This window comes from Motacilla alba, chromosome 7 (assembly GCF_015832195.1).
Source record: "Motacilla alba alba isolate MOTALB_02 chromosome 7, Motacilla_alba_V1.0_pri, whole genome shotgun sequence".
Taxonomy (NCBI): domain Eukaryota; kingdom Metazoa; phylum Chordata; class Aves; order Passeriformes; family Motacillidae; genus Motacilla; species Motacilla alba.
In genome coordinates, this window is record NC_052022.1 from 20099556 (window position 1) to 20216590 (window position 117035).

Here is a 117035-nt window from a genome sequence, read left to right on the forward strand (position 1 = left end):
AAGAAGTCCCACATAAAAAGCAAGATTTCTCTTATACTTCTAATACAGCATTTTGTGTAACCCCCAAGGCAAAATTTCTTATAACCACTGTCTGCAGGAAGAATTTACTGTCAACATATACTGTACACTAAAGGAACAAAATTACCTCTATTCACATTCACACCAACCCCACAGCTCCTTAAGACAATCATTTTCAAAATATCTTTGTTCAGTAAAATAGGCATTGTTTGAAGTTTCTTTATGGCAGACTAGTAGAATCAAAATGAAGGCAGACTTGCTTACCACTCAAAGCACTTACCTTCTTTTTAATTTCTCACCGGAATGAAAAGTACATTCAGCTTTTCCTCCTTCAGCACCACACTCTGCCCTGGTAGATTACTGAAACATGAATTTGTGAAGGCTGTTTCAAGTAGAAGGATGTTCCTATGTACAGGATTGATGTTAATTCCTGTCACTCTGAACATCCAAGTGAGATTGTTGTTAAAGCTGCTTCCAAAGGACCAAGAGAATTTGTGCCATTCAGTTCAATGACTTTCTTCACCTCTATTAGACTAAACATAAATGTAATATAGCCAAGCCAGATTCCAAAGGTTAGTCTTTCATTTAGGCAAAATACTGGAGATGCAAAACCTGTGTAGCATTTACAGGAATCTAGCATGGATTCAATAAACCGATTGAACATGAAAGGAACATCCTTTCTAAATGCAAATTACTCAGGTGCAATTTGAGTTCCTTAAAGGTTACTCTTCAGTTCCCTCTCCCTGTCTAATAAACGAGAATGCAGAATAGCTTAGCTTCCTTTTTCAAAATTCTTCATATTTAGTCACTTTGCTGCTTCTGTTATGGGCCTTTTCTGTATTGAGCAGATACAGACTCTGGACTGATTCTTTTGTGTGACTGCTGAACACAACATCCTATATTAGTATTTTATTAAAGCGTTTCCTACAAAAACTTAAAAACTAATTTAAAAAGCAGGTCTGACAACACAGCAATGTACAGATATACTCAAACTGTGGCATTTTTTTCTTTTTCTTTCTTTTTCATTTTGCCAAAAGAGCCCAACAACTCTTGATATTACACTCATCAAAGTGTCAACAGATCCCTGAAGAGGTATGCACAGCAGTTATAGATCTGATTATGACATATCTTTATGATGAGATCTTGTCTTAAATGAAGTCTGTGGCAAAGCTTTTACTTGATTCCTGAGGGTCGAAACCCTCATAATATTTCTTGCATCAAATTTGAGACAGGGTCATCCTAGGAATCACATGAAAGAAAACATGTCATATTATACTATAAGTGTCATAATAGACGTGTTCTCACAAGAGGGACTTTGTTTGTGCATAATAATAGTCACTGACCAGTAAGCTGCTGTAGGCTCTTTATGGCAAGGTTCATTCATTATAGAAATTCCCAAGTATATTTTATACCCCAAACTTGCGGTTTTTTATGGGAACTTAATTTTACCACAAGTCATGTGGCAGCATTGTCAGAACTAACAGGGATGATTGAAACTGGAAAAAGAAGCACTAGCAGTTTTGTGAACACAGTAAATATTTTGCATTTTCTATGGGGCTTTTTTCACATAAGGCTCAAACAAGACATAATAGCTGGTCACACAATGTTAAGAATTTAAGCTGGAATTGTGGCTGTATTTTACACAACCAAGAACTCATTGCGTACCTCTGTCCCACCTCAGCTGTATTCTGTATCTTTTCAATTGTTTCAAGGCCTCACCATTATATATTTATGGTAGAACACATGAAATAGCTAGTATTCGGAATGTTGTAGGTACAATATAGAAAAATAACAGTAAAAAGTTCAGTTAAGAAAAAGAGATGTATCATGGTTTTCAGTCTGTGCAGACAGCACCCAATATAAAGATAATTATAGTAGAAACTAGTAATAAATTCCCAAATTAATATCTTCAGCATACCATGCATAATTGAAATAAGCATTCAATCTTCTCCAAAGAACACTAGGAAATGGGCTGGATAATAAACATTTACTCATTTTTCTACTAGTGGAATAAACCAAGACTTTCTTGTTTTCTTTATAACTACCACAGACAGCAAAAATACACTTGTAGGTCACATATTGGCCATTTATCTTCTGGAGCCCAGAGACCTTGACTCCACCTACATGCTGCCAGGAAACTCCATGGGAGGAACAGACAAGATGACTATGGCTAGGGCCAGACCTTTTAGCACAAGAGCCAGGAAAATCCTCTGCCCTAGTTCAATCAAAAAAAGATTCTTCTCATCATGCTGCTATAATATTATCAAGAAACCCCCTTTTGTTGTAAAATCAAGTAAATCTTACACCAGCTGGAAGGAAACTGATAAAATTCAAGTATTTTCAAGATTTAATGAAATCATGGCTTTATAACTCACACATGGCCGACTAACTTTTAAGCCCTCAAACTTTGCCTGCTTTAAGTTCTCACCGAAAATGAGGGCACAGCCTCATTTTGAAGCTCACATCCTATAGTAAGGTAACGGCTGTTTTTTGACGGATGAATCGGCTGCACATGAACTGCCACTGTACAAAAGCACTGCATGTTGGATGCAATGGCCAGAGCTTTGTCACTTAACATAGCGACAGGTTTTTTACATCCTGTTAAAGAGTTCCATTCCCAGCTATTTCACCTACAAAAAATAGCTCTTGAAACATACTGTGTATACTCAGGATGAAAGTTAGACACAAAGTTTAAATTTAAGAACTATTTTTCCTCAAAACAGTCTTTCCTCTGCTGCCATCCACTTACTAGATAGTCTTTCCTTAATTCAGTTACAAGGAGTTTTGCCCACTTGGACTGTAAGCAATCTAAATAATGAAGCATATGCTTCACTCAGAGCAGAGCCAGGCACTGGAGCGCCCCTGGGCCATACCTGGCCTGCCAGAACAACACCCATGGGAGCTCCCAGCTTGTTTGAGGACTCACTTTCCTGGAAGACCTTGGTAGCTGGAGGGGGAGATGGCACCTGTGCTGCACACTCTCTGCAGCAGCAGATTTGAGCAGAGAGAGCCAGGGATGAGTCACTGGCTGAGGTCTGGTACATGCTTAGCCAAACTGATACTATTGCTGACCAGGCAGGATTTCTCCCTCCCTGTCCCACATTTTCAGGTGGCAAAGCACTCAGCCAGCATCTCTTCAGCTAGGATCTCTTCAGAAGCCACAGAATGCTGTCAAAATAAAACACTGAACCACCAATGTAAAAGCTTGCTTTATTACTGCATAATACTGAATTATACAAATTTATCTAAAGTGAAAGTGAAAATGCCGTGTTAATTCTGATTCTGCCACAGCATTTTGAATGTCATAGGTCCTACTTTAGCAAAGTTTCCAAACAAACCAAGTGTGCAGAACGTCATCAGAAATTGAAAAAACCCACATCAATCTATGTACTGAATGTTAGTATAGTACACCGGCCACAAAAGTGATGTTAGTATAAAGCTCTGATAACATTATTCAATAATACTATTATCAAACTGAAAATTTTCAGGCAGAATCCCACAAACTCCTCATTCCCTGAATACAATAGCTAAAACCCAATCAAAGAGTCATAATTCACCCCTTCTAAGGCTTAATCTAAGCTTTCTTTCTTAATTTAGGTTGCTCTTAAGTTCCCTCCGGCAAAGTCTACTTGTTCCACCTCCTCTGCATATAGCAAAGATACATAAGCTACATAAGCTACCATGAGAGGGTTCTGATGCTTATCAAAGACTGAAATTTGTTGCTCTTCTATATTTCTTTTAGTAATTTTTAAATTTTAATTAATTTTTTGTTCATAGAAACCATAGCTCTTCAGGACTACGTGTCATACAAGCACAGCTTTGGTTTTGATACAACCCTATTAGAATGAAATCATTCATGTCACCAACACTGCATACGAGTGCCCATTGTTAGCAGATTAGGGCTTTAAATGTTCACCTCTATATTTAGAAACCAAAAACCAAATGGCCAGCTTTCCTGATGACTCAGCATCCACACTGACTGCAGAAGAATGCAGATCCCCAGCAGGCCCCTTGCATAAAAGTGCTTCAAAAGTCCAAACGTGACAGTTATGGCTTGTATACTTTTCCAGATTAATAATAGAAAGACCTTTATTAACTTTTCTTTCACTACTCATTCCACACAACCATTTGTTTAAGGAAAAACTTCCAAGTGAACAACCTTTCTCTCTCACTTTGTGTTAAATGACTGTTTAAAGAATTTCTTTTTTCTCATGGCCAGACCTTTCTTTACTTGGATGCCAGCCAATTTCCATTTCCCTACCTCTCATCCTACTGATGTTCTCTATGCTCTCATTTTATTTTTAAACATACATGTATACATATATACGTACATGTATGTATATATATAATTTCAGCCTGTTAGGCTTATCTTTGGCAATAACTGTTTTGTGGTGGTTTTGCTTTGTTTTGTTTTTAAAAGAGGGAGTACTGACACTCTTGGAGAGATAGAAAAAGTTGCTCTAGGCTACCCTGGGGAAAGTTTGCACGTTCATTGCTGATCTCACCAAACAAGGTGGGCATGAAAACCAAGAGGCCTGGAATTGTCATTGTTCATGTAGTTACACCTGGATATAGATGCATGTTTATGTTAAACATTTTATTTATTCACTTTAAGATTACAACCAGTAATACTTACATAATGTATACTTAAAATATCTAATACTTACTTACAGTCCACTTGAGAGTCTCCAAAAGCGTTATTAAGATAAATCAGAAGGTAGTGTAGCTGGAAACAAGAATATAAAAATGATATAAAGTATCACAAGCATACATATACCATACCTCTACTAAAAAAAATTGCTGGTAACACACCAGATAAGACTGCTGTATTCTTGATCTCATATAGTAATGGAAAGTCCACCAGAAAAAACACTTAGCTAGTATTTGCCTGCATTACCTTCAGCTATCTGTGACTTCCAAAGAGTGTCATGTTTGCTTTCTTTTTTAATCAGATTGACTAATTTAGAAAAAGGAGAATGAGCAATTGGAAAAACATGGAAGCCAAAAGCATAATATAAGTTTAGATTATATTGCTTTACTGGTATTTCCTTAGAATCACATAGCGTTGTGCAAAGTCTTTTGGTAATGAAATAACACAATGTCTGTGAAATGTAAAAACATAGGAAAACATAAATATGCATTTTTATTTTCTGACAATGCATTAAAAAAAGCCATTTTTTCCCTTATTGGTTTTTTTTTCTATCTTCACAAACATTGTTATTTTGGACTTCAAAGGTCTTTTAAGGATAGGCATACTTTCTCACAGTAATTTTCTCAAGTATTTGAGAGAAAAACAACAAATATGAATATGTCTTAAGGGTTTTATTAAAAATCCCTTACCTTAATCATGCTTATCTGGTTGGTTAGTAAGTTTCATAAAATTTATTACCCACTACAGAATTTATTAGGATAAAAATTCTGAATATCCTAAACAAAAATATAAACACATATGTGAGCAAACCAAATTTTAGCCCTTAAACAAAGTAAGAGTAGTGAACAAAGTATTTTTATTTTAATGTTTGCAATTTTATTTTTACAGGTAGTATTAGGCCCTGTCATGGATTAACCCCAGCCAACAACTAAGCACCACCAAGCCATTCACTCACTTCACTCTGGTGGAGTGGGGGAGAGTGATGAGGGTAAGAGCAAGAGAAGTCATGGGTTGAAATAAGGACAGTTCCATAGGTAAAGCCAAAGCTGTGCACGCAAGCAAAGCTAAAGAATGAATTCCTTCACCACCTCCCACGGGCCAGCAGCTGCTCAGCCATCTCCAGGACAGCCAGAGCTCCACCACATGCAATGGTGACTTGAAGACAAACACTGTCACCCCAAATGTCCCTCCCTCCCTTCTGTTTTCCTCAGATTTATATGCTGAGCATGACACTACATGGTTTGTAACATCCCTTTGGTCAGTTGGTGTCAGCTGTGCTGTCCCGTCCTACATCCCTGTGCAACCCCAGCCTTCTCACTGGTGAAGCAGTGCAAGAAGCAGGAAGGCCTTGATACTGTGCAAGTGCAGCTCAGCAATAGCAAAAACATCTCTATATAACCAAACTGTTTTTAGCACAAATCTAAAACATAGCACCATACCAGCCACTGTGAAGAAAATTAACTCTACTCCAACCAAAACCAAAGCACTTGCCATTAATTTGGATTCCAACTGTGAGCAACTAGTCAATATCTTGAAGAAGCTCTATAGACTTTGAGAGTCTTCTGGACTTTAACTGACATAAATGACATTGGAAATTTGGGTCAGAGATTCAAAGATTTTTTTTTTGTTGTTCAGATTAAACCCTGAGGCCTTTTACTAACATTGTTTCTAAGTAAAATAAATATTTACTGTTTCTGATATTCTGCCTCCAGGCAATTGATGCAAGAAGAAGAGTGTGATTTAGTAGCTTGTTAAATATCTTAAGTGATATAATAATACTGGCATTTTTTGTAGACTGTGTATCATGCAGCTTCCTTTTCCATCTGCTTCCTTTTGCTATTAAAATAAGTACATGTAAAAGAAAAATAAACTAAACCCAAGGTTCTTGTTGATTGCATTGATTCCTCATAAACTTTGGTAAAATAAAATGTAGACTTACTGCCAGGATGGTTTTGTTTTTCTTTCTTTGTATAAGCTAGCTCTGACTGTTTCTAATTTAAGAAGCAGATCTTATTTCAGAGTTTGGTAACTATCACTGAGGATTGATTCAATTCACTAATATTCACTCTTGAATAAAAAGATGACATTTTTATCTAAAATAAGATAATGACTGTTTGTCATAATTTATATGTCAGAGGAAGTCACGGTCCACAACCATGACAGCTTTTTCATATCACCTTTTCTTAACACAAACATCTCTGGTTGTTAGATCGCAAAAATTCAGAAGGGATTAAATGAATGATTTTGAACAGCATTGTGTGTCATCTTTGGGTTTAGCTCAGCCCACGTGTAAACAGGCTTAGCATTGTCATTGAGAATTGCACCCGTTTATGCCAGGGATTAACATGCCAGCGTCTCTCTCTGTGAAATCAGAGCTCCATGCTAAAAATGCAGCTTCTCGCTACTGTTATTTTCTTTTCATTTTAAGTAAATGCACGTTTAACTACAGGCTGCACTGGTAGTTTGCAGGGACGGAGATTAAACCTGAAGTAAGCACAGAAGACTCAACTCTGCTCCACTTCAGAGTGAAAATTGTTTCTCTGAGGGATTGTCACCCACATGCAAGTGCTGGAGTGCAAATCTTTTCCTTGAAATGCCTCACACTGCCTTTTCACTTCTCCACCCACTACTCTTTCTCATGCTCTCACTGTTGAGTGTAATAGATGTCATTGGAAGCTAAGCTGCCCGATTCCTCAGAACAACATCTGACTACTGTGCTTAGTAGGGAATGTAGAAAACAGAGCCATTAAAAATGGCAAAGCCTTTCCTAGTGTAAAATAAAAGACTTCTGGTAGGTTTGGATTCTCTAAGCCCATCTGCTAAATGCTACACTGCACAACAACCCTTTTATTCAAGTTGAAAGATGCACTCCTCCATTTAAAGAGCACTTGTTATATCAGAAGGAAATGGAGGCTAGAGTGTGCCTGACACGAAGGAAAGAAAAAATTGCTTTGTAGTGAAACCCTCAAAACCAGCCACTATCAACCAAGCATAATTAATTAACTGTAACTCTTATAGCAAACCAACTACTCTCATTCTTTGGCCTTTGGCTTGTCCACGTGCCAGTTTACAGTTGGGAGTGACAGGGAAGCGTGGCAAGACTGTTGTGTCTCTCCCGCTCTCTCAGGAACTGTACTGAATTTGTCATTCCATATAAAATACTAAGTGCTGCATGATTGCTACCGGAGCACAAGTTGTCATGCCAATTATTACGTTCTCTATTTTTCTCCATTTTCCCCCTCTATCTTTTCTTAGTTTGGTAACTGTGTCTACCAGACCCATTTTGTATTCAGGAGTATTCTTCAGCTCTACTGTTGAGCTGAATGTTGAGCAATGTTAGGATCTCACAAAAGGTAATGAGAAAAGTTTTAGGATTGTTATTTCTTTGTTTCTTTGGTTTTTTAATTGAAGCATTTAAAAATCTTGAACAGTAAATATGCAACATTTCCCATTCACACATAAAAAAATGAAAATGGAAAAATCAAATACAACCAGTTTTTGGTAACTGACCAATCTTTTAGCCTTGTGAACATTGTGACTCCTTGTTTTAATAGGGCATGGTGATAAATACATGCAATGAAAGTTTGTTGCCTGCCAACTTGACTAATTTATCTTGGTTTTTTGTATCGTGTAAAGGTATAAATTAAACCTTCTCAATACTAAAACAAAACATTACATGCCATTCTCACCCTATCATTCAATTCCCAAAGCTGTTTTCATATGAAAATTCCTAGAGACTGAAAAAAACATGAAAAAACTTCACTATCTATTTTTGCTGCATCTTTTTCTTCTCGCTGAACATGACACACTACAGAGAAAAATATACATTGGATTTATGCGGTAGCTATAGAGCATTCCATTTTTACATCATACTTAAAAATTTTAACATTTTGGTTGTTTTTATAACTAGGAGTATACACCAAGTCTGGTTTTTTAATTAATTTAAAATTTCATTTAGTATCAAAACACAGGAATACCTGGATTATTTTTATCTAATTATTTATCAAATTGTATATGTCATCTGTGGGTTGTAGCCTTATTAAGCTAATTCACCCGCTTCCTTAATCTTTTGAGTTCCCTTCAAAATTGTAGCAACCCAATCAATAAAATCTCCTCTGAAAATGCAACTATCTTGTTGCTAACTCCTTTTTCACAGCAACAATTGACAAGATAGCTTTAGCTAACATTAAGTATACAAAGCTTCAAAACACGGATATTAGCTTTAATATTCTTGACATACATTATACCTCAAATAAGCAAAATTTTCAGGCTCTTGGATAAGTGCTCCTCTGCAACCATAAGTATTTTAAAAAAACAAAACATATTCCATCTCTAAATTGCTGTGATCCCAGATGAAGCCTATTCTGCTATTTTTTTAAGTTTTATTTCTAGTTTATACAAATTCATTATGAGTTCTGTTGAACAGATGCAAGTATAACAGAAACTGATATTGGGAGGTTCTTCACTGTGATAATCTGCAGATATTGTCTTGATTTAAATGGGACATCATCAGAACACATGGAGTAAATTTAATTGTTCTACCTTGATTGCAGACAATCAGGATACAGACACTTCTGTTATTCTCTGGCATTTGCTTCCCAGGAGGTTAGGAATGTAGCTTCTGTCACTATAGGGTTCTACTTGAAAGAAGGTAAAAACATTTTTCCCTAAGGAGAAAGAAAAAGCAGGTGTATCACACACTTGCCCGCACTGTTGAAAACATGTGCATAGCACATACAAACTACAGCAAATGAAACATTCAATCTTTTTAATATATTGAAATGCATTTTGCACATATGGATGAAAGAGAAAACCTGTAATATTCCACTAAGATGTGAAAATACATTACCATTTGGGAGAATAAAAACTTCTAAGATAGGTCTTTCTACCTCCAGTCCTGTACTGATTGCTTTGCTTACCCAGATTTCACCCTATTTTTGTGACGAATAGTCCCCTTTCTCTTCTTGCCTCCTCTATTTTTTAATTTAAATAATTTAATTAATTAATTTTGTTTCATTCATTTCTAGGCCCAAGGTCCTCACCCTGCCCTACTGTATCCTGTTACAAATCTTCTCCATAAACTGTGTCCACAGTGTCCTGTTCCTCAGTTCCCTGTTCTGCATGTCATTTTTCTCAGTCCCTTTATCCAAGACTGTTGCCTGCCCACTTGACTAAGGTTGGAAACACTCCCTCTCTTGCCTGCCTTTTAGCTGCATCTTCATATTTCTCCCCTCTTGCATGTATGGATGGCTCTTGCTTTCAAATCAGGCAAGTTCTCCTTTTAGTTGCTTGGTACTAGCAAGAGGTGAAGGATGGTCTCTCAACAGAGAAGTTTCCTTCTCAGCTCAAAGCCCAGTCCAGGCATGACCTGCGTGCCAGGAGGCACAGGTGAAAAGGAGAACCTGCTAAGATGCCCATGGCAACCCATGTAGTTCTTACTGACTACATACAAAGTGCAACCGCATATGGGAGACTTACCTTGTCCAAATCCTGGATGATTCTCAAGAGAAGGGGAACCGGCACATAACTGATGTCAAAACACCCCCATGTCCAATCCTTGTTCCAAATGTGGAGAGAAGTTTATATACACTGAAATGCAAAGTGAACTGTATTATTAACAATAGCAGCGTTTAATATTTTTGCAACATATATACATGTTTTATTTCCAAGGTTGTTCAACCACCCTTTATGAAGATGCTCTATGAGAAGAAATGGTTTATATATGAACTATTATCACAGACAATATACCCGTATTCAAGGACAGGTTGCGTGGGACTTTGAGCAACCTGGTCTAGTGGAAGGTGTCCCTGCCTGCAGCAGAGGGGTTGGAACTAGATGATCTTTAAGGTTCCTTCCAACCCAAACCATTCTATGATTCTCTGACACTTGACTTAAAATGATTAAAAAATACAGCCACCACCACTATACATAATTTAGCATCTTTACATTTCATTGCATTCACACAAAAAGAAAAAGCAATCTGTACAGAAGGAAATAAATCTCGCTTTTTTCAGTTCTAACAATAATGCAGACAGCAAATTTTACTGCAAAAGTTGTGTATATAGCTCCTTGGGAAACTGCTCAGTTGTCCACTACACATAGGAAAAAGAGGAAGCAAACTATCTGTCAGCAGATCAAAGAGCAAACCGGAACAGTGAGTAAAGTTCACACCACAAATGAAAATGAAGTACCAGAATTTATGTAAAGTGATTTCCACCACTGTTTATTACAAATTCTGGGTTGATTGCTGTAACTTTTTAGCCGTTCTTAACTAGCAGAATCAGGAGACTAGCTGTGCAGTTTCCAAGACAATAAACTTTTCCCTAGTGTTCCTAGAGTTCTACTCAGCATGGTGAGTTTCCTCATCATGGCTGCATTTGGCTGTCCTCTTCAGATTCGATGGATTTCTGAATGTGGCACAAGCACCTGCCTTCATTTTGCTAAGAAAAAGGCTTTTTTTTTTTTTTAATATGAGCCAATTGTTATTGACTAGATAGTTCAAAATTAGCATAAGAAAAATGTTGGTCACTTTCTTTACTTTTTAACTGCCTCACACTTGCTTAAAAACTAAGCAAGGTCTAAACCAGTAAGTACCACGTATATGTGGGCTAAAAATACATAGTAGTCATAAAGCAAGCCAAAGCCAATGAAACCAAAGCTCAGTTCTAGCAACACTACCTTTCTCTAATTGCCATTAGGAAGCCATGCTTGAAACAACCAAAAAGAACTCTACAAAAAATTAAAGAAAATGTGCAACTATAAATTAAAATGTTTTGTATTTTTACAATGTGTATAAATTTATTTTAGGAACACATCTGATTAAAGAATCAACTCCATATGTCAAAAGTGAAACTGAAGTGCATTCTTCTATATTAATAAACTAGTTTTTCTTTCCTCCAGAAATTAACAATAAGTCATTTAAAACTGCCTTTCCTATATAGATGTTTGCATCTCTTTTTCTTCTTCTATTTCAGTAGTCTTTCTTGCTTAATACAGATAATTTGGAGGCGTTTTAAAAATATGTCTTTGATTAAGCTTTTTGAAAACTGAAATGTCATAAAGCCAAAATACAGAAAGTGCTACTTAGATTAAAAAGTTCTTATTGGGAATTATGCCTTTTCCCACATCCCCTTCTGTGAATCTTACAACTGTTCAGACAGTGGATATTCTACACTTAAAATAGTAGCTGATCTTATTACTTCCAAATCAGGCACTATTATTCTAAAAGAGGCAGCCAACACTTGTAGTGTAAATTGTGGAAGAGAAACAGTTGATTTTGCTTAAGGCCATTCCAAATTCAGGGTTTGTTTTTTGTGATGTCACACTTTTGTTTAACAAACAACATAGCATATTAAAATCTTGCCAGAATCAATATATCCTAGTGAGTGCCAGAGCAAACATTACATTAGCCTCTACAAATGGAAAATTTACATCACACACATTAATAAGACTGCACAATGCTCAAGAACTTATCATCATCACTTCCCTGGAAAATTCTACAAGTGAAAATGATTTGTGCTAGCTAAGAGCTATGCATACTCAGAAGTCACAATTAATAAAACTAAGTAGCAACATATTTAAAATATAAGGAGACATTTATTTATATTTTCCATGAGGATGCTACAATCTCTTAGGGTTTTAGGAAACACAGCTGTGTTTTAACCTTTGATTTATGCTACGAGAGTTTTATTGCAGGTTACAGTAATGCTATTGCTAACCAAAGTTTCCTAAGCCTCTTAATTCATAAAACAGTATCTTCCTCTAATGGGAGTTTCAAATATATCAAAAATGTAGAATCAGACCCCTTATCGCACCTCATTCTTGAAATACATCTGGGTTAAAGGGGATGAAGATATTTGGCATCCCTGTTTAGACAATTTAGGGTTTTCTTCCTAGAAGACCATCAGTCTTCCTTAGCTTAGCAACTAACAACTTGCAAAAACATCAACAGGCTGGGCTGTCAGCTGTGACATGTTTACCCTTCAGACTAAAACAAAAGCAACAAAAGGACTTTGAGTGTCACTGTATTAATATTAATGGCACTCAAAACTATATGTTATAGATTACATGCATCCCACACCCTTGTTTAAATAAAGAGATTTATTTTATTCACCTTTTTCTTGTTCTCTCCTTGTGGCAAAGTGATTTAAAGTTACATTTAAATAGCAAAGTGGCACGGTGGAATCTTTAAATACAAGCTCAACAGCCTCAGGATCATGTTCTACATTTGAAAACAGTGCTTGCAGTTCACTTTTCTTCTTAAAAGAATTTGAAGTACTGAAGGACAGGACTAGTCCTGTCCTTTACTGTAGCCCCACACAGTCAATAAAAAACACTGTGTTTCTTCTTTCTAATATAGAATCCCTAAGAAAGCAACTTCTTTTTGTAAACAACAAAAATATCTCAGCTGACAGATAGATTACCATTCTAGTGTGATTACATTACCCCATAACACTATTAATAAAATGTACTTAGGACTACTGGTTTTGCTCCTCCCTCTAGTGTACCTAACTTATCGTAAAAATATTTGTATTTATCCAGACAACTATCCAATATTAACTATTTGGTTTCAGAACTGTTTTGGCATTTTGGTAATGCTTTTCTACATGGAACATGTTCAGTTTACAACCTAGAGCATTTAAATGTAATGCATTCTATTTGAATTTGGCATGTTCCTTAGGAGTATGCAGACGAAAAATGGACACAGCATAAAAGATCAGTCAGGACAAAAATCACTGAGTAATCTGATATGTATACATATCACATGCATTTAGTGTGATATGTACTACAGCTACATGCAAACCAGAAAAAGATTTTTGTCTTCATTATTTATGCACCAAGAAATTTCCCTCCGAAGAGGAAATACAGTTGTAAGACACAGTGGTTGAAAAGGATGAGACTCAGAAATTAACACAGTGCAGCCTGTAGTAATAGTGAGAACAGATACTCTGTTTCTCTAAATCTCGGAAACAATTATGCTTCAGACTAAGCTTTTTACACACCATGAATTTCAACAGGAATTAGGTATATACTTATTGACTATTCATATTCAAGGGAGTAAAATATTTCCTGGTCACAGTTATGAAAAGATTATTGCATATAAAGCAGAAGTCAGAAATAGCCTTTATTTCCACCCAGATTTTTCTTACACATATGAAATTACAAAGAAAAGAAAGTCAGATAAAGGTTTTGAGGTCAATGCATTTATTGAACTTTTTATACTTTTCAGTGACTAACACAACATTTACACATACTTAAATGAAAATAGACATACTTAAACTTGCTTCAGTTTCTGAAGTTCAATTCTGTACTGCATTTCTGGAGTAAAATTATTTACAAGGGTGCCTTTTGGTGCTTTCTCCAGGATTATTCAGAGATAGCAATGGCTTCTGGAATTTGCTTTGAATCCAAACTCGCTGCATTTTCACTTTTTTCTTTCTGTTTACTTGTAATCGCCGATCAATTAAATTCTGTACTTCACTTAATCCAGCCAAGGTGAACATGTTCCATACCTCTTCTATTTTTTCATATGAAGAATTATTGCAATTTAAAAAAAAAAAAAAGTCATTTGTAGAACGTAGTAATTACCAACCTGTAGTTCAACCAAAGACGGAAGTAAATCTGTTTGGCAATTTGGAAGCTAAAGGACACTGCCTGTAATAAGGCTTTTGTTAGAAATTCATTTTCACAGCTCTTGATTTATATTGCAGTAAAAATTGTCATGTTGAGGCCCAAACTACATTAGTTATTACCCACAGCATCCACAGATACCCTCTCTTCACAAGGTTCGAGATGCCATAGTTGAGCAAACAAATGCATGCCATTTGGCCACTGTTCACGTATTATCAAGATAAAGCTACTTCCCCTGACAAATGACGATCCAGACTTTTATGCCATATATAGCTACAGACTCTCCTTCCAAGCATGTTTACCTCAATTTTAACAGAGAAATCATGTGCATGGTTAAATAATAAAATATGACCATACGATTACACACAGGATATTTAAAGAGAAATTTCCAGTGATGTCTGTAAGCAACCTTGCAGGACCCCAAATGCAACATGTATGCACACAAAGGAAATTATTTCCTTACAACAGTTAGCTTTGGGCTTTTTAAAAGCAGAGAATTTTTTAAAAAGCCAATAAAACCTTCTTTAAATTTATGTTTTAGACGGGCTTTCTGAGAAACACTCAACCCATTCTATGAAACTGTAACATTCCATACCTTTGGTAAAGAAATATACTCTGGTTCCATCTCCTCTTACATAAAAATTTTCTGACAAGCAACGACCTAAGAAATTAGAGCAGTAATGAAAAAGGACATGTCACTTTTTTTCCCCAGAAAGAGCTAAAATGAACAGTGAAATACAAAACCATTCAGGAATTACCTTCTTTAAAACGAAGTTGAGCTGTATCGTATCTTCCGTAGTCTCGAAATAACAACATTCCTCCAGGCTTCAGCAGCTTAGCCAACCTATTTACAACCCTTTGCATCCTTAGAGAATGGATGAGATGCTGGTGAAGTTTGCAAACATAAGCAACCAAGTTTGCTGCCACAGACCAAAAAGGCAGCACCACCTAAGAGTTAGAGACTGTTCGGGACAGTGGTTGTGCACAGAATTATAGCCTTGCCCATATAAACAGAAGTCTTGCACACACAGAAGAAGTGTATGTGCACAAAAAGTGAAAGTGCTTTGAGAAATTTCATCCAGCAGAAGTAAAAGACATTATTACCCAGCTTGAAGAAGTTTAATACTTCCAATTCTGCAACCAAATTTTAGAGGTGCCTTCTAGCATAATTGAAGTATGTTAAAAATTGACTACAAGAGTAGCAATTACCAAAAACTAAACACAACAGCCTAGAGAGAAATTACTAAGTAACAATTTTCTGAATATAAATGTGTCCCTCTCACATGTATTTTCCATCTTTTCAAAGTACGTAAGTTCTGCACGATGATTCCCTTGGTTTTCATTTCCCACTTTCAAAGTTTTCAGAAAAAAATGCATACTGAGCAAGATGAATCTGGATCACATTTTTCTTTATGAACTCATTTTAATTCTATGAGATGGCAGTAATGACTAAGGCATCTTTGGAAAGTGGGTCTCAAAACTCAGACAATTACATGATAATCTTTGTGTGTGTATACACACACATGTACAGAAAAGCATCCATGTCAGCCCTGGGGGAAAAACATCCAACCCAAACCAAAATTGACAACCCACCCCCCCCTCAAAAAAAAAAAAAAAAAACCAATGAAAAATCCCCCAAAACAAAAAGAAAACAAACAAAACAGAAAATCAACCACAAAAACCTCAAGTGTATTCTTAAGAGACTAATAGGAAAAGATCCACAGAAATTCTGACAGAACATCTGATCACTGCTTCTACAGGCACAATGACTGAATGAATCGCTGTTGTCCAAATTCTTTCCGGCAGCATCGCTGGAGTTATGGAGATCTAAAGTCTCCTGACTGAACTGTTTTTGAAACCTGGACCCTGGCTTTGTGTGACTTGTGCTCATGTCTGAATAAACAGAAAGGAGAAATATCCTATACAGGGAAGGTTTTCCAGTATAAAGCTAATCACTAGTAGCAGGGAAACAGTTCTCAGACCTAGACAAATACTGTTCTGTACACCAAGCCCACTTTAATTACATTCTTGAAGTAATAAATGTATTATCACACAAACAGCATGTATTTCCCTTCATATAACCTAGTTAGAGTCAAGAAGTTTAACTTACATGCCCTCTTTTACATTTTTCGCATTTAAAAAGGTCATGTTCACAATCAGCCAACCTTAACAGTCATAAAATTTGGTTCATTAGACATCAAGAGGCATTAGCAAAGGCTAACAGTACTCAACACCATACATGAAAATTAGATCGAATGTTCATAATTCAAATGAGTTACAAAATTATAGATGCATTTTAGTTTAAAAGATCTGCATGTAAGCATTTGAATGTGGCTAAATCAGCAATCTAAGTCTACATCAACATATTGGTAAGGTGTTAAATCACGAATGTTTGGTTTTGATCACTAAAAATAACTACCTTCTAGAAGATTATCAGTCTGGTTTTATAATTTGCCTTTTTTTGAATCTGTCACTTCTAGTAGAGAAGTACTTAGTTACAATATATCCCTTGTATTTTGATGGAGATTGGAGACTGACTAATTATAATTAGCCTGATCAGCTTTTCTCTTGAAGTCTGAAAATGGTAAACAGCATTTAAAATACCTTATATATGCTGTAGCTTATTAAATAACATGAAAGATTAATCATCCTCTTTTGCTATTATTGAAAACCTTCAGTTAAAAAAGAGATTTAACCCATTTGCTTTGCCCTTTAGTCTTCATTTACCTGTCAGGATGAATAGTAGAGAGCACAAAGACAAGGAGAATGACATCCAGGATCTCATCTGGAAAAGGATAGGGTAAAGCATCATCACACACATCATGAACAAAGGCAGAACACCAGGCTGAATTGTAGGACGAATGTGACTGTAAGGAAAAAGATGAAAAGAGGCACAGAGAGAACAGTAGTAGTTAATACGTTTACTGTGACTCAAGAAACATTTTTTCTTCAATTATTCTGCATTGTAAAACATCTCATATAAAAGGCTATTCTGTCTGGTATCTTACTCAAGCTGAGAAGCAAGCTCACTGATGGTATTCATTCCTCTCTGCATACAGTATGACTTTGTTCTTTGGAATATTGAAAACTTCAGTTAAAAGTTGTCAAAGCCATCACATTCTTTTTCATGAAGATGGCTTCCTGGCAGCCTCCTGAATTACAGGCTTGTAAGGTACTCTAAAGCGAGTGCATGAATTACCTTTACCAGATCCACTGCTCCTGAAGCAAAATCACAACAGTATAGAAAGGTTCCAGGTGTATTGCTAGGAAAACAAAACCAACATCAGTTAGAAAATTATTAATGTATAAGATGAAAGTCTACATCAGTGTTCATGAAACTTCAGAGGGTTCTCTGGGGTTCTCCACGGGTTTGATCAAGCATGCTTTATTGATGTCTAGCAGATGGAAAGCCACATAGGTTGTAATGAACCAGTAGGGCAGACAAATTCATAAGAATACCAACAGACAGCTAGTACAAAAAGAATTATAGCCTTGTCTGTGAGGAAGCAAAAAGGAAAAGAAAAAAGGTCACAGAGGGCTGTCAGAACTGATGACAATGTCCTGGTGCTGTAATGCATAAATGCACATTAATAGGTCACATTTTCTTACAGGAGCACTGCATTGTTAGCCCATGCATGCAGTTTAGTTAGCAATATGATTTGGGCAGGGATGGAGAGTTGCAAAAGTCATCCAGTTCTGTAGAAGTTTGGGGTTCCATTTATCACCTTCTGTTCTTTTGATTTGATTAAGCATTGTTGGTTATTGTACTCCATTATCTCCCTTGTTTTCCAGCTAGGATGAGTAAGAATTTCCTGTAGCACTGTTTTCCCTTCTCTTCCCATCCAAGATTCAGCCAGCTGCAGATTTCCTTGTACCATTCATCAGATACTAGTAATTCTAGGGAGAAGTTTTTTTACCTCTGAAGGATAAACTGAGAAAGCTACTCAAAACCCACTAAGAGATGACCTCATGATCAACTCATGATCAATTTAAATAATTAAAAATATATTTAAGCTTTTGGTTAGATGGCTTCTTTAGAAGGGAGTCAATAAACTGCCAGTGCCTGTAAGATCTCACAGTATACACAGCTAAGCTAGTGACTTCTGAAGGCTCAACAGGAGAATGCTTCTGGAACAAAATATACTTTATGCTTGTTTGGTTTGCTGAACAAAACCTTTATCAGCTCTGTGACCACCATGATAAGTGATGAATTTACATATTTGTTATGAATGACGACAAGCAGCCAGGCTTTGGACCCAGTCAGTCCCTTGGGAAAGATTAAGCTGATTACCTAACAGACTTGTTAGAATGTTGGGGGTTTCTTTTATTTTTTTTTAGAGCAGAATAGGAATTATGTAAAAAGTCCACTTAAGACAAAGACATGGCTTGATCTGGATGGTGTTTTCATGACAAACTGTATTAAAAAGCACTAACCTAAATTTTAAGGGAGGCAGGGGGAAGAGGTTTAAGAGTTACATTACTAAGTTTAGTGATACTTTCTTTTGTAGCCCGGGTACACTTGCTTGACACTGGCTTGTTTTTACATGCATATAATTATATGCATATAGATATCTTATTTTATATGCATGTAACTGCCAGAATGGCAATTTTTATATTAATAAATTCAGAGTAAAGCCAACTGTTCTCTAATGTCAAGCCTGCTTAAAGATAAGAGATCTTTCCATTAGGTCATATACAAGACAAACAAGCAAGTTGTTCAATCTATCAACCAATGTGATTGACTGAAGGATTTACACATGAATAGAGATCTCCAGGAAAAATACCTAACGAGCAGATTCTTAATTATCAGAAATGCCAATCTATGACTAATGCCTCCTGTGAGGAAAACACAAAAGTTTGTCTCATCTTTTTCAACACAGCCACATGATATCTTTTCCTATATAGGCTTCCTTTCAAAGTTTTCATATGAAACCAGGCTCTCCTTTCACTACATGCTGTCTAAAGCAAAGCATTTGCTGTGGGATGAAGATGCATTGCTAACACAAGTTTCATGTATGACCCTGGTGCACCACCTAATTCCTCCTGCTGCGTTTCCATATCTGCAAAATGGAGAATTTTGTATAATGGTGATACTAGCAATCAGAATTCATTGATAGAATATCTAATTGAGTTGTTCTTAAGCTCTTAAAGGCATAAATAAAAAGAAATCTATTTCAATCCTTGAAATATACATAGCGTTTCCAATAAAACCTTCCTGCCTACATGGATGGGAGGACAAGCTGTCATAACAGATTTTTCTAAAACTGGAAGCTAAGTGGATTAAGATATTCTAATGAATTAAGTAATGTGACACAGGACTTGTGCCTTGACACTAAAACCACAAGTAACGTGACAAATATACCAGCCAATTCAGAAAAAATAGAACTTCTTTCTAGTAGATCACATGCCATTATCTATGGTCTCTATAATTTTGGCCTTTTGAAGAGATACCTGGTAGCTTTACATGATCTATAAGACAAGAGAATATTTCACCTGCCTGAGATGAACTACAGGAACTCAGCCTGAATGCACCCAAAGACAAATTTTGTCAGCAAATATGATCCCCCAAGACCAGGGTGGAGCAATATGAGGAGTATCCTATACTGATGCCACCAATATTATCTGTGGTTTGACACACTAAGAATCTTAGGGCTGTAAAATGGTTCACTCAATGCTTCCTGCAGCACTGATCCAGCACCAACATTTGGTGTTATGAAGATATGAATATAACATTCATATTTGGAAATCCAACACAATTTACCATAGAACTTTCAGAATAGGAAAGACACTGTTTCCAGCTCCACAACCAACCTAAAATCAGAAGAGAAAGATAAAGTTAAAATAAATAAGCAAATAACATCTTTTTTTTTGGTTTTTTTGTCTTAAATTAGTTGGCCAGTAGAACCCATTAGACTTGAAGGTATGTTGGACAGAAAAGGTATAATCAGCTAATACCACAATTCTCAAATAATTTACATGATCACATTTCTCCCCAACGTCTTTCTGAAGCTAAAAGAGAATCAGTCTCTCAAACTGCATAAGAAAATGCAATACTCTTGTCCAATTTCACCATTTGGCAAGAATGTAGCAAGTACTTGCACTTTGAGACAAAGCACTTAAACTCACACCTGTCCTTAGGAATAAGAAACCTGACTTCCAATGAAAATGGAATCTGACCATCTAGCCCTATTCTGATTTGGAAAAAACTGAAAAGGGAAAACCAAGTCTAGATTTAGGTTTCTCTGAAAGTTTCTGCCATAAATGAATGTAGTAGGTAAAATTCCAAAGGCTTGCTTTCTTGATACTTAGTAAGGGTCTTTATAAGATTTTTGAGTAATTACATGAAGTTCTGTAGATGGGCAGAACATTTGCAGTGCATTACCTCTAATATTCGGTAAGTGGCATCGGAGCCAGGGAAGGATTCTACCTTGCCAAGTTCTTCTCCACACTTTTTATCTTGAGGATTGGCAGTAAGAGCTTTTACTTCATTTTTATTATATACATATCCTTGTACAGCAGTAGAACCAGATCCATAATTTTTTTCCCGGTATTTTTCTTCTTCTTCAAACATTCCATTTTTGAGTGAAAAACTGTTGTCATTATTTATTTTTGTGTGTTCCAAAGATATTTTTTCTGTTTTGAACTCTTGTCTCCTTTTTTCTGGAAGAATTTCTGGAAACTCCAGAAACAGCCAATTGCGATCCTTGAAAAAGTTATTTTTATGTGTCTTGTAAAATTCATTCCAATATTTACTGGCTTCTCTCTCATATTTATCTGAAATTAAAACAGAAGAAAATCTTGGTGAATATGAGCTTAGCTAGAAAATACTCTAAAGCAACATATAATTTGGACCTCAAAATATACAGTTTAAAAATTCATAGTTCTACACATTGTACATTTAAATTAAAACACATTAATTTTGTGCCTCACCTTAACTTGTGCTCAAAATAACTCCTATGAAGGTTTAATTAGATTTCATGACACTAAGGAAGGGGTTGACAGGCTTACAGCATATTTTTAAAAGTGTAGTGACATCATAGAACAGCACCACCAAAATACACAATCTGAAGATTCTTAGACAGGCTTTCATGTCTCAAATTATAAAAACAACGCATCTTTTCAATTATTTAAGAACTAGTAAATTGAAATTCTTTCATGCTTTATGAAATTCTATAATCAATTGCACATTTGTTGGTACCTCATCACCTATCAAAAAAAAAACCAAAAAACCTCCCGTTCTGTGAACTGGACTGATAAATGCTACTGCATAGCAAATAGACAGTAATTCACACTTAAGCATTCAACAATACAGAAGGAACATACTTGCTTTCTTATTTTCAAAACACTTCATAGTCTTACAACAGACTTTTGTGTTCACTTTTAATTCACAAAACATTCTAACTGAGTGTCAGAATGTCAGAAAGTAGGACTGGTAGGGATTTCACACAGGGAATTCATATCACTTCTCCACAAACATCTGTCCAACTTATTCTTAAAATACTGCCTTTCACATACAACTTTCTTCACTAATATATTACAGTCCTTAATTTTCTACACAGTTAGAAACCTTTTCCACTGTCTACCTAAGAACTTCCATCTTGCAATTAGGTCGAGCAATTCTTGTCCCAGCTAGGGATCAAGCAGACAAAGCAAAGATTACTCTCTTTTCTCTTTGCAACACCTATTTACATATTTCAAGTATTTTACTATGCCTCCATAACAATCTCTTTTCTAGATTGTCTAAAACTCTTTTCTTTTTTATTTTTAGACTTCTGATAATTTCAATTTTTCCTCTCTAGATTCTCTCCAATTGATTTACTACTTTTGGGCGTTGTATTCTGCCAAAGGCATTATCATTGCAGAGCAAAAGGAGTATTTCATGAGGCTTCCAGGTTGTACTCCTGTTTATAACTCCCAGCTTGCCATTTTGAAACAGCGTGACACTGCTGATTCAGCTAGTGATTCACCACAACTCTCAGATCTTCTGCAAAATGACTACCAAGCCAATTGTTCCAAAACCTAGTTTGTTTTTTTTCTCAAGGAATTATTTTGAAGCAAAGAAATCTGCACTAATTTTAGCAAATTTATATATTTCAGATAATTTTTTCAGCATTTGTACAGATGTTTCTGAATCTTAATCCTGTCCTTCACTATACTTAAAACACATTTTCACTTAAGATCATCTTCAAGTCTCTAATTTCCTGAGGTCACTTATGAAAATACCAAGCAGAACGGGACACAGAATAAAACACTCCTCTGGCCAGCACAGCCTTCCATTCTGAAAGGATCTCTCTAGGCATTCATTTACCCAAAAGCAGTTTCATTAGCTCTCACTTGCCTAACTTGCTTATGAAAATGTCAAGTAAAGCAAGTCAGAAGCCTGACTAAGGATAAACTTCAGGACATCTGCTGCTTTTTCCTTATCCCCAGGGCTTGTAACCTTCTCCAAGAAGAAAATAAGCTTGATTTTACATGATTTATTCTTGAAAAAATATTTGTTGGCCAGTATTTATCTCCTTTGTTCTTCTGAACCCAATGTCTGCAAGCTCTGGATGTACCCTTCCAGTATTTTTCCAGGAACTAAAACCAATTATCTGACTTCTTTCTTTCCCACCCCCTTTTTAAAAAAGCAAATATTCTCTTTTCTGCTTTTCCACTCATCCATGTACTCTATGGATGTACTTTGTAACCTGCTCTTTCTCACTTCAAGAACAAAATCTTTCCTCCTCCTCACTAGCACTAATTGTGCTAGCCACTGGACTGGAGCTAGCTAACCCTTTCAAAGGAAGGCTGATAAAAAGATAAGAATTACAGCTTTTCAATGTCTCTTTTGTTGATGGTTTTCTCTTCCTTATGCCTCCCAAGTACCAAACAAATTTTTTTTCTTGTTTTTTGCCCCTTATTTCCAAAGCATTTGCAGAACTATCTTGCCACCCCTGACATCTCTTGCTGCAGGACTGTACCTCATATAATGTGCTGCCTTTCCTATTTTGTTCTCAGTCACACCAACACATTAATTCTTTTAATATAAATGTACAGAGTAAATGTACAGTGCAGTTCTACTGCTCTCTTTAAATCTTAACATATTATTTTCTAAATTGCTACAGCTTTTCAGAGGTAAACAAGGCTGAGAATTATCATTAGAGGCACAGACAGGCAGTGGGAAGTGGTAAGGAGGTGGCAGAATGCCTTGTCTTAGAAATCTGCATAACGTTTTCAAATTAACATTTAATATATCCAATTGTATTATTAAAGGGCAGGACCCAGCCCTGTAATTGTAATTATACAGGCCTGTTCTATATTAAAAGTTCAGAGTTGACTGAGGTCATATATATATCAGATTTCCATAGGTTAAGTTGCACATTTATAGATTGCTCAGCTTCAGTATAAAAACCAAAACCTTTCTAGTCAAAAGATTCTTTAATTATTATCACCCCTTGCTATAGTCACCATTTTCCTACAAGTCTGTTCAGAGCCTTTGTACTTAAATTCACATCAAGTTTTCCAGATTTCAGAACTGAAGGAAAGAAATAGCTAAAGTCAGCCTTTCAAACTGTATTAGTATGGAATGACATGGGTTCAAAGTGAAGGAACATTTTACTTTGCGTTGTTGCACTGGTCATTCCTGCATCTCTGTATAATAACATGCATGCAGTATTATCAAATTTTTATTTGATTTTGTGTATTTAATTAGCCTACCCGCAAAATATTCCAAAGCATGTAAAAATTACATAACTTAAAAACATAAGCATCCAAGAAAAAAAACCAAAACAAAAAAAAACCCAACCAAAAAAAAAAAAAAAACCAAACCAAAACAACAACCACCAAAAAAAAACCCACCAAAAACTCCCCAAAAAAACAAAGGAAAAAACAAGAAAACACCCACCAACCAACCAACAACAACAACCAAAAAACAACAACAAACAAACCGCATTAAAAAAAAAAAAAAACAAAAAAAAAAACAAAAACAAAAAAACCTTTTCTTTGTCAATCAGTTTTTCTCCATAAAAGGATCTTCAACTGCTAGCAAGCATTCCTGAGAAGAAATTGCACATGCTCATATGTAAATCAAATTCCTAAAGGTAGTATAATGAGTTCATTCAGTTTCACTGCTCTTGCTTTAAAAAGGCACACCAGAGCTCTTCTACTTCAGTAATAGAATAGAATTGTTGAAATCTGTCATTTTTCCCTTTACTGTAGTTTTCAAGGCCCCAAAATAACCTGCTCATTAGCCTTGGTCTAGTTCATTGTTTACACAAATAGGCCAAAATGTACTTCCATTTGCAGAATGAAGCTGAAGCTTTCTGAAGGAACACTATCAGCAATGCTCACCTATTCAAATTCTAAACAGAGGGGCATTCATAGGAAATGTCCTTGGATTCTCGTGTTTCACGGCAATAGCCAAATGCCTGATTATTCTATTTCTCACTAGCACAAACTAACTTCTAATTGATTGTAGACGAGGAATGCAAGGTTCCATGAGCACACAGTCACACAGCTTACTTTTTAATTATGAGCTCTTCTTCAGCTTTTTATACAAATTAAGATATTAGATGTAATTTTTGAAAAACAAACATTGTCCTCCTGTATGTAGATAAAGAATGTGAGAGGTAAGAGACAGGCAGGCTGACAATCTCAGAGTATTCAAGGTGATGAAGGGCACACAGTGCAAGGCACATTCTCAGATAATTCAAATAAACTCCAACATATGCCTTAGTTACCCCAAGGAACAGGATCATAACGACACTATCTGGCAGATTCAGGACATGCTAAGTAAACTGAGGCACATATATCCAAGTAACCACTTTCAGAATATCCTTCTAACAGAACAACAAATGAAGAATCCAGTCTTCTCTGCTACTATCAAGTTGATATTCCAGCTTTAGCATTCATAACTACCTGAGAATTTAGTCTATGGTTTAGTTTGCCAGTTTGAAACCAGAGCTATCACTCTTCAAAAATCCAGAATACATTAAATTTCCTTCTGAAAACAGGCACAAAACTCCTTAATTCCTTAGAGAGCAGACCATGCAGGATGTATTGGAACACCTTCCACACAAAGTGAACACATGGATTCCTGAAGCACTCCCAGCTCAGCCTGGCAAAGGCAGCAAGCTGGGACCAGCTGGGACCACTGCAACTTTCATGGCATTTAACAGAAATACAGTGCAATGAACAAACACAAGCTCTCTAAATAGTTCCCAAATCACTGAAAAGCATTTGAATATTGTACATGGGAATCTTCATCCCCAGCACCCTAGCTGATTGCAAATTCATTCTCTTTGATTCTGTAAAAGCCTTGTGTAGTAGGAGTTGTATTCTGGAGGGCTGCAAAATGGGTCAGAACAACTGCACCATAGTGATGCACGTGTTCTACATAGAGTCTACTGCCACCCTAATTGTAAAACTGTTCAAATAAGAGACTGTTTTTCAGGAAAAACCACTGTGAGATCTTTTGAGGTAATAAAGGAAAAAAAAAATTAAAAATTTAGACAAAAGAATGTAGAAATAAAAAGAGTGTTCCTGAATTCTACAAATCTTCAAATGTTTTAATAAAGAGCATTAAAAATTTTTTATACCATTTGAAATTTGTTACCTTGGTCTTCCGATTGAACTTTCACAAGAGAATTCTCTTCTGCTTTTCTCTTGGCATTCTCCTCTTCTTCTTGTGACCATTGCATGTGGTCCCTGCAGAAGGCAATTGAAGCAACAGCTTTTCAATTGAGTTTTTAATAATATTTTTTCCCAGGAAAAACAGTCATGAATTAGCTACACTGTTTTTTTTTCATTTTTTTGAGTGCAAGCAAACAACCACAAGAAGACTGACAGTTAAAGCCTAAGTTTCAGTGTATGATAGATAAAAATTAATAACTAATTAGATAAAAGTCAAGTGATTAAGAAACAAGTCCAAACTGCAAAGAGACTAAAGTAAAATGTATTTCTTTTATTAATAACAGGATGATATGTATCTTATAAACTGAGTGTGTTTAGAGGAGTTTATTTTGAGCATCCCATTAGAACTGTATTTAGCTGAATACAATAAGAGACCTACCAACAAACACCCTAATGCAAGAAACACCTCACATTAATAGTGTTTATGATGAGGAACTAAGGACTAGCAAAGAAGTTCTGAAACAGGGAGCATAATCCACCTATTCAATTGGAACAGGTGGAATTGACGAACAGGATTTTACTTTTCCGAGGAATACACATAGGTAACATTAAAAAAAAAAAAAAAAAAAAAAACAGAATGAGACATTTGTAAGACAAGTCAAGCAGTGCTGCAATGTTTCCAAAGCCTAGGCCATCTCTACTTGTGTTAAGTGGTTACCTAAACGTTATGTTAATCCATGGTCACAGAACCAAGCCCAGATCTGACCCTGATAACTAAACTGCCTTCCCTGCATATTCTGGTTTGGATCAGACCACAATGGGGAGTGCCCAAAAATGTGCTGCAGGACGTTTTCAAAAGCCAAACAGCTGTCCCTCCAAATTGTCCAGTCTGAACAGATTAAATTAGATAATATAATTCAGGTAATCTATTAGATCCTAATCCTACTGAAATGAGCTAACTGAAAGCCCACGACTAAAATCCCATTGGCTACTATGGGAAAAGGAAGAAGGTGCCAACTTGAAAAGAGTTGATTGTCTCTTAAAGCTAATGAGCATCTTCCTTTTCCGTAGTTGGTGACATATAGGTAATTTAATTCTTAGACCTTCACTGTTCCTCTTTTGTTAATTGTGGGAGACTAATTGGTATGTATTTGTCTGCTTGCCTCAGACTTGATTTCCGCCTCTCTACTGAAATATTTCTCATTATTGTCCCCAGCAGGTTGCCTCTCCCCTTCCTGTATTTGTTCATATACCAAATGTTCCTGTGCAGTGTCATGGCTCTGACAGACACGCTGCAGTAGAATAAAACTGAGTGACCGAAGCATTACCAGGCAGACATCCTCTTGGAAAGACTTGCTTCCCTCACTGCTATCACCAGTTTTGACCTTGCCTATTCCAGCAAGCTGAAACCAAGGACTATTCAGATGGCAATAATACACAGTCAGCCCTTCTGACAGATGACTTGCTGTGCTGTAATCTTTAGCTGATCAATTTTAATTCATCATTGCGTGTCTGTCAGAGCCCTTAGGGGCTCTACACACAATACTAAAGGTGCCTGAAGCCCTCCATCTTCATTAACAGCCTTTTTTTCCCTCCTTAAGTCCCTTATGGTGCTTTTGTTGAAATTTCTATATGGTAGATCCCAAACAGTACTGCTGCAGCACTTCTTGATCAAAATCTACAAAAGAGAGGACATTGCATAGTTTTTACAGCACTTATTTACATAGTATGGATGCTTCACATGAGGCAGCTCCTTCAGCAATACAAGCTGGAAGGAACCCAGGACACATAAGAATTCTAAGCACAGAAGTGTTTAAATACAGAAGTGTTTTAAGCTCAACACTGAGGCAGCAAAGCAAGCTATCCATTTTAATCTCACCAGGAACTGTTAACATGAGTAGGCCTGATATGAGATCAAACAATGCTGCTTTCAGTTCAGCCTATTCAACTTAGTCTTTTTCTGCTACCTTGTTTGCTAATTTAGGGTTTAATTATCTCTGTGATAATGTGAAAACTGGTTCAATTACTGACCTGAACAGAAGCAGGCATTTTTTGCTCCAATGTTTAACATCATTCATTACTTCTCTCTCAAAATGACAAAAGACCACCACAATAGGCATCTAAAGCATTAGTTCTCAAATTTAATTCACTTAGTATTTCTAGCAGCAATGGTAGCAGCTCTTGTCTCCCTGCCAATTCACACAAAAAGAATGCCACTTTATGAACTAACTAACAAAGATGATGAGTGGAAAACAAAAGGACATAATACATCAATGTTAGAGAAGACAAATATCTTATGCTTACCCTGTATAATCTATTTAGCACTACCACCACATCCTAATTCTCCTTATCTTCCTAGTGAGAACCCTGCCAATGCAATGAGCTTCAGAAACAATGACCTACCCTCTGGCATAGCCAGGTTCTTGATTTATCAAAACCTTCACAACTTCCATGCACTTCTGCTTCAATTCAATTTCACCTGTTTTCCTATCTGAGCTACATAGATTCATCAGCAGATCCACTTTCTGAACAACCCTGTTTCTTCACTTCCATCTTCACAATCCATCCCAACCACCTGCATCAAAGTTTGATAACTCTGTGTTAGACTGTAGCAGGTAGCAGGTAAAACTGAAGCTATACATGATCAATTTTTTGGAAGAAAATTATAAAACAAACAAACCAACAGTTTTATCAAAAAACAATGTTACAGAAAAAGGGTGGCCTTTTCTTAAAATCTTTTTCTCTCTTGATCATATAGCCTACATTTCAATTAGCATTTACACTGATTTTACATTTTATGTAAAGGAGTCATCCACCTAGCAGGAAGCCCTAAGCCTGGAAGATGCTTAAGAACTACATTGCATATAGACAAATCTTACACTCTTCACACAAAAATCAGACAGCTTCCAGCTTCCTTGACCAAGGAAGTATAGCCAACTCCAAATTTAGCCTGAAAGTGGTAAGCGTTAGAGAGCTAATCCAGTATGCAATGTTATTGTACCCAGAAACTTTCTGCCATTTTAAATAACATGGAGTATTTTATCTCTAGATCCTCTGTCTCCTAATTGATTACTGATCCATAATAATATTTGCCTTTCACTCCTTGACTAACTATTAGCTTGGCAGCTTTTAACACAAGTCACTGAGAGGTCGTAACTGTCAGATTACTTGTGACAGTCTCAGGTTTCCTCTAGTGCTACCTTCATGTATCTGTTCTGGCAGCACCTTGTTATATACACCCACACCATTATTCAGCAGAGTAAACAGTATACAAAATTACATTAAAATCACCCTTGAAGAAACATCTCACCACATGTTATGCTCAAAGACCTTAGAAGGATCAGTTAAAATCCGTGATCCGAGTGGAACCATTGGTCGTCTATTACTTTGGTGCCTGCGTTGCATCTTGGTTTTTCTCAGACATAAAGCAGAAAGCCTTCTAATGAAGTTTGCTGTGTTGAGAGACCTGGAAACACATTTAACTCAACTTACAGTTTTGCAGTAACACAACTGTTTCTGTCACTTACATGAGAGACCGGTCAAATAACCAAGAACAGGTATCAGATTTACTAAAAATCATTTACTAAAATATCAATTCAAATGCTTTTTAGAAAATGGCAACATCCCTTCAGTGTGCTGGAAGCCCAAATAATCCCAAAGTAGGCTACTGGAATGAAACCAGTCAAAAGATAAATTACCTTATATCATTTCAAAGTCCTGTCAGGGAAGGGAAGGAAAAGAAATACACAGTAAAACAATAACCCAAGACTGATATTGTACCTTTACAAATGCAAGCAAGAAATGATCAGTAAAGAAACCACTTCTTCTAATGGGTACATACTGTCAGCAAAATCGACATTTTTCACCCCACTAATTTTCTTCAAAGGATTTCACTCTGGAACTGTGACTATGGTTTTATGCTTTTAAATAGGAAATTAAATATCTTTTTTAAAGTGCAAGCACAGTGCACATAAAGCTGTCCAGCATTTCTGCCTCTTATTCTCCTGAGCCCTGTAAACTGCTGTCTTTGAAATGTAATTGTTATACATGTTTAATTTCTATCAATAGAAATTATAAAGGGATTCATATTTTTCTATTACATGTATAATTTTATCTTATATTGCTATATTTTACTTTACTTGGAATATCCTCATAAAGGATCAATAACGAAAGAAAACAAGTGTGTAGCTCGTACTAGCATTTTGGTGGGGTTTTTTGCATATTCTTGTTAACGTAAGCTTTCCATGAGATGAGTAAAATGAAACACCCCTCCTACTACTTTTACCCTGATGGGCTTTTGTTCTTTATTCCTTAAAATTATATTAAGTCCTTTTTTTCTGGCCTTTTTTCTCCCCTTTTTTTGCAGTACTGCTTCCATAAAGCCCACACATACATATTTAATGCACTGGAAATCCAAAATGTAGTTACAGAAGAACAGGCACAAGACACTACTAGAAAACATTCTGTGCAAATTGGTTGCAAAACAAAGATTTCTATCTCGAGGAAAATAGGAGTATTTGATCACAAGTTTTGTACTGTGAATTGAAAATTATTAGTCTGTACACATCAATACAATGACTGGCAAAGGAATCACTTCAATTAAATTAATAATTCCTCATTTATCATGTACTTTTGAATGAGTCATGCTTTAAAAAGGGCACTGTTTATTCATTTTAAGCCTACAGGAAAAAAGGGAAAAAGATTAAAATTTCTTTTTATTGTCGAAGTTTAAATAAAATGGAGTTTGCCTTATGGTTGATAATGCCAAATAAAACTACTGTTAATTTTGGCTGCTGAGACTGTAACGTTACCAAGACATGGAAGCATAGCCATACAGTGAAAATGTAATATTTAGGCCTATTTAAAAAATCAAAACTTCTTCTAATGTTAATGAGTTTATTGTGGGTTGGTTTTTTTTTTTAATGAGGCTCAGCAACCAAAACTATTCCAATTTATACTTCAATTACTATAAATTTTTTATGGCTTTTATTTGAAAATATGTATACATTTTTCATTACATAATCCATAATTATTAACATATATGGGATATAATGAAATAGTAATTATGATACATGGAAAATTAAGGCATCATGACAATTTCTGCAAAATGTGTAATTTACATAAAGGCAATGAAAAATAAAATTCTTGAAAATAAATACAAATAGAAAGTCCTCCAAAACCCCAAACCACAATCCAAAATTATTATTATTAAATTACAGAAATGCTTGGATAAAGATTCCATTGTTACACTGCAAACTGTTTACAAATCCTCTTCCTCCCTCAATCATTTGAAAAAACCTGAGTTAGTATCTTGCATTTCCTGTGCCAGCACTGATATTCATCATAAAATACAATGATTCAGCTGCTAGGCTAGTCACATAATTTTTCTTGGCTTTCTAAGTATCTCAATAAGAACATGAAAAGATGCACAGATGGGAACTACAGTCAGATGACTAAGACGATCTTACATCAGTAAAATCCAGATATGCAAGCCTTTCTATGAAAAAGTGAGCCTTTGAGTGATAGTTGAACACTTCTAGCAGATAAATTCTGAAAATTTAAGGCAAATGGGGTAGGTGAGGAAGTCTCCTGTTGCAATCTATGTTAAATGTGAATGAACTCCCTTGAGACATGCATGTACATCCCTGAGAGTTATAAGACGCCCACAGATCATGAGATTAGTTGGCAACATGGCTACTAAAAGCTCAAAATGCATTAAATCACTTTTAAACCTAAATTCCATTTTCTGAAGGGAGTCCTTGCTCGATTGTTTAACTGAAGTTTGTTCACTCTTTCTTCTTATCAGGTAAGATGATCATACCCTGAAGTTATGACAGCAAGAAATGTTGCCTGAAAGAATTAGGAGTTCTTTCCCTGTTCACAGTCACAGTCAGCAATACTTTAAGTTTGATTATTAATCAAACAACTCAACTTTCATCTTTAAGGAAATTAACATAAAACTGCATTACAGTAAAAATTACTAAATTTTGTAGCAGCATAACTATTTTTCAGGAAAAAAAACCCTTAAAGAAACAATGCACTTGATAACAATGTTGAAGAACAACTTTGTTTCCCCATGGAGCACTGCCTTTTAAACTTTACAGCTTTGTTATTGTTACAACTTCAGATCAGGTCCTCAGTTTAATTGAGCAATGTTAAGAAACAAGCCAATACAGCATCTTTAGTACGGCTTTTTGCACGTGAACATTCAGAAGAATGCATACACATTAACTGCTAGCCAGACCTGAAGCTGGCGTTAAATTAATTGATGTTGCCATTAAAACCCTGAGCAGTCATGGCCATAGAAGAAAAATTAGATATAGGAGAAAATAACTGCACTAAGATTTTTTAACAGTGAATTACACCCCAAAACATTTGTAAACTACTTAACTGATGAGTAAAATTCTTTAAAAGTATCAACTCTGAGATGTCAGAGGGAAAAAAAAAAACAACCAACCAAACAAAAAGAACAGAAATAACCTGTTACTTTTGTCCAAGAACCTAATTTAATGAACATATTGGATGAAAATATTTTGACATTTGGCTGATCTCCAACTACAATCTAACAACTTCTTCCATCTCCAATCACTAAGCCTACTTGTAGAGTCTCTGTTATAAAGACAAAAATAGCCTATATTAGGAACAGCATGTGCAGCTTTTGTTACATTCCTAGACAGAAAAGTATTCTGGAAACAATTCACTTCATACAATTACTTCTGCTTGGTACCTAGAAGCCTATCTAGACAACACTTGACCATTAACCCCCAATGCTTCTCTGTAAAGCCTTGCTAATCTGTATTATCACCATCAAACACTACCAAAACTCAAAACATTTTACAGAAAACAGATGGAAATGGCAATCAGGGACAGAAAGGAAAAGAAAATTCAAGATAATGGTAACACAGAAGGTATAACTATTAATGACCAGTGGTTATTTTAAAAATACATACATATTAATATTTCTTAATATTTCCAATCTGGGTGGAGGTGGGGGTGACTTTACTGTCAACCAGACTCATTCATTAACTGAGTGCTTAACCCTATTCTATTTGACCAAGTGACTAATCATGCCCTCTTGGGGCTTCATAATTAGTTTTTCAATCATATACTTCCAAAAAATTATGCACATTTGAAACAACAAGGTATTTCACAACTTCTCAAACTCAGCAGATCTAAAAATTTCAATCGATTTTCTTTCTCAAGCACCAGGAACGATACAGACCTCCCTGTGAGCATATGGCAACTTCAGTGAAACTGCTGCAGAGCAGTGCCTCCCAAGGGAAAAGAAAAACAAAAGAAAAATTATTTTTATTTATTTTGATTCCTATAGAGACAACAAAGTTAAAATTACTTTAAAAGCAAAGCAGATAAAAATAAACAAACCTGCCCCACCAGATATGACTTTAATCACATATACATGTGCTGAGAAGTGCCTGCTCTTCCACAAGCTTCTACAAGTGAGGTAGCCTGTTAAAAATAGTTCAGCAAAGAGGAAATAGTTTATGTAATGAGAGAGAAGGGGAGATAAATCCTGTGGGTTTACTGGAAACATGGACTTGAATAATCAATGGGTTCCTCGTTACCCTGCACACCCTCTGCTGGCTGCTACTTACACAGGAAGGAGGCAAAAGGAAAAAAAAGCTACTGAGACCTTACATGTATGTATACACATACTTCCACAGTGAAGATACATCTAAACCTCCAAATGCAATCACTTAAACTATTTTAAACATATTATCTACAAAATACTCAATATTTGAATGTATTGCCTAACAAAAAATAATTTGTCTCAACACAAACTATGGTTTTGGTTTTTTTTAAATTAAAGGTGATGAGAATTGGGATTGAGCAGCATGAATTTAACTACTGTCTACAGTTTATATTCAAGAACCTCATCCATTTACATTCTTGCAGGACTCTGGATGTCCATGTGTACTTTGATGAACTACAACCTGCCTTGCCAGCTCTGAAGTCACTGGCAATGTTGCAAATCCACCGGACAGTATGCTCCACTTACTGCCCTAATCAGCTCTTTGAAGGAGCAACTGCAACCATTGTGTTTGTGTTTAGCTCCCTTCAAGCAATAACTGCAAAGCACCAGAAATTTATAGGACTTTCTGTTTCCTTCACTATCAGTGAAGATTCAACGTCCACTCAGATCCTGAAGAATAGATATGGGCACACAAAAAGATCAGCAACTTTAGATTACCCCATTTGGGTGCTTGGCCTCTGGCAAGGAAGAGAAACGAGTCTGTCCACAGACTTCAGTTGCTCAGCTGGCAAGTAGAGATTGATGACCGTGACAACATTTGGGATGTAGCTCTAAAAATACAAAAATGAAGTGTCATATATCTTAAGAAGTTTCTGTTGACCTCGGAGTTTTAAATGGCTTTCAACCAATCCTTTACCTTCCCCCCAGGTCCGGATACACTCAGTCCCGCACTGCCGTACCCAAAAAGGCTCGCGGCCGGTGCCCAAAGGCTCGCAGGTGCCAGGCCGGGCATTCATCAGGGAAGGCCCCACGCCCAACCCTGAAGGCTGAGTTCTACAGCAGGAACATTTTAAAAGAAAGAAGATACCAGTTTCCACTTCTCTTAACTAGCTACCACTAACAAAACTTTCCTGACTTAATTGAAAACACAACGGGTAAAATGTTTCCATCTGCACGCCCCGCACGTCGAGCGCCCTCACCCTTCAGCGCGGGATGGGCGGGGAGCCCGGCCGGGGCAGAGCTCCCGGTGCGCGGGCGGCTGCGCGGTACCGGCCGGCGGCCGCAGCCGGTAATTCTCACCGAGCCCTGCGCAGCGCCCGCTCCTGCCCGGTCCTCGGAGCGGTGCCTTATCAGCGCCAACGCCGCGGCGCTCCCGTACGGGAGGGTGGCCCCGCTTGGCTGCCACCCGCGGGCACCACGCGCCCGCCTCAGCCGGCCCGGCCCGGCCCGGCCAGCAGCGGCGGCGGGGGGTGAAGTCCGGGCGGGCCGCGCGATTCCGCTCCCGGAAAAACTACAGTACCCGGCGGGCCGCGGGGGAGGCGGCGCAGGGCTGTCCCCGCCTGGCGTCTGCGGAAACCGGAGCCGCGGCGGCCGGGGAAGCGCGGGGCGCGGAGCACCGTAGGAAGGCCTCGGTTTGCCTCGCTCGGGAGTGAAGGAGCAAGGGGCCGCTCGGGCCTTTTCCCGCTTCGCTTCGCCTCTCCCCGGGCAAGGGCGGGGGTTTGAGATAAACCCGGCGCGGGCCTCGGCCTGCAAGGCTGCGCGCCCTGCCGAGAGCGAGCCTGGAGCGGGGGAGAAAGGCGATCCCGCCCCGCGGGCCGAGAAAATGCCCGCAGGCGGCCGCCGGCGGGGGCAGGGCCGCCCTCCGGGCGTGCGGGGTGCACAACGTGTGCCGCCTCCTCACCCGCAGGGCCCACGGCTTCTATGCCAGAGATGCTGGTGTGGCCCACAGGAAGAACCTGGGACTCCTCAGGAGGATCATGTGTCAGGTAACAGGCTGCCTTTCGGCGCTGGCTGCAGCCCCGCGAGTTCGGGCTTGCAGCCGAGGGGGCTGAGCGTCGGTCCTCAGTTCAGGTGTTCGAGAGGCCCCCGGTCACGCTGCAGAATAAGTCTGGGGAGAAAAAAGATGCAGTTTTGAGAAAGAGAGTAATGGTTAAAATTATTTCACAAGGCTCGTACCTAGAAATGTAGAGAGGATTGTGCTGGGCAAAAACTGTGAAGGCACTTATGTATCTAATAATTGTGTTAGAAATGAGCTTTTATGGGATTTTATATCACCTATTTCCCTAAGATGGCTTCATATTTAATACTAGTCTTAAATTCTTAGTGCTTTTAGTGGCTTCATGTTGAATTTGAAAGGAGTTGGCATAATAAGGTAATTGGCAGAGATTTTCAGGTAAACATAACCCCAGTTCTCAGTGAAACTGATGTTACAGAAAAAATAGGAATTAAACCTATTACAAACTCAACTTTTTTTTTTTTTTAGTCAAATCAATTACTGTTTCCATGCAGTAGTTGATAGAAATACATCACAAAAGAATGTGGAAGTGAATTGGCAATTATATTGAAAATACATTTATTGGAAGTCAGCTGAAGGGTCTTCTTATAGGCATGCATTGATCTTCCTAGATCAATAGGCATGCAATGTTTACTGAAATCAAAATAAGTACATCGGACTTACACTTCTTTTTTCTAAGACTGAAACCTTTGTTAATGGTATAGAGCTCCTGATATCTCAGATGCATGCAAGAAACTTTAATGTGAGCAGTTTATTTCTTTAACGTTTCGGGCACTTACTGCAAATAACGGTAATTACATTTTTCTATCTGTCACACCAAACACCACCAGCAGAATGGAATTAAGTGTTCAATAAATCAAATTCATTACATATAAAAGAATTCTCTGCATATTTATACTCTGGGGAGTTTGATCCTTGATTTCAAAAGTCACTATGGAAGTTTAGTTGCCAGTTTTAATACAGGCAGGTTAATGACAAAATATTCACCCCTGCTGTCCATAATAGCTAATTTAAAAATTTTAATTTGGTCTTTAAAAATGACAAAATTTTCTTATAAAAGGTCTGTTAATTTTATTTATAAAACCAAGTAAGATTCTTTCTCATGTATTCAGCAGTAAAGTTTTAATTAATAAAAGTCATTAAGTTGCAGGAGCCAAAGAAAATATTTTCAGAACCAAAGTTTGTTACAAACAGCCATCACTGTTAAAACTGTTGTGTTTCAGGAAAGTACTAAATTCAAGAATGTTTGGACAACTCATTCTGCATCTCCTATTGCATATGAAAGAGGAAGAATTTACATGGACAATTACCAATGCTGTATTACCAGGTAATCAATTTACAGTTTTGAGGTAATGACTTACAGATTTGAGACTGGTTTTGTGTTATATTGCTAACTTTACTCATACAAATAGCTGCTGTGATTTAAATGGATTTTACTTGGGTAAATCTTTGGTTTACAATCTTTGCATTACATTCAGATGCTGTTGTATCTTAAAGTGACACCTACTTTGGTAAAAGAAAGCCTGATCTTTCAGGTGCAGTATAACCTCAGCTTTCAGAGCAGGAATGGAAGATTAACACAATTTTCTAGTCTTACACTAAAAAAACCAAATGAACACTAAAAAACCAAATGAACAGTAGTTCTTTGTAGTCTGGCAACTAGCAGTGTGCTAAAGTGTGTCACAGAATCAGCCTATGTAACAAGCTTGGTACTATGTGAATTCTGTGTAAAATAAGTAGATTATTCTTCATGTAAAAGTACAGCTTGCACTATGTGCTAATTTTTGCAAAGGTATTTTGTAGATCAATTCTCTGATCCAATATATTCTCCTGTTCCATGATCAGTTGCAGAGAAAGGTTAGGAGGCAGCACATGGTAGGGCAGAGGACAGGAAATCTGTGTGCACCAGCCCTTGTCCTTGCCTGTCCCTGCTGTGAGGGAAGTAGCATGGACTTGGAGAACTGCATTGCTGAGGAAGCTGGGGACAGAGCAGTTCTGAGATAGTGTCATATGACACATAAAATACAAACTACTCTGGCAGGGTAAACCACTAAGAGTCAATTAAGTTAATCTATCATCCGCAGCTGAGATCTGAATCTGCTTTTATTCCTGCATTGTCTCAATGTTTTCAGTACTGGGTCAACCTGTCTAACATCTTTCAGGATTTTCTTTGTCTCATCCTCTCCCAGAGGGCAAAACTGTGCGCTGTGCAAAGCTTTTATTTTGTTGCCTTTTTCTCAACCTGGAAATGAAACTCAAGATAATTTTAGTAAGGAGGTAATATAAAAGGAGATCTTTAATGAAGGCCTTCTGAGGCAGTTACGGAAAGATGTCCACAAAAGCCCACCCTTAAAGGGATGAGTACACATTTATAGGTTTTAGGAAATTAGCATAATTGATAAAAAGCCCCAGTTAGGAGGACAAGTGGTGATGTAATTCCACCTCCCAGGTCAAGCCTCTTCTCTGGAACCCCCCTTCAGCACTAGTTGTACTTTGTCTATGAGAATGTATCTCGAAGAGTTGTTCTCAGTCTTGGTTCCAAGGTAGAACCAAGGTAGCACTGGGGCCTTGTACCTCCCAGAGCTTGGAGCTCTGGAATTTGTTTTGTCTTTCTGCCTAGGGAAAGGCCATGGAAAAGTACTGGGAAAACTAACTACTAATACAGTAGGTGACAGAGTTACAAATATCTGTGTGAAGAATACAGAGAATATATAAAAGGAAAAAAGGCAAAACCCAAACGGCATCAATTTTAATTAGTAGAGGGTTTTTTTAAAATGTCTGGACATGACGCCACACCTTTGTTGTAAAAGGCAGCATTGGAAGAACCTGAGGGGAAGGTTCCAGGATGATCATTAGTTTCTGAAATATGCTTTCTTCTTAATGTATATCACTAGAGCAAGAATGTTACTATTAAGGTTGTTACTTAAAAAAAACAACCCAAAACTAAAAGTAAACCCAAAACTAAAACCAAAAAGCAACCAGATCAAAAGATTTAGAGAAGGTTAGCTTTAAAATATTACATTATGTTAACTATTGTTTATTAGGCCTTATTTTGAGAGCAATTTCAGGTATGTTTACAAAGTAAAAATAAGATGTTTAGATTTCTGACCTACCTAAGGAGAAGACAGGATTTATAAAACTGTATGAAATGACTTGTTGATAGAAAGTGATCTATCAAACAGACTAATGATTAGCAATCATTTTCCTCTAGCATTGCACAGCAGCCAAGACTAATTTATCAAAAGTCAAAGTGTGCCAAGTCTGAAAAAATAGAAGATGCTTTATTATTGGAATGCCCACTGGTAAGATTACTTTTTACTAGAATATTTTTGTACAAACTACTAAATTAATATATTTTGATGAAACATTTAGAATGGAGTGCTTTTTCTTTCCAAACTATTTTCTCAATGTTTTTAAGGAGTTCGGTCATTAACGGTTTGCAGTGTGCCTTATTTATGTTAACTGAACATTTAGAGGCATACTTCTCTGAATTTCTCAGTAGTGCATTCAAATGCTTTTATCATAAGCTTTCATGGAAGATTTTAAAACCAGTGCTTTTATTCTTATGCAACTAATTCTTAATTTCTTACAAAATAAGTTCTACTTATATTTTTATTTATTTTTAAATGGCAAGGACAGTAGCTGGGAGTTTTAGTTTTCTTCAGATCTGTTGACATTAAAAAAAACAAAAAGCAAGTACACTGGAGGCCCATTGAAGCAGCCTTGCCCAAAAACTCTTCTACTGTTTCTACCTGATAATTGCATCATTTCTCTCCTTCACTCAGTGTCCACAGAGCTTAGAAATATTAGCCCTATCCTTGAGGTACCTAAAACTAAAGCAGTATAAGTACCATTTGTAGCAGTTACTGTTGAGTTATCACTGAATGTCGTCTTTCGTAATACTTAAACAATTTTCTCTTCAAGATTTGTATCAATTAGATCAATAAGCTGTTAATTTTTGCAAGGCAAAGATTTTTAAAGGGTGCCTTTTCTAGAAAAGATAACAGTCTTGCAAAAAGTGTGGCAGCAAATTATTTTTGTCATAGGTAATTATTTGATGTGGACATGATCTTAGAGATACTGATCTGATTAGCAGGCAGCTTTCCTCCTTCAGTTTTTGAGGCATGTGTATTTACTTTCATGTTCTTCTGTGTCAAAATGTTTTGTATCCTCCTGATACAAACTTTTTTTCTAATAGCCTTTTTTTTATGTAGGGGGAAATGCTACCGAGTCCATCAGATTATAAAGCTTCCCTGATAGTCTTGACAGTGCAGAACTGGCTTCTACGTCTCTCTGCTGATAGTGGGGAAGTACTGGAAAAAGTGTATCTTGCTGGTTCCTGTTGCAAATTCTTCAGGTAATAAACAACAACTAGGCTTCATATCATTAACAGTCAGTAGTAGTATAGTGGAGAAGGAGAACTTAATATAATTAACAGTGATTAGTACTATAGAGGAGAAGGGGAATCGTGTTTTTTTAGTACTACCCTATGGCTGACAACAGGCTTGTTAATCTAGACCATTACCTGGAGTACTGTTCCTGCATGCTCTTACTTGTAGAAGAATTTCATCTACTTTAGTATTATAGTGTGAAATTTGGTATCAAGTTCTATAAAACCTAGCCTACTATTTGCTTTTCTCGGATGACTTTACAGCCTTTAGTATTGCAACGGCAACATACCAGGAGAGGACTTTAAGAGCTGAAAAACAAACCTGATCAAACATACAAACAATATGTTCGAAGTCTGAGCTGTTTTTAATTTGCAAAGGTTCTTCTCCATAGGGTAACCATATTTCTCTTTTAAAGCAGGGCAGGTACTGCTTCTGGTAAACTGCTTCTTTTTTTTGGTTTTCAGAAAATAATATTTTCTTTAGGCTGAAGGATAGGAAAGTGGTGATTATGAGAGAAGGAAAAAAATTAAGATAGTGAATATTCACACTTTCCAAATTTTTCTCACAATCCTGTATGAAAAAAGTCATTTCTAGTTCCATGGATTTCTGCATTATTGCAAATAGCAAACAACTTGAGCACCTCTTCCAAATCAAATACTAAAGTTTTCCTGGGCATAGACATTTGCTTAGTTATAGTTGATTATATTTTATGTGAAATAATACATTAATATATGGTTTTTAAGTGGTTAAGACAGGCCTTCCTTGTCACAAACAGATATCTGAGCTGGGATACTCCTCAAGAGGTAATGATTGTAAAGTCAGCTCAGAATAAGCTCCCTGCAGCAGCACGGCAGGTAAGTGTTGTAATTTTTACAGCATTGATCAAAAAAATGTACAAGCATAAAGATGGGGACATAATACTTGGTTATTATGGAAGAAGATAAAGATGTCCTACCTTTAATAACTATGTTCAGTATTGTTCCTTCCCAGGCAGGAATCCAACAGACTGTATTGTTTTATCTTGCTGTATTCCAAGTTTTGCCTCTTTCATTCATTGGAATGCTGGAAATAAACAAAAAGGTAAGTTAATTTCTCTAATAATATGCAGTCTGTAATGCAGTTGTATGACAGCTGTAGTTTAGACACTTATTTCAGAAGTCATACTTACAAGCTTTTAAAGCAATTGAAACATTAATTAGCAGCAGTGTTCTTGTGTCTGATAGGGGTGTTGGAGCAAATATTCTTAATTCTAAGGACCAGAAGAGAAGATATGAATGGATTCTCTTACTGGGTTACTCTTTGACATGGCAGCAGGACTTCAGCCTTTTCTTAGAGCAGTCATAAGAATTAGGGAACCCTAAAATGTTTGTACACTTCTTTTCACCTCCTTAACAACAGATTTGCCTCTGACCCAGTCCTAGTAATAGTCTATGAATTCTATATACAATTACAAATGTTTCAACTTTTATTATCACTGTTACTGAATGACAAAAGTAAATATATCTTGCTTTATCAGTCAAGAACAAACAACCCGAGTTCACTTTCTGACCTATAAGTAAGTGTATATACTTAGGAAGAAACTTTGAGCCAGATTGTAATTTTTACTGTTCTATTTTAAGTCAAGAAGGCTCTGGATACAACTTACACGTGAAACAGTACAAACATGAAAACTGCGTCTGTGTAGGTACTGTGTCTTTTAGGGTCCAGAGTTATAAGCTAGAGTTTTAGCTGGTGCTGGGTTGGGTTGAGGCTGTGATTGAAATTGGGCCGGGCAAGTGAAGGCAGGGGTTTAAACTTTTTCATTTGGGCCCATGAAAACTTGGGGGTACTGTGTATTGTTCTGTTCAAAATTAGTATTTAGGACTGGAAAAAACATTACCAGTATCAAAGGTTTCCTCAGTCTGGTTAGGAATGGCATGCCAGATTCATCATGGTCATAGGAGGCAAAACATGTGAAGAAGCACTTCTTCAGCTGGGTCTGTGCTGAGTACTCATCAGAGAAATGGTTAAAATTGTAATGGACAGGGCAGCATTTGGGATGTGAGAATACCCAGCAGGAGATGCCAGCAGTGAAGGCAGTGCCAGACCTGACACAGATCAGTGGAATGTAACTGTTAGATTGGAGTTGGGGTTAGTGTTACTGCCTAAGGCTGCAGAATGCACCTCATGCATCAGCTTTACTGAGATGGTATACCACAATATATTGTGAGTTCCAAGTGGCTGAGGTCTCAAGGATAGAAAGGAGACTTAGGGCTGGAAGATTATTAGAGTTTATGTCTGATAGACACTGAGACCTAAGCTAGCAAATGTATTGAGAAAGAGCCATAAAACTAAATAAAAGGCAGAGTCTCGGGTGTGAATATATCTGTCAGAACCAAACAGATCACAAAATCGCTGGCAGTGTTAAGATGTAGGTGTCTTACAGTTTCTGGGTTTCTTTAGTTTTTTGTTGTTTTTAAGCGTGTTTTAAACGGTTTAATTGCTTTTTCACATAGTCAGTCAGATTAAAGAAAAGTACATTTTCAAGCATATCTATTAAAAAAAACCCTATCAACTTCACATGTTGGTATTAATTAAATATTAAGAATTTGTTTGTGGGGTTAGCTCAGTGATGTGTTAAGCAGTGGCACAAATGAATAGTGCATAATTTTTAAAAAAGATAAGTCAAATTCTCATGTATATGTCTAATTTGGATTCAGAGAGAACCCTGTACTCTGTGACAGCTTGATAATGTAGTTTTAGTACAGCTGTATGCAGTCAGAGAGTTGTGATTAGACTAGTATTTTACACTCGGGATGAAGAAAGAACAGAAGATCTGAAATCAGGACTTTTAGATCGAGTTGCTAGTTTTGCTAACGTGGGATGCTGGATAATATTATCTATTCATGTATGATAATGACTGGGTAGCATGATATGAAGATATACTGAGAATTGATTAGAGCATGAATCTGCTTGCAGAATATGACTACTGTAGCCTCGTGTGTTACTGCAGTGCAATGGATTAAAGAAACTCAGCAGAACAGATCAGTTAGAGAAAACTTGAACCTAAACACTGATCATAGAATTTGATCAGAATAAAAAAAAGTGATTGCAAAATCAAGGACATAATGTCAGTTATTTGTGTTTTCTCTCAATTATTTCTTCTCTTATAGAATTTTTTTTTGCTTCATTTTATTCCAGATTTTTGGTAATAGTGTGACAGATGTTGCTGTTTCTAATGGAATCCTGATTGTAATGTATAGCATGGGTCTGGTCAGACTCTATAACTTCAAGGCCATTTTGGAACAGGTAATGAAATAAAGAGTTTTCATACAGTCCATTGCTATTTTTGGGTAACAAGTCATAAATATTCATATACTCTACATAAGTACATGGGGTATGTAGGTTCCTGCCTAGATCTGTTTACAGTCATTAGATAAAAATGGACACACTATCAGAAAAATTACTGGGAACAGTTACAGGTGGCAAAACATAAGAGATACAGGGTCAGACGGGCACTTCCGGGGAGTTATGTAAATGTTACACCAGATGTGCTTCTCTCTACACACCTAGTCTGTACTTATAGATGACTGTGAAGGCCAGAAACTGGTGGGCATGGGGAAGTTTGATCTCAAACAGAACTGCAGTTAGACATGTCAGTTTATATCCTTCCAATCAAAAATCAAACATTAATTCCAAAATAAGACCTCAAGCAGTATCTGACGAGATAAAGAATGCAGTAGTAATAGAGAATAAAACTAAACAGCAAGTAAATACTCATCTGTAAATCTAAATTTTCTGTATTATTTCAGTTCACAGAACAATCATTTGATTTGGGACAAGAATTCAACTGGAATGGTCAGGTGGGAATTGTAGGAAAGTATCCATTTGGTCTTCCATGTAACATTAAAATAACAGGTAATTATGGTCTTTGTATTGGCTTGACTGTGTCTTTTATGGATTGATGGTGGCTTATTCACACTAAGAAAAAATATTAAAATTACTGTGCTCATATTGTGCTGTAGCTGTGCTTCTGGATTTGCATTATAGTAAAATGTGCTTTGCTTTACTTCTGATTACAGTAATAATTATATAGGACACACCAAGAAAACTGTTAGAGCAACTAAGCTATCTGAAAAACTTTATTATCAATGCATGAAATGGAAACCCCTTTCTTTATTTCTGAGATGCAATTGCTTTTGAGAAAGAGGAAGGACTAGGATATCTGTTAGTAGCACCCAGAAACAGAATATGGTATGTAAGCAAAAGATGTAAGAACATTAACTCGAAGATGAAATTCAAAGAGACCGAATACAATTTGTCTGACTTGCATTTTGATATTCTAAGTTGTCAGAAATGTGCCGATTTCAGTAAAATGAATTCCTGAGAACAAATTAATAAAAACCATTCTAATGCCTCAAATCATTAACTTATAAACGTTCTGCATTATGGAAAGACTTCTTTCTCTAAAAGCAATCAGTGGCTTCTGTTGGTGCACTTGAGATTAGAATTTGATGCTAAGAATCTTAAAGAATGACCAAAGCCTGAGACTTCTTTTGAAATTTCTTTTCTTACTTTAAAAATATATTTTCACAAGCCTACACTTGAGGCATCTAAAAAAAATTTAAAAGGTTGGTTTCACAAGCATCAAAGAATGCATGCACTTATTTATTTAATTTTGAATGTTTCTCTATTAAATTTTTTTAGGTGGTTGTCCACATAAAAATGTCTTTATTTTTTCAAGAGTGTCAGATAATAAGGGACAAATCATTCCAGATTTATAAAAAAATGAGGGACAAAGATAAAAGATAAAGTAGAGACAAAGATAAAAGATAAAGTACAGACTTATATAGTGAGGTTATAATGCAATGTTTTATCAGAACAAAGCAATAGGCTGCTATATTTGATGTCTCTGTTTTGGCAAAGGGAAATCTTCCCCCATTTTTTGCCTCCATCTCAATCTGTGAAACCACCATTTAATATTAGGGACCTGTGGAAAACTGCTGTGGGAACTTTAATAGGAAGATTTGATCTCATGGCTTATAGATCATTATAGTTTTTAGTTTTGAGATTTAAAACCAGTGTACTGGAGAAAACCTTTTTGATCTTTAATCATATTCAGGAGGAATTTGTGGTTAGGAAGTTTTGAACCCATGACGTACGTTTTCATGCTTGCTTTTTGCAAATAGTTGCATTCCTGTGGTTTTTGAGTTGTTTTCTTTCAAGAAGGAGATGGGCAAATGCTTCAGTGAGCAAGATCCTAGCAGTTTCAGAGTGCAGACTTGTATTCACTATAATTTAACTGTGTGTAGTCTTCTTTCTCACTTAAGTCCTAGCCTCCCTACAGACATTGCCTGAAGGGATGGGCATTGTTACAGTACTGTTTTTATGGTGTGAGGTACCCAAAGTGTATAGGGATCAAAACTTACAGGCTAAGATGTACTATGCTAGAGCTCTTAACTGCTGGTGAAGAATTGATTTTGGTCACAGTGTGTGATTTTCTGAACGGCCCAGAACTTTAAAACTGTAGTTTGATTTATTGTTAGCTGATACAGTCATTTCAGAACACAACACCCCCCCACCCCCATCCGGCAAGGAGAAGGATACTTTGTAGAAACCTTTTCTTGTTGTTATTTCTTTGGTTTTATTTGCAAGTAGAACACTTGTTAGTGCTGCCAGGAACAGCTTTGTTTAGATAAGTTTGCAGAGCTTAAAGTGAACAAAGAAGCTCAACCAGAGATTGAAAACTGGCAAGACTTGGGAAAGGACTTGCAAACAATAAAGCAGGAGGTGTTTAGCAACAAGAGCAAGTGACATACAAGTGGGAATGATAGAGTTGAGGCAGCAGAATCACATTATCACAGTGGTTTAAGTGGAAACCATAATAGGAAAGGCAAATTTTATAAGCAGCCTCTACTACTCACTATTGATATACTCTTGAGATACATTTAATTGTATAATTTAGTCCATCTACCAGAATTTTTGAGGAACCTTGATATATAAGCTTTATTTAAGAAGTTGTTTGGGTAAAATGTCACAAAGTTTCTTAACTCATTTTTCATTTTCTGACGGATTTTAGTATCAGTAGGTCCTTTGCTTATGCTTCCATCTTCAACATTCTCTACATTTCCAGCAGATGCATGAGTTTTTTATAACATATAGTTTATCTCTTGCACAGAATCCCCCATTTCTTATGTGTCACTCCAAAAAGCAAATGGGACGCAGCCACTTTCCAGCTTAGGAAAGACTTCATTTCCATTGGCAGTGAACTAATTCCATTCAATCTAAATGGCTAAATTGATGGAAACATGAACAAAGGAAGAGGAGAGAAGCACTCCATAAACATAATATGTGATGTCATGTCACAGCACCATTGGCATTAGGATTATTATCTAGACAAAGCAAGAAAAGAACAAGTCAAAATTTGGATAAAACCTTTGGGACTCAAAGTCCATATAAGAACCTTGTTCTCCTTGCACCAATTCAGTTTGGGTTTTTATATTCTGCCAGTTTAAATTCCCCTCGTAATTGCAGATTTTCTCCATGTTTTGTCAGTTCTTTCCCCAGCTTTTCTCTACTCTTGGAAAGACCTGATCTTCAGTCTAAAATTGATTCAGTTATAGCAGCTGTAGAAATCGCTTTAATTTAGCTAGTTGGGAGAAGTTGTAAAGTTCATTTCATTAAAAATGCCTCTCATTTAGTAAAAAGAAGAGTTGTACTAATGGCCTAGTATAGATTATCTCAAGTGAACTGAAAGGAAAACTAGATACCTTTTGCCATTAATTGCAAAAAATTCTGTATTTTGATTGATTTTTATGGACTCAGCTACAGATTGCTTCCATTGTGGCCCACGCTATTTTGTTGTATTACACAAAAGGAGAAAGCAGAATCTGAATATTCTATCTTCCTGCATTTAATTCTGTTATTTGAGGTTGCTGCTTGCTGTTTCCAGTTATTTATCACTGGTTTTCTCAAGAGAATAGTGGCCATCTTGATATGGTCTTTGATCTGTTCATGTGTGCATCCTTTCTCAATCAGATGAGCTGGAATAATTTTAATTATTTGCTGTGTCTTTGCTTGTAAGTCAAAGGTACTAGAAGAGTATTCAGCATCAGGATCTGAGAAGGCAGTAACCCTCCTTCTGAAGGGAGGGAGGGAAGAAGAGGGAACTGCAGATGTGCGCCTGGATGCTGGGTGAGGTAGCATAGCTAGCACTGGAAAAGAGTTAATAGCCAATGTGTTTCCACCAATCCTCAAAAGTTCTGAAGAATTAGTAGCTTTATTGGAATTTAGAATTGTAAGCATCAATTGAATGATGACTGTTCTGCTACTAATGGTGTTAACATTACCGAATATTTGCAGATACCCCACCTTTGCTATTTGAAGCATCTTCTCTGGAGAATGCATTTCAAATTGGAGGTTACCCTTGGCATTATATCATCACACCAAACAAGAAAAAACATAAAGGAGTCTTCCATATTTGTTCTCTGAAAGACAATGCTTTGGTAATACATTCAGAAAGCAGCTTCTCTGAAATTAATGTGTATTATGTCTGTCTTCATCTCTTATTCTGAGTAGGTTACAATACCTTTGTTTACCAGTGTAGTGCTTTCACAGGCTCACTCCAGTATTAAATTAGTTATCCCATGGAGTCATGTGTAAAATACGTTCTTCTGAATCAGTACTGCTTCTCATATTTCTTCATTCCAGTACAGTAGTAGTGCAGTCAGAGCTACACAGCACTGTATTCATGACTTAAAAGTCTCATTACCTGTTTCCTTGCATGGTAACGTCCTAATGCACTTCTGACTAGTCAGCCTACTAAATGCTGACTAGTGAATTATTTTAAATTTTATGGTATTGCAGAATAAATGTCCTTAATGTTTGTAGTTTATCTTTGACTTGTACCTTCTTTCTCTCCCTAAAAAATATTTGATTGCTCAGTTTAATCCCCTTCTGTCCCTATAAGGGTTTTATTAGTTAGTTTAATCTGTTCCTAATTATTTTTGTTTATGTACTATTCATCATATGAATACTATTTTTTGTGAGCTCTCCATCTCAGCTTTTATTTTGAATGTGGAATTGACCTGAAGATCATTCTGTATTTCAAGCAACTTCTGGGCCTGTTAAGAGTTTCTTGGCTAAATAAGTCTCATCTGTAAATGTCCTTATCTCTTTTGCTTGCCTGATCAATTATTTTCCCTCCTTATTTTCAAAACTGATGTTCCACAATTGTAGCTGAAGATCAATTTTGATTCAAATGGACTTGCAGAATCCTTTCTCATCTGGTTTTTTTTCTATGTGGGTTCATGTATTTGGCAATTTGAATAATCTATGTCAGCTAAATTTAATAACAGAAAGCCACTGCCAAAATCCCGAGATTTTGACTGGCTTGCATCTGATTGCTGAAATCGCAAGGTATTCCAGGCTTACATGCTCCACAAATAATTTGCATGAAAAGTGGCTAAGCCTGAGGTTTGAAGCTCAAGTCAAACTCTGTGCTAATGTTTGTCACGTGTCTTGCCACATGCCATGTCTTGGATACTCAAATAGCTGGAATTGTTGAAGTGTTTGCACAGTGTAGGTTAAGTCTTCATTCTGCTTAGTTTCAGGAGAGATGGGACAATACATAGCTAAGGTACAAGGTTATTGCTTATTGCATATGAAAAATCTCAAAACTACTTCACTGAATATCTTGAGAATTGGAACTGAGTTTTTTTTATTATTATTGTTGTTGGTTTTATTGTTCCACTGGCCTCCTTTCTGGTCATGTTTAGGAGCAATACTTCTAAACCTCCAGAGGTATATAGTGAGGAGCTCAGTATTTCCTCTTTGATTAGATCTGTGAGACTTTCAAAATACTAATATTCTAAGCTTTCCTTTTCTTCTTCAGGCAAAAAATGGCATACAGGATATGAAATGCTGTTCACTTGAACCTGACTGGATATATTTCCATCCAGATATGTCAGGTAGAATAATCCACGTGGGACCAAATTTGATAAAGTATGAGCCTTTTTTACTCAAATCTTTTATTTATTAGAGAAGTTGCATAACTGCATAAATTTAGTAGTCAGACGATTTGCAGGCCCAAACACTCATCAGACTGTAGAAAATATAAAATCTATTAATTTGTTAGAATCAAACATTCTTCTAGAAACATCTGCAGATTTCTGTGTGATGAATGTGAGCACTAGAGGCCACAGTTTAGATTTTGGTATGAAAAATACTCAAGGACCACTGTATCAAAATTCCACCGATAAACATAAATTACAAAAATAACTAATTTCCATTTTATTTATTTACAGTGTTTTAATGTACTAGATTTAAAAAATATATAGAAATGTTGTAGTAAGCAGATTAGAATGCATTACTCACTTTGTAATTTGTTTTTTTTTGTAGAGTCTTAAAGCTTAAGGAAGTTAAAAATCATGCAGATCAGATGGAGATTGCAGAAGATTTTACGATTGTAGCCAACAGAGAAAACTGTGTGAGTTTAGTGTCTGAGATCACAATGTGTGATTTTGAGCTATAAACTGGGCGTTTGCATATTTGAGGAATCACTGTGTTTTATGGGCTTTCTCCAAGGTTTATTGAAAGACATGCTCTGTCTTCATTGGACTTCAAACAGTATGAAAAGAATTTTGAAATCAGTAACACTTTCAGGATAGATTTCTGAAACCTTCAGTCTGTTCTTTAGTTTTCAGTGTTCTTTAAGGTGTGCAGTGTAACCATATATCATGGATATAAAACATACTTAAAAGATGGTGACAGATTTCCTTCAAATGAAGGTGCCACCAATTGATAATTGTGATAATTGTGTGCATCTCTGGTGCTCAGGTAAGTTGATCATACAAATGCTAGGAATGTTTCAAGTCTCTCATAACTTAGGGGTAAGTCTTCATAAGACAACAAAAACGCTACATGGCTTCCAAAAGTCCATTCCTTTTCCTGGCCTTGCACACCTGTCATTCTCCTGTGCCAAGTTTGGCCTTCATCTAACACTTGGTGAGCCAAATCAGTGCTCTAAAATAACAGATTAACCTGGCAGAAAAGGTGAGTACTTTCTGCTTCTTGTTTTGCTGAACTGGAGCAGAACAGGACTGAGTCATCAGTGGATCAGAAGAGTGCAGAAAAGTAGACCCAAGTGTGAGAGGATGATTTAAAACTAGTGGTAGAACTGAGCTCTTTAATCACCTCAGTTGTTTCTTGAAGTCTTTTGTGATATAGAATCACAAAGACAATCTAATGTCAAAAAGGTTAAAGAGCGCACATGAAAAAAATTCTAGGTAGTGCCTGGAACTGTCATTTTGATTCAGCAGACAAAACTTGCTTTTTTACCTAAAAGCAAGTTTTTGTAGTCTGAATACTGTATAATGTGCAAATCTGTGATGCTAATTTTTAATGTGGGAAGAAAGGTTTGTGTATTAAAAATCTTCACAAACTCAAGAACAAAACTTGTATTGAATTCAAAAACTAAACGCCGGGTCATCTAATAACTTGCCATACTGCTTTTTGAGAGTTGTGAAGGTAACTTCTGTTACAGTAAGAAGAAAGAAATATGAGTTCTAATCCTTCCTATGTTGTGCTTATTCCTTTTGACTTCTATTAAGACACTGATAACCTATTTTTTAGTATTTCTGGTGTTAATGAAGCCCAGTGGAGGCAGCCATGGTGGTTTAAGATGCTACTTCTCCCATCTTCTGGAAGTAAAAGTTTAGGAAAAAAATTGGTGGCGATTTAGCAGTCTTAACTCTTATTCTAGCATCTTGGTTCTAGTCACTTCTGTTCAAAAAATTATGGTAGCTGAGAACCTTTGCCATCTCTGTGGGACACCTCTGAATATGAGTAAACAGTGCAATAATATCTCAGGTAAAGTCACCAAGTTCATGAACTCATAAAGAAAACAGCAGCACCAGGGCTGTGTGTAGCTAATGAGTAAAACAAGGTCAGAAAGCAAAATATATGGAACAGATACATTGTCAAATCGATAGAAACTACATTGCTCCGAAGTCTAGAGACACTTTTTTTATGTTTCTCCAAAGGTGAACAACAATGTTACTGTAACAGCTTCTGGTCGAGTGGTGAAAAAGCGTTTTGCCTTGCTGGATGATGACCCAGAACAAGAGGTAACTGAAGTGAGAGCACTTCATGGATTGTTTTAGTGTTTAGCTAGCCAGAAGCCCTTCTTGTTTCAGGGGCAGTGGGTGTAACCATTAGCTGTGTATATCCTTGAATTCTTTATTCCTCTTCTCTTTGTCTTCTTCCAATTGCTTCACATACTGTTTATCATCTTTTCTCCTTGGTCAACATTTGAGCTTTGTATTTTTTCTTTCTTTCAAGAACTGATGCCCCACAATATCATAATTCCATGTGACTTCAATGGCACAGAAAAGATACGTTAATGTGACAAACCATTACTCTTTTATCTATTTAAATATCTACTTTGAACATTTCTTATAAAGCATTTTATGAAATGAAAGAAACTTTTTCTTTTCCTCTGCTTCAGGATCCTCTTTTCTTTTTTATAATATCTCTCAACTTTATTTTTCCCTCCCAGTAACTTTGATTGCATTGTAGGATAAGGTATTTAGCACTTTTCCTGTAAGTAACTGCTTCTTGAGATTGAAAACACCACTTGAGTCTTAAAAGGTTATGAAAAATATTTCTAGCTCTCTATCTAGAGCTGGATCTGTAATTGACATAAGCACAACAGGTAAAATCCATCAGTTTCTGGCAGTCACTCCTATTTATTCTGAGGAAATAGATTTTACTATGGTAAAAATACAGCACAGTCCAGTATAACCCTTAAGGGTCTGCAGTTTATTTCTATGCACTTTTTCTTTTAACCATAATAAAAGTAATTGCACACTATTTTTTTTCCTGTTGCTACACTATACTTGTGATTCCAGTAAATGTTTTTACATTATGGAAGAAAAGGACTGGCTTGAATTTAGAGTATGTCACAGCGAGATAAAGCAATTAAGGTCATTCACAGTCTTCAAATTTTGGTGTCAGTTCTTCACTGACCTATAATCTGTGCAGCAAAAGAGAGATCTGAACAGAACACACAGATATACATGGAATTACTCTAATGTACCCATTCCCTCAAAACCAATGATGGTTTAAAGCTACACTGTCTATTAACATCTCTGCTTCAAGAGCCTAAATACACTTCTTTGGCCATTTTAGAAGTACTTCTTTTATATTTCTTATATGCTACATATAAAATACATGTACTTGCACATTAGGATTTTTCAGAACATCACTTCCTTTTCTCCTATTTAAGGAATTTTGCTGAAATACCCTGACAACTCATGTTGGGAAAAATGCCTGTTGGGTATTGGGCTCCCAAAGTTTTCTTTCGGATGAGAAGACTTAAGAACTAGAATTTGCCCAATACTACTTTCACATGAAGAAAAAATAGCTATGCAATTTAGGTAGAGGGGAATGTGAATTTGTTTTTGATTTGTAAACTTGAGGTTTTGTTTTTCCTAAGACATTCAAAATTGTGGACTATGAAGATGAATTGGATTTATTATCCACTGTGGCAGTTACTCAGATAGGAGCTGATGGAAGAGCTCACCTTGACTTCCATTGCAATGAACATGGGATTCTACTCAAGAGTATTCCATTAAAGGAGTCCTGGGATGTGGTGAGGAAAATTCTTGTGTTTTCTTCCCACTGTCTCTTCCCATACTCATTCACATACCACTTCTGTTTATATTTCAAGCAGGTATATAAGTAGTAAAGGGATGAGATTTGCATAAAATAACAATTACAACTGTAAAATTTTAAGTACTCTATCAGTTAATTTACCTAAAAATCTCCATTATTTGAAATAGTGATTTTTTTTGTTGGTTTTTTTTTGGTTGGGGTAAGGGTTGTCTTTAAAGTATTTCTGAAGTATTTATCAACTTAAATACTCTGTGGCTAGTTACATCAGACTAACTTTTCAACTTGTAAAGAGTCTCCCTAGTTTAACTTGAAGTACTCATGCATAAAATGAAGCATAGATCTCACTGTATATATATTTGGGAAGATGGAATGGGCTGTTCATACAGTCCAAGTTTAGGTGGGCATCCAACTTAGATGGTCTGAAATTTTCAGCACTGTTACACATCTTTTATCATTGCCTGCATAGGCAACTTGTGATCTTAAATCAGATGCTCAGAACTTAGATTCCTAAAATAGGGGTGTGAGAAACCTCTCAAAGTTATAAAATTCTGTCCTTTATCTGGAAGAGTAATCTCTGTGGATCCACATAAAATTTCTGCCTGATCATGGAGTTCACCACTGTTAAATATTTTTTTTCCTTGTGGAAAATGATACAGATATAAGCAAGTTGTGGAAATAGAGACTGCAATCTGAACTTTTTTTTTCTCATTTCAGACTTACAGTCATGAAGTTTACTTTGACAAAGACCTCGTATTACATATAGAACAGAAGCCTAATAGGAGATTCAGTTGTTATGTTTACCAAATGGTATGTGATACTGCAAGAGATGATGATCCTTAATGCTATACAAAAAACCAGAAAGTGTTTAGTAAAAAAAGGAGAGAGAACTTTTGTATATATTTAAGCCATAAACACCAGCTACAGAGAATTTTGGATGCTATTTAAGGATACTACAAGAGATGATGGTTCTTAATGCTATAAGATAACCCAGAAAGCATTTTGTAAAAAAAGGAGGGATAACTTTTGTATATATTTAAGCCATAAACACCAGCTACAGAGAATTTTGGATGCTATTTAAGGACTCCGTACATAGTAGTCAACTACTGGTCTTCTGGCTGAATTTAATCTTAACATTTTGTACTACTAGATAAGGTCTTGTTTCTTTTTTTCTTTGTGACACTGTACACTTGCCTGTAGTTTATCATTGCTTTTCATGTATTCACCAGCTCATCATTAATGCTAGATGCAGCATTTATTGCTTCTCTTCAGCAATAGGATTGAAATACTGGATATCAAGGAGAAAGATGTGTACTTAACTATTCTCTGCCATCTGCTATGATCTGTCTTACATAGTTTTACCTATGCAAGTCTGATGATGCCTTAAGAGGCTACCTAAAACAGAGGCTAGACAGTGTTAAAGGAATAAAGTAGGTATTTATAAAAAGACCTTCAAAGGATACACCTTGGGCAGTACAAGAGCCTGGCCGTGGCTCTACCCAAGATGGATGACAGGTCACATGTTTTCACACTTATTCTAAGTTTTCGTCCATTTACATACTGGGGTTAATTGTCCAATTACAGCTTCGGGTTGTGAAGTCCCATCCTCCCAGACTGCTCTCCTCAGTTCACTGTTGTTTATACTTTTTAAGCCCAAAGCTGCAACGGTGTCCTTGGTTCTTGGGCTGGGAAAGGATTGTTTTGTCTGACTCAACTGTGAAGAGAACTTGCTAACACCTTATATGAAGTTCGGAGTTATATAATAATGCAGTACAGAATCTGGAAAATATGAAAGCTAAAACTTAAGGCATCTCTAATACAAACTGTTAATTAATCAAAGTATGTAAAACTATCTAGGATAAATTTTGTATGTAGTATGAAAATTGTAGTGTTACCATTAAACCACTTAGACAAAATCCTTCTCTTGGTTTTGTGTGAGAAATAAAATCGCTCAGGTTTTCTGGTTGTGTATGTTTTGGTTTAAAGAGAAATATTAATAAATTATGTATTTTACTGTATTTTAAATACATTTTTATATGTTTTTTACATATATATGTATATCCAAGCAATTCTCTGCCTGACTCTGTTAAGGTTCAGGAGTTGTTCAGTCTGAGCCAAAGCTCCCAACTGTTCACCCTTAGCACTGTGTGCAGCCTATTGCTACATTGGAGTTCTATGTGGTATATTCAGAATCTGCAGAATGAAAGCTTTCATTTTAAATTAAAAAACACCCACAAGAACAAAACCCAGGCTGTAGACTTCATGGTGATAAAGATGGGCTCAGGAGCATAGCTCATCAAAGCAGAACTCACTACCCTCACCGTCATCATAAGCATGGTAACTCTAAATGTAAATATTTATTTTTTCTCTGGGTTTTACTAATTAAGTTGGATCATTCTAGATGATGCGATAGAGAAGAGCTCTAGAAAAATGATAAAAATTTTCTATTGTGAGTTTTTAAGGAAAATGTAATGCAAAAGAAAAAGTGAATTATAATTGTGGAAAGAAAAAACAACACAAAAAGGACATTTAAAAAGATCATGAAAACATTTAAAAAGACATTTAAAAAGATCATGAAACAACAGTGGAAATAAAGGGCAGCAGCAACACCCAGCTTCCCCCCTATCTTCCATAAATTTTCACTTTGAGTCGAGGAAAAAACATCTGTCCATTACCTGCTATTTTGTAAGTAACTATATATATTTATATATATATATATATGTGAAGGTAAATACTTAAATTTTATGCTTATTGCTGTTTGGCTTTTTGAAGCAGTTCTTCCCAGAGAAAGACATTGAAACTTCCATCCTATATTAAATAGTGCAGGTGCTGTTCATATGAACAGCCACGAAGACAAACCGTAGCTTCCAGGAGTTCGCTATGCGTCCTAGTGGCTAATTTTTAAGCTTTGGCAGACTTATAAAATAAGAGTTGGCTACAACTATAAATGTACATCAGGGTTTTTTGGTTTTGTTTTTGTAGTTTGGGGTTGGTTTTTTTAATGCAGCAATTTGTAATGGCCAAAAGCAGCCCAGACTTTGAAGACTGGGTCTTGTGTAAGAAATTCTATCACTCTAAATGCACACTGTGTTGCTGTGCTACAGCTAATGGCAGATTTCCATCCTGGCAGGTCCCACATAGACATTTTCATTCATAACACCTTGAAAGCTATTTAAAAACAGAGAATCCCAAACAACTAGCCCTGAACACTTCTGAGTGTCTTGGCACCCTACTTACAGTCTGGAACACACTAAAGACACAGAATCATTAAATGCTTATGGTTTGTGCTTTTCAAGCTGTGAGTTGCCTTCTGTACTAATGCAGGGACCCAGAAAATTCTGAAAATAAACTTGTGTTTAAATGGGAGGAAAATGCTGACCACAAACCAGTAGTTTTTAAACTGTTTAAAATAACTGTATCTAAACCAAATACAAATACCCGCTTCCTTGGTGGTAGCCTCCCTGAATTTACTGCTTTTACTTAGTTATTTTCTAAACAAAACTTAGCCACCAGAAAAAAAAGTTAGTACTTCATACTTTGCCAGGAGATTTTATATGGAAACATTTTTTAGTCACTGTTGCTGGCAGGGGTGTACTGTTCTGTAGTGTCAAATTGATATTAAATGTGAATTAATGCATTAGATTAATTAAGAGTAAGAGAAGACAAAAATTTTCTTTACTTCTCATAGGCAGTACCTAACTCCTTTATGATCAGGAAAGCCACTTACTGATAGACTTTTATTATACAAAAATCAGACTAAGGAACTGTTAGTGTGAAATTGTGAGTAGTCTTGTTTCCTGTGATTTTCAGGGGGTGCTTAGCACTCATGCCATGGTTTCCAGAGTTCGCAGATAAAACCTCAATTAATTACATCAAATGCAGTTTCAAGTGCATCCTTTAACAGGTCAAACCTGAAAGGATTATGGCCTATGTTTCCATTATTTTCACTAGCACTAGATGCCCAAGGGAAAAAGATTATATATACATATGTAGAAGGATGTAAATATACAAGTGAACTCTTAATGTGAGGAAAGACTCTCAAATGTGTATTTCACACATAGAAATAAAGGGGTCTTAACAACTTTTGCCAACATTCACAATTAAGTAACTTCACCCAAACTTTCTGCATTTTCAATGTGGAAAAATGTTTCTTATGTCCAATTACTTTAACAGCACAGTTTCTTGCTCATTTTATTCTCATTATGTCTTTTTTTCCCCCTCTTGTTATTGAGAAAAAGACTTTTCATATTACTTAACAGTAACTGAAGATTGCCAAAAACTCAACAGCAAGAATTTTTTTCCTTATGGAACTGTAACAGCTATCCCACAAGATGGAACAGCTAATTAATCAATTTGGTTCCCAGTTATAATAAAGATTGTTTAAAGGGATACCTGCTAGAAAGGACACCTGTGTAGGGTGGCACATAAGCTGAGTGCTTTCTGAAAGAACAGTGAGGAACTGCTGTTTGCTGCTTAAAGCAGGGGCTCTGAGTACTCTGCCTACAAAAAGCAAAGTGTTGGTCTAGTAATTAAACAGGTCATGGAGTAGTGAATTCATGTTGGATTTCACCAAAGGTTGCTTGAAACAAACTTTCTGCTGTTGCCAGAATGAACAAATCCTAAATGGTAAGTGCAAAAAAGGGTAAGTAATAAAACTGATTTTCTAAGACTGAACCACAAAAGAATATATAGAACAGCAACTGAGTTCTTTTCTAACTGACAAGTATTACTACACTGCAAAACCTATAAAGAGCTTATTTTTTCTGGACTTGATCTGGTATGTCTGTAGCAGTGCCTCACCAATAATAACTGAATTGTATCAACAATTTGGAGAGGATCACTTGAAGCTCTCTGGTTTCTAGACTTGGCATTTCTACAACCATGTATTTATTTCTGCTTTACTGAAATTACAAAACAATGACCAAAATCTTCAGGTTATTATATTCTTATAGAATATAGAAAGAATTAGAAATAATATAGAAAATAATTTTATGTCAGTGCATTCAAATATTTATAGATTTAATAAAGTAGTCAAAGTGCTTGATTTGGCTAATAAAAGATTAACATCTGCAAAAATAGATTGCTTTTTTTTGGGGGATTGATTTTTTAAATAAAATGAACTAGGTATCCTAGCAGAATGAAGAGTTACAATGATGTGATTGCTAAGAACCACTTGGTATAGCTTAGTAACTCATTTAGTAAACTGGGAGTACAAATGCCTTATTCCTGCCTGAGTGGAGAAGGAATAGTGTTGTTGAGAACATTATATTTTTAGGGAAGAGTAAGGGCACATTCTCAGGAAGAAAAAAGGAAACATGGGAGGGAAAGCTAAAATTCCACAAAGTGACTCAAGAACTCTGGCTTACTTGAGATGCTGCAGGAGAAGCAATGCATTCCACATGATAGGCTTGCAGGCTCTCCAGACAGTCCCCAGCAACAGCTGCTTGCCAGAAGACAGGCAGGAAAATGATTCTGTTAACATGTTTACTTGAATGTTCCAGATTCAGACTCATATGTTGGCAATTTTCCCTATTATCTTCTGTATCTGCAGTTAGTCTCAGCTTTGGATGTTGCCCGCCTCTAACATGCAATTTGCAGCATGGTTGCACTTATTTCCATGCTCTGGGGCAATGGAAGTCTAGGAAACTCCTGAATGTTGACACCATGCTCTTCCCATTTTAGCCCTTTGTAATGTCACTGCCTATTCTTGTACTGCCTGAAAGCTGGCTTGATTTTATGGCTGTCTTAGGAACATTTTGTTTTGTGGACCAAAGCAGCATACTTCCAGCATTTCTACTTCAACAGAATCACTTTTGATTTTCTACTTCACCATGACATCTCAATAACTGGAGAGAGTACAGAGAAGCAGAAATGGGATCCCAAAAATGCTAGCCCTTTATTTGTATTTGATAAATATAGCTGTTTAGAGACCCAGGTGGAATTTCCCCACCTAGAAATTTGAAAGATATGAAGGAGTGACTTCTCTTGATAAGATTTGCTTTTAAGGTAAAGAGTGCACATCCTGCCTTTCTCTTCATTGGAGCACATACTCGCTGGCAAGGCTGGTGAGTGGTAGGGAAGAAAATAGGAAAGCACAAGCCAAATGAAAACTGAAAGCAGTAAAACCTTATAATCTTGCTTTGACAATTCTACACAGTTCCACAACTTCAGAAAGCTTCTAAAAAATAATTATTAGAAAAATATCCTACAACTCAAAGAAGCAAAATGTTTATAGATTGAAGATCAAAAAAAGAGTTTCATTGCACAGGTAACAATGACCGGCCTATGACCAGTACAACATTCTGGACAAAAGGTGCACTATGTGTCTTATTTTATCTCAGCAAAAGCTCCTTCTAGGATGGAGAATAAGTAAAAATAATTTATTGGAAGAGTCTTGCTCCATAGTCACAATTTGCAATTTGCAAAGACAAAATTAATTTGACCTTTGCTATTGATGTTCTCAGGTCAAACGGATCTGTTGCTTAGGCATGGAACTCAGTACCAAAAAGAGTAAAAGGATCATCCCGGTTTGTTTGTGCCATTCAAACACTAATTACTTGAACTCCTTTGTCTGTATTACTCCTGGTAAGATAACTTCTACAGAGGTATTTCTAAAGTGTCCACAACAGCCAGTTAAATTAGCTGCCAGAACAAAACTGACTGGACAATCTCAGCACTTTTGTTTGTTTATAAAATGAACAGCCACCAAGTTTCTGAAAAAATCATTCAAATGCTTTAAGGGATACTGTAACTTATCTGAAATATCCAGGTCTAAGGCTTAGCTCTTAGATGACTTGTCCAGCATGGAAAAATAGATAATATTGTAGCTGGTAAAAGAGACTCTAATCTTATTCTAAGTAGAGCTCTGACAAGTCAGTTATTGGTCACTGGAAATTAGAAACATTTCCTGTCTTAAAAAAGTTACATCAGAAGCACAAAATAATGGCCTATGGTGATATGGTGTGTTGCTTAGACAAGCATTTATGTACACTTACGTTTAGGCTGCTGCTCTCAAAATGTATTAATGGTATAGCAATGGTGACAGCAGTTGCCAAGTACCTTACATGTAATACTGGCAGGAATCCATTGCTACCTCTTCAAAATAATCTCTGAATCTTTGTCAGTTTCCTAGGTCTTATTTTATCTGTCTGCTTTGAAGTTCTTCCAGGTCTGAAGTCATAATTATCCTACATCTGACAATGCAGCAACCCAAAGAAAGAAGTGCATGTTAGATCATGTCCCAACAGAACTGCTAAGAGGAAATACACACTGACAAAGTTGGTAATGTACTGAAAAAAAAACATTGTCTCTAGGAAGCTCTGAAAAAGAGTAGAGATTATGAACTGCTGTAGAACCTATGCACAGTAATACCACAAAACCAGGTATTTATTGCATCCTTGCAAGGAGACTTGAAAGCCCCATACAGGGTAGTGTCATTTTTATGTGGGGGGTTATTTTCCAAACAGATTATCAAGTGCGTCATTCAGCCCTCAGCAGTCAACTGTATCATGTCGAGTTCCCACCCCAAGTAAACATGAAATCCACTCAGACATGGTAGCTGTGCTGAGGATTGCTTCTGATTCTGCGCCAATCTGATATTTGCACCAGGTGGGCAAGAAGAGGTGGAAGAAGAGGAAATGCAGAGGAGTACAGGCCGGAGTTACTAATGGTGCTGCCTGAAATCTCTTCTGCATTACAGATGTTCCATAAAGAACATTTAACTTTGTCTAACAAATTATTTTGTACTTTGTTCTGTTTTGGTTTATTTAACAACCTCCAAGCTTTAGAATTTCTTCAGTTATAATTGCTTTAAAAATTGTTCATCATTACTTGGTAAAACTAGGCTTCATATTCAGTTCAATGGAATTTTGTGTCTGATCTTGTTATTTGCTGCTTTAACAGGGTAAACCAGTTTGAGCTATAGGAATTCACAAAAGTCTTCTGAGAAATATAGTTTTAGCTTAAGTAAAATCCAGTTGAGTAGAAGATTCCTAAATGGGACTGTTGGGATACTGGATGTAATCAAAGCTTGTTGAAATCAGTGGGAACTGGAAGCATTTTGCAATTGAGAGATTTTGTTCATAGGAGACAAGTTAAAATAAACATTTCTGTCAGTTTTTATGCTTTACAGAGACAAAAGTTAAATTTTTCTGACCATAATATTAAGATGACCTGTGTGCCTCATAAGCTAATGACAATCTGGCACCCTGGCAAGATTATGCATGAGTGCATTCATCATTAGGACTTGGATTGTCTCTTCAATGCTGTGAAATTTAACAAGTGTTCTACTTGCCATTGTGAGTAGAATGAGCAACCAGTTAAATCCTGAGGGCAGGTCACACCAAATCCATGCAAACTAAAGCTAAATATCTTTATACAAGTGCTGCTCAAGTCAAGCTTTTCTTTAAAACGTCAGTGTGTATTTTTAGGAGATTAAAGAAAATAATGAAGAAATATATTTGCATCCCACTCCAACCTGGCTTGGTCTTCATGTCTCTATGTAGATATTTCCAACACTTTAGTAAGTATGGTGTTTGAATTGGCAGTATTCTACCAAAACTATTTTAAGTTTCATAAAACCGTTTCATTTTCTAGGCCTCAGTTTAAGTGTGAGATACCAGAGAGATCAAATGCTAGCCAGAGTACATAGTATTTTTTTTCTTTCAATCAATTAATGAACTGTACTTCGACACTACATGTATTTTAAAAGTAAGCTAATCAAATACCAGAAAATTAGTGCTGAATATATGTTTGGGCATATCCTCCTACCACATTGACAGGCTTCAGAGCAGCTGAATGTTCTACACCAAAACAAAAAGCAACTGCTGACTATGTGATTTGACCCAACTGGTCTAATCTATCATGTTACATTTTTGGCAGGTCTGTTGTCTCTTTTGTAATTCTTTTTTTTTTTTGTCCCCTTCTGTTTTCGTCTCTAACTTCCTACAATGGGCCTTTCCATACCTATTGGAATTGTCTAAGTTTTAGCATTCCCTTTCTTTGCTAGTGGACATTTGATATATTTATGCTGTCCAATAGAACAATGTCCACGTCCTCCTGCATACTTAGGCCAGACTCCACGTATGAAACTGGTTAGTATCTGTACTATATTTGGAGCACTCAATTAATCCAGTGAGAAGGGGGCGATCATGATGGCAAGACTGTGCTCCAGGTAGGTACATCAGTGTCTTTAAGTGCGCTTCTCCTCTGCAGTTTCTGTGTGCGCTGTCTCTTCTTCATCACAGCACTCCTACTTTATCTGTAAGTGCTTATGACTGCGGCGGCTTATCTTTCTGGCGGGTCTGTGAACTCCCCAACCTCCACAACAGCCGCTCGGCACAAAACCCGTGACCACCCGCTCCCCTCCTTGGCTGCCGGCGGGAGCGCAGTCGGGCTGCCATCATGGCAGGGGACAGGCTCACACAGAAAATTATTTTCTAAGGCGGAGTTGTGAATGCGACGGGACGCTCGGAGAGGGCAGGGTGGAGGGGCGCGGAGGATCGCGGAGTGCCGCCCTGCTCCTGCTCCCGCCCCCGCTGCGTCCGTCCCGTCCCGTCCCGTCCCGTCCCGTGCCCCCGGGCCCGAGCCCGACCCCGCCCGGCCGCCGGCTCGCCCCTCATTCGCGGCGCTCGCTGCCGCGCACGGGGCTCGAAAGATGGAGGACTACGGGCGATTCCTGGCGCTCCTGGCCTCTTCGCTGCTGGTCGGCTTCGTGTCGGTCATCCTCTCCCTCGTCTGGGTCTTCCACTACCGCGAGGGGCTGAGCTGGGACGGCAGCCCGGGGGAATTCAACTGGCACCCCGTCCTTATAATCACGGGCTTCGTCTTCATCCAGGGCATCGGTGCGTCGGGGGCCCGGGTCGGCGCGGAGCGGGGGGGGAGCCGGGCCTGCCTGGGGCCGGGGTGGCGCGGCCGGGGCTGCGCGGCGCGGGAGGCAGCGGGCGGAGCCGCCGGGACGGCCCGCGGCCGGGAGCGGGTCACAGCGGCAGCGCGGCGGTCGGTCCGCAGCTCAGGGAAGCCGGCACTCGCGGCAAGGGACAACGAGTGCCTTGTAATAAACCAAAATTGCTACATATGGGGTCTCGGTTGTTTTGGGGTTTTCTTTCTGCAAGCACTTGTTTATCCTGGCCCGGGGATTGCCGTGCACTTGGAGTAGTGCCTGCGAGGTGTGTTTTTCCTAAGCAGCTGGAATTTATGCAAGTTGAACATCGAAATGCCAGAAATGTTGCCCTAGGAAAGTTTCTCTTTTGGCTCTTTTCCAGTCCCAAGAAGAGAAAGGAAAGTTCAGTACCACAGAAGCTTGATCCAGGAACAGGGTTTTTGCCAGAGAAAGTGTAGCACCACAAGCATTACTAAAATGCAGCTCTTCAGGCTAAACTTAGGATGAATTGTTTTGTAAAGCATATCTCTTAAATGAATAATTTATTCTGTTGCTTAACTAACATATAATCATTAAGATACAGGGTTGCTTCTTTTTTTTCTCTCTCTTTTTTTCCTTTTTTTTTTTTTTTTTTGGTTTTTTTGGGGGGTTTTTTTTTTTTTTTTTTTTTTTTTTTTTTTTTTTTTTTCTTTTTTTTTTTTTTTTTTTTTTTTTTTCTTTAAGAGTGTATGAACTTTGGATTTCATAAAGTTCAGTTGTGGACTAACATTTTCCCATTACACTTCCAGCCAGTCAAAAGGCTGGAAGATGCTGAAGGCTGTCTTGTTCTGCCTATGAAGAGAATGTTGTGATTTGAACACACACTGTAAATTTTTGTTTTTCAGTGGGAGTGGGACTGTTCTCAGCCTTCTTGTGGCTTCAAGCTGCAAACCAGTATTGAGCAATAAACCATATTTTGAAGTCGTTTTACATAATACTGCTCAACAGGAAGTGTAATTTCAGGCTATAAATAAGCAATGAAAACCACCTGTTGACTTCACTACTAAGATCTACTTCATGTGCTCAACCTCTTTTTTTATATATAAGCATAGAACTTTTGAAGAAAATAGGGAGAGGCTTTCTGCATCTTTTTCCTATGTATTTTCTATTTTTTTTCTCTGAAACTCAGTTTTTTCCCTGTGTCAGAGAGAAAGGGGGTTCCCCCAAGCCCTGTATAGGTAAGGATATATGTAAAGTAAATGGAAGTTTACCATAGCTAAGAAACCACACGCATACAAGGAATTCGCTAATAATACGGCATAATTTAGGAAGTCCTATTACATAATAGGAAAAGCAAAGTTGGAGACTGAAGGGGTATTGTAGTAAATCAGATGAAATATCAACAGATAAGATACCACTGTGAATCTGACTCAAATTTGGCTGATGGAAGTCTGCCATTGAATTCAAAGCAATTTGGATGAGAGCGAGAAATCAGATACCTCTTTGGACACATACAAGAAAGATAAGTCTTTAAGGAGTTGAAAGTTGGAAGGTGTAGCTAAAAAAAACTTGGTTAAATTTGAGTAGAGGATTTTAAATAATAACTAAACCAATTGTTTCTTGAGTTTAATGGTCTATACAAACACTGGAAATGTCATGTTGGTCAATAACTCTAGAATTTTGCCCTGTACATTTGTAAAAGGACAGATATCCCATGTCATATAAAAATACTGCAAGACAACTCTGCCCTATGTGATGTGTTTTAAAATCATAGATCAAAAGAGGAGTACGGTCTGAGTCAAAAACCTCAGTCCAGGGTGCCTAGGCTGTCAAATTTCTTAATAGCATGTTCTTAATAGAGATGTTCTGCCTTGAGAAAGCTCTTCATGAGGCTGCTTTACCATGTCACCACCAAACATTCTAATTGCGTATATGCTTTTAACCTAGGCTATTTTAATTTTGACATGAAATTACACATCACATCTGAGTAAGTTTTTAAGAGCTTGTACTCACTGAAAGGTGAATCTTCCTTCTCTTCCCTTTGTTCCCCAGACTGTCTTCTTTCCTCCTGCAGATTAGAAAAGCACCAGTTACGAGAAAGGCAGGGAGAAGCACACAGAAATGGTGATGGGGAAATAAAACTCTATCTTTTCACAGTGATTAACCAAATCTGCTGAAATTGCAATGTGTAAGTTCACACAAAGCCCTCACAGAAAGATTATTAAACCAAACTGTAATATCATGCAAATGGCCTGGGCTGTGGCATGCAACATGGTAATGAAGGTTAACAACTGGCCAAAGAATTAGTCGGTTATTCCTTGGTTTTCTATTGTAATGTTTATGGGAAACAACTTAGAGAATTCAAGGCCCAAACAGAGATCTGAGACTATGTGGACAAGTGACTAGGGAGTTTAATAGTGCTTTTGGAAGTTAAATCAGCTAGATGACAACAAAAAAATATTATATAAAAATTTTAGCCCAGACTTGACCCTCTGAGATCAAAGACTAAAAACTGAGATGAGGAGGACCTATGCTCATTAAGTTTTCTTCATACAGAGTCTAGTACTCTGCTGCACCATGAATAAATTATTGACAATTCTGTGGGACATATGGCAAGAAGGATTTATTGGGAATATCCTCATGAGATGTGGAAACTTGTTTTGGGGCCTTTTGACACATCTGCTTTACAAAATTAGGAGTCATTATCATTAGTACTAAGTTGGTTCATAATAGTCTAATGCAGGATATTATTGCCAGCTGGCTGAACATGAGCCAGTGTGTGCCTGGGTGGCCAAGAAGGCCAACAGAATCCTGGCCTGTATCAGCAATAGTGTGGCCAGCAGGACCAGGGCAGTGATTGTTCCTCCTTGTATCCACTACTGGTGAGGCCATGCCTCAAATCTTGTGTCAAGTTTTTCCCCCCTTAGTACAAGACAGACATTGAGGTGCTGGAACAGGTCCAGAGAAGGGCAATGAAGCTGGTGAAGCGTCTGGAGCACAAGTCTGAAGAGAAGCAGCTGAGGGAGCTGGGGGTGTTTAGCCTGGAGAAAAGGAGGCTTGGGGGGACCATATCGTTCTCTACAGCTGTCTGAAAGGAGGCTACAGCAGATGAGGATCGATCTCATCTCCCAAGGAGGAAAGAGGAAATGGCCTCTAGTTGCACCAGAGTAGGTTAAGATTGGATACTTGCAAAAATTTCTTCACTGAAATGGTGGTCAGGTATTGAAACAGATGCCCAGAAAAGTGATGGAATCACAAAAAACATAAATGTGGTGCTCAGGACATGGTTTATTGTAGATGTAGCAGTGATAGGTTAATGGTCAAACTCAATTATGTGAGAGGTATTTTCTAACCTTAGCAATTCTAGGATTCTATGAGTCTAACATTATCATGTAACATCACTTTGGGGAACTGTTGGAGGTGGTAAGCTTGGTACGCAGAATCACATTTCTGTAATAGATTGATTTAAGACAGATAAATAATCTTATAAACAAGGTTTCTATCTTCCAGACTTTGTAGGATTTACTACTGTTGCTTTTTAGAGTAGAAAGCCAAAACCAACCTAAGTGCTGTATATATTTAAATATTCTAAGGAACACTTCATTCCAGCATTATATTTTCACACAGTATGTAAAAGCATACATAGATTTAAAATCTCATCATAGTATGGGAATGTGACTTGTAAACTGTTTGTGAATTATTTAGTGTAGTACTGTACTTACTGAAATTCATCCAAGTTAAAAAAAAGTGTGAACAGAACTTTAAAAAAATTTGTCATTTATTACTACTATTCATCAGAACATGCAGAGATAATATTCTATTTATTTTCCATAATCTATGCTTTTTGCTTAAAATGCAAGGGTTATGGAGAAGTAATGAATGAGTAGGGCACATGAGAATCACTTAGATAAAACTTTTCTATTTCTTAATGTTTGGAACAGGATTGTTAAAAAAAACCTATATAAATTATTATTCCTTTGTTTTATTATAGCTAATTATATATAAATTTTTCACCATAATTCCATAGGCAGAAGCCTTAAATAAAATTTTCACTATAATTTCATAGGCAGAAGCCTTAAATTAGGGTGTGATGAATCACTGAGTGGAGCTCAGACTTTGTTCAGGCAAGACATTATAGATAGGGGCATTAGTCTTTATTGGTCAAATTATCAGTTGTCCTCATAAATATTTGTCCCCTGTTAGGTGAATATACTTATGAGCTGTCACACATCCAGAATTACTATCTAGTGTGTAATCAGATGTACCTGGAGCTCAATGATGTAATCTGGCCCACTTGTGTCCCCTGTGGAAAGCATTTGGGTCATATGACAGGGGACAGTTGTGGCAGATAGGGGCAGCGGGGATCTTGGAGAAAACTCGGCAAGAAGCAGCTGTAGGTTAAGTTATTTTTATGGATCATCTGGAGTTAAAACAGTGGAAATTACTGTTTTGTTCAGATTGGAAAAAACATTGTCTGCTAGAGTTATTAATTCATCCGTAGGCAAAACTTCCCTACATTCATCTAACAGTGGTGGAAGACTTGCATTTGTTAAATGCTCTTGTCTCTAAAGTCAGATTATGATTCCCTTATGCTGAAGAACATTTTCCCATTCAAAGTAGTCTTATTGATATCTATGTCATATAGCATGTCATACAGTCATATAAGTATCTATGCAATTAGAGAATAGCATTATCCAAAGTTGCAAAGAGAACAAATATTATAAAATAATCCTATTTTATATTTATATAAAATATAAATATAAATCCTTATATTTATATAAATATAAATAGAAAATATAAATATATAAATATATTTTATATATTTATAATTATATATAATATAAATATAAATTAATATAAATACATAAATCCTATTTATATATTTAAGATCAACAAGTGATCTTCTCAATATAAGAATCAGGCTATATTGCTCCAATCTGACTAGTAGCAGAAAATCAAAATCCTATACCAAATCCCTGTTAAATCAACTTAATGACTGAGGAAAATATGACACCAAGTTATTTACTGTTTGTTTTGGGTTTTTTTTAACACACTTAAGTTTGTGGGATTTTTATAATTGAGAAGAAATCCCTAAAAAGCTATATTTAAGCCTCAGTTGTATTTTGAGAGTATGCTATGCTAAGTGCATGAGAAAAAAACCTTTTAAGAGACTTTTTAGAAGACTTAAGGTTGGATTTTGCTGTAATTTACAATGCACCTATGTGAATTGTGTAATTATTAACATCTGAAAGAAATTATTCTGTAAGGCCTAAAATCTTGTTTCTCTTCTTTCTTCAGCTATTATTGTGTACAGATTGCCCTGGATCTGGAAGTGCAGCAAACTCCTAATGAAGTTCATACATGCTGGATTAAATACTATCGCTATGATTCTTGCAATTGTTTCTATGGTAGCCGTGTTTGACTTCCACAATGCCAAGAACATTCCTAACATGTACAGTCTGCACAGCTGGATTGGGCTGACTGCTGTTATATTTTATTCTCTCCAGGTCAGAATCTAACTGTATTTATAAACAGGTTGTAAATTTGAAGAATGTTTTTAGTAATTCAAGCACAATAGCACTAGCTCTTGCTAGTACATTGTAACTACTGGGATAGCCATTTTACACTCTGATTTGGCAAATTATTATGTAAATGTACAAATACTGGATCATTGACTTTGAAGAAAAATGCATTTTTAAGGCTATTTTGTTTATTTGCTGGCATAATGGCCATTAACCTACAACACAGTTACACAGTAGTGTGTATCCAAGCCCTATTAACTCCTGAACTTACAGCAAGTTACTTGGTTTGTTGGCATCATATTTAAATACAGTTAGAGCAGTTATTAGTGAAATCTCAAATGAAGTAACAGCTTTTTTTTGTTTGTTTTTCAGCTGTCATAAATTTAAGTAGTCACTTCTTGGCCTCAAGACTTTTCTAATCAGCAAAACGAGTGCATCAGGGAGCAGTAGAGATGGAAAGGATCTGCCACCTCAATGAGCTACCACTGGCTAACCAGTTTTCCTGAATCAGCAGAACTTTGATAGATGTTTGTGGGCATGCTTTTAACTGCTCCTCTTGGCAGAGAATTAGCGTTATTGTAGTGTAAAATGAGCTAACTTAATGTGCTTTGCATTTGGTAAAGAAGAGCAACCATGCCCTGAAATTTACAGAACACATACAGATGCTTCTGCATATATATTCTGAACTCCCTATACTGTGTTATTACACTAATGAAATTTATTTTGTTCCTTCAAATATTTTTTTCCCAAAACACTAAAAAGACGAAAAGACTTAATTATCTATGATCAAGCACAGAAAAGCCTCAGCTAAGGGATTTGGGATCTGGACTTTATTCTTCACTGCTCAGGCCAAGAGGGACAGGAAACAGTGTTGAAATAGCGTTTTTAACATTTATAAACAAAAAAGCACATTGCAGCATTGTTGAGTATATTCTCTACAGCTGAACAAATAAATAAGAATGAATATGAATGAACAAGAAAAAACAATGTCAAAATTAAGTTTGTCCTAATAATGCAGCTATTTCAAGGAAGTCTCTGCTGCCACTACACTGAGTAACAGTATTTTTTCTAATGGTTAAATGAAGAATTATGACTAAAATCTTAGTTCTACTTTTCATTTTGCTACTGTAAACATGATCAATGGCACTTAATGCCTTGCCTGTCACATCAAAAGATCCTTGGTGTTCTTTCCTCCAATCTGGGATGTGTCCAGTCAGAGACTGATGTTTGTTAAGCAACTGAGCACTATAAAGAATAGTCATAAAGTAGTATCTTTGTTAACAGAGAAGACACTTGGCACTTACCAGAAGGGGCATGTCAGTCTATGCTCACATAATACTCTGCCTGCAGTATTGTAACTATATTGTAATTAAGTCAAAGGTAGGTTAATACAGTATAGCACACTGACATAAATTTAAGAATAGGGCAAAAAATGTAAAATGAGACTGTCTCTTGGAAAATGATGTCTCTGGAAAGAAGAACTCAAAAATGACATGAAGCTCTAAATGAGTTCTCACAGTGCTGTGACAACAGGAGAAAAGATGGCATTAGTGAAACTAGTATGAAATATTATGGATTTTTTTAATATAAAAGAATAATCAGAAAAATAAAAAGCAACAAACCCAAAGAAATTCTGGAAAAGTAATCTGAGGGCTGGAAAAGCTTTTTTCCATTGCAAGACTTTAAAAACTCCAGCTGTTTAGCAGATCTAAGATTAAGAGATTATTTGATTATGGTGTACTAAAAAGCTTCCCAGGGAGAAAATACCAGGCTCTCTAATCCATTATGGAAAGATAAAGCAATGACTGAGTTAAAGCAGGATGAAATACAAGTTCATGCACTGTGTCTAATTTAGCAGCAGGGGTGAGTAACAGTAAAAGAAACAAAAGAAGGGCTGCAACCTCAGCATGACTGGGCAAGCCTGTGGATGCCACCATGGGACATGATGGGTTATTTTCCATCACAGAATTAGTGCTAATAGGAGGACTAATGTCCCCTGAACAACTTGATGCCACCCATACATGTCTTCACTCTGTAAATGCCATGTGATCAATATATTAAGAGACCATTCCCCTTCTAAAGATAGGCACTTCAATTTAACTGAAATTCTAACAAGAGAAAATTATTTAAGCTGCTCAAGTCAGAAGGTTAGACTGTCTTCTGATGTTTCTTTATGTGCAAATCTGCAACTGGAGCAGAGAACAGGACTTGACGAGACTGTAAAAGTGTGGCTCCTCACACCTTTACTATATTTGTGCATGAGTGACACTGAAAACTTGTGTTTCCAGTACTTAGTTTGGTTGGAGTTTTAGCACTATCAATAAGTTTGGACACTGATATTACATAGGATAATTTATAAATATTTAATGTCTGCTTCCCAAGTGCTAATTCAGAATTTTGCTTTGGTTTTGACAGGAAACACATGCAAAAATAGAAATGCCAATTATTTTCAAATTTTTACCTGAAGACATCTCAGAAAGGAATTTTGTGATTATTTTTGTTCTGCTTGAGAAGTGCAGCTTGTTTTCCATGTAGCCCTAACTATGAATCTGTTTTGGTTGTAGCTGTTCTTGGGTTTCGCTGTCTTTCTGCTCCCGTTTGCTCCAGTTCATCTCCGCGTAGCTCTCATGCCAATACATGTTTATTCGGGTCTTACCATCTTTGCAACGGTGATTGCAACAGCTCTCATGGGAATCACAGAAAAGCTTATATTTGCATTGTAAGTATTTGTTTCCACTTGTTTATTAAGGTTATTCATTGCAAATATACTTCCATTTGCCCAGAATAATAAGCATGCAGTACTGGGATACTGTTTTGTTTTGTTTGTGTTAAAAAGACCTACCTAGCAGGAGACTGCTGTTTTTAGACCAGGATTGTCTTTAAAATAATCTTTTCTGACCTCTTTCTTTTTCCCCTTTCAAAGGAAAAATCCTGCATACAGTGCATCCCCACCAGAAGCAACTTTGGTCAACTGTCTTGGTATTTTGCTTGTCATATTTGGCTCACTTATTTTGTGGATGGCAAGCAGGCCCCACTGGAAGCGGCCCCCAGCAGAGAATGCTAAAATTCTGAGGCCCACTGGAGCAACTCCTGAAGGCACAGAAGTAGAATCCACAATGACAAACAGTAGTAACGCAGATAAATCTGATCTGAGGAGCAATACTGAAGCAGCCAGAAAACAAAACATCAAATTTGATGAAGCAGGGCAAAGATCAACTATGTAAAGAAAATACACAGTATAAAAGTACTATTATACCTCCAAATTCCCCCTGGTGAGGGTCCTTCTAATGTAGTTATATTGATATGTAAGTAGGTTGGGGGTTCATTTTTAGTATGGCTTGCTGAAAGATACTCAAGTTTTCTGCATATGGATTTAAATTCCTGTAAGTCCCTAACATATTTTATTGCTCCATGACTAGTCCATGCCTCGTTTAAAAGAACAAGAGCATGAATGACATCACATAATGGGAAAATCACATGACTGGAAACTGTCTTACATATCACTTCCTAATTTAATGCTTATATCTCTTATAGAAATAAAAAATTTAACAAGATTCAGAATAAATTTAGCTATTGAGTACTTTTGCAGGTTATGAATCAGCCATGAAGTATACCATACAAAATAATTTAGTTTGTCACACATAAACTTCCTGGTAGTTTTCACTTTTTTAAAGCTCTGATTTCTCTAGCTGATTAACCCCCTCACTGGCTGCTATGTTCTATGGGATTTGAGGTCATTCCGCACTTTACAGAGTTGCTTCATAAAAATGTTTATTTTAAAATTTTTAATTAAAAATAAAACATTTGCTATATATCTTCATAAAATGTTATATTTCATTTAGAAACTTCTGGGGGATCTTGATCTTGTTTTTTTTTAAATCAGAATGTATCTGTTGACCTTTCAACAAATTCTACCAAATATACTGCATACAGACAATATTTGGCTTTGAATTATGTGCAATTATTAGTGTAATCTAAGAAATGTTAAAGACATCCAAATGCAGAATTTGTCTTATTTGAGAAGCTATAGAAACACACTTAGAAAAATGTATCATTTAAACTAAGTCTTCCTTTTATCCCAGAAAGCAGCATTTTAGTATCTTTATTTGATTGCAGTTCTGTTGACTTATGGTACTAGACTAGAAATTAGGAGGTTAGAAACCAGAAAAATCTGCTATCAGTCTCACAGATAAAAAATTATCTTCAAGTGAGAAATACTTTCTCCAAGACACAGGTGAGCTTTGCTCTTTTAATAAAATGCTACCTGTTAACTGAAAGCCAGTTTGGGTATCTCCACACTGACATCAAAGGCATTATTACCATAGGCATGAAGACATGTTTTAGTCTGTAAGCAATCTATACAAACTCAATGACTTTTACATTTGAAATTACAGATTTAAATAATGCAATTTGCTCTAAATAATGAAGAGTCCCTACTGGCACTTTACTTTTATAGCTCTTTCTAGTAATTGAAGTATTAATGTATTATGCTCATTCATTAATTTCACAGATATAAACAATATTTACACTTACATTTTACTATTGTGGAAGAATAATTATAGTAGATTATTTGGACTGCACATGTCCAAAATGATGAGCCATTCTATTATCTCCTGTAAAAGCTCCAGAGCCCACTACAAATACAAATTTACCACTGTTCTTGTTGGAATATAGTTGCAGACAGCAAATAATTTCCTATTTTTAAAATACTACACAAATTTTTATCTACTCCAGCTTTTAAAAACATACTAATACATTACCCTTCAACAAATGAGCCATTTTTGTAGTTGACTGTGTGTTAGTACAAACTATTTTGGACATATGAGTTATTTTGGGTCTTCTCTGACAAGAAGTACCTCAGTTCCTGTTCTTTGATTTGTGATAATATTTTATTATTTGGTGAATGCAGTATAGAAAGCTGGCATAATAAAGTATTTTAAAAACTTTTCTGCTGTACCATTTGGTACTCAAGGACTACATCCCAGAGTTCTATGGTTTCAGTTATAGGTTTGTGGGTGACTGGGACCAACCTCACATTGGTATATTTTTCCACTGTAGAAAATACCTGCTTTTAATGTACAGTTCAGGTATGGCAGAAGGAACACTAACCTAAACTGCTAAACTAATGTGTGAGCACTTCTCCAGTCCCACTGTGTGCAATGAATCAAACACTGAAGCATGGCAGAGAAAGTGAATAAACAAGCTCACTTGCAGTAATTTACTATGCAGTTTTCTATACTGCACTTGCACAGGCAACAGCATTTTAAATTGTTATGTATTGGCCCGTTCCTGTGTCTCATCCACCTGTGAAAGTGAGCTCATGCAATCCCTGCGTAGTACTAGGTCACATAATAAAAGCATATGTTTGCATGGAAGGTAGTCAGTTTCCTAGGGATTGTTCTGGAAGAAAGTAACTGTACAGTGTACTGGAAGAAACACAGAATCTATGACTTCTTTTGTTACAGCACTGAGCTGAATGTATTGAAATGAACAGCTTTTAGGTGGTTGGTTCTGTATGCTGTTAAATAACCAGCATGCATGCCTTCTGGTTTCCATTGTGTTCCATTTACTGTTCAAGGGGAATGCTACTTGAAAATAGAATGGTGGCATTTCTTTACTTCTCTATTCTCATGCAGTGCAAGGTATAAGTAATACCAAGGTTGTGGGTTCAAACCCATATTGGGCCATCTGCTTAAGGGCTGGACTCGATGATCCTTCTGGGTCCCTTCCAATTGCAACCATTCTGTGATTCTGTGATATAAAACTAACTGAAAATCTAACTAAGGATTAGCAACCTTTCGAGGGGAGCCTCCCAGAATATAATTTTGGTTTTCAACTTAGAGGTTAAACATGACAGTAGAAACTCAGTGGAAGCTGGAAGATTCCACTTGGGGAATTGGTAATCAGTGATATCTCATGTGCATGAACTGTGGGAGTCTGGTTGCTGGTCTTTGGAAGGTCCCCATGAGATGCAGTACCTGTGATCTCCTAAACCTTGATCAGTCTTGGTATGTGCAATTTAAAACTGTAAACATACTATAGACTTCTGGCTTAATTCTAAATTTATTTAAAAGGCCTTTAAGTATCCTTGCAAAAAAATGAGGTTAATTCAGTGCTAAATAAAAATGCATTGGTGTTTGGAGAGTAATAGTCCTAAATCTGCTCCTCAAAGTGGCCTTCCATTAACTTTCCTTTCATGCAAATTTTCTTTCCTGTATTTATGAGTTAAATAAATACAGTAGCAACATAGGAAATGAAAAAAGTGTATTTTCAGAGATGCAAATGGAAGATAGAACTCTAGCTTTTTCATGGGTATTTTTCCGCATGTTTGGAAATCATCTACCTGGTTGTTTTTACAGGAATGTGATTGTAGAGCTTACATTCCAGGTTAGAATTCCTGTAAAAAACCAGGAAGTTACAAAACCTAACATTGAAAGTGCTATCTTTTTAAGTTGCCTGGGAAAAAAATACTATATTTACATGTTGTCATACAGTACTAAGCACAGAAACAGAAGTGTTTTTTCCAACATTAAGGAACTGAGAAATGATGGTGCAAATTAGATTCTAAAATTGAATGTAATTACATGTATACATCTTACTACATGTAGCCAAGAATATTGCATATGGTAATGTAAATATGGAATACTTGTTTACATGGATATTTTATTGAGTGACTAAGAGATATTGCCAAATATTTTCTATTTCAGAAGTATCTTTCTTTTGCATTTATTTCAGAACATTCCTTCCTCTGTTTTTAACTGTCCACAAGAACCTAAAAATTTATTTTATTACCCAAAGTACTTATTTGTAGATGAGAGCAAATATTTCATTATAATGTCTGTTTTCCTTATTCTTTTTTATATATTAATAAAAGTGATTTTTTGAGCTTGTGATACTACTGAGTACAGATTTTTGTTATGGTACTAAAAAAAAACTTTCTAAATTTGGATAAAGATCAAATTATTCGTAAATGACTTTTTGAAAACAGGAGGACAGTTGTACAAAGTTTCTTAAATATGTCTTAATTTCAACTATTTATGATCTTTATGATGAAATTTATGTACGCTGTAGTCTTAGGAACATAGTATTTAACAGAAAGTGAAAGAATTCACTGTATAAACAATTCATATCTCACCTTCTGATCATAACAGAAGTTCCTCACAGCAGTTGTTAGAGGGAGGTAAAAAAAAAACCAAAACTATCCTGTCATGAGAATGCGATCACAAATATGGGAAGATCAAGCATTCTGATATATAATGACAACATAGTGCACTGTAAGACTGAAATACCCTCAGATAAGTAACAGCCAGACTAAGCACAGACTCCATGGAATCTTACCCAATTCAACATCTGCATATCAAGTTACTCATAAACAGGTTAATCATCACAAAATGCTATAAAAGTAAAATCATCTGTATGAACGTATTGGTAACAACTAAGAACTAAGGTATTCTAGAGTTTAATAAGTTAAATTGGAAATTCTTCTGAAAGCATAGAGCATAAATTATTTGTGAATACCATAAGCTGTTGGCTAAAATTTTCCAACATTTTCATCATCATGGATTAAAAAAACCATACTACTACAAACGTCAACGTAGCAGAAAACCTGTTGTATTCAAACCTGACAATTCCCTGTTGCTGAGAACTTCCCTTAACTGTTGCCTGTAGGCTGGATGTGTTGGGGAAAATTCTGGTGAAATAGTCCATGTTTTTAAAGTATGGTGATTATTAAAAAATTCAATAAAAGCTCAATTGTATTTAAAATTGAATGAGGGGACTCAAATTTTGGCAGGGGGACTACATTTGTGTGGAAAAATGTTTTTTTTTAAGTAGTTGATGGAACACTTGTAACGTTCAATACAGATGTTTGCATTGTGTTATGGTATGAGCAACACTTGTGATCTCTGTACGACTAGTGGGCAGTAATGAGGGGTAGACTATTAGTCAGGTAGACATTCAAGTCCAGGTCAACAAAACGGATGACAACTATTCCAGGCAATTCAGCTAAGAGAAGAGAAGAGGTAATGTTGAGAAAATTCAGTTACTACTATATTCAAACCAGAAATCTAAAAAAATGACAGGGCCCCAGCAAGCTGTTACAGAAGAAGCAGAAACTGGGTATAAATTTCAACAAGCTCAGTTATGTTCACCAAATGTACTCATCATAGAGCCTCAGACAACATATGTTAGCATGGGGCTTGAGTTTACAGCTGAGTCCATGGCCACCTACACTGACTACTCTTTGGCTCTCAAATTCCATTATTTTGCTGGTCACCAAGTCATGTCATAGTTGCAAATACAGCTGTCAGATTTGAAAAAGTTTTGAAAATGTTTGCAATTTGTAGTTCAATTTTCACAAGCTTTTCATTCCAACAAAATTTAAAAATCCCTTGAGTAGTACTCAAATTCTGCAGGATATAATCAAATATTAGTGTGATTAATAGTGTGATGGTCTATTTTAGTGGCAGATGATCCTGCTCATATGTGTATACAAGCAGTAATCCACTAGGTGGCAAGCACTACCAAAACGGCCTTTGGCAGATGCTAGACCAGCCTTACTTATAAGTGATACAGTCGTCTGCCTCAAAACAAAAGCACAAAGTTAGTAGGCAAAAAACACACAGTCATGTCAGAATTTATATATTCACTTCTCTTTTCTTTTAAAGGGCCCACTCAGAATACAGTATTTCTTCATCCCTGGTGTTGGAAATTGTTCTTTATTGTGCTCTACCTCAGAGCTCTTAAACTTCTGTTTGTAACTTTTAAGCATGAAAGTTTAGGAATAAGCTCATATACAAGATATGAAAGTAGCAAGAATTAGGAAAAAGCCAGGAACTTCCAGTACTTTTACCATTTGACCTTGCAGTCTAAAGGAAAAAGAAAAATTGATCCTGAAAAAGTAAACATGAGCGCCAATTTCACATAACAAAAATGTACATTCTGCCATCAGATACATGCCAACAGCTTCTGTTCTTAATTTAATCTCTGTAGATACTGGCTTCCCCATTTATAACTATTTCTTCTCTTCATATTATTTTAATAAATACTTTGCTTTAAAAGCCTTAAAATTATATTTTAGTTATAGCCGATAAATAATGGATGAGGTGCATGGATTGAACAAAGACGTTTGCCAGACAGTTATTCAACAACAATAAAAACACCTTTTTCTTCTGCATTTCCAATTCTACTGAATGATACCAGCCTTTCACAGGTTTCCATTCCAAGAGTAGCAGCACGAAACATCCATTTCCATGTAGAAAAGTATGCTTTTTTAAAAATCTGCAGCAATAAATCTGAAATCAGATAAATCTTGTCCTCACTTTATTGCATACTGTAAGCAGTAGTTACAAGAGCCTATTGAAATACAACTGCAGAAGATCTCAAAATGCTGCAGTAGAAGTTTTCCTAGCTCTTTGATCTGTACTGACAATTATGCAGCTGGGGGAAAAAAAGTTTGCAGCTCTGAAAAAAAGGCACTGTTTGTTATACATGGATTTGGATTAACTCTTCTCTGCTACCAAGCAGCAGAAACCTGATGATGGCACTGCAAAAACCTGGGAAGAATTTGCCTATCCATGAGACTGCAACTGTATAACCACGAGCACTATTTGAGTCAACAAGTCTGCATATGGACCTCAGCTCTCCTCTTCTCAAATAAATGAAAGAAAATTCACAGGCTATACAGGCAGTCAGCAATTCCTACATACAACAGCAGTTCAAAACCCCTCCACAGAGCTGCTTCACTTTGGAAAAAAAGGTATCTTTAAGTAAGAATTTATTCCAGAGTCTTTAGCTTCAGGGACAGGAGAGTTCCCTGTTATTCCAGTCTCTGACTGCACTTGTACTCCATTTGTACCTGCTTTTAGTATGAAGTCAAATATTCTGGCACAGAATCACACGGACTGCTTCTTTTGATTTCTTCCTTTGTAAGCCTATGTCAGTCATCATGCAGTCTTGTGTACTCCGTTTGAACCTCTTTTTATTTTCAATTGTAATTCAGGTACTAACTATAGGAAACTCTATCAAGGCATCTACACATAGTTTGAGCTCGTAACAGCAACGCCTTGGTCTTCCTACGTGGAGGTAACTACAATCCTGTGAGAGTCCAGAAATTTCTGCACGTTTTGCTACAAATTGTATTATTTTGCACTTTCTGACATCATGCTTTCCAAGCCACTGAGGTACATGTGCTCCATTCACTAATTAATATTTCCTTCTTATTCCAAACTCCTTTCTCCAGTTCTTCTGAGGACATTTTACTCCTATCTTTGTATTCCCTGAATCTCTGCTCTAGCAACAAAATCTTTATATTTCTCAGTATATTTTCTCTTGTTTAAAACCTAGTCTCTCATCCTGGGGAGGGTAGCTCACTTTAGTCTGAGTAGGACAATTCCTTCTAATGCCTTAAAGGACTAATTCGCTCTGAAGTAAGCTCTCGTGGAATGTAATAAATGGTTACAAAGACATTTTGTACATCAGCCCAATAAGTACAAATTGAAATTATATTGCAAACCCTACTTTCAGTTGTATTATATCGTCGCCATGTTTATGATAGTTATTTTTATTATACTTAGTGTTCCTTTGCCTATCTCTAAACATTTAAACATCCCTAAGCAAATAATAACAGTAATAAAAAATACCTTGGGGTTTTGACCTAAAATTTTCAATTTTCAATTAAAAATATTTTTGAGGCTTTAGAACCAGTCTGTAGATAAAATACATAAAATTAATTCCACCAGCTACATCCAACAATTTTTGGTTACTTTGTAATTTCAGGTCTGACTCATTTTGAGAGAAGACAGCTTGTGTAGCTTCTATGTAAAACACTAGGAAAAGCAGAAACTTCAATTTGTTCTCTTTATAGATTTGTTTATTCAGAAAGAAGCTTTGAAATAAAAGGCTTTGAAAGGCTGGCTGAATAATGAGTTGTCATTCTTTGAGGGCATATTATCTTTAAAAATACAAGAAAACCTGAGGGTTTCTAATGAGTAGAATCCTTTATTTTTGAAAGAAAATAAATGGAAGAGTTTGAAAAGATTTTTTTTCTTGTATTTTTTTTCCTTCTCCTGGAGTTGCCTGTTGCTCTTATGTGGAAGCTCCCTGCTGATCTGACTTTTTATTCTGCTGTGAGACTGATGCCAAGATTTACGATTGCTGTGGATAGGAACTGGATTTAGCATAAGGAAGATAACTGCTATTCCCCTAGGGAGAGGCAGAAAAAGGGAAAGACAGAGTGGGGCACATAGGAAATAATATCTGAAGCTATATTCTTGGTCAATTATTTTATTCATCCTCTATTTTAGATTATGCTCCAACTATAAAAAGGCAAGAAAGCTACTGGTCTCAAGCTAGGAACACAGATAAGCAAGGAAACTATTTGTGGTTTCATGCACATGTCCAACTATAATGGAAGCAATGTACTGTTTTTATGTAGAAGTGACACGATGCCCCTTGTAACGTAAGTTTAATTAACAAAAACTCTCATCAGAATCTGTCAGGCAGAGATTTGCCTTCTACACAGTGTCCTTCAGCAGAGAGAAAAGGGTGAGTGTAGAACTGTGCATCATTACAGTTATTTTAGCAATTCATTTTCTGTATAGTCTTTTGCACATTCTACAGTTCTTAATTACCTTCTCTAGACATTTAAACAGGTAATGATTTTTGCTTATAAGGCAGACTTGTGCAACTTGAAATTATCTACAGCCAGTTGGCAGACTGTTGTCTTCTGTTAACCCACAGTGCCCACGGAAAATGCAATTTTTTGAGATACTGGAAAAAGTTTGCATCAAAATGCAGGGAATTTCCCAAGCAAGGCAAGACTCCACTCTAAAAGCAGGGGAGCAAAATGTAAAACCCCAACCAAGTCTCAATTTGCCATGATTTGTAAAGAAAATAAATTATTCTCGTAAATCCACCCAAAGATAAAATTATGAATACTTCTTTGTTGCTTGAAATAATGCAAAATCTTATCTAGAAAGTGAGCTTAACATTCGCAAGTCAATACGGTTTATGTAGCCATAAGTCAATAGTCTTATTGTCAATAAGACAATAGAAGTCAATACAGTTATCATACACATGCAGCCATTTATTATAGAATAAACAAAATGAAAAATCTTTGATGTTTTACTAGGTAGAGAAGCACTGGTAGAGACTTGCTTCAATTCATTGCAGTGTCACTTGAAATCTAGCTTTCATAAACATGAAGCTTCCTTGCCAGATATACAACCAAATCACATTGAATTTGATGACAGAGAGCTCATCCAATTAATTTTCATTGACTTAAATATATGCTTGTGTTTCTTAGCTGTTGTCAGTTTTACAAGAGTATTTTTTATTCAAGGCTGGCAAAAAGCATTTAACCGTATCTTAACTGGACTTGGCTGCACAGTTCTGGCTGCTGGCAGATTCTGCTAAAATCTCTTGACTCTTCAGAATAGTTTTGTGTATGATAAACCCTAATCCACTATTTTTATGCAGCTGTACATAGGATCAAATCAAAATCAAATTAAGAAAGCTTGCAGAATGAATCAGTCAACAGTGTTTAAGAGAGAACTGAGTTTCTAAAGTAAATTTTAAAATGTGTCAGAGGTTTCCTGATGGTATGAGAGGTCTAACATACTGTAGTAAGCCTTCCATCTGAACGTGTGGCAGGAAAAATACAAAACACAAGGTTAAAAAATTCCAGTAAAATTGTGAAGTCTTTTGTAGTATTGATTCTACAGATCACATTACCTCTCGAATTCAGAGACAGAATCTCATATGCAATCCTTTTCCAAACAGGCATCCTTGTAAAAGACAGTTGTGTGGTCTAGCACAATGTTCTAGAGGTTGTTCGAGATATATGCAATATACATAGGATGTTCCTGCACCAAGATATTCTAGCATCATGGTTTTGGCAGACCCTTCAGTACAAAATCAGTTCTAATTCATACCTAACATCTTTATTCAGTAGTCTCAGAAGCTTCATCCTGCACACTTCCCCAGTGTCCTGCTCCTAGTTTTGCACACCTAGCTGTCTTTCTGTTATTTGCTTGGCACAGTCTCTTTTCACTTCAAGCTAAGTACAGAATAAAATATTTCTCTTTAAATGCTTATCCTCTCTCTTTTTCTGTGGTTAGCCTGCACATTTGGTAGCCTTCTGTTTACCTTTCAAGCTATTTCAGAACTAGCAACATTTTTGCTCTGATTTTAGAACCTTAATCAGAACTTCTTTCTTGCATTCACAGGCAAAACAACAGCAAAACCTCACTGTACCTTAAAAACTCAGAATGCCAAGGTTTGATCAGTATTCTGAAAGAAGTCCTTTAAAAATGGAAATCTGGGGAACACTTACTTTTGAGCACTACGGTACAGAGCAGAGATCTTTGGCATACTGATGACATAATCTGCAGAGTCCCTTTTAGCTCTCTGGGGAGTCCTACAAATTTGAGATGCAGTAGTCCATGGTTCAATTACTTGCCAGAATGGATTCTCCACAAGTAGGGACAGTCCTTCATTTGATGCTTACTCACTTGGACACATTTCTGTACTCCATACTGGCCATTCCAGGCTTTGCAATGCTTATTTTTTCTTCCCAGAATGTGTTTCTGCATCAGCTGATATTATTACACTTATTTGGTTGAAATGGCACTTTTCTTTTATGAATTCTCATTAGCTTAAAATAACTTTTCAAAGCAATTATCTCTAGACCAATACTTACCATGCTCATTCTCAGGCTGTCACATTTTTTTCTGCTTTTAGTTTGAAGAGAACCACTCAGTAGTTCGTGAGGATCAGACTGTCAAGTATATAAAGATTCAGTTGGTTTCATGAAATACTTATCAAATGCAGTAGTTCCTTATTTTATTGTTTTTTAAATCTTTTCCCTCCTAATTACAATATTCCCTCAAGCACCATTTTTTTCTGTTTTGAAATTCCTCCTGAAGTTTATGTTCTCTCTGGTTTTGTAATAGCTTTAAGGTATTTAGAGCATCTTTTGTCTTGATTCAGTATCTGAATTTATTAAATAAAATGAATAACAACCTCAACATCCTTACTATAGGAACTATGCATAAGGTAACATGCATACTATATGAAGTATTGCTATGTTACCTACATTACATAATTTCAATTTATATCAAAATTGTAATAATAATTATGCTGTCTCATATCTAGGTAAAATACAGCTTAATCATAAATTACATAACAAAATAGATGTTAATGTGGTAATTTTTAAATCTGTATAAGCAATATAACTACCTAAGATTTCAAAAGAATATGTTCTAGGTAAATAGAGCACAGTGAAGCATACATGTTATTACCTCATGTTGATACAGATAAATACACACTTCACAATAATGCAGTTTAAGAAAACAAGTTATGGCACCTGAATGACAGCAGATGAAGACAGCAGAAATGGAGAAATTAGCTTTATGCAAATCTTATGCTATACCACCTGCCAGCTTTGTCATATACTCTTCAGACATCACTGGATCTCCTGTGAACAATGAAAGATTCAAAATTAATACAAATCAGAACGAGCCGCCACAGTCTTTGTACACTAAATACTGTTTAATCTTCCTTAATAATTATATTTTTGGTATCCACTGTTACTGAACTTTAGTTGGTTAAGAAAATTCTAAAAGCATTTTCAACATTTTCTTAGCAGACACTAAATCATAATTTCCATTTGCTACAATATCACAGAAAAAGTCTATTTAAAATTAATTTTACTCCATGTCCTGACAGAGAAATTTCTCGTTGCTCAGCTTCCTAGCACCAGCACTGCTCTTCGCAGTGCAGAAACAATCCAAAACACACAGAGTCACATCAGCATTCTGTCCAGTCCCACACGTTCCAGCAAATAAAGCAAGGTGGTTTCACAATCACAGATACTGCTTAATCTTTCTGGATAAATAGAAACCAGCAAGTTTAAGCATCTTATTTAATTTTGCACAGTATTGTGGGATTTATTCTAATAAAATGAACTCTAAGACCTAATTGATCGGCTTCCATCTGTAATTTAGAGAAAGATTTTCAAAGGCATGAAAGCCTATTAAGAACACATTTAATTGATTTTTGGAAAGAGCTGGGGTCTTGATGCAGCATTTACTGCAGTCAGCAGTGAAATTTCCATTGATTTAAATAAGAACAGGTTCATACCTGCAGAGACCAAGCTGCTATTTATGCATTTCACAGTAGCCCCTCCAGAGCTAGAGATTTCTGCCCTTTGTTTTTGTAAAAATAATCTACACACTTTTGTGCATACACTCAGCACAATTTACTTTATATTAAAAAAATTAAAAAGTCACATTTCCAAAGATAATGAAAATTTTACCACTGAAGAGTGAACACAGTGCAACTGCCATTCAGTTTTATGATGCCTCTCTTCACTGAAGTCAATGGCATTATTTATGAGTAAAAATAACCAAAATGTTGCATATGTAGTTACTAGGTACTAAGAAGATTACTCAAACAAGTTTGAGTAATTATACATAGAGCTATTGTGTTACTGCTGCAAAAGTGAGGGAAATGTTATTAAATATTCAATTCTATCAATAAATGAAACACTGATTTTATTCTGGTTTATTTAGCAAAGAAATGCAACAGAATATTTTTAAAGTATTCCTGTCTAAGAAATAAGGCTTTTCAGAGAATTGTCTCACCGAAATGTGTGAAGATCAAAAAGGGGTGGTAGTGTTAGCATTCCAAATTCATTTAGATGAAACAATAAGATAATTAGGTGTAAAAAATGCACAGTCTTATATTCAGTGCAGTAAAGGATCAATTTCATCGCAAGGCAAGTGGAGTGTACACTATATCATCTGATCCAAAGGAGTGACCTTCTTGATTCAAATGCAAAATGCCTGTGCCTATTGCAGATGGAATTTACCCGGACAAAATGTTCAATAGCAAGATTACATTTCCACTGGGGCAGAAAGGTATTTGTCAGTGTCTCATTACAGCTTTGATACAAACATCTTGGATTTCAATTAGCTTTGAGATGGAACAATAATCCAGCATTGAAACTACAGACAAACCTTTGTTTCTTACACCATTATATGTGGATTTTTGTTTCATTTGCAATAAGATATTGTAAGATTTCCAAAAGAAATAAATAGAAGTAAATAATATTCCAGGCATTTTAATGTCAGCGGTATCACTTGGTGATTGTCTGTCTGATAACTTTGCACTAGGAGGTGAGAGTGACATAATTTACATTTTTTCCAGCATAAATGAAAAGTGCTGAATTCTTTGAACCATAAGCGTACCATCCATTCTTCTACCCTCACTGTCCCACCTCCTATTATTAACATAGCATATCCACTCTGATGCTTTTGATCCTTTTCTATGAAAAGTAGTTTGCCATCCCCATGGAAATAAATATGAAATTTGCTTTAGTGCATATCAGGAGTTCAAACAACGGCCCATAAAAATTTCCACCCTATCGAGGTCATGTTTTAACTTCACAAATTTAGAGCTTGCCTTCGCTTAAAATGCTTACTTCCAAACTCTGTTTGATATTTAAGAAAAGTCCTATGTTCTTCTGACTTGATCAAGGGACTAAGAGAAGGAAGGGCAATTTTTAACTATCAATTGAATATCTGTGACTGATCTTGAGTTAACTCTTGTAAAACTCTGTACAGTATTTGTCACCTTTACTTCACAGCTGTGTCACAAGGATAACCCTGTCAGCTTCTGACATGTGGCAGGAAGAAAAGCTCAGAAACCACACAGGTATGATTCAGTTTCTGATTTCTTTATCAGGACAAAAGTTATGAACTATTCCATGCAGATATGATTTTAATACCACTCCAAATTATATATGGTGCCTTCCACTCAAAAGGCTTCCTTTCAAAAAATAGCAAGTCACATAGCTTTAGCAGTAAGGGATATTGCTATTGAAATCAGGACACTTAATTTAACACGCTAAGCAACTAAGAGAAAATAAAGATACTTTTGTAACCTGGTAACCAGTGACACAAACTACCCAGGGCAAAACACCGCTTTTCCTGCTGTGATACCAAGGTGAAAAAGACAAGACTCAAGTCACTTGACCCCAAAATTCCAGAGCAGGGGCAAGAGCTGGAGAAATGTTCCTTTTAAGATGAATTTTTTCATGTACTAGCAACAAGCTTTTTTTGGCTCAAAGAAAGAAATGTTACAAAACACTAGATTTGTTACTAAACATAAAAATTAAACCCAGAAAATTACAAAATCTCATGGATCTGAATTTTTTACTTCCTCTTGGACTCTTAATTGTTGTCATAAATATATCACAACTGATCAGTACCTGTCTGTGGGCATATATGATCAATTAAGTGTATAGAACAGATGTTTTACATCACTGCTGAATTGCAGCCATCTTTAGTACAACTAATAGTGAGAATTCTCTACAACTATAGTGAAATTAAAAATAATTTTTGTGATTAATGACAGTATTGCTTGAATATCACACGCTTCCACTGACTTCAAAACCAACCATAAATACATTTTGCTCTTACAAACACATCTGTAAATGTGTTGGAGCTTGTCAGCATTACAGGCATACGCAATAGGAACAAAAATAATGCTGTTTATTTCTTGCCATATTGCTATAAAAAATTAAACCGATTAGACCATGCCTTTTATATGTAACACAGAACAAAAACTACCAAATTATGTGTGTAGATTTTTCCAGAGGAATATATGTGTGTGTGTGTGTGTGTGAACTTGTATAGACCTAACTAAGTCCATATTTCCCATGACACATGGTTTTGAGAGTCAAGAAATCCAAATTTTTCTTCAATAAATGCTTTTAACCATAAATGTCATCACCACAGGTCTTGACAGATGTTAGTGTTCATCTTTCCATTGAGTCAAATCTTGCCATCTCCTTTCTCCTGAAGTGCTTTAAATGTGGAGCTTGGCTTCTGCTAGTAATAGATGCATTTTCAACTATCTACTGCCTTGCAACTTATGTTAAAAGTAAAGATTTAAGCTAAGAAGTAAGAGATACAATGAGAATAATTTTATATCAAAAACTGATGCTTATGTCTTTGCTTCATAGTTTAGCTGCACTCTGAATGCATGTAATTTTTCAGGGCTTCTTCCAACACATTGGCAAGTTTCTTATGAAAGAACCAGAAAAGAAACAAATTCTATTTCTGTTTGCAGTAAAATGACTCCAAGGCCCCAGTCTTTATTGAATAGATCTGGCTGATGCTGTAAGTCAGTTAGGCTCATAACAATGTGAAAATACTAAAATTTAACTGTTAGAGCTAACAGTTACAGCAGAAAAAAAAGAGCACACTTTCTGTCTCCTTATTTACCCTCTGATCTTTTTTGCTAGTAACGCTAGCATAATCCATACAAAAGGAATCTGTTATCATCTCAACAAATATTCAAACGTATTCTCCTCTTTTGATGAGTACACAAACTTCCATGAAGGTCAGTGGGAGACAGGTGCACAAGCTCAGGGCAGAATATAGCCTAGCATACAATACATCTGACAATAGCTCCTTTGGGCTGATCTCCTGGCACTTCTCATACTCTCTCATAAACCACTTGAACTACTGCAGGTTTTGGTGAATTACAGTATTCATTAAGAAGCTCCCGTTATCTCCTGTCTTAACCACATAATAGAAAAACATTGAGAGTACCATCTCAGACCACACTGAGGAAGGAGAACTTGGAGTTTTTCAGCTGGTAAACCTATTTTCTATAGCGCTTGGCAGGGAATCACTCTCAAGTGCTGGACCATTCACTAGTGTATGTTTTGTGCTAAAGGTTACTAGACTGCAAAAGGGTTCTCATGTCAGAAAGGACCCATCATTCATCATCAGCTTATTTTGACACGACAGGAAAGAAATATGTCCATCTAGCAAGAACAGGAAAGAGGGCAGAAATTCTTAAAAATGCATGAAGGTTACTAAATTATGAGAAGCCATCTAAACAACAGAGGGTTTTTCTAAACTTTTTGAGGTACAGTATAAACCCTGACTCACATGGAACGCTACAGTGGAGTAAATAATCAAATGACTCCTGCAGCAATTGTAGTTTCCCTAGCAGCTATCCCAGCAAAGTACCAACCAACCTGTTCAGTTTATTATGCCTAACAGGACTGCTACAAAGCCAGACTGCAAAAGAAGCCTTTTTCCAGGGCTTGTCAGGACAAGTTTCAAAAATACGCTTACCAGGCATTGCTATTTGTAGATCCAGTCAGCACAAATAAATTATTCCAATTCTGTAATAGCAGAAAAATTAACCTTCTCTTGTTATTGCTTCCAAAAGCTTTGTTTCACAGTGTATTGTGAACACACGCTCCACCTGAACTACAGCAATCTTCCCTATCATTCTGCTTTGGTAGGCACAGTTCTGGCAGAGCAGCAGGCTGGGGGACCCTGCACTTCACTGAGACAGAAGTCAGCAGCACTAGCCCAGCAGTTACCAAAAGCAGGTTCAGGATTCTGATACAGGCTTCCACGGGATACAAATGACAATATACTTATTTATTTGGGACGAATGAGAAACAGCAAAGTCACTTGCTACCAGTTTGGATCTGTATCAAAATGAGCTGTGTAAGTTCACTCCTGCACGACGCTCAGGATGGGAACCGCCATGTCGCCAGGGCAGCCCACCGCCACCGGCTGAGGCGCACAGAGCACCACCTGCGGTGGCCATTTTGTCACAGGCCTGGCGCTCATACCGCATCAGGCTTTCATACTCGTTATCCCCGGGTCACTGGAGGGATCATGGCTACCGGCCGCTCGTGGGCCCCGCGGTTAAAACCGTAAAGTTCCATCGACACGACTGGTTAGCACGCTCGGCTGAGGGAGGGGCCTAACGTGGATCGTCCCTGACTGCCCGGGAGCCAAAGCAGCGGCGAGGGCGCTGTCCCGCACAGGGATCCCGCCTCGGCCCGCTCCGGCCCTGGTCCGTGAGGGGAGCTCGCCGCACGCCCCAGCCGCCAGCGAACGGGGGCACGTCGCGCATGCGCGCACGCACTCCACGGCCAGCGGTGGCGCTCGCTCCCCGCGCCCTACAGGCGCCGAGCGCCGGCTGCTGCGTGTCCCCACTAAGGAAGACTACGACTCCCATCATGCAACGCGCGGCAGCGCCGCGGCCACGCCCGGGGAGCGTCGGCGTCGAGACCGATCCAGCGGTGCGCTCTGCATTCTGGGTGTCGTTGTTCTCTAAGCGGTTTCCCCAGCCAGCGCCCCGCGAGAGGGGTGTGGCGCCGGGCCTCGGGAACCGCCCTGTTCCTGCATCGTTTCGCGCTCGTTCCCCGTGTTAATTCCTTTCCGATTCCTGGCCTTGACGGAGCGGACGAGTGGGGCATTGGGTGCTTTACTGCAGAGCTCAGTGTCCTTCCGCAGTTTCCGTAAATTTTCGCACATTGCGCAACGCCTTCGGAGCTGGTTTGACCCTCGGCGTCTGCCGTCGGCAGCCGCCTGCCAGCTGTCGGCGCCTTTGTGCGGCGGCGGAAGGGGCGCGGGGCCGAGGCCGGCGGGCGCAGGGCAGGAGCCGCGGGAGGAGCCGCGGGCAGGTGCGCGGGGGCCGAGCCGCGGGCAGCGCTGCTGCCGCCCGGTGGGAACGCGCCTTCCTTCGGCCTCGCCCTGTGCAGCGAGGGCGGTGGCAGCCGGGTGGGGCCGGGGGGGCCCGGCTCGCTGAGTGGAGAGGCTGGCAGTGCCGCCTTCTCCCGGGCCGCGGGGCCACCCTGTCCGGGCTGCCGGGAGCTCTACCTGGGACGGCCCCTGTGGGACTTGGGTGGGGACTTTGGTTCTGGCGGCGCCGGGTGCGTACCGCGGTCATCTCCCGGCGGGGCGGGGTGGGGTGGGCTCCTCTCCCCTCGGGTCCGCTCGGTTCGTGCTGCTTCGCCTCCCCGGGCCGGCACTGGACGGGCGGCAATCCATGGTGTGACAACGCGCTTTCCTAGGGCTCTTTTAAAGGGACACGGGAATGCCATTGGAAAATGCTGACTGTAGGTTATTTGTTTATTGGCACTTCAGTGCTAACACACGACATGCGGGAATACATACATTGATTCCGGTATACGTGTTACTAGGATGTGGGGTTAGATGTATGAGGCTTGCCACATATCCCTTTCTGTGCTTAGCTGGGCTATTCAAACACTTGCAAGTATTCTTTATTTTGAACTAGCACATAGTCACATTAATAACACTTAATCTTGTATCTTTATTGTCAAACTTACTGTAAAAGCATTTATTGTTGTCTCATTTGTTGTAGGACCACTTGTGCATTTTCTTTGCTGACTTGACTCTGTTTAAAACCAGTAAAATTAAGTTTTTCTTCACCTAACCCTTTCATCTAGTTTTTCTTACGTGTGTGAAGTTCTTAACTTACAGGGTTTTCACTTCATTGTTGACCTTCTCGTTGTATTTGAGTTAGTTACATAGCAAAACTTCTTGTAGCATTTTTTGTCTTTAAATGATCCACCAATTTATTAGCAGTGTAACAGCTTTGAAAAAAATTATAATACATGTGTTTTAAAGTTTTCTTTGACCACACACTTGTACTTACATTGCCTAATAATTTATATTAATCCTACTAAATGTTTTAATAAATCTGTACTTTGAGCCATATAATGGTCTGTAGAAGGATATATAGCTTACATACTCTTAAGTCATAGCATGCCAGTATTTAGCTGTTGAAGTGAAAAATGAAAGAGAAATATTGTCTTGCTGTTTTCAGTCTTGCAGGTGGTTTTGTAGCTGCAAAAATCTTATGGCAAGATCAAATACATCAGTGCCTAAGGTTTCTTTCAAAGTAGTTCCTTCAAAGAGCATGAGACCTACCATAGAAATGGATGCTGTCATCATGTCATGGTTCTGTTTGTTTTAAATCAATCACTTCAGTATTGAGAATGTGTTAAGTGAAAGGAAAATAGAAATAGGAATGTGGGTTTTTTCAATTATTCTTGACTCAAGCCTCTGGTAAGCTGGTTTTGGTAAGCTGGAGTAATTTGTTTGAGGATAGCTTCTGGAAAGAAAAGCTGCTATCTTGGAAAAAAATGAAAACAAAAACCAACCAAACAAAAAACCCAACAACAACAACAAAAAACTCCCCAAAAAAAAGCCAAACAGTGACATGATTTCTGTTGATCAGTGTTTCAGCCATGTCTGACAAAAGTGAGCTGAAGGCGGAGTTGGAGCGCAAGAAGCAACGATTAGCTCAAATCAGAGAGGAGAAGAAGAGAAAGGAGGAAGAAAGAAAGAAAAAAGAAGTAAGAAATAATTTTCACTCTGACTTGCATATGTTACTTGCCCAAAATTTAAGAGTAGGTTCACATAATCTGTCAGTTATTTTCTGTGTCCTGTTCAGGGAGCGTCTGTTTAATGGTTGGTGCTAATATAAATGTAGCACTTCCACTTTCTAATAATGTAAACATCTACTGTTTTCTTTTCAACGGTCTCTATGATAAGCTGAAGTTAAAAAAAAATTAAAAATTAGTATTCTATACTAGCATAAAGTTCAGATTTCTAGAACGATCTCTGTGCATGTGACATCATTAATCAAATCACTCTGATCCACTGCATGAAAGCTCTGCTTAATGAGTTGTGATAGGTGTAATCTAAAGAGCTCATTTCTGAAGTACAGTTCTGAGGATGTCTGTAGAAATTATCGGACTGACAGTATTATCACTGGACAAACAATGTGCTATGTTCTCCTGCTCTTTGGCCTGTCTATAGGCTGAATTTTAAAATGAGCAACACTCAGGATGTATATGGTGCTTGTGTGTTACATTCTGGATTTCTTGCTGCTCAAGTATGTGATAATCAGTGATAGATTACTGTTTCTCCTGAATGCAAATTGTATCTCATAAAAGGAACTTTTACTGGTATGTTTTGGGTACTTTTTCATTACTTGTCTGTGTTTCGGTTATGATCTAGTTGGTATTCTAAGTCAGCATATGACTGAAGACTGGGCAGCTGCCAACCACGATTCAGACAAAAAGGAGAAAGAAATAGCTCAAATTATGTCCTAATGACCTTGTAGCAGTGTATTGCCAGAATTGCTTTTTAAAAAGCAGCTCGCAGAGTAGAAAGATACAGTGTTTGGCATCTTTTGCAATAGAGCTTGCACTATTTCTAAGTGAAAGAGGGTGTATTTTCTATATCTAGCAGATAACACAAAGGAAACTACTTTTCTTTGACTCAGTTCTTGTAATTTTAAAATAGGAACCACATGACTATCTCTAAAATACTTTTACACCCAGGTACAGGATGCTTTTGTCATTGTTTGCATTTTACAGTGCTTAGGATTAGTGTAAAAAAATGTACTCTTAATCTTATGAAGTGTTAGTAATTTTGGCAAATACACAGACAGTTTTTGCATGTTTATGTATGTCCTTTAAAGACAGTACCAAAGCTTTGGAACATTGTTTTTCCTGTCTATTTACTTTATCTACAAAAAAGAACCATCAGAATTGTTGAAATTGAATATCTAATATAGTTGATAGGTTTCAATGTTACAAAAATTCTGTGGGGTCTCAAAATAAATGAAAGGCTAAAGGCTGTAACTTATTTATTAAATCATTTTTAGACTGACCAGAAGAAAGAAGTTCTTCCAGTACAAGAAGAATCTGATCTTGAAAAGAAGAGAAGAGAAGCGGAAGCATTGCTTCAGAGCATGGGGTTGACACCTGAGTCTCCTGTTGGTAGGAATGTTACTATTTGTTGGAAACAGATATTTGGGACATTTTTGTTTAGTCTTTTTTTTTGGGAGGGGGCTTTGTTTTTTTGGGTTTGTTTTGGTTGGTTTGGGTTTTTTTTGGTGGTAGTGGTTTGGTTGTTGTGTTTTTGTTTTTTTTTTTGTTAGGATTGAGGTGTTTATATGACTAACATACTCTGGCCATTTTTTCACGGGTTTTATACTTTTTTGTCCTTCATGATCTGTTATAAATGTCAAATTATGTGCTTCAGTACACATTACATAATGTTATTTTATAAAATAACACCATTTACACTTATTGGATTATTTGAAGTATGTTAGTTAAAATATCATGTATGCATTTTCGTTTCCCCTCCTATTTTTCATGCTCATTATTCTCCTGTATTTTTTTCCTTACTCTTTTCCACAATGCCAAATTTTAATGCTGATATTTTTGTATGGAGTTGGCTTGTTTCTTTTCCGTATCTTTTACACCCTAGTTTTTCTTATCTCAAATACCTGACTGACTTTGATGGAGCAATAACAACACTAAGTATAAAAATTAGCTTCCAAGGGTGATGATTGGTATCTGTGCAGCTCTTGGATGTGTTAGTATATTGGCTCTTGCTTTTTGCCTTTACTTAGGCACTTCACTATGGAAGATGAAAGCAAGGAACATGATAATGCCACTCTGCTTTTTGTCTCCAACTCTGAAATCTAAGGGGTTTAAAGCTTATCAGTTTGTCTTCTTGGGGCTCTATTCAACTGGCTTTGTAAATAAAATAGTAATAATTTCTTACCCATATATCTGCGATTATATTTTCATAATTGCTTTTGTGTAATCCTCAAGTGTTCAAAAGTGAACAGCAGCATTATATAGCTGCTCAGATTCCAACAGCCCCAGCAGTCATTTTTGGTAATTCAAACTGTTTTAATAGTCCAGAGACTCCATTTGGCTGTGTTAGCACCAGTGTGCAGCTGTTTAAGAAATCAGTTTGAACCTGCTACAGATTTTTCTTTGCTAGACTAATAGTTGAACACTTCCCTTGTGTATTGTGTGCTAAGGCAGTTGATTAAGTTTTTGTAGGAATGTATGTGGTTGTCGTTTTTTTCACATCTGGCAGAGAATCTGAAAGCCACAGAATAGCCAGTCCTCAAAGCAGGTTAATGTGTATGCTTAGAGTAGGTGTTCATGAAAAACTCAGAGGTGCTGACATGCAAGAGCGGGGCACACCCCTGCATGTCGTGTTTAATTCCACTGAGGTGCTACTTAATCATACCCTTCAGTGTACACAGGGAATTCATTCTGTCTCCTTTCGAGATAACCAGGTCTGATATTGATCCTTAATCGAGTTAAAATGTCCTACTTGCCTGCAGTGAGCATGCCAAAGGCTCTAGCTCCTTTTCTGCTGACTGGATGCCAGCAAGAACAGTGCTTGTATGCCTGAACTGATGCTAACTCGTGGCTGAGCTGATTGGTGTGCAGCTGAGGTAGCTTGTCTCACACTGTCAGTGGAGAGGTGGTTGCTTGACATTAGATTCTTTCCTAAAAAATTGTGTGAATTCCTAAGGCAATTCCTGTGCTGTTAACTGCTAGAGAGAGAGTGCTCTGTTACAGGAGAAGGGACTGTGTCAGTGTTAGTATGTTTTGATATTTACCATACTTACTATATCAGAAGCCTTCAGTTAGTGAACCGGAATTATTTTCAAAGAGATTTTACGGTTTAATCCTCTGGAGTAGGTGAAAGTTGCTTCAGTGGGCTCCCCTCAGTTTTGGGCAGGATTTCCCGAGTTTCGCTTTCCCCACAAGAGAGCGCTGCAGCACCAGCACTGGCCCTGCGAGTGGCGCTGGGACAGCGACCTCACCACGTCCTGAAAGTGCACACAGATGGCAAAGCAAAGGCCTGCGGGCAGCTCCCTTGCTGTAGATTAACCAGTAGCTGGCAAGGATGAGTTGAAGAATTTATATATTCTTACATGCCCCCAGTTATATAAAGTCTAAATGTGCGTATGTATGAATTTATGAAATACAACTCAAGACCTAGAGAAAACGTCTCTCTCCTAGGAGGAATGAAATTTTAATAAATTGAAGAATTTACTGTTACTTTGGTAAAATTAATGGAGAATTTTTGTCAGTCAGAACCATGTCTCTGTTTTGAGACTAGATAGAAAAATTCTTTAGAATTCACAATATACTTGTGATTTCAAGAAATTCTGTAGAAACCTTGCAGACCTAAATTCAGAGTTCTCCCATGCTTAACTGTTGACAGAGTAGGCAGCAGTTTATATAAATAATTTGTGTTCAGTTGATTAAAGGGTTTTTTAAGAGTTGCTAAGCAGTAAATGCTTTATATATTGCTGGAAAAGGAAGCATATAAGGACATTCAAAACACCCCTTGGTTCTTGTGTTTAAACCCTAAGTTTCATTAAAAAAATTACCATTACTAAAAAGAAAAGTTGAAAGAAATACCAAAGTAGCTTTGTATTTGTATCAGATTGCATGATATCATTCACTATATATCACTTCCAGAAAGCATGTTACTTTTCAAATGGTAAGTGCAGTCTTCATCTGCTAGCAGGAACTGACACTTAAGTTTAAATACAGTGGTACTAGACTGTTTACTGTCCAGCAAAAAAAAAAAAAAAAGTCATTCTCAAGACCTAATACTAGAAACTTTGTAATACACAAGATTTACGTTGATTTGATTCAAACTAGAACAAACATAACAGGATGCTGTATGACACAGCCACTTTTTTGGTCCACAGTTTGGTGATTATATATTTTGAGATAATATTGCCAGTTAAACACATTAATTGTTTAATCTTTAAGAAAGACTAATGTCAGAGCTGTATTAGCTGTCTTTTCTATGTTTAAGCAACATGAGTCAGTAGAAATTACCCTTTGAAAATCAGTGTCATCATTTGTCAAAAGTTTAGTTTAAAAATATTTTTTTCAATTCATTTTCTCTTATATGTCTTCCCCTCCATGTCCTTTTGTATGCTCCAGATGCATAAATGCCAAACAATTGCATGAAAATCCAGCATGAATTGTTAACATTGTCTTTTCCCCTCTCTTTCTACTGTTCATTTTCATCCATGTATTTTTTGTTTGCCATCACTTTTTTTTTAATACTTCATTTTTAATTACTTTGCAAACATCCTAAGCTGTGCAACCTCTGCGAGTAGTAACAGCGGATACCTGTCTGTTTCACTATTTAGTCCCTCCTCCTACCTCTCCGTCTTCCAAATCCGTGAGTACGCCAAGCGAGGCTGGAAGCCAGGACTCGGGGGATGGTGCTGTTGGATCCAGGTATGTCACTTTCCTTTGCTCAATACCTGTGTTCGGAATAATTAGGCTTTAGAATAAATCAAGGTTAATTATTTGATTATAATAATATGAGGTTACAGTGTTGAATCCGTCAAAAGCGACTGTTTTGCAGAAATACTTAACTTCCTGATTTGAAGTTGTCAGCATTAATGTGGAGTTGTTTAAACTTGCAAGTTGGAAGTAAAATGAGTGTTCTGGGACATAACAAACTCAAAAACTCCAACTTCTGCACTCTTCCCAGCTTTTTCTAAAGGAGGATGGGTATGGATGATAGGCTATTTGCTTTTTCTCATACCTAGTTGATCTAATGAAAGGTACTGTCTACAAACTTTGCATTATTTCTAATTTTATTTTTCCCTTACTCAGAACCATATTTCTCATTATTTTACTTCATCTGTGTAGCACAACTACAGCACTTGCAATCTTTTATTTTGTCAAAACATAACTCCATCTTAGTACAGCCACTGTTATTTTGATCTTTTTTCAGTGCCAATACTTATCACATTTGTTTGACCATTTCTTTGAGTGTGATGGTTTGAGACATGCTGCTCTAAAGAAGAGTCAAATAAATATTTCTGTTAAATATTTCAAATGGTGATATGTGGGTGATAAGGCAGGAAAACACCACTTCCAAAGGGTATTTCTACTGTTTCCCATGCACAGTCTGCAAATAAGAGCAGTAGCTGCCTATTAATATTGGTAAGATATTCTCAGCAAGTGAAGTTTATGTACTTGAAATTTAGTAAGCATACATTGTGGGTGAAGTTTAGTTAAAGCACAGTAACTGCAGCAGTTATCAGTTACTGCTGTTATATGAGTAGTTGTTTTGGAAAAGGAGTCAAAGGTTAGACTGCTTTGAAACATCTTACAAAAAGACTGCAGTAACATCTTGTATGTGTGTAGATTATGCATGCACAACTATATGCATCTTAATCTGAAAATATTCAAGAGACTAATGACCTGAACAAAGGTTATGTGGTGCCTATTTCAAAGTAGAAATCATTCAGTTAAAACAGAGAATACATCAGACAGCCAGACAGCAGATGTGAACCCAGACTTTTTGTTAAGAGTGCTCAGGTATGCTCTTGTTTGCCTGTTGTGTTAATTAACCAATATAATTGTTCCTTAATTGAGTGACAAGCGAATTTTATTTATTTTAAATTTAAATTGTTGTTTATTGCTTATTAAATTATCGTTTTAAAATATATTTATATATGTATTTATGTTCACTGAAAGAAAAAAAAAACGAAGTATTTGATGGTGACTTTTTAAAAGAAAATATTTTCTTTCCATTCACACCTAATTTAAATTCAGTATGAAACCATATGCATAGGCCATATGCCTGGAATGGAATGCCACGTTGCATTTATTTCCACCTCATCCTTGCATTACACTCTGATTGTGTGTTCTCAAACATAGTAATGCAATGTTGTATGCATACATTTTCTTATGAAGCCTTAAGAAAACCCATATCCTGAGTCTCAAAAGCTTAATGCATTTTCAAACTATCAATCTGTCTCAGGACTGTGATTTTTAAGGCACGGAGGTATGAATATACAGCTAAATTGAAGGCAGCATGGAGTTCCTGTTGGGGTCCCCTTGCTTGTTCTCCCACCAGTGGATTCTTCCCTTCCCCCAGTAAATGGGTGTCTGCATCCTGGTTTATTAGTACAAGTTCATCCATTTTGAACATGAAACTTGGACTGTGCCATATCGCTTGGTGTTGCACGTGGCATTTCATAGGTGACTCCTACTGATATGAGATATATTATAAAGCCTCCTCAGTGATGCTGAATCTTGTCAGTCACTCTTTTAGGAAGTAGTAGAGCAGTGTTCAGACTGTGCTCCTGCTGTTACTTCCATCTGTCTTGCTATATTTTCATTAGTAAAGAGTTTTGTTTCCTAGTTTGATTCTGGTTCTTTCTCTTTTTTTTCTCAGTCAAGAGTGCAAGTCCTGCCCTCAAAAAAAATACAGCTGGTTTACTTTTAGGCTGGTGGATGCTTCATAGAATTAGTTTAAAAACAGAAAATATTTTTAGATATATAGGAATTGTTAGGAAAGTGCCTGAATACAGAGAAATCTGGACATATGTGGAAGAATGGGAAATTTGTTCACTGAAACTTGTAGATAAATTCATTTGACTGAAGGCAAAACAAACTGGAAAACAAACAGTATTTTGCATTATTTTGGTACATATATAATAGGTAAATTTTATCTTAGAATGTTACCTTTATTTTAAGAGTATCTCTGAGAAGTATTTAACTGTATCTCCTGTACTACTTGTTAGCTTCAACTGTTTTAAAGGACTGTCACTGGTCCCACTGAAGCAGCTTTTAAAAATGAAAATAATGCCTTGAAAGCAGGGAAGCTACTTCATTGAGGGCTAGATCTTAAACAGGTGCAGCAGTTGGAGCATTTTATGTTTGTAGCCTTTTCTCCAAGTTCCTCTCAAACATGATTGAAAAAGTGGAGAAAATATTGGACAGGTATTGTGGTGATGCAGCATCTGTATCTGAAGCTAAGGTATTCCTTGCAACATGAAGGTTGGGATGGTGGTTTGGTTTTGCTTATGGTTGAACAGCATATAAGCAATACCCAGCTTCAAGTCTCAGGAACCAAATTAAACCCTTAAGCTTAAATCTCTTTGGTCAAGAAAGATAGCAGAGATCTAATGAATAAGTATGCTCAAAGTAATTAACTTTAGGCTAAAATGATAGATTCTCTAATGTACAAAAGATATGAAAAGGTTTTGGAGATTTGGGTATTAAGCTATTGCTGTGGATGCAGTTGATTAGCTATATATGAAGATGGTGAATTTGTAATTCCTAATTAAGTTATGATTAATAGTCCTAATGCACACTTTCCACTAGAACAAGGTAGTGCATGGCACACCCATATTTATGAGCTCTTATGGCATTGTGTGTATATTTTTCAGATCAACTTTAACTTTAGGAATTCTGCACCTAGTTAATAGAAGATTACCATGTATGGGATGAAAATGTAAAATTGTCTTTTATTGACTTATCATAGTAAAATATTGTATACTCTACTTTTTAATTCAGAAACATTATTTAAAAAATGCAGATAACATATGGGAATGTCAGAAAAAAACATGCAGGTTGATCTGCTGATCTCTTACAAGTGTTTTTCTAAAATTCTGCCTAAGCCTAATAGCCAGTAGACTACATGAAAATTTCTGAAGAAGGGATGAAGGCTAGAAATGAAGGTAGAGGGAATATTGATTTCCCCCTTGCTATTTCTTCTAGTACAACTTGAAATGGATCCATTCTGTTTGTTATTCCATGTGACTTTGAAACATATTATTAATATAAAGCCCACAATTTATAAGAGATTTTAAGTGTCTTAGATGGAGTTGGCTCTAACTCAGATGACACTTACAAGCCCAAGGCAGTGCTTAACCCATAATTACTGCAATGTCACATCTTGGAAACTCTAGCAGTTCTTTATCCCAGTGGAAATGCTTTTTTTGCCCCCCTACCAAAAGGCTTATGTGTTGACTCATTTCCTTTACCAATATGACAGTTTCCTCCACATATTTACTGCTCTGGGCAAGTTTACATTATGTTAACCAATCTGTCTTCCTATTACTTGAAGAAATCTGAACATATTTTAAAAGGAATTTCAAGTTTTCAGTGGTTCTTATCAGTATTTAAAATACTTTTATTTGCCTTTCATTAAGGCAACATTTGTTTGCAGGCCTTTAATTTTCAACCTTTAAAATAATTTAATTCTTTGCTAATAGCTCTGAATTCTGTTTGCTTCTTACTTAACTTTTGTATTTACTGCATGTGTTATTGCACTGAATGTTTGCTGAATTTCCCTTAACTGATGTTGCATTGCCTTGTTTCTTGTGATCAGTAAAATAACTATAAGCTTGCTGTAACTCTAGAATTTCATATAGTGTATATTTGCTTCACTAATCTCTGGCCTTTTTTGCTAATGCTGCATGATTGTTCAACCTGGGGTACCAGGACGCTGCATTGGGATACTGATCCATCAGTTCTTCAGCTCCACTCTGATTCCGATCTGGGGTATTGCATAGATTTCTTATATTCCCTCTTTCATGTGCTTATGGATAATAAGTATGAGTGTTTTTTCCTTTAAGACTTGTACTTGTTGTTGTTAAGAAACTGTTTTGTAAGTAATAGAAATTGGCTGTCCCTAGACTTAGCATGATTTGCTTGCAATGGGAAATTTTTATATAATTTAATATGCATTAGATGCTTATTTCCAATAAACACAAGTCCTGTTTTCTTTGAGTCTTTCTTTGAGAAAATATAAACTTTAAGAAGTCATTTATTTAAAAGAAAAAGGTTAGCATGACTGTATTTAAAAACAGAGCAACTCCCATCTTTTCTTACAAATATGTTTATAAAAGCTGTAGCTTATTGTAAGCACTAACTAAAACCTGTATTTTATGCTGAGAATTATGATTCTGCCCACCAAAACCTTTCAAAAGGAGTTACTCTTCTGCTTTTATCTTGGGAGAGGAGTGGATAATAAGAAACTAAATCTGATACAGGTAAATTGTTGGATCATTGCAGTATTATTACAGTACATACTGCAATTAGGTTTTACAGAAGGCTACAATGCCTGAATTAATGTTGTGCATGTTTTGGAATATTTTCTGTGTTGTATGATGCTAGCTGTATCTACCTTCATTAAAGTCAGAAAGCTCAGAGGTTTTCATTATTGTGCTCTGAAACGATGGCATTATGGTTAAATTGTTTGTCAGTGTGAGTTCCAGGTCAGCCTGGCAGTTCTGCATTCTAGATAGTATCTTAGAGGTGGACAAAAAAGGGCAGCAAAGTTAAAAAAATAGGAAATGCTTTTTCCTTCAGTATAACTAAGTTGGTTTTCAAGCTTTATAATCCTAGAACTGTTGCTGTACAAGCATGACTTGTGAGTAGATCTGTATCCCCGATAATACAGATGTATCATATATGTGGCAGTATTCTGGTCAAGCACAAAGAGCAAAAAATTTAAATTATATCCTAATGTCCAGATATTTGTATGTGCACATCTTCCTTTTTGTCACACATGTATAAATAGTTGATGATTTTAAATAATAATGATAAAATAGTAGTCCTAATCATGTGACTTGTTCAGAGTTTCCACTGGATTTAAGTTTGATTAAGCAGTGCTGTGACATAATGACTTGGGTATTATTCTAAGCAAAATGTGAAATAATAAAATTAAATTTTTTTTTTCTGATTTTTAGACGTGGACCTGTTAAACTTGGAATGGCCAAAATTACTCAGGTTGACTTTCCTCCTCGAGAAATTGTTACCTACACAAAGGAGACGCAAACACCTGTTATGACTCAGCCCAAGGAAGGTGAATGGTTAATTTATTACTATTAAATCATTTTTGATTTCTTTTAATATAATAATGATGACTGGCTGAATTAGAACTAGCACTTGTAATCTGGAAACTTAATAAGGTAAATGAAGGTTGATATGTGAGATAATAAATTATCTCACAAAATTCTTTGCTTTGTGGGTGGTGAGGCACTGAAACAGGTTGCCCAGAAAAGCTGTGGTTGCCCCATCCCTGCATGTGTTCAAGGCCAAGCCGGATGGGGCTTTGAGCAGTCTGATGTAGTGGAAAATATCCCTGCCCATGGGCTGGGGGTTGGAACTAGATCATCTTTAAAGATCATCTTCCAACCCCTAACATTCTGTGAACTTATTGAAGGCTGTGTATGGTACAACAAACTTAGGAATTAAACCCTCCACTTCTTAACAATTTAAATTTTTATACCTGTAGCTTGTACTTTGAGTTTTAAAAGAAGGAGCTAATTTATTTATAACTTACACAGTTTCTGTTTTCAGCAATTGAACACAGGCTTTCTTTCAGTCATGACTTGTTTGCTTTTCAAAAAATACATTTTTCTGAAGAAAATATGTTTGGCTAGCAGATTTGCTTTTCAGTGCTGAAACACTTGAATTTGTCTGCAAATGAAAGTATTAGTCTTGACTAGTTTGTGTGTTGTTCTACAACAAAATCTCTTGGTTGTTTAATGTGACTGACTTTGAGTATGTATGTTGGCCATTTTAGGACCTACTTCTATGTTCATAATTTTGTATTTTCCTGCTCTTTGGTATATGAGCTTTTGGGTGTTTATGCAAGGATATATCTTTGAAACTTCATTATTCAGTGAGCCAGAGGATATGATTTTTCTCTTAACTATGTTTCTTTTCTATTCCTCACTTTATCTGTATCCCTGCACAGGTAGGTGTTTGGGGTTTTCCTGCTTTCATTTCTCTCATGCCCTCAAAATTTCCTTTCTCCCTCGGGTCTTTTTTCCTCCCCCCTGTCAGGGTTTGGAATCTGAAGACTTAGGTCACAGTTTAGGTACTTGAAAACTTCTGCTGCCTGCTGACAGTAGAAATTGCTTGGGATTGTATGATCTGAGTTTCACAGTAGATAGGCTGTAGTTGAGGTTTGCTGTAGTGGAGTGGAACAGTGGTCACCTCTATTTCTGCATTTACCAGAAAGTGATCTCAATGCATGTATTGTCTCCTGATCCATTCCACCTTACAAATGCTGATTTCTTTAGGGCCATCATAATTTTTAAAAATATATTTATTTCATATGCTTCACAAAATTCACAGGTGTCTTTTCATCATTTCAGTGTTGAAGATCTTTTTAAGGTTTATCTTAAGACCACCTGAATACATTAATAACACAGCTCTATATTCCCATTTTACAATGACATCTGAAATAGGACATAGGTTTAAAAAGAGAATGAATCATGCTACATATGAAAAAGGACTCACTAGGTAGGATATTTTTCTTGGTAAAAGAAAATTTTAAACTATTTAAAACAATTGACAAAAGCAATATGCTGAATTTACAGGGTGCAATTAAATAAATTAAATTCTGTAAAATAGATCTTATTGATTCTTATTTCTTCTCACAGACTGAGTTGTGCTTATCTGGGCATATACTGTAAACAAAAATAACTTTGTGAAGTACACTTGACAGTGGAGTTTGCAACTGAACTTACACCTGCAGTAGCTCCCTTATCCAGCAGCAAGTTGCATCTGAGCTGGGTTAGCTGAGTGTTCACAGCTTCTTATAAAGTGAAGTGAACTGGACCCTTCAGAATATATTTTGAGATTTTAAAGTGCCATTGGAGCCGTGCTTTTGAAAAAGGAAAATAGAAGCAGTTTTAAATTAGATATGCTCTGCTGTCATTCTGCTTGTTTAGGTCCACTTGTACAAACACCTGATTTGGTGGGGGAGGACAGCACGGAAAACCAACAAACCTGCAGCAAAACACCAAACGAAATAGTTCTCTTTGCTCCAGTTCTGTGTGCTACAGTGGTTATGTAGTTACATTGTAAGCTAAATTAAGAAACATTCAAATTACAGCCAGTCTGCCTGGTGGGACAGATAGGAAGTAAACTAGTTTTACATTGAAACCATTCCTAGTTGTTCTGGAAATATTTGTGGCAACACATACCAAGTGAGTTAAATAGGAGAGACTTCATGTCCTCAAATAAACTAGGCATTTGGAAATGCATGTTTTGGATTCATGTAACAGTTAAATTAATTTTGAAACGTGGCACCTTCCTTAGGAGATGAAGGCATTTAGTGTTCTAACAGTTCTCACAACTTCCATTATTTTATTGCAGTACTAATGTGTTGATTTATTATGACCTCAAAGTATTTGAGAAACTGCCTTAGGAAAATTAATTCTTATATATTATAAAACAATGAAATGGGGATCACTCCTAGAGATCAGTTAATCCAAAGAAAGATAGGTTTATAGGGGAATATGATTTTGTTCAGCTGTCACAATTAAGGCTTTCCAGGACTAACTGGGTACTCACTGCTTAGTGCTTCTGCACAATACTGTGGCACAATACAGGTGGCTGCAGACAGTATTAGTGCATTAACTCCACTCTTTGAGGAATGATTGTCTGCTAACGTCTCCAGGACACAGAATTAAAATATTAAGCATAGTAATAAAAATATGATGTATAGGATTTGCTTCTTGGATGCTGGCACAGTGAATGCAGGATTTATGCATTTTAATGTTTTTCAAAGAAATAACGTACCATTGCATATTCATGTATGATCCTTGTGGGTCCCTTCCAACTGGAATATTCTGTGATTCTGTATTATCTAGTACATGCCTTAAATGTACAGAAATACAGATGGGAAACTTGATGTGAAGACATTCGGCTTAACAAAAGCCACCCATTTCACAGGTGATTTAACTTTGATTAACCTACTCCGCAGCAACAGATTACTCAGACAACTGCAACTACACTCTACAGTGTTATTGCTAGGCGCAGCCTAATTTACAGCGCTGCTTTTCTTTCTGTCTTGCCAAAATACATCACAATTTTGATGTTAACTCACAGTAAAAGTTCAGTGGTTCATTAAATCTCTCTTTAGCATTCATCGGCAAGACATTTGTTGCTATTAAAGATTGCATAAAAATAGCAGCTTACTTTGCTGCTCAGTTTGTAACCTTAGATCCCCTGATTGCCTGTCAGAAACAACACGGAGTTAATCCCTTAGCATATTATAATGAATATTCATCGATACGTTGATGTGACATAGAGTCCCTTTTCCTGTCTTTGAGGCCCTGTGACTTTTCCAAGTCTTTGCAGCCTTTTTTTTAATCTGAAATCATATTTGGTACACTGACAATTGAAGTGACTTAAAATGCCAGTAGATACAGCCAGTAATGAATAAAGTAGATGCAGTTATGGAGTGCCCTTAAGGTTTCAAATTTAGGTAGCTGACTTAAGATAAATGCAGTGCATGATGGTTTCATGCGTTCTTGACTTACAAGACTGGAACTTTTTCAGAAATAGTATGCCAAATGTTTCAGTGTTTTCTGGGTAGTGTATTATTGTTATGCTAATTCCTTGCAAATTCTGGCATCTGGCCTGCTATTAAATGAATTCAAGATGAAGGAGAGACAGGAAAAGTAATTAAAACAAACACTTCTTACCTTATTTTTTTAGTCCAGCACCTTAATGGTGCCTTTTTTTGTGAGCTGTTAGAAAGCTTCCTGGGTTTGGAATAGAAAGCATTCTAGTTTTGGATAATAAGGTCAAGAACTTGTATATGTGGGGATATTTTTTTTAATTTTTGGGTTTTTTTTTCTCCAGATCCCTTAATAAGAAAGTTTGTGTATGACTTCTTTAGAGAGAAGATTTTAGATTTATACAGTTACAGATAAATCAGTGAGATGACATGTTCAGTTTCAAGACTGATACATTGAGAATATTAAAATAAATGCTGTATCCTGCATTTAAATGCAGTAGTATCAGCTGGCTGTGTGCAGTGAAAGTACTCTGAAGGAATTTAGAGCTCTGTATAACATATGCCATTTACGTTTCAAACATTAAAAGGCAGGAGCAATCAACTATATGATCTTTTGAATAAAATATGTAGATTAGAAGGTCATATAGCACTAAGGGGTTGACCATCTACGTTTGACAAGAATTTGACTCCTGTCACTGAAAATGGTACTTAGAATCAGTGTAGTATGACTAATGGGGGGTTGGGCTGAAATTTCTAATTTGAGACTTTCAAAGCCAGAATAATATATACGGGGTGACCCAAAACCAAATTTCTAAATTTGAAGGCATCATTTAATTCTGCAAGATTGATTGGCAGGGCAAAAAAGAGGTGGATTTTTATCCAAGTGGCCTTAATTTGAATACGTGATCGTGTATGTGCTGTTCTCAAAGTCATGTGTGTTAACTTATATTGCATTTTTAATTAATCATTGTTCACACCTATAGTTATTTGACATTAAGAATTCCCTTCTTCAAAATGGCCACAAGTTACACAGTTTTCAGGTTATGAGTCCACTGTGCATGCGAATCCATCGAAAAAGGAGCAGTGTCTTTCTGTTTCTTTTCGTGATTATTTTGCCCAAAAAAGCTTTCATTTTTTTTAAGTAGCACAAAAGCTGTAATTGGCATGCTTTGTAAGGAAGTGTCAATGTGCAAGAGAGTGGAGATCACTAAGAATTCTTTTACGGGTTCTTTCCCCTTTGCACCACCGCCTCCTCAGCAGGGTCACTGAGATCACTAGCTTTTCTTGAAATGGCCATTTTCACTGGCAGGTGCATTATACCCTGTATTTTCAGATTGTTTTTCCATTCTGAATGTTTGGCAGGTTGATTGCTCTGGCTGCATTGACGGAGAAAGGGCTGACAAATGCGGTTGGGCTGGCTGAAAAGACAGTGATTACTGTTTTCCTTTGTGGCTGATTGAGGCCCTTGAAAGGAAAGATTTTAACCTTCACCATTTGGTTCAAAAGTATGAGCATATATTGAAATCATTCATGCCATTTATCTTAGTTCTGTAAACTTGTCAGAACATAAAAATCGCTCAATTTCGAGTAATGTAGGATTGGCATACGTCATTATCATTTTGATTAAGTTGGAGTTTGTATTATTGTGTGCATTATACAGTGTCATTTAAAGCTTTCTTTCCTGCAGGTACAGTTATATTTTTATTGCCTATACTATGGAGTTAGAAAGATTTTCAGACCTCTTTAAACCTATCACTATGTGTGTGGTTTGGCAGCTGGTATGGCCTACAAGCTGTATTTTGTTTGCAGGGTAAAGGCTTGTCTGTAGACCTCCTGGAGTGCTGGTAATTGCACAGGCTTGCCATTGGGGAAAGACATGATTGGAAGCAGTCAGGCAGAAAAATGTTGTGCCATCCCATTGCCACCTCATAGCAGAGAGACAATCCTTGCAGTACCATCTGGTTGTTGCTATCTAGTCAGCTGGCCTGGCTGCTGGGACCATGGCTTGGCAGCTGGTTCCCATCCCTTGACCACCCCTTTTTTTTTACTCTTTTTGTGTGCATGCATGTGGATTTTGGTTTTTTTTTTTCTTTTTACTTTTTGTGTTAGATAACTTTGAACATGGGTCAGGAAGATGGCTGCAACAAACAAGCCTAGTCCCTGTTGAATACTGTCTCATTACTTGTGATGAGGCATGCTGCAGTTTCCTGCTGCCATTCCCTTATAAGCAGATGACGTAGCTGTTTAACCAATAAAAACAAGTCTTTTCAGAAGCTTATTCTAGAAAGTGGATGAAGAAAAGCCAGCATATCCCACAATTCTAAATAATTTAAAGGTATTTTCTGGCTTACAGTATTCAAAGAATCAAATGTAGAAATGCAGAAAGTGATGTAAGCCTTGTCAGTATTCCTGAATATTAACATTTTATGTTATTCATTGCAATTAGGGAAAACACATTTTCCTGTAAAATTTTCATTGCCAAACATGATACAGATAATGAGACTTGCATCTAGAATGACAGAAAAAATGTAATCTCTCCGCTATTATCTTTAGCAAAATTTGCTTCTTAGAATAGCAACCTGAAAGCTAATGTAAGCCATCTTCATGCCATGTGCAGACCCATTAGACTGATGCTTTCAGATCATAAGTAAGCAGCTGCTCTGTAGACTATTTTAGACATTTGATTTTTCTTTATTCCGCAGCATTAATGTGTCAGTGTGTTACACAGAACACACATCCACCGCATGGTTCTGTGTGGAATCATAAATGCCTGTAAGACAGATTTCCACTTTGGATTCTTTACAATTTCCTGCGTTTCTTATTTCAGTTTATGCAACTACATTACTCAGTGCAACTGATACTCAGGTGGAGACAGTGTTCCAATGATATTCTGGTGTGTGATAATGTTTTCCTTGGGGCTGTGTTTTACAAATGCAACCATTTTAAGCTACATGATACCATTTTACATCAGCTTCTTTGAGATTAATATAGACTGTTACTGTTCCCCTTCAGAAACACTGATGGTCTCACCATAATGTTTCTCCTTAGATGAGGAGGAGGAAGATGATGTGGTTGCACCAAAACCATTAGTTGAACCTGAAGAAGAAAAAACACTGAAAAAAGAGGAGGAGGAGGAAGGTACAGTTCATCTCAAGACATTCTGAGTGCTGTAAAGAAAGTCATCAATACATTTTTAAACTTTTTGTTCTATTAATTTTGTTGTTAAATACTAATTACCCAGCAAAACATAAAATGCAAAAATTATTAAAAATCATGATAAATACTGTTTTTCTTTCTTGAAAAGAACTGGTGAAAGCGTGCAGTCCAGAAAATGTCTGTATACATTTTTTTCAGCTGCCCCTCATGAACTCACAGAGGAGGAAAAGCAACAAATTTTGCATTCTGAAGAATTTTTAAGTTTTTTTGACCACTCCACAAGGATTGTTGAAAGAGCCCTTTCTGAGCAAATCAACATTTTCTTTGACTACAGTGGAAGAGACCTAGAGGACAAAGAAGGGTAATGTGAATGTTAAATACTTTTCTGTGAATTTCCAATACTTTTAGTTGAAAAAGTGATCTAAGATTAATATCTCCTAATTGTCTTTATAGAGAGATTCAAGCGGGAGCAAAACTGTCCTTAAATAGGCAGTTTTTTGATGAACGTTGGTCAAAGCATCGTGTTGTCAGTTGTCTGGACTGGTCATCTCAGGTAAAAAAACAATGCTTAAAGTAAACAGTTGACTTAGTAAATTGTTGTAGTTCTGTGCATTGAATTCCCATAAAAGCACAGTTGATACAGGGTGTATTTCTAAAGGTGTTCTTTATGTGCTCCATGGTTTGCAAAAAGTAGACAGAGCCGTTAATCTTTCGTGAGAGGTAGCAAAAGGTTCGGATTGTGAAGAAAGTTGGTTTTGGTTTATGGACTGCTTTGTAGAGGTAACTCAGCTTCACTAAAAAGAAGGCTCACTTAACAGTAATGGGTTTTAAAGAGAGTTATGATGAGAGAACAAGACTAATGTGTATATTAATGCTGGTTTCGGAGCTAAATTAGCAACAATTGAAGGTTTAACTGTCAATTTTTCATGCCTTTATAATGCAAGGTGGTTTTTAACGATTTTTTTGGCAAAAGAAAACAAAGATTCTAGGATTATCTGGACATCAGCCAGTCATCTTGCTTACTTTGAGTCTTTTTCACGTACCATGCAGTATCCAGAATTACTTGTAGCCTCTTACAACAACAATGAGGATGCGCCTCACGAGCCTGATGGGGTGGCCCTTGTATGGAATATGAAGTACAAGAAAACTACCCCAGAGTATGTCTTTCACTGCCAGGTATGATTGATTCTGTCTTGGGAGGGATTTTATGTTGATGAATTTGGACAAGTACCTTCCTTATGCTTGTCAATACAATAATTTCATTGGGCTGGCATTCGCTCTAACCACATTTATTTGCCAACAGATGTTAATAGCTAGGGACTTCAGCTGAGAAATATTCTGTTCCAGAATTTCTGACATGATTCAGAATTCAGTCTTGTTTGGGAATTCCTGTTCTTTTTTATTTAAAAAACAGGAAAACTTTCTTGTGTAATGGTTGAACCACAAAGGTTTGTATGTAAGGGGCTTGAACGGGATTGTATACTACAGCTTAGTTTACTGAATAAAATGAAGACAGCCTGAGGAAATGGAACATGGATGAAAACTAGAAACATGTGCATCAAGAAAAAGGCAGGTGGAGGTTCTCTAGTAGTTTTCTGAAAGATAAAAACATGCAAATCTCTTCCATTATGCCAAGCCTAAGATACCCACATTTTTCCTATAATTTTGGAAAATTACACAGTTGAATCAAAATTTAACCTCATTGTCACATTACTGTCAAAGCCCAGATTGCAAAAGTAACTCTGTTATATCAAAATGTATTTTACCTTCTCTAAGAAGTAATGATTACAGAATGTGGCAAAACATTATTAAAATCTGGTGTGTTACCAGGCCTTCCTTTGCTAATAAACTATGCTAGGAGGAATACAGATGCATACATGTGAAAGAAAAGAGGAGGAAAATTTCATTTTATAATTATAAATTAAAACAGAAAGACTCTTGAGGGGTTACAAAGGGTGGATGAATCCTTAAGTAATTGGGCAGTGAAATAATGTACTGAATAAATTTAGGCAAAGAAGTTGTTCTGATATTTGGCCTCATTTCCTTTAGTTTTAGACACATTGTCACTGAATGATAGTTTGTGTTATTTTGTTGTTTTTCTTCCTTTCAGTCTGCAGTGATGTCAGCTACATTTGCAAAATTTCATCCCAATCTGGTGGTTGGTGGCACGTACTCGGGCCAGATAGTGCTGTGGGACAATCGCAGCAATAAGAGAACCCCAGTGCAGAGAACGCCACTTTCAGCTGCTGCTCACACGGTAGGAGGTGAAATGTCTTCAAGGACTGTGCCCTGTTGAAATGTGTTTCACGTCTAGGAAAGTCTGTCCAGTGCATCTGATTGGCAATGCTTAGATGTTTGTGTCCATATTTTGACGCTTAGGAACCAGGCTAGTCATAAAAATCAGAGTGTCAGAAAAAACAAGTATCAGTTTTATAGGGGAGTATCATTTGTACTTTTGATTGGGATCAATCTTTTGTGCTTTGTTAAATGGTAAAGTAGTATATTAATTATATGTACAATAATTATACCAGAACTGGTTATTACTTTAAAATTCTTTTCTGATAATATTTTGTTTCTTAGCACCCAGTGTACTGTGTAAATGTTGTTGGGACCCAGAATGCTCATAATCTGATTAGTATCTCAACCGATGGGAAAATATGCTCTTGGAGTTTGGATATGCTTTCCCAACCACAGGTAAGATAACTTTAAAAATAACTATATATATCTATATATATATATATATATATATATATATAGTCTATTCTATTTTATTAAAAATTCAGTTGATCTAATAAACATTAATCAACACTTTACCAACACAGGTAGCTTGATATTTCATAAAACATTTCCCCACCTGTGGAATTAAATCTTTTCTGTTGTTTCTTTTGTATAGTTTTGGTACTTGTGTTAGAGGTGAACACAAATGTACTAAGCAAACTTCCTTACTCCTGCCCAATCTATCCAAGTAAAATAAAAAGAAAAACCTTCTATTGTGAAATCTGAAAGATTTTGTAGGTGTTAATATTTCTTTTTATGAAGTAAGTTGCTGATATTTTCACTACAGGATAGCATGGAGCTGGTTCACAAACAGTCCAAGGCTGTGGCTGTTACCTGCATGTCTTTCCCTATTGGAGATGTCAACAACTTTGTTGTTGGCAGTGAAGAAGGCTCAGTATACACTGCATGCCGTCATGGCAGGTGAATACAAACTTTAATTCTTCAAAGGAAATAAAAATAGTGAAAGGATAAGTTCCTGCATGCTTTACACTCAACATTTTTTTAAGTTCATACTTTCTCCTTTGCACTGAAGGAGTTCAGAGTATCTCTGTCTGAATTCCAGTGCACTTTTTCCTGAGTAAGAGCTTCATTAAAAACAAATGGTTGGAATATTGAATTGGTGTTATGAGTTGTTTGTGTTGATGAGGACAGCATTGGTCACTGTGGTTTTATTCATTTGAATTGTAGCAGAACATTCCAAACTCGGTATCAGTTTTGTAGATAATTGTACAGTAACATCACGCACAGATCCTAAATTGGCTAGCTGTTCCCCTGCTGTTCAATCTATTTTGAAATTGTCTGACTGTATCTTATCAATTGCTTTCTTAAATACAATTGAGTGTCCAGGTTTCATCTCAAATACACATCACCTTGCTGCACAGCTTTTTTGGTTCCAAAATACCCAAAATTGTATCACTTTTGTGTAAAATCCTCCTCATCTGTTTCCCTCCTTTTTCATCACCCCTGATAGGATGCTGTTAGGGATATATTGTTACTGGTTTATGTCTGAACCTCGAGCCCTTAAAGGGTATGCAACTTCTCTTAATTTAATGAGAGTTTCATGCTTATTCCTGAGTCTGGAATTTATTCTTTGTATGAATTGAAGTTGTAGCTACTGCTTGGAGGACAATGTAGTTAAATGTGTGGACTGGTTCCTGAATCAGTCTCCTGTCCCTAGAATATATTTTTTGGCACTTACAGTTAGTAGAAAATACATGATGGACTTAAGGTCTGTTTTCAAGCCTGGTCTTCTGCGATCCTGTTGTGGTGAAGCCTTTTGCAGTGAGGTAACATCCATGTAAGGCAGCAAAATCTTCTTGTGGCTGTATTTAAATTGCATTTCAGTGCTATCTCTGTCTGCAGATGTTTGGTTTCCAAATCAATTAACCTTGGTTGTATATTCTGAAACAGCAAAGCTGGAATCAGTGAGATGTTTGAAGGACACCAGGGACCAATCACAGGTATCAACTGCCATGCAGCAGTTGGACCTGTAGACTTCTCACATCTTTTTGTCACCTCTTCTTTTGACTGGACAGTAAAGCTTTGGACAACGAAGGTAACTTAGATAGTTCAGTGGTTTTCTTCATAGCCCTTGACACAAGGTGGTGCTATAATGTAAGCTACTTAAGGAAGTTCACGAACCTGAAGTCAAATTGGGTGAAGTTCTGAGGTTCTTAGCTGCAGTCCTGCAAAGAGGAGACAGCTGATGAGCAGAAAAACTAAGATTAACAGCATAGAACTTTGCTTTCAGCTTGTACATCATTTGTGTATTTCTGATCCATTTTTTTCAACTTTTGCCCTTTGTTATCAACAAGGATTACAATGTAATCAAATGTAAATCATGTTATAAAGTCAATTACCTCATATCTTAATAAGACAAATGTTTTGCTACAATTTTGTAGAGGAATAAGGGACAGCATCAAAACTAATGTCAATTAAACTTGATGAGGCTCACAATTGAAATATCTGTCATTTCCATTGCCAGAATTACTTCTTTCTCTGTTAGTCTGATGCCTTGAGGAATGCAAAGCAGAGGAAGCAGAGTTAAAATCTCTGAGTAATAGTCACTGAATTATCATTGGCTTGATTTGCAAGATTCTTAAAGCATTAAATTTACAGTTTACAATTGGCTTGCTATTGATTTTTTTTTTATAGTAGCAGCCAGCAAAATGGCTGCATGCATTGGAAAGCATACCTTTAATAATAAAAAAAGCATTAGGTTTTGGCTGATTTTTGCAGTGGCATTTTTTTTAAAGCAAGTCAAAATGCAAGTCACTTTTTACTTATTGCTGGTAATACCGTTGAAGTTCTGTATTTTGCTTTACCTGTTAGTTTTATAATTTTGAAATGTAGGGTTTGGGTATTGCATTGTTATCTTTGCTTCTTTTCAGAATAACAAACCTCTCTACTCCTTTGAAGACAATTCTGATTATGTTTATGATGTGATGTGGTCTCCAACTCACCCTGCCTTGTTTGCCTGTGTGGATGGGATGGGCAGGCTTGACCTGTGGAATCTCAACAATGATACTGAGGTGAGAAGTCAGGTTAACTGTCAAATGCAGCTGGAAAATTGTTTGTACTCTTAAAAAAAAAAAAAAAAGTTCGCTGTTTACCATAGCTTGTTTTTTTGTTGTGTTTAAATAATCTGTAGTTCCAGTAGTTTCTGTGTAGTAGATAGCATTCTTTGATTACAAAGTTACAAATGACTCCTCTTAACAAATAACAGCAGTAATTAAATTGTTTTACCTATAACAAGAGAGCAGAGCATCTGTTGGTGTAACACTGATCCATGTTGTGCAAGTGATTATAGACCTCCCACCCTGAGGCCTTGGCAGCCTACAGCTTAGCAGTGTGAACAAACCTGTTAGCACACACCACTGCTGTTCCTATTGCCACAGTAATACTGCAGTGAAAGTGCCATTTGTTTCTAACTTACTGAATTGAATGTTTGCTTTTCTGGTGTGGGTTATAAACTTCATTATAGTGGAAACCTTTTCCAGGGTTTGCTGGAGGAAGAAACCTGACAGATACTTAGTACTTTAATTTCACCATCTGAAAACTACATATAGAAGAAAGTTTTAGGACCATATGCCAGTCTGTGGCTATAAATTGGAATTACCTGTTCTAGCCTTTTGGGCAAGGCTTGACCTGCCAAAGCAGCTGCTCTCATCCCCGTCCTCTGTCATAATCTTCCTGAGATCCCAGGGTGCCTCGTCACTGCCTGAAAGCGTGTCTGTGCCTCCTGTCCCACAGAAGAGTGCAGATGTGCCTTTTGATAGCAGTGTTTGAACTTTGGCCAAGGGACAGATGTGTTGTTTTGGTCACGGCACTGGCGATAGCTTAAGGCCACTGAGATGTTTGTATTGTGAGCAGTGTCTTTGATCCGGTACCATGCACCGGTTGAAGTGTCGGGCACTTCTTTTGCTGCAGCACAGATGGCCTAGGTGTGTTCTGTTATCTCTCGCTTATGGAAGCCTGATGCATTTTAGCAATGTGTTTCCAATTGGTGCAGGTGCCCACTGCAAGCATCACTGTGGAGGGCAATCCTGCTCTGAACCGTGTGAGATGGACACATTCTGGGAGAGAGATTGCTGTAGGTGATTCAGAGGGACAAATAGTTATATATGACGTGGGAGAGGTATGTATGTCGTGCATTGTGCAAAGTATATTGCAAACACTTTGGTTTCTTTATTTAGCAGCTTGCCTTTCATTTTTTTCTCCTGTCATTAGATGAAGAATAATTAGGCTTAATTTGTGGTTTTGAATTAATATTTCCTAGCAGTGTTTTATTTAAGGTGTTCCAGTGTAACTTTTTAGCATGCTGTCATCCAGTCAAAAAGAAAAAGCTTTACTGTAAGGCTGGTGAAATAAAAATCAATAGTCTTTTTAATATAAATTTTATCTTCTATGTAACTGTGGCACATGTGAATTCTGATCCTAGCTTGAGAAGGAACAAACAGAAAATTTTGCAGTGGAGCAGCCTTGATTTTGTTCTTACAGGGAAGCGGTTGCTCTTGCAAGTATGTGTACTGCAGTAGTACATGATTAATTGATGGGATGAGGATATAGCATCAGCATTCCCTTTGAAGGCAGTCTCTCAGGTGGAGATAGATAGCACAAGCTTATAATAATATCATTTTATACTTCAGTGCAGGAGTCTCAAATTCTGCTTCTTTATTAGTTAGAGCTTTTGATGCTTACACTAAAATAAAGGTAAGCTTATCTGGAACTGGAACCTCTTCTGAACATTATTCAAGTGCTGTGCCATTCAGAATGAGCTCAGCGTTGTTTCTCAGAGGTCTCAGTAACGCTGTCCGTGTCACAGCAAATCGCCGTTCCTCGCGGGGACGAGTGGACGCGCTTCGGCCGAACGCTGGCAGAGATCAACGCCAACAGAGCTGACGCAGAGGAGGAGGCTGCGAGCCGCATCCCGGCGTAGAGCCAGCCAGCCTGCCTGCAGCGCTGCACGGGGAACCGCTGCGTGCAAATCCTGGAGTGTCTGAGCACAGCGTGGGGGAGGAATAGATGGATTCAACAAAGGACTTGGAAATGTAATAAGATCACTGAAAATCAGGTCTTGAGTTTTGTTTTATATATGAATTACAAGCACATTCTTGGATTTGTGTAACTTTTAATACAGTTAACTTTGACTTTGCAGGGATCTTCTTTTGCTGAAACACTAACCTGGTATAAATTTGCTACTTGGCTTCTGTAAAGTCCAATCTAAAACAGTATCTTTCTGAAAAGTAAAAATTTTGCTCCTGAAACTTTCTGTATTACAGACTAACCTTCATTAGGTAGTAAATCTCTGAAGCATTCTGTACTTTGAACTCTTCAAATTACCCATGATATGCATGCATATGTTCCAAGTTTCATTGTTTATATATAGATAAGCCTCAGACTCTGGTAGTGGGTAATATATGTGAATAAAAATTTGTCTGTAGTTACAAACTTATGTGATAATCAGAACTGAATTAATGAAATACGTATTTAATACCAATTTCCTTTTGTTTGAGTTGGTGCACTAAAAGGTGAGACTGATTCATAAATAAATACTATACGAGCACTTGTCAGCTGCCCTGATCTCTACTCTGTGTCCCTGCAGTAGTTCAAAGCTTCTGGGAGCTGATCCTTTTGTTTTACTACACACATCACAGGCTTCTTTTCTACCCTTAGCCACCCCTTACAGCCATGGCAATTGGCCAATAGCAAAAAGGCTCCTGTTAGCAAATTTTTCTTTTCCAAAGGATAAGGAACTAGACTTTAACTTAATTTCTATAGCGCGGTGATTTTCATTCTGTTAACTACAGACTTGCTACTAATTTTCTGTACTAAGTTCAAGATTTTTATTACTATTGATTTTTAACATTTTTATTGAAACAAGACTTCTTAATGGCTTGAAACAGAATGGTTGTAATGTCTGTTAAAGGTTACTTTTTTTTCTTTCTTAGCACATTATGAAGTTTTCTGTCACGATGGGTTGCAGGGGGGGCTGTTTCTTTTGTGGTTTTTTTTTAATAAATACTGTGAGTTTTACTAATTAGGCACTAAATCAGTTTTGTAGCCTTTAATTTAGGACTCTGCATTAGTTCTTAATCTGTTACAAGCTTATTGTTTTGCTAGAAGAGCTGGTTTTATATACTGAAAAATAGGAAATAGGTTTATATTCCTCAGTCAGTTTCATGTCCAGGAGTATTGTAATTGTTTCTTTGTTGTTTAACTTTTCTGTTTAGTTTTGGGTTTTTTTTTTTCTCTTTCTCCTAGTCTTAGTTCTGTGATTATGAGCAGCTTCTAGAGACACAGCAGTAACAGGAATTCTTTCTTCAGAACGTTTTCTTTTTTGGTGGGTCTGGAAGTGAAATGTGTTTAGGCTTCCATTGGTGTTAGCATTTCAAGAGTGTGTCCCCCTCCCTTTTCAGCACAGCCACGCTGCCCAGTTTGCAGACATTTATCCTGTGTGTTCTCCTCAGCCCTACTACAGCAGCTCTGTTCAGCTGGGAAGCACGTGAACTGTATAAGAACAGACACATCAGGAGAGGGTTTGTACCTTTGGGCAGAAGAATTCTTAGCAGCAGAAGTTCTCTTGGTTTGATGGTTTTGAAGGGAGGGGGTGCTTGGGTTTTTGGTTGGTTGTTCTTGTGGGGTTTTTTGAGATTACTTGTAATTGAATAATACATTTCCCTCACCCTTTTATTTTCAGAAGTCCAGTAGGTACGGCTTTCTTTCGCATACATGCAGATCATATGGCATTAGTTTTGGGTAGTTTCAACCTTCTAATAATTTTCAGTTATTAAATTTAATACTGCTCTGTCTTTATTCCTGCTTGTGGTCTTCCCTCACAGAATAGCTGAGTACAGATTAAAAATGCAAAAGCCATACCTGCAACATTAAGACCAAAAGTGATGCTAGATGCTGTAAATGAGGATTCTGGGAGTCAAACTGTCCAGTTCTGGAGCTGCAGGAAATACAAATGCTGTCGTGCATTGTCAGGTCTCCTAAGGCCTTGATCAAGGCAGTCAACAAGCTGTGACTAAGATTAAATGCAGTGGGTCCCCATCATTTGTGTCTCTTGCAAGACAAAATTCATAGCTACAGGAGAGAGTTCCCAGAAGCCTGTCTCTATCCACAAAACAGTACAGAACAAGAAAATCCTTAAACACAATACAACAAATAAAGAAGGAAGCCTTCTAATGGGGGTTATCTATATTCATATTGCAGAATAGTAATCAAACTTTTAAGGTCAGTGTATTGTAACCTCTGGCTCACTAAATATTATTCAGCAGCAAAATAATTTTTAGCTTCCTTACAGGCTAGAGCTGGAGAAAGGCTGGTCTGTGTAGTGTTCAGTTCTTAATACGCCATTTCTTCATAAACTGACTTAATCCCTGATGAGCCTGCTGTCACCTAAGTAAAAAAACAGAACCTGAAATCAGTTTATACCCTTGGCATATGCTCTACTTCAGGATGTTTAACCCTGTAAGAAACATGTAAGACTTCAGTAAGCAAGGCTGGAAACCACCCATCTCATCTCTGGCCGCAAGGACAGGTGTGACTTATTCTCCTCCAAGACAGCAGAAATCTCAACTCCCCTATTTCCTCTGACATTTTTGCATTTCAGTATTATACCAGGGAAACTTGGTGGACACTAAGCCAGAAATAGAAATTCTCTTCTCCTTTTACTTCCACTTACCTGTAAATATAAACAATGAGTTCTGTATATAAAAATAATACAAAACTAAGTAGGTTTTTCCCCCCAACAGAATAACCTAACCTCATGGAAAAACAATCTAGAAATAAAGAGAACGCTTTCCATTTTTTATAACAAGTTTTCTAAGCAGGAAAAAAAGGCACTCTGAGTAGTAAACCCTGTAAAAATTCTTGAGTGTGCCAGTAACTGGCAAATCTCTGTGTTTTGAATATGCTACCATAGAAGTAATATCTCCTACACATCTGATATTGCCACGCATTTTGAGAGAATTCCTTGTCA

General features: G+C 36.9%; 4 protein-coding genes and 1 long non-coding RNA gene across 24 annotated transcripts; 3 read left to right on the forward strand and 2 right to left on the reverse strand.

Moving 5' to 3' along the window:
- Positions 1-4622: 4622 nt before the first annotated feature.
- Positions 4623-34842, reverse strand: METTL8 (methyltransferase like 8). 15 transcript variants are annotated; one of them, XR_005257501.1, is made up of 16 exons: positions 34704-34842; positions 34122-34234; positions 33296-33379; positions 33135-33183; positions 29223-29378; positions 25896-25987; positions 20682-21073; positions 20061-20110; positions 17499-17562; positions 17027-17166; positions 15058-15164; positions 14895-14960; positions 13944-14186; positions 10148-10258; positions 9212-9336; positions 4623-4744 (listed from the first exon to the last, which is right to left on the reverse strand). XR_005257501.1 is itself a non-coding variant. In XM_038141763.1 (11 exons), the coding sequence occupies exons 1-11, from the start codon at positions 34414-34416 to the stop codon at positions 13999-14001; spliced, it is 1464 nt and encodes a 487-aa protein (XP_037997691.1). In that variant the 5' UTR covers positions 34417-34454; the 3' UTR covers positions 13857-13998. The 15 variants fall into 15 exon arrangements, 1 of the variants encoding a protein (XP_037997691.1); XR_005257499.1 differs by having other exon boundaries at positions 34604-34743; XR_005257495.1 differs by lacking the exons at positions 33135-33183; positions 33296-33379 and adding an exon at positions 34321-34457 and having other exon boundaries at positions 34704-34840.
- Positions 34843-34964: 122 nt separating this feature from the next.
- Positions 34965-54476, forward strand: DCAF17 (DDB1 and CUL4 associated factor 17). Its single transcript, XM_038141764.1, has 14 exons — positions 34965-35389; positions 36642-36745; positions 38630-38720; positions 39633-39775; positions 40585-40663; positions 40800-40889; positions 42990-43097; positions 43601-43706; positions 47151-47293; positions 48682-48791; positions 49188-49275; positions 50831-50914; positions 52285-52440; positions 53178-54476. Exons 1-14 carry the CDS (start codon positions 35381-35383, stop codon positions 53301-53303), a joined length of 1437 nt encoding a protein of 478 aa, XP_037997692.1. The 5' UTR covers positions 34965-35380; the 3' UTR covers positions 53304-54476.
- Positions 54477-54611: 135 nt separating this feature from the next.
- On the forward strand, positions 54612-78752 carry LOC119702955 (cytochrome b reductase 1). The gene is made up of 4 exons (XM_038141768.1): positions 54612-62302; positions 67618-67826; positions 70406-70560; positions 70765-78752. Exons 1-4 carry the CDS (start codon positions 61915-61917, stop codon positions 71063-71065), a joined length of 1053 nt encoding a protein of 350 aa, XP_037997696.1. The 5' UTR covers positions 54612-61914; the 3' UTR covers positions 71066-78752.
- On the reverse strand, positions 63076-87866 carry LOC119702956. 2 transcript variants are annotated; one of them, XR_005257508.1, is made up of 4 exons: positions 86996-87866; positions 82207-82317; positions 81541-81618; positions 63076-64387 (listed from the first exon to the last, which is right to left on the reverse strand). It is a non-coding gene; the product is annotated as an uncharacterized LOC119702956 (long non-coding RNA). The 2 variants fall into 2 exon arrangements; XR_005257509.1 differs by lacking the exon at positions 81541-81618.
- A 269-nt stretch (positions 87867-88135) lies between these two features.
- DYNC1I2 (dynein cytoplasmic 1 intermediate chain 2) lies at positions 88136-114617 on the forward strand. 5 transcript variants are annotated; one of them, XM_038141757.1, is made up of 17 exons: positions 88136-88347; positions 89928-90045; positions 91365-91479; positions 94638-94782; positions 98794-98853; positions 100044-100159; positions 106664-106753; positions 106970-107132; positions 107225-107324; positions 107822-107947; positions 108882-109028; positions 109352-109465; positions 109836-109969; positions 110960-111104; positions 111940-112080; positions 113061-113186; positions 113874-114617. In XM_038141757.1, exons 2-17 carry the CDS (start codon positions 89938-89940, stop codon positions 113985-113987), a joined length of 1944 nt encoding a protein of 647 aa, XP_037997685.1. In that variant the 5' UTR covers positions 88136-88347; positions 89928-89937; the 3' UTR covers positions 113988-114617. The 5 variants fall into 5 exon arrangements, with proteins under 5 accessions (XP_037997685.1, XP_037997688.1, XP_037997689.1 ...); XM_038141760.1 differs by having other exon boundaries at positions 94692-94782; XM_038141759.1 differs by lacking the exon at positions 88136-88347 and adding an exon at positions 88382-88596.
- The last annotated feature ends 2418 nt before the right edge of the window (positions 114618-117035 follow it).

Coding starts and splice junctions, on each gene's coding strand:
- LOC119702955 (XM_038141768.1), top strand. CDS start 61,915: ATGCGACGGGACGCTCGGAGAGGGCAGGGTGGAGGGGCGCGGAGGATC. Junction 67,827..70,405: donor TTATATTTTATTCTCTCCAG/GTCAGAATCTAA, acceptor TTTTGGTTGTAG/CTGTTCTTGGGTTTCGCTGT. Junction 70,561..70,764: donor GAAAAGCTTATATTTGCATT/GTAAGTATTTGT, acceptor CCCCTTTCAAAG/GAAAAATCCTGCATACAGTG.
- DYNC1I2 (XM_038141757.1), top strand. CDS start 89,938: ATGTCTGACAAAAGTGAGCTGAAGGCGGAGTTGGAGCGCAAGAAGCAA. Junction 109,029..109,351: donor TTTCAGCTGCTGCTCACACG/GTAGGAGGTGAA, acceptor TTTGTTTCTTAG/CACCCAGTGTACTGTGTAAA. Junction 109,466..109,835: donor ATATGCTTTCCCAACCACAG/GTAAGATAACTT, acceptor TTTTCACTACAG/GATAGCATGGAGCTGGTTCA.
- METTL8 (XM_038141763.1), bottom strand. CDS start 34,416: ATGCCCGGCCTGGCACCTGCGAGCCTTTGGGCACCGGCCGCGAGCCTT. Junction 21,074..25,895: donor AGTTCAATCGGAAGACCAAG/GTAACAAATTTC, acceptor TTTTAATTTCAG/ATAAATATGAGAGAGAAGCC. Junction 14,187..14,894: donor AGTATATTTCTTTACCAAAG/GTATGGAATGTT, acceptor ATGAAAAAATAG/AAGAGGTATGGAACATGTTC.
- DCAF17 (XM_038141764.1), top strand. Junction 38,721..39,632: donor TATTATTGGAATGCCCACTG/GTAAGATTACTT, acceptor TTTTTTATGTAG/GGGGAAATGCTACCGAGTCC. Junction 50,915..52,284: donor ATGATGACCCAGAACAAGAG/GTAACTGAAGTG, acceptor GTTTTTCCTAAG/ACATTCAAAATTGTGGACTA.